Source organism: Pteropus medius, unplaced genomic scaffold (assembly GCF_902729225.1).
Source record: "Pteropus medius unplaced genomic scaffold, Ma_sr-lr_union100, whole genome shotgun sequence".
In the NCBI taxonomy this organism is placed as follows: Eukaryota; Metazoa; Chordata; class Mammalia; order Chiroptera; family Pteropodidae; genus Pteropus; species Pteropus medius.
Genome location: NW_024342473.1, coordinates 2,338,228 through 2,460,123, shown reverse-complemented (window position 1 = coordinate 2,460,123; position 121,896 = coordinate 2,338,228). Strand labels below are relative to the sequence as shown.

Below are 121,896 nucleotides of genomic sequence, written 5' to 3'. Positions count from 1 at the left end.
CTGCCCCTTCTCTCCAGTCCACGGTTGTACTGCCACTATGGGCCACCAGTATCTCTCATCTAAATTACTACAGAAGCCTCCTGACTGTTCTCTACAGAGTAGCTGGAGGGCTTCTTTTCAAATACAGATCAAATCCTGTTACTACCCGGCTGTAAGGCCTCCCATTGCTTCCTGTGGCGCCAGGATGTTCAAACTCCTTTTCATGGCCTGCAGTCCTAAATGATCTTCCCTCTCACGTGGGTGTTAATCTCTGATTATGCGGTGCCACCACTCCTCGCACACTGCTCCTGCCTCACTAGCACTCTTTCTGTTCCTCAACTTTTTAGCACTTTAGGGCCTCCACACTTGTCCCTTTGGCTTCTGGATTCCTGCATGGCTGTCCCCTTAGTTATTCAGGTCTTAGTTCCAGTGGCATTTCCTTAAAGATGTTCCCTTCATCACTCAATTTAAAGCAGCAACCAGACACAGAGTGTTACACCTCCCTGTTCTACTTTCTTCATTGTTCTAATCACTATGCAGCAGAGTAAAATTTGAATTATTTTACAGATTACATGAAAACAAGTTATCTAAAGCAGTAAACCAGTAGTTAGCTTGGTTTATATCTCTGGAATTATCTCTAATCACCCATAAAGAGTAGCTTCCAACTTTATGAACCTGCTTATACCCACAAACTTATGCATTTCTATTTGTTTAGAGTCATATGTTAAAGTAGTAACTACCAAAAAGAGAGAGAGAGAGAGATAAAACAATGATCTCAAACCTGAATGCTTGAAACACCATTGAAGTGTGCCCTTCATATAAATGTTTTTCTCTAACTTTGAACAGAAAACCAACTTTCTCCTAATAATCTCATTGTCAGTCCCCAGTTTATGATTACTTCACTTCTTTGGATCAGAATAAATTTAGATTATTATATGAAGGCGCAAAATAATATGTACCCGGTGTTTTAAGGCCTTGATCAATAAGTTTGGAGTTGTTCTCTTACCACCTCCTTGTAACAGTTCTTCCAAATGTTTTCTTTTTAGACCTCAGGCTGCAGTTCGGCTAGTGAAGTTCTCTTTCCCCTTTTGTTTTCACCCCCTCCCCTCTAGTCTTTAACAGAAGATCTGGATTCAAGTGCTTTTTCTGCTACCATTTGACCCATTGAATGAATTTTTTCAGGTGGCATTTTTAATTTCTTTATTCATTTGTAGTAATATAGTCTCATGGGTTTTTATTTCATTCAATGGTTTTAATCCATTGTTATTCATTTTGATGCTAAAATTATCTCAGCTTTAGCGTTGGGAGCTCCTCCGAGTTGCCACCTGTGTGCTTTGACCAGACTCCATCATTTTGAGCACTTCCCTATTTACTAGCACAAAAATACATCCTGTACTTCACCTGCCGCAGCTCTGGAATCACCCTTTTTCCCCAAGGAGCTGTGACAGAGTCATGCTTCCTTTTATTGGAGACTGGGGTTTGGAAACCAAGACTTCGGTGCTGGATGTACTGCTGGCTTGTCATTGCTTGAACTATAAGAATTTATAATTATCCTCCTTCACCACATATCAGCTTGAATTTCTTTCTATTGCAAGTCTGGTTCTAGAAGACAGTGGATTTTTATTAACTTCCTCAGTATCTCCATTTTGAATCAGAATGGCCTGCATGCTTTAGACACAGGCTCATCACACCGAAACTATTTCAGGTTTCTATTTGAGAACCTTCAGGAGGGAGCCCTTGGTCACAGGCGTGCAGCACACACCTGTGTCCTCCAGAGTCCGCTGTGCTGCGCCTTGCGCAGCCTCAGAGCTTTCCCAACCCTGGTGTGTCCGCGACACTTTGCAAGGACACCGGAGAGAGTGCATGTCTGCGCTCCCACATTCTCCCCACGCCGCCTCTGATTGGCTCCTGGGCGTATAAGAAACCAGTGAATGAGCAGCTGGCCCTTGCAGAAACTTGCTGGAGGTCTTTGGGTGGTATCGCTCGTTCATCCTCGTCAACCTGAGGGCGAGCCGACCCCGGCGGATGATGAGGTCGTCCTGTGTGGTGCTCACCGCCCTGGTGGCGCTGGCCGCCTATTATATCTACATCCCCCTGCCCAGCTCCGTGTCCGATCCCTGGAAGCTGATGCTGCTGGACGCGACTTTCCGGAGCGCACAGCAATTGGTGAGGCACAGCCGAGCGCTGATTCTACCTCCTCTTAAGCAGTATTCGAAGTGGGAACCAAAATTTGCGGACCGTGTCCCACGAGAATGCCTATTTTTTTCTAACACAACGAGGTGATTGCTTTTTAAGGTGGTTCAGTCTGGCATTTTCAAGGTGTCGCATTCGCCTTCTTGCTAGTAGCGAGCTAGATCTGTGTGCCTCGTGGTCTGCGCTAGTGACGGAGAAAGTGAAGTAGTTGAATAGAATTTAACAACTGTCTAACCCTTCGTCTGTCATAAACCCTTCTTTTTTGGTTTTCAACGTCAAAAAACAATCATAAAGCATTTTATAAGCCATCCCTCCCCCGCCATTTTAGTTCTCAGATAGGGACCGGCAGAGAGCGTTAACATTTTTAGGATGGCTTTGGGAAAAACAGGCTCTCATTTTGGGCAATGCAACCCCCTTAAAGGCAGAAGTGGGCACAGGCCATGTCTCAACATCCCTTGACTGTGGAGTTCTCCATTCCCGAAGAGCAGTAGTCAGGGCTCCTTTAAGTATTTGATTTCACAGTTCATGCGTGGCAGTTTCAGCTTAGCCCAAGAAACAAGGCCGGGAGACTTAGCTGGCTGGAGGAGAGACGGTGCAGGTGGCAGCCCATGTTAGTATGATGCATTTGCTTTCTGCCAGCTCTACAGCATTTATTTTATGTTCTTAGCTTACCATGAGATAACCTTTGCCTGAGCCAGGATACCCTGACTTATCATGGCCAGGGTAACATTTTTTCTTCTGTATCATGGGTGCGTATTTCTTTTTTCCCCACAGACAGGTTTATTCTATGGCAAGGGGCATTATTTTTAGTGCCAAGAAATCAAAAATCTAAACTACAACCTGCAGCCAAGGCTGAGCCCTATAATTGATCAGTATTTCTGAGTAGCTTGCTCTGTCTTAACTCCTAACCCTCGTGGAAAACCAAGTTTCCTCTCTTCCCCCAACCTTAGTTAATCTCAGCTTATTTTTGTAAACTCCTTTTTTTTCCAGGAATGACAAGAGAAAGAAAGGGGAAAAAAATCATGATTTTCCTGGATCGTCGATGTTCCTCCTCCCTCACCATTCTAATTGTGTTGAGTTACATAGTCTCTGAAGCTTTGTCCTATTAAAAAGCCCTTTAATAAGGTATTGTAGCCCACTCCTAGCACGGATTTGCTTCTCTTGAATCCAACCACCTTCTCCACTCCCAAGTTCCCCGTTGTCTACTAGGAAGCGCCTATGAAGCTATACACCCTCTTCCTTCTCACCTGCTTTCTATAATGTCGACGTAGTGGAAAAATTACCATCCCTTTCTCTAGCATTGATTCCACGAAGGGCAGTCTTCATATAGGAAGCCCTGCAATCCCTCTTTTCCTCTAGAAATTAAGTAACTTGGGAGTAACATCTTTCAAGGATTCTAGGGTGGGTTAAATGGCCTTTAGTAAATAAATTGATAAGAAAAATAGTGACTGAAAAGAATAAGAAATACAAGGGAAAAAGAATAAAACTGCTGTGTTAGCCTCAGAGGTTATTTTTAGTTTTCAGGTCACCAAGGAAGTCTTCCACCTCATAAGTAATCTGGGAAAAGCCAGGTTTGAAGAAAAGCCTTTTTTCCCCAACCAGGCTGCCAACCCATGAAAGGGAAGGCCTTTAGACCCTGTGGTCCTTTACAGAATGTGTCCCCAGCTGGCGTTTGGGAATGATGATGTGTGTAACTCCAGGTCACAGAGAAAGATGAGGTAACCAAGTATTTTCACCTACCACGGTAGCTGGGGAATGGGTTTGCAGAGAAGTGGCTCCCATCACTTGTCTTCGGAACTGTGAAATATCAGAAAGATCATTCAGACCACATGGAAGCATATTCTACCCAGTAAAGGAATCTACCAGGGCCACTTCAAATTGTCCTGGGGGAAAGGCAATGTGGCCTGACACACCGTAAGTAGATTGGATTGTGATTGTTAGAGTCATGCCTTCCTGAATCCCATCCCAGCCAAGCCACTTACTGGTGGTGAGGCCAGGCAATTTACTAACCTACCCTGTAAAACAGAGCTAACTTCATAAGGTTGCTGTGAGGCTTAGTAATGTATTTAAATGCCTGGAACTTGTAGTTAATCTACTAAGAGTTGTCCCCAAGGTCCTCTATGGATTGTGGGGATTCCAAAATTTGTGGGAGTGTCCAACATTGTTGAAAGAATAAAATTAAAAAAAAAAATGTAAATGGGAAGCAATTTATCTTATTGAAACCTGGAGAGCTACCACTAAATTGCATGGCATAAAGTTTATTACCCAAGTAATTTTCATCAGAGTTCATTGGCCAAATGAGAAAAGCAACTTAAGATACCACAGAGGTGAGGTTTTGCCTACTTCCTAACACAGCAGGCTCCTACCCAGCATCAGGAAATATGAACACTACTTTTATTCTGTTGTCATTGGCAAACATTCACCCCTCTCATCCTTCTTTTCTCCTTTATTTTGTGCAGATAAGTTATGTTTATTGTACTTTACTTTCCTGGGGTCCTACAATATTACCTAAGAAGAAGCCACTTGAGCTCTTTCTCTAAATCATCTCAAACACAGATGCTACATTAAAATCATCTATGGAGCTATAAAACATCCTGATGCCCAAGTCACAGCCTATACCAAATTTATTTAGAATCTCTGGAAGGGGAGTTCCAGGCATCAGTGTTTTTAAAAGGTGATTTCCATGTGCAGCAAAATTTGAGAACCACTGCTCTTTAAGATAAATAAAAAGCATTGCAGATGTAGAAGACATATTTTCCTTAAACTGTTCAAGTTATATTGTTCACAGGCTGCTGGGAATGAGCCCTTTCATATTAGCATGGATTAGTTTATCAGATTAGTTGGTTGATACTTTGGCTCTAAGAGTCTAAAGGGATAAAATACTAGCTAGGCAAATTTCAGTGTTATAGAAGAGCTATCATAAGCCTTGAGCAGTGGTAAAGCACAAACAAAAGAAGGTCTGGGAAAGTCAGTGGAGAAAGATATTTAGATGATTGGACAGCCAGAAACTAGAGGAAAAGGATGGAGTATGGGGAGATTCTGATACTTATTTTAAACTGCTGTGCAAGCAAAGATTTTAAAAAATGGCAATCCCAGTACAAGTGAAGATACTGAGAAGTATACACTGCTGAGTTTGGCAATATCTATTGGAAGCCATAGAAGCATATTTATTCTTTGACCCAGCAATCTCTCTGGAGGAATTTATTTTAAGTAATGATGGTTATAGGCAAGGATGTAGCTATAAAGATGGAAACATTTTACAGAATCAAAAACCTTGTTCAACTATTCCAAAAACACTGCTGTTTATGAGGAATATGGGGGATCATTCAGCAACCTTTTAAATCTTTTTTTTTTTTTTGGTACCATTATTTAAAAAAATGAAAACTTAAGAATAATATGATATTAGTAAATTATGGTGAACCCATTTTTTAGAATACTAAGCAGTCAAAAAAATTAGCTTTTAAATTAATGTTTAATGGCCTCTGAAACATTTGTACTATACATTAAGTGGGAAAATGCTACAAAACAGCATATATTCCCATTATCCCATCTAAAATATCTTCCAAATATATAGTTATGTATATTTACATATACAGGTACAAAAAAAGCGGAAGGAGATAATTTAAAATATAAGGATTTGGAGGTGGCATAAAGTTATATCTTCAATTTTCAGATCTGTCTATTCTTGTTTTTCTACAATGAACATGTAGTAATAAGAAATTATTTAAAAACTTTTTTGTAGTAAGTTTTTGTACTAGGTTTTCTACTTCCAAAATGGAAATGATGTGTATATGCATAACAGTGTGATTAATCCTTTAGTAATTGTTTTGTGAAGAAAATCAGACTTTTTTTTAAAGGCCTTTTGGATCCCCAATACAGCTATCAATATGGACGCCTCGTGCTCAGTCACTTAGATTTAACACAGATTGAAAGCTTACTTAGTGTGAAGTTTTAGGGAGATGATAAAATGACCTAAAAGAAACTACGGCCCAGTCGAATGGAGAAACCATGTTAGGAAGATAGGAGCTGACAGGTATTACAGAGGTAAAGTTACAGAAGCTCATAGGAGAGAGAGGTTACGTACAGCTTAGAAAAGTTATAAAGATGGTGACTAAAGGTACTAATGGTATCTGAAAAGAGTTCAGAGCAAGGGCATAACTTGACTGGACTTCGTCATCTCCTAACTTACTAGTTCTTATACTATGTGTCTTTTCAATGACAGTGTAAAAGAGAGGTTGTTGAAATTGGTATTTCTGCTGAATGTCCCCTCTAGTTTTTATGGATGACAGTACTTTTGGACTAATTGAGAAAGTTTTTTCATCCTGTAAAATGTCCCCAAACTTGTTGAAATCTAAATTGATCTTACCTGAATTTTCTGTGCGTGATGTGCCTTTGGGCTGTGTGGGTATGGTTTAAATAACAGCTCGCTGGATGCCGTGAGAAACTTCATCTCGTTAACCTTTTTCATAAACATTCTTGAACTGGGATGTTTACTAAGATCAGGTAAATTTAACCTGAAAGCATTAGTAAATAATAAGTTTTGTCTACCACCTTCCAGACTTGCCATGATATATATTTCTTAGAGATTTCACCAACCACAATAATTTGTAGCTGATTTGATGGGATTTTTCTTTAAATACCTGGTAGCAGAAAGGCTTTTAGTATAGCTTCAGTGGCAGTATTTAATCAGTATTAGTTCTGACAGATAAGCAATCTGATTTGCTCTTTATAGGCAGTACCTCTTGGTAGATCCAATCAAATATTAAGGTCAGATGGATTCAGCTCCCAGATGTGTTAGACAATGCCAATTTATAGTTTTTCTTTTTACTTTTCCTAGAATTCTACAAATATAGCCTTGAGAACAGAAATGCCATCATTATTACTTTGTGTTAATGGGACATTCTACTTCTAACATGTGGCTTGAGTTTGATCTAAGACATTTTTGTGAATTGTGAAAGTGCAATAATCATTCTTAAATGTTCTGTTAATTACTTCTTTTAAAATAGTATATATTTACTTTTACTGACAAGTGAACTCTGTGGGAACCGTCAACCACTTCTTTTCTTTTTTTTATGTTTATAAAGAATTAAGAAATGAATTTGAATTTCCAAGTGGCAAACCTAAATATATTCCCTACTTACTCTGTGTCGTATTAAAAGATTTTTAACAATCTATCTTTCAATGTTTTCAAAATAAAATTGAAATCCCACCATTTAGAAATAATCATTCAATAAATATTAACTGAACACCAACGCTAGGAACTGGCAAAACAAAAATTAAAAAAAAAAAAATCCTAATTTTGAGAAGTTTACAGTCGAGTAAAGGGGAGATAAACCTATTGACAGTTACAGAGTGTGTACTTGAATGACAGAAGAAGAGTTATGACAGAGGCATTAGTGGGTTTCTGCAAGAGCCTTAAAAAAGGACATCTAATCTAGACCTGGGCATCAGGAATTGTTTTCCTTTCACATGACATCTAATCTATGAAGGTTAGTGCTTACAGTAAAAGTAACTGACATCTATTAAGCATATAGTGAGCATTTACTCTGTGCCAGATACTATGCTATGTGTTTTGCATGCAACTCATTTAGTTCATGCTATAATTCTATGAAGTGGGTGTTTTTATTTTCCTTATCTTACAAAAGAGGAAACTAAAATGCAAAGAAAAGTAACTGGCTCAAGATGACAGAGTTTATAAGAAGTGATCAAAATTTGCCTCCAGCCTCACTCTGAGTTCAAGAGCTTAACCACTGAACCAGAATGCTTTTCCATAGGAGCTAGCTAAGTGGAGGAGGTGGAGAAAGAGAAGAGAGAGAAGAAAGGAGGGTGAAAAGGGCATCCTAACCACAAGGGACTTTCCAATGGGAGAAGATGCTACAGCTAAGAAACTAAAAGTGGTTTAGACGCTGGAGCATGAAGCCCAAGAGTCAGAAATATGAGACAGGAAAGAAGCACTGGTCAAATAATACAGGGCTCTGTGGGCCAACAAAGGAGCCACCGAAAGATTTTTAGCAGGGAAATCACATGGTCAAATCTGTGTCTTAAAATAGACTTTCTCAGTGACAGTGTAGAGACTAGAATTTAAGAAAGCAAGTAAAGGTGAGAGACCACCTAGGAAGCAATCCACCAATCTACGTGAGAGGTAAGAATGTGAACTAATAAAGTGGGACTTGTTTGGAGTGAAGCCGACCAGAGTTGCTGATGGAGGTGGTAGTATGAGTGAAGGAGAGAAAAGAGTCAAAGGTGCCTCGGGAAAGTCTCTGGAGTAACTGGGTGAATGGTGATGATAAGCCTGATTTAGGAAAAGGAGTAGATCTGAGGGTGAAGATAATAGAGTTTTGGACCTTGTTCTGAATTGTCCATGGGACTGATACAAGGATTGCTGTTCACAAATAGCTCACATATACAAGACCAGAGCTCAGGAGAGAGAAGTGGGCTGGAGATATGGATTTGGGAATGGTCATTGAATGGGTGGTGTGGAAGTAGTAGGAATGAATGTGTATGGAGTGAAAATAGGATTAGGAGATCCTACCAAGGATATCGCAGGGGTGTGGCAGTGGTGAGAGGAAGAGGAGGCTAGCCCTAAGAGAAATGAGACACTAAAGAACCTAATTTTTAATTATATAGAACTCTAGGTTTTACAAAGGGTTTCACATATATCCTCTCATTTTATTTTTCAATAAATAACTGGCTGGCATTTGTTATTTCCATTTGTCGAGTGAGGAAACTGAGGTTCAGAAAGGGTCAGTGACATCCCCAAGATTACATGATTAGTTATACTGGCAAAATGGGGACTGGAATCAAAGTTCCTAGATGCTTAATTTCGTGCTGTCACTCTTGGGCCAGGCTGAACGGAAAACGTAGTCCTCTATGATGTATTTGCCCCTTTTTGTCCTGGTGCTCTTTGTGACAGGCCCCTCACAGCCATGGCCATGCATATGAGAGTGCTCATGATAACTTTGGCACTAATATACTACATCTTGACCTTCTGTTTGCACTCCCACAGTGAAATTAATGTGCACTAGTGTTTCCCAATCTTTTTTGCATGCCATACACTTGATTATATTTTTAAAGTATGCCATGGGAAACTGGAAGAGATTTGGTGGGAATTTGTATGGGCTTGAATGACAGAATTCAGAAGATTTATAAAGAGAATTACACAATGGTTCTCAAATAGAATACCAACTTTTATATGGCTATAAAAATGGTTTTAAATTTTTACTTTTATTAAACACCTAAGCCAATATCTTGTGGCCTACCTATAAACCATTTGTGGCATACCTGTTAGGAAGCTCTCCTCTCTATAGTTTATTATTATTGCTATTAAACACAGATAGATAGTCTCCAAGGTACATATATCTAGGTAGCCATATAATGCATTGTCTAAACAAGGATATTTTTGAGAGCCATAGGGGCTGCTATTAATAATCATGCCAATACAACTGTTTTAAAACAGAATTATACCTAATCGAATCTGGACGGGTGTTTGGCCTACATTTATTTGACCTGCAAACACTCAGCATAATCAAGTTTATGTTGTAGGATGATCCTTGTTCTGCTCAAATCTTATTGTTAACCCTCCAGTGAATCACTCCTCACCTTAACCCCTGACTTCCTGTCCCTTAGGATAGTGGCAGAATAAAAGTACTAAGTTCTTTAGTCTCACAGTGTTCCCGCGACAGCCTACGCACTTGTATCTGACACCGTTCCTTTTGTCTTCACCGCCGCCTCACATGCTTTCCCGCTCACTTACATTGGCCAGCCTCCCCCACATCTTTCAACACGTACGCAGAAATCTCTTTTGGAAACTCCCCCTTTTTCTCCCAGTCAGCCTTCTTTCCTTTACATTTTGTTTTTCTTTGATGGCCTTCATGTATTCCTTTTCTTATGTTGATATGTACAAGCTCCCCACCAAATCATAAGCTTTCTTACCTATTATATAGGCGTCCTTTCCTTCTTACCGTTTTAGGTGTTTGTTGTTCTTGCTGTTGTTGTTGTCATTGTTGTTGTTAAATCAGTCACAGTAGAGCAAATAGGAGTTCATGGTTCTGCTTTCTTTCAGTTATCTCTGCTACTCCATTTGCCCCAAAGGGCAGACCTCATGTTTCCTGTGCTTCTGACTCAGAACTTACCTAAAAATGGCTTTTCGTTGTATTTTTACAACTTTTGTTTCACAAATCTCACTTTTTCTGGATTTTCAACTTCCTCATAATATTTTTGCAGATTTTTTCAAATTCGTAATGAATTATGTGCCCGCTTCTAGCTAAACGTTAATTATAATTACTCCGTAAAAGATTGCTGGAGAATTTCCACATTCATTTGATATCATTCTACCTTTCCCTTTTCCTCTTGAATAAATAATTGATAAATACCCCATAAGAAATTTATTTGACTGATACTCTTCTGTGCTGTCTTTCTCTAATATTGTCCCTGCTCTGGGACTCAAATTACCTTTTCTTTGACTGTTCTAAAGTCTGCTTTTCTAAAGTGCAAGATGCTTATCTCACTATTCCTCGTTTATGCATCAAATAAACATAGAGTCACTCTGTCCCCAAGCTTTCAATCACTTTGATTTCATGGCACAGTTCTTCCCTATTAGTGAGAAGCAAGTCCAGAGTAGCAATAATCTCGATTCTTTGACTTTCTTAGCAAGGCAATTCTTTTGCTTTTCGATTTTTTGCTTTTAGCTGAATAAAATTTCTGGCATATATCTGCATAATAATGGACCCATTTACTGAATAATAAACAACCACCTTGTAAAATAGTAGTTAATGCCCTCATTCAAGGAGAAGGAAATAGATGCTCACCAAGATTAGGTAACTGATTCACAGACCGGTGACCGCCTAGTGAGGCTGGCTGTGAACCAGGTCTGCTGGATTCCTTTGCCCTTTGAATTCTATTCCATGGCTGCCTATTATGATCAATCTACTCCCCTACCCATGCTACACTCTCCATTCTGAAATCTTTTCTACTAGTTGTGTGATTCACATTAAGTGTCAGGTAGGAAAGGAGTGTGTTGTGTATTTACAAATTTTAGTTCTGGAGGGTTTTGATATAACATATATAGAAGGGTTCCATGGTTAAATACAACCGGGAAATGCTCAGTTAAACAGGGTTAATCAGGATTTCTTATTTTATTTTATTTTATTATTGTTTTCATGTAATTCCTAGCATGCTAATGTGTATTTTGAGCCTCAAAGAGAGAATATATAGTGAGTCCCAAATTTAATTGACTATAGATCTTTATTTTACAAAAAAACTCATGATACTGATGGTATATGTACCAAATTTTCAAGACCATTTTCATTGTGTTTAATAGCAGAGATTTTGGTATCAAGGAGAATTGTTTTCAAATCCAGGCTCTGTGCTAATGCTAGCTGTGTGGCCTCTGAAGAGTGTTTCACCTGCGAGTTTGTTTCCTGACCTTATAAGTGATCATGATACTTAGCCTATAAAGTTATTTGAAGATTGTATGAGTAATGTGTATAAAGCTTTATTGTTTCATCTTCATCACACATTAGTTAATAAGTAAAGCACTTGGAACAGTACCTGGCATACAAGAAATACATTTAGGTCAGATCTGCTTTTTGGCAATCGTCTACAGTATACTCGAATAGTAATATGCTGTTTTTTTATTATTTTATGTTCACTATTATTCTTGTCAATCTGCTACTGCTCTCAGGTTTGCGACTTTCCATACAGGTATAGATGTTCTTAACCTGGACTGCTGCTGGCTAGGATTCAAACCCTGGTTTTGGCACTTATTAGTTGTGAGACTAGGCGGGCAAGTTACTTAAACTTGCTAAACTTTAGTTTCCTTGTTTATAAGAGTGAGATAATAACAATGTGTCCCTCAAGACTTGCTACATAGATTAAATGTGATTGTGTATATAAAATACGTAGCACTGTCCTTGGTATATAGGGAGAACTAAAAACTCAATGATAGGCCATCCTGCCACAATGTAAAGATAATGAAGAAGTACTTGCAAAGAAGGGTTATTTCCCTAAATAGAGGGCTTTGGATTTGCTCAAATGATTGCCATCTGTTGGGCCCAGAGTTCTGGCCTATAACAATAGAAACGATGACCTTGACTGTTAAGTTATTAAAGGCAGGTGTCTTCTATCAGCCACCATAATAGAAGAAATTCACCATGACCTCGCCATTGCTCATTAATCAAGCAATCACTGTGTTTCAGAAACTGAGATTACAGCAATTAATGCATACAGCATACTTGGCCAGCCAACAGCATCATACACACACCACCACACACACACACACACACACACACACACACACACACACACACACAGAGCACCTGACCTTAAAGGAAATAGGAAATAAGGAGAAATTTGTTGGCAGGTCAGTGGTAATTGAAATCTCATAAAGTTATGGAATCCCGTAAAAACATGAAATCCCCTAAGGAAACGGTGTTGAGTGAGAAAAAAGTAGTTTTAGAGTTGTGGAGAAGTGGAGCCAACAAAAGAGGCAGAGAAGTTAGGGAACGAAGAGGAAAACTGGGAAAATACTGTGTCTGAGAAACCAATGAAGATCACTGCCAAGATGGGGTGGTCGACTGTGAGATTGAGGGGCATGAGGATGCAAATGTGTCCATCAACTCTGCATCATGGTGGACCCCTCAATATATCAGCCACAAAATGTATTCCCTGGCACCTGTGACTTTTACATGTCAGCATATCAAACTGTAGCCCGTTTGCTGGAACAATTTTAAGGATGCCTGCCAAAACTTACGTTTTGACTTAAGCTCTCATTTATCACAGGAAATAGCCAAAATATACTTTATAGCTTGTAATTAAAACCTGAGATAGAGGTTATGGGTAGATATTACCAATATACTAAATAGTTTGATATATACTCTTTATAATAGTTATGTATACATATACAATTATTTAGTACATCAAAAATATTTTTTAAAAAATAAAAAACAAGGAGAATGAAAAAATAAAGAAACTCTCCTTCCCCCAAATAACTAACTTTAAATTTATGTTAGTTGTTTCATCCTTATGGGAACATTTTAAAATCTGGACTCTTAACAGGCTAAGTAGCTTTTCCTGTATGCTTCAAAATGAGGTTCATATCAGATGAATATTAAACTTGCTCCATTATAGATTAATGCCTTTGAATTCTATAGCTAGAGGTATACCATTTAACTGCACTGCTATATTTTTGTCAAGGACTGTGGGCCAGTATTTTAGAAGACACACCATGTGCCAGACTTGGGTCTTAGCAGCCACAGATGCACCTACTGACCAGAACCAATAATTTGTCGGTCTTATTTCCTCCTATAGCCAATTAAAATTGCATATTTCTGCAACTTAAATGAAGAAACATCTTTGATGAAAAGAAAAGAAACCTTATTATTGGTTATGTCTACAGAAGGAACCCATTTAGAAGTGATTTTCAGTTACTCTAAAAACATTAACATGATTTCCTGACTCCATAAAAGCATATTTTGGGGCAAATCATAGAATTTTAATTGCTTAAAAAGTTGGACTTCCATTTGGGTGTTGTCAGTGGTTAAATGTCTTTATGCCATTTTCTCCCTTACCCACCCCACCCAGTATTTTTTTCCATTTTCAGGTTTCAGAGAGTGGCAGGCAATCATGGGTAGTATTTTTAAGTTCTGTACATTCGTGATACTTTAAGTTGTTGCAATAAAGATCGACTCCTGTGGTTTTATGGGAATGTGGGAGAGACAGGTTTATTGTTCAATGTAAACATTGAAGTTATACTTAAATGTATAGCATTATAGTCTGTTACGGCTTTTCCTCTTTCTGTCCTGTCCATGGAGGAAAACCAAGCTTCTTTTTTTCTCTAAAATGCAGATATATTCTCAGCAAACGTTTATCGGTCACCTGGAATGTGCAGGACACTGCAGAGACCATGAGGTGCTCATATTCCAGTTTGGAAAATCCAAGAAGTAGACAATTCCAACAAAACTTGCTGAGCGCTACAGTCTGTGGTCCGTAGCGGGCACTGTGGGAGCCTAGCAGAGGAAGCCTCAGACAAAGGATCCCAGAGGAAGTGCTGACTGAGCTGACTTTGATAGTATAAGAAGGAGCCCATCAGATAGACGGGAAAGGAAAGGCATTCCAGGAAAAGAAAACAGCAAGTGCAAAATTCTGAGGTGGGAGAACATGGCACATACAGGGAACTACTTCTACTAAATTTCTGAAAGGTAGAACACAAAAGGAAATCTTTGAAGGAAATCTTTACGTAACTGATCCATGAGCGGAACTGGTCCGTCTTTTGCTGTTAAAATACATTTCACCATCTTCATCATGGTAACTTTAAGTAAGCTCTTAGGATGATGAAAGCACACAACCAATGTATAATTTTTCAAGAATAAGTACTACTTGGCAAATTAAGCTTTAAACTTCTTACTAAAAATATTCTGTTACAAAGCCATAGAGTAGTATTTATATCTTGGTGACCAAATATATAATTTCATGGAAAACACTTTTTCTGTTGTTGTTTGTTTTAGTAGCTTTTTGTCTTAAATAAAAACTGCTTTAAGTCAGACTTCTTGCTGCGTCCCTAGTGCTCTGCTTCATAAAGTCATTCCTTGTTTCAAGGAATGACCAGAACCAATAATTTGGATTTTGAAACAAACCCCACAGTTGTTAGATTTTGAAACAAAATCCCACAGTTGTTGGCAGCTAGTAGTTGTTGGCAGCTATGGTGCCTTACTTGAGACAAATGCTTCTTGCATATTTGTCAAAGGGGTGGAGTCTATGATTGAAGAACCTGACTTCCTGTTTTAACCACCCAGCCTAGTTTCCCTCTCACCCTTACTTTCCTCTCCCATGCCACCCTTTTCTTTTCCTCCATAGAACACACTGCCATTCATAATTGTTTGTTTAATTACTCCTTAGTAATTTGTCTCCCTAAGTAATTCTGTCTCCCCTGCCAGGCTAGAAGTTCTATGAGGGGAGAGAGCATGTCTGTGGGCTTTACCACTGTGCATCGAGCTCCTAAAAGTAACTGGCACAAAGTAAACACTCACATATTTGCTGAGTGAATAAATATTGAACAACCCAACATCTCTGTAAAGCTTCTACGGTAAAGAGGGATGGTGATAAGATCCTGACAGGAAGTTTTTCTTGGACATCCCACTTCTCAAATAAGGCCTTATCAGTAGGATCAATCAGCAAAATATGCTTGTTTTTGCCCTGGATTCCTTTTCTCTTTTTATGAAGAGTGCAAGTAAGAAAATGATAAGGGGTAAGCTGTCTGCTTTTTCAGAAAGAAAATTTGGAAGCAACAACAAAAGGAAATATCATCAGCAATATATTCATTCATTGAACAATTATATTGAGTGGTAATTATGTACTAGGAGGATGCTAGACCTAGGAAAATAAAAGTTAGGGAGATAGATCTAAAAACTGATAATGACAACATAATAAGAATCAAAATTAGAAGTTTGAACTAAGTTCCAGAGAGCAGCGAGACAGGAGTGACTGCACAACTGTACAGAAAACCACGGGGGAGGGGGCGTGTTTGAAATGGAGGAACTGAAATTTGGCCATGAGAGGAAGCAGGAGAAATTCCCATAGCAGATGACATCCTACAGTTCAGCTTTGTGTATCTTTGAGGAAAGTATATAAGGCATGGACAAGACAGACAAGTTGTGCAGACTAAGGTCTGTACCAGGATGTGGGACTACAAGTTGGTAAAGGGGTGTGTTCGAACAGTAGGTGGACATCAATGGGTGCAGGATGTTCTTTTAAATTCTATCATCCCTGGCTGTTACAGCCGCTTTAAATTTTTTTCCCCATACAAGCATAATTTCCTTAGTAAACTAAAGGACTGAATTATTTTTTGTATACCAGAAGAGGTATATAATTATGTTATAGAAAATTTAGAAAATAGGAAATCTTAACTACAATTTCAGCTTAACACAACCACCATTTGTTTTTTGTTATATTTCCTTTCAGACTCTCTTTTTGTGTATATGTTGTCTTACTGTCCTGCCATACATGCAGTTTTATGCACAGCTTATTTTACTTCTCTTTATACCAGAAGGATGTACCACATTATTACTGCATAGTATTTTCTTCTCTTTTTAATGGAGCATGTGCCATTTTTAAGGTAACTATTCCCCTATTACTAGAACCCTAGATAGACTAGTTACTTGCTAGTATAAATAGTGTTACAGTGAACATATTTGTACATATAATCTTCTTGTTTTTAGGATTTTTTCTCAAGATGCCCTAAAATTAGAACTACTAGATCAACGAGTATATATATTTTTTCAGGTCATATTTCTTATTTCCAAGTTATATTCCTAATTTATATGGTTAGTAGCAATGTGAGAGAATGCCAGTTATCCTCTACTCTTTACAGCATGAACTGATTTTTAAAAACTTGTTAATTTAATGTTTTAAATGGATACTTTGTTTATAATTTTTTTGGAAACAGTTGACATTAGAATTTTTGTTCATTTCTTTAATGATTATTGCACATCTACTTTATATCAGCTCTATTCAGAGGAAAAGGTAGTCAACAAGTGTAATTTCTTCTCTCACATTCTATATTCTTACACATAAAGAAACTTTCATTAAATTTTTGCAAAACTTATACAACTAGTAAACAGTTAAGAAGGGATTCCATCCTGGTCTTTTGTTTCAATCTCATGGTCTTTCCGATCTGCTATACGACCCTGCGAAGGGAAACATAGGGGTTTGTTAGCAGAGTGCCTGCTCCTCCAAGTATCTTTCTCTAAACTTAATCTAATGATGATGCCATTCCTAGTACTCAGAACATGTCTAAAGCCTTTTTTAGAGATTTCATTCCAAGCCATTTCATGAGGTGCACATGAACATCAGCCTCATTGCTTCACAATCTCTCTTTGTCATACACCTCTAATCTAGAGGAACTTTGCCTTTTTCAGAAATCGAATTCAGCCTCAGGAAATGAGGATTCGTTCCCATTAAGAATATACAAAGGAGCGAACCAAAGTCTCTGAAAACAGTTGTAAAAAAATGCTTTAGTCAGTGGTAGCCATGTTGGATGACATATATGAATTACCTACTTCTTTGCAAGGGTCTATGTTCTCTGAATGTTGCTTTGGTTTTTTAGTTAGTGTGAAAATTGTCGGTTTCCACTACTGCGTGAGTTGTAGGGCCCTGCGTGTCCAGGGCCCCTGTGAGTTACCACCAAGTGTTTAATATATGTGGCAACCTCGAAAAGAAGGGCCAGTGACCCAACAGTATTGGGCACTTATTATTACAACATCCAGTTGTAAACAGCCCACTTCCTGGCATCCTTGGCGGGGAGTGAAGGAGACAGCATTTAAGCAGGTTGGACTTACTTTCATACTTATATTATAGCGTATCATATATCAAAATTTCTTAAACAAATTTTTATTTAAAGTTCTCATCTATTTCTAACCCAATTATCTTAAAAAAATTAATCTTTATCCCCCATTTCTTTTGTGATCTCCCCCACAAAGTGGTCATAAATATCTCTGACAAGAAGACTAAAGTCCAATCAATGAAAAGGAAATTTGTGTGTTTTGAAGAGAGAAAGAATTTTAAAAATAAACAAGTGTATTAGCCTCTGCAGTCCTTGCAAGGACCATAAATCCCATCCAGAGTCTCCATAATAACCATGTCCCTTGTCACTGCTCTCAATTAAGCTGCTTCTGTAAATCATCATAATTAATAATGTAAAACAAAACCAAAAATAATCAAATACTTCTAATTTCATGTCTTGGTTTTGTTTATTATTGCCCAGGTTTGAGGATGGAACACTGTCAATTATGCCTATTGTTTGTATTAAAAAAATGTGATTTAACTTTCAAACAGCCAGCTTGAGAGTCAGAGACTGGCCTGCAGTTATCTATCTATTTATTTATTTATTTATTTATTTATTTATTTATTTATTTATTTATTCATTTATCTATCTATCTATCTATCTATCTATCTATTTATTTATTTATTGCCCACACCATATATTAAACATTTTAAAATTCATTTCCAACACTTAAAATTTGGGATATTTTACATAATAATCTGGGCTTCCTATTTCTCTTAAAAAATCAGATTATCTGGTGACATTGGGCCAATATTTCTACATATTAGTTTTAGGTATACAATGTGATGATTCGACATTTTTATATCTTACTATGTGATCACCCCACTAATTCTAGTAAAATCATCTGTTAGTGTGTAAACTTATCGTAATATAATTGACTGTATTCCCCTTCACCTTTTTCACCTATCTCTCTGTCACCCCTCTCCTCTGGCAACTATCCTTTTGGTCTCTGTTTCTGTGAGTCTGTTTTGGGGGTTTTTTTGTTCATTTTGTTTTGCTTTTTAGATTCCACATATAAGTGAAACCATATGATATTTGTCTTTCTCTGTCTGACTTATTTCACTTAGCATAATACCCTCTAGGTCCATCCATGTTGTTGCAAATGGCAAGATCTCATTCTTTTTATTGCTGCATAATAGTATTCCATTATTTGTATCTCTCCATACACATATACATATACATATATATGTATACATATATATGTATATATACATATATATGTATACATATATATGTATATATACATATATATGTATATGTATATGTATCTCACATCTGCTTTATCCATTCATCTATCTATGGACACTTAGGTTGCTTCCATATATTAGCTATTGTATATAATGCTGCAGTGAACACAGCATATATATTTTCAAATTAGCGTTTTCATTTTCTTTGGATAAATACCCAGAAATGAAACTGTTGAGTCATATGGTAGATCTATTTTTAGTTTTTTGAGGAAACGCCATACTATTTTCCATAGTGGCTGCACCAGTTTGCAGTCCCAACAATACTCAAGGATTTCCTTTTCTTCACATCTTTGCCAACACTTGCTTCTTGTCGATTTTTTGATAATGGGCATTCTGACTGGTGTGAGATGGTTTTTCATCATGGTTTTGATTTGCAGTTCCTTGATTAGTGATGTTGACCATCTTTTCCTATGTCTATTGGCTGTCTGTATGTCTTCTTTGGAGAAATGTCTTTTCATATCCTCTGCCCATTTTTTGATTGGATTATTTTTAATGCTAGTTTATATTTTTTCATAATATATATGTAGTGTGTGTGTATATATATATATGTATGTATGTATATATATATATATATATATATATATAATTTTTTTAACATTTTATTTTTTTATTTTCCCCCTCCCTTCTGGTAACCACCAGTCCATTGTCCATGTCCATGAGTCTCTGTTTGTTTGTCCTGTTCATTTGTTGCTTTTAGTTTTATATCCCACATGTAAGTGATATCACGTGATTTTCAACATTTTCTGTCTGGCTTATTTCACTTAGTATGATTATTTCAAGGTCCATCCATGTTTTTCCAAATGGCAGTATTTCATCTCTTCTGGTGGCTGAGTAATATTCCATTGTATATATGTACTACAGCTTCTTTAGCCAATCATCTGTCATAGGACACTTCCATGTCCTGGCCATTGTGAATAATGCTGCTATGAACATCAATATGCAAATATCTTTTCGAATATGAGTTTTCAAGTCTTTGAGGTAAATACCCAGTAGAGGGATTGCTAGATCATGTGATAGGTCAATTCTTAGTTTTTTGAGGAACCTCCATACCGCTTTCCATAGTGGCCATACCAATTTACAATTCCACCAGCAGTGTATGAAGGTTCCTATTTCTCCACATCCTCTCCAACATCTGTTATTCCTTGTCTTGTTGATTATAGCCATTCTAACAAGTGTGAGATGGTATCTCATTGTGGTTTTGATTTGCATTTCCCTAATATCTGGTGATGTTGTGCATCTTTTCATATATTTTTTGGCCATTTGTATGTTCTCTAGGGGGAAGTATCTGTTCAGGTCCTCTGCCCATTTTTTGATTGGACTGTTTGGTTTTTTGTTGTTATTGAGTCGTATGAGTTCTTTGTATATTTTGGATATTAGGCCCTTATCAGAGGTGTTGCTTGCAAATATATTTTCCCATTCGGATGGTTGTCTCTTTACCTTGTTGACAGTTTCTTTTGCCGAGCAAAAGCTTTTTAGTTTGATGTAGTCCCATTCATTTATTTTTGCTTTTACTTCCCTTGCCTTTGAGGTCAAATTCATAAAATTCTCTTTAAGCCCAAGGTCTTTGAGTTTAGTTCCTATGTTTTCTTCTATGCATTTTATTGTTTCAGGTCTTATATTCACGTCCTTAATCCATTTTGAGTTAATCTTGGTGTGTGGTGATAGACAATAGTCTAGTTTCATTCTTTTGCAGGTGGCTTTCCAGTTTTCTCAGCACCACTTATTGAAGAGGCTTTCCTTTCTCCACTGTATATTTTTGGCGTTTTCGTCAAACATTATTTGCTCATATAAATATGGATTTATTTCTGGACTTTCGATTCTGTTCCACTTGTCCGTGTGTCTATTTTTCTGCAGTACCATGCCATTTTGATTACTGTCGCTTTGTAGTATAATTTGAAGTCAGGCAGAGTGATGCCTCCAGCTTCGTTCTTTTTTCTCAGGAGGGCTTTGGCAATTCAGGGTCTTTTGTGCTTCCATATGAACCTTATGATTTTTTTGTTCTATTTCTTTAAAAAATGCCGATGAGATTTTGATAGAGATTGCATTAAATCTGTATAATACTTTAGGTAATATGGTCATATTAACTATGTTGATTCTTCCAATCCAAGAACACGGAATATCTTTCCATTTCTTTGTATCTTCTTTGATTTCTTTTATAGGGTCTTATAGTTTTCATTATATAGGTCCTTCACATATTTTGTTAGATTTATTCCTAGGTATTTTGTTGTTGTTGTTGCAATTGCAAAAGGAATTATTTTTTCTACTTCTTTTTCTGACACTTCATTATTAGAGTACAGGAACGCTATGGATTTTTGAATGTTGATTTTGTACCCAGAGACTTTACTGTATTTACTTATTGTTTCTAGTAGTGTTCTTGTGGAGTCTCACAAATATAGTGGACAATTTGGTGATGGACAGAGGGGAGGGAGAGTTGGGAGGCTGGGAGAATGGGGTGAAGGGTTAAAGAAGTACAAAGTAGTAGTTGATAGATGGTCATGGAGATGGGGACCACGGCTTAGTATTAAAACGTTGGCTAGGTGGAAGGCCAAGGGAGGGAGGGAGCAATTGGGGGGATCATTTTATGAACTATGTAGATGCCTAACCAATGTACTGTATACTTGAAACTAATTAAAACAAACAAATTTTAAAAAAGAATTAAATGCACAAGAAAAATTAAACAATAAACAAAAAAATTTAGGATTATTTGTTCTAGTTCTCTGGAAAATGTCATTGGTTTTTTGATAAGAGTTGCATTGAATCTGTAGGTTGTTTTGGGTAGTATGGTCATTTTAATCATATTAATCTTTCTATCCTTTAGCATGGTATATTCTTCCATTTATTTGTGTCCTCTTCAATTTCTGTCTTCAGTGGCTTATGGTTTTTTGAGTACAGATCTTTTACCTGCCTATTTGAATCTATTTCTAGGTATTTTATTCTTTTTAATGCATTTGTAAGTGAGATTTTTTTCTTAATTTCTTCTTTGGATTGTTCGATATTATTGTACAGGAACGTGACAGATTTCTGTATTTTTATATCCTGCTATTTTACTGAATTCTTTTAGTAATCCTATCAATTTTTCGATTCTTTAGGGTCTTCTATATACAGTATCATGTCATCTGCAAATAGTGACAGTTTTACCTCTTCCTTTCCAATTTGGATGCCTTTTGCTTCTGCAGCTTTTTGAGGGCCAAGGACTCAGCATTTCACAGAGTTAGGCCCTTTGAGTAACCTTGGACTGGCCAACTTATTTAATTGTGTAATTGTAATAATAGAGGTAAGAGATCAAAGAACTAGTTCTCAATAAGATTCTCTTAAAAACAGATGAATTTTAAAAAGCAATAATTTACTAACCTATTTATTGTGCCAAACTCCATTTGTCTCTTCAGTTAGGATCTATCTCTTTTAGTGAGACCAGACCTTTATTTCCCTGAGTTTTGTCCTGTGGGTAGAGGTTGTGGCTGGGGGTGGGAGTAGGGGTGTTGGTGGAGACAAGGAATAGATGTTCTTATACAATATCATAGAGACCAGGTTCTGAGTCATCAGATTAAGAATATTTTAACCTTTAAAATACAGCACCAACCTTATTTCTCTCAGGGCAGTGGTCTATCCCAACTTCCCAGCAAGCAAACCTGTAGAGAATTTTTATAAGTTTATTTGAGCCAAATAAACTTATGAACTTCTGCTGTGTAGAATAGAAACTATTCTATTCTACAAGATCTCATGCTCTGAGGAGTAACAATTTTGCAGTTTCTTTTTACGCATTTGAAATGTAAGGAGGGAACATAAGGAAGATTACATGAATGTGGAGAAAAAGCAAGGTGAGATTGGTTACCAGATAGTTAACAAGATTATTAACCTGATGTTTTTTTCAAAGGTGTGTTAACCTAGATGCACAGAAATAATGGACAGGGCCTGCTTAAGGCAAAGATAAGCCTTTTACTAAAGAAATTATATGTCTGGGGCATGACTACTCACCATGACCTTCCTAGTTAGGAATTTATGATCAGATCACCCTGTGAGATTACTTTCCATGGAAGCCTTTTTTCATCCACAGTGTAGATACCTGCCTTATACACTGTCAACTTCTTAAGGATGAAGCGCATCTTTGTATTTCCCTTTGCTCCGTACCAGTTTTGATGTCTGGTACTCTGTAAACACTGAAATATTTGGTGAACTAGTGGATGAAAAGTAGACATGGCCCTTTTTCCTTGTGATGGCATGGATACCTAACCCTATGAATTCACCTCAGGAGGGCAACAGAGGTATCTCTTCCGTTGTTTAGATATTTTGATTTAAACTTAACACGGTAGACATTAAACATATTAGATTGTTGTAGCTGTAGATCTTGACTAAACGTTTGCAAGGAATAAATTGTTTCAATGTCCTGAGGTAGATTTAAAACCTCTCTTGTTGGGGACTCCAGATTCTACAACGGCTGGGACTGCACTCCTAAGCCTCTGGGACTTGCCAGCCATCATCTCTTCTAGTGCCTCAGGCCAAGGAGTGACTGAAACTTCTGGCTGTAGAAATTCTAGTTGCTGTAAATCCTCTCTAGCTTTTGTACTTGCCAGTTTTTTTGCCAGTTTGTATTTGCTAGTTTTCTTCGTAACCAGTTTACATAGGCAACCTGTCCTGCTAACCAGCCTAGCAGATCTGCTGGCAAATATGCTGCTGGCAGGGTAGAGTTTGGGATACATTTCATGACCTCTTTCCCTTCCCCACCCTGATTTTAAATCTTTTATTCGTAAGTGCTCAAAAGCTGTGTAATGGGAGAGGCTAAACTTTAAATAATGGTTTGGTTAGTGATTTTCTTCTGAACTCTGAGTAATAACATTCGGAACAATGGGGCAGTCAGCTGGGTGCTGGCTTTCTCCTTGTCACTTGGAGCTTGATGATCCTGGACAAGGTAGTTAACTTCTTTAAACTTCAAATGAGCCTAAAAGTGCAATATCTGCTCTTCCTATTTCAATTCAAACAAGTAAAAGTTCAAACGGTCATAAACTATAAACTATAAAGCATTGTAGAAAAGAGTAATCATTACAATTATTAAAATTTATTATGTATTTTATATAGTATGCCTTAATTTATTATAATCACATTCTGAACATACACAAAGAGGTCTTAATTTGTTATAATCATCATCTGAATCTGGCTCTTCAGACATCTGTAGATACCGATAAAAATCATTTGCCTGCGTCTTTTGGGTTTTCATGCCATTGAAGAAACCATTTCTCAAAAGTCACATCTAATTTGCTGCTTCCTGCACTTTACATAAAGCAGAAGATTAACCTAAATTCTGTAGTATCCTGTATAGCACAACCGTGAAGTCAGGCAGAGGGCATGAGTGGGCAAGCTCCAAATTGCCATATAACAGAAGGAAGCTTGGAAGATTTTGTTTAGAAGTTTAATTCTTTTGTGCTGCCTTTAGTCAGCTGCTATTTGGAACACTCAAATGAAAACAAATGCTACTTGTCCTGGCAATCAAGGGAGGCTTTTAGCAGCTTCAGGAGCCTCATGAAAGACATTTGTTCATGAGCAGCTAGCTGTACATGGGACACTAGAAAAAAAATTGGTCCTCAAGACTCAGACTTTGTCCCAAGAAGCTCACAATCTAGTTATTGCTATTATTAGTAATAGAAATGTGAGTAAAATAAGGACTCAAATATTTCTTAAAGTCTCATTTCAGCTGTCATGTACACGTGTATGGACGAAAGGAGAATGAGACAGGAACAAGACCAAGAAAGAAGTGTTATCCGAGAAGGTTTGAGAGAGACATGTGCCAGTAAGGAAGAGTTGGAGGACAGTGGTCAAGGCTATATGGAACTGCTGTGCTGCAGCTGCTGTCCTTGGGCGAGTCATGTATTTTTTCCAGGCCTCAGTTTCTTTTTGTGTAAACATGTTAAATCTTCCACTTTAATGACATAGGTTTTAGAATAAATCGTTTCATGAGTGACAGTAGAGGGTGATGGTTAAGCATTCTAGAACCAGAATGCTTCGGTTCAGATCCAGCCTACCACTTCCTACCTCTGTGGCCTTGGGCAATTCACTGGTCTACCCTTGGTCTGAGACACCTCTACACTGAGAAAGGTGACCAACACAGAGCATATGTCAGTACGTTTGAGCTGTTATTCTTTACATATCTTGACAGAATATATAGGAGGCTTTTGGAAGTAAGCAGCACCTTGGCCATACAGAAACTATTTGTCTTCTAGGCGATGGTAAAAAAACAATCACAAAGGTTTAGAAACTGGAAGGAGACAAGGTTATCCTTTTGGTGCTCCCCCACATTGCATTGCAGCCCTGGGGGTGAGAGAACAAACTGAAGGCTTTAGAGGCGGGGTGTTGGACCCCTCTGCGAGCTCTTTCCTCTCTCTGTTCTAGGTTACCTTGTTACTGGGTGTAGCGAGGTTCTCCTCAAGGTTGCTTTGAGGCTTGTATTGAAATGCTTAAATATAGGACTAAACAATTTGAAATTCTGTAATAAAGCGATCTCATCAGAATACCCTACTGTTACATAATTATATTTGTGCTTTATAGGTTGGCTTAATAATTCCCTCCAGTGCCTTGCTATATGGAGAGAGTATACTTGTGCCCCACACAGAACTCTTTTGGTCCATGCCTACTCTCAGAGTGTGGGACAAAGTTTTATTTTACAAAAATAATGTTGAGTAAAATAAATAAGGGAGGAAGGACAAGAATAGGAAAGGTACCTAACCAGATAGGGACCCACCAATGGCCTGAGAAAGGTCCCTGCACATTCAAGGCTTTTGGAGAGAGGGGACAACAAGAAGCGATTTGGATTTACTCCTCACGCGCACTCTTTTCCCTTCTTTATCTGGGAAAGTGGGGCCCAGAGACCTTAGGAAGCGTGCCCAGGTCATGTAACTAACACATGACAGAGCCAGGACTCGACTCTGGTCTCTATCAAAGGTATGTGTTCTTTCCTCTCTATCATATTTCCTTTACCCTTTCTGACCTTGGTCAAAGATATTCATGACAGGATAATGAAAAATGATTATTTACAACCTTTTCTTCTGAGGAAGCTTGATGATGGGGTTTATATCACTTAAAGGGCTCTGCTGCCCTGAAGCCCCTATTATATCTCACTTCAGGACCATGCAGCTGGCTCCGAGCTAATGGGAGATTCACTTTGTGTTACTACAGCTAAGCTAAGGTAGGGAGACTTCATTATATGACAGACTGAAAAGCTATGAAGGCCTGACATTAACAAATAATAAGAGCCTTATGGGCTCTTTTATACTAAGTTCTATGCCAATATCCTTTTTAAAAAAGCACGATTAAGTATGTATTATGACCACTCCAATTTTACAAGTGAAGAAACTCAAGCAGAGAGAGGTTTGGTGATTTTCCTAGAATCACCCAACTAGTAAGTGTCAGAGCCAGAATTGAACCTTGGCCAATTGCCTTCATCATCCACACCCTAAAATAGTATGCTATGTTCGGGATGGTAGGGAAAGAGGAGGGTGAGATGGAGGCGGAGGATATCTCAGAGACAGTGGATGGAGAAACCCTGATTTGTAGCTATTGCTGATTTCCCATGATGTAAATACTCCCGTCAGGGACAGTTTTAAGCTACTGACCTGATATCAACTGACTTGTAAATTTAGTTAGTTTTTGTGACCCGGCAAGAGCTAATTCCAGCACACCACTGAAGCCTATTGCCAAACAGAACAGCAGGGACAGAAAAAAAAGATCAAGTTATGCTTGGGTACACTTGACTCTAGAGAACTGGAAAGTACAAGGGGTGAGATGGTGAGAAATGAGGTTGGAATGTAGAATGGGATCAGACCAGAATGTCGAGTTCAGATTTTTTTTTTTTTTTCCTTTAGGAAACTGGAAGTCAGTGGAAGCTTTTAAGCAGCCAGGTAATGTGATCAGCCTTTTAGGGTAAGAACCCTGATAAGCAGTGTGCATCAGGTTATAGAGAAAGAAAGTGTTGTGTGAAATTCAAGTTAGTAAGCAAATACAGGAAATAATGAGCATATAATCAAGACAGCAGTGTGAGTTGGGGTGGAGACTGGGGGTAGAACCAGATTCAGAAAATGCTAGCAGATGGAATTGACAAGAATTGATGATTGATTGGATATCATGTGAGGGAATGAAGGAGCTGAAGCAAATAGAGATGTCAATTGTTTTTCAAAAGTTTGCTTTATGCCACTTTGCTTTCACAAAAGACTCATGTCAGTACCTGTTTTCACTAACCAAAAGAAATTCAAAGAGAATGTTGCTTTAACAACAACAACAAAAAAAGGCAAAAAGCAAAAATAGCATTCAGCATTTGTTTTGCAGCAGGTCTTTCCAGAGGTAGCACTCACCTGGAGCAGCAAGAATGGCACCTCCAGCTCCTTCCCCGAGAGCTACACTCAGCATCAAGCCACCATAGCTTTGAACTGTGTCTGTCAGCTTCTGTGCTTTATCTCAATTTATTTTGTGCATCCGTGGGCAAGATGTGTTCTAAAGGATCGGAAAAGCCTAAGAGAGCTCATAAGGGTGTTCCGCCTTGCCTAAAACTGGATGTACTTAAGTGCATTCGGTATGATTTGATAGGTTGTTTTGGGGGTCTGGGAACACTCAAAAATGTTTCCATATAAGTTAATAGTAATTGCTTCTCCACTTTATGCCATTTCAGCTTATGAAAGCTTTCATAGGAATGTTCTGCCTTCAGAAACCTGTATCAAATTCTGCCTTCAGAAACCTGTATCAAGGTTTCCAGCTTGAAAGCTAGAATTATGGTCAGATCATTAATAAAGAATTTACAAGAGTAAGTTGCTGAGTTTGGAGTGGGGAAGGGAGGGGAGAACACGTTAATTTTAAAGAGCTTTTAAACTAGACCCTGGAGATGGTTGGAAATATGCACATTGATGCTTAAGAAAGACAGATCGGGGACTGGAGATAGAGATTAGGAAGTCATCAGCATATGGACAGAGTTCATAGCCATTCAATTTAATAGGCTGACAGTAAGATTTTCTTGTTTATTGGCATTGTGCCATAGCAGTATATTGGCTTACTCGGGGAAAGCAGGGCTTGTACAATTGAATAAAATAGAAAATGGAACCTTGGGAAATGCCATCATTTAAAGGGCCAGTGGGGAGAAGAGGAAGAAACAATCAATAAAATACCCCTCCCTCCCCCCAAAACCGGGGGGGCATTAGTAGAATGGCAAGAGAAACAAGAGATTGGAGAAGTTAAGGGGGAAGAGAGTTTCAATAAAGAGCAAATTGTTGTTAAATGCCTACAACAAGGCCAGATTGGTCCTCGGTGCTGGCAGTGGGGTGGTGGGGCACTGGTGAACCTCCTAAGGACAGTTTAGTCGGAGAAATCTGGTCAGAAGCCAAATTGTAATGGGTTGCCTTCGAAGAGGACAGTGTTTGAAAATCACTGTCTTCTTCAGGGTAAAGAAATCAAGTTTTATTGAAGGGCATTTCCTCTCAGCTTTCCTCCCTACCTCCTATAAACTAACCCAGTCACCCAAGAGCAGCCCTTTCGTCTGTTTTCCAGAACCTACTTCCTTCTTCCTCCAGAGTCTCAATTCACTTGTCATTTCTCTTCTCTGTAACCTTTGTCTCTCCTGTTTGCAGGCTCTTTTCCTACAAGCATGCTCTAGTCTCAAAAAAAAAAAAAAGAAAGAAAGTTTTTCTTTACTTTTTCCCCTAGCCTATTTGTCCTGCTGCCTTCTTTATCTCCGCAAAGTGAAAGTAATCCTCTCATTCACTATCTCTATTTCTTCACTCCCACTCATTTTTCAACCTATTACAGTCCGGCTTCCAGCCAGATATCTCCTGACTAAACTGTATTTACGAGATTCACCAATAATGCTATGATCCCATGACCCACTTGGCCTTGGCAGACCTTTAAGCAACAACTTCCTCTTTCTTGAAACTCTCTTCCCGCTTAACTTCTCCAGTTTCTCGTTCCTCTTGCCATGGTGATAATTTATTATTCCTCTTTCTGTGGGGGGTGGTGTGGAGGGTCTGTTAATGACTGGTTCTTCCTCTCCTGCCCACTGTCTCTTTGAACAATGGCGTTCCCAAAGTTTTATTTTTTATTTTATTCAGCTTTACAATTCCTGCTTTTCTCTGGGCAAACTGACTTACCTACCCTCTCTGGTGAAATTTACCATATTGCTGAAAACCTTCTGAAACGGCGCTCAGACGGCCCCGTCTTTTCTTTGAATTGGGTTAGATTAGAGATCCAGCCCCTAGCAAGTGAAGGGATGTTTTCATCTTTGTAATCTGTGTGGGACAAGGAAAGACGACTTTTATGCTCTCCCATTCTTACTGGGGAGTGACGCTGAACACTTGCAAAGCAAAATGTGGGTGGTGGGCAGAAGACCAAAGTGTGAAACACCTGCCACACAACACAAACGTCTGTGTGCCTTTCCCTGCTCTTTCCTCCTTCTCCAGCCTACTGGCCATTCATTAAAACACAGTTCAACTCAGCTGATACCGTCTCCAGGAGGCCTCTTCAGATAGCTTCTGCCTCTTCTCTCCTAGGCTGGATCACACATCTTTGTACTTTAAGATACATATCTCTGTTTTTGAAGTTTCTACATCATTTCATAATTATCTATTATATCTAGGGTAGTCCCACTTTTAGGGCCTGTGAAACGTTCCCCTTACTTCTTTAGTTCTTCTGGCTGGTCGGATAATTCAAATGACATACGGCAGATTAACAGGAGAAAATAAAATTTTAATCCGTTTGCATGGGGAATTCCCAGAAGCATAAAAATTCCAAACACAGGCAAAATGGGGTATAAATGTCATTTTGGACTAAGAAGGAAGAGGTAGGCAATCCACAGATAGATGAGAAAGAGCAAACATTTGGTAAACAATTTCTTACAGAGCCACCCCAAAATGGACGCAAAGGGGACTCTTAAGAGAACAGATTTTGCTTAGATCCTCCATGTCTGCCACACTTAATTCATATGTGCTAAGGTGAATATGTTAAGTTTCCTTTCCTGAAGTGGGTTTTTCTATCTGAATCTCTTAGGCAGGTAATACGAAGGTAAACAAACTCTTCTTGGATTTCTTATGCTTTAATTGTTTTAAGCTTGAGATAATCTGCATGCCAGGTGGCACATTCTGGGGAGACATTCTCCCATCCCCCACACCATATTTGTATGCTTCTCAAAAATAAGTCATTCTGCTTTAAACGTTCACCTTTGTATCCCCAATGCTTAGACAAGTCATGACCAAATGGGTACTTAATAAATGGTGGTTGAATGCATTAGTTGACTTGATTTACTTAGGAATTCTCAACTTTGCTGTGTATTGAAATCACAGCTGAGCTGAAAATAAAATACCCAGACCTTAGTTCACACTCTCAGAGATGATTATTTAATAGGTGTGGAATAGTACTCAGGCATTGGCATTTTTTAAAAGCTTCCAAGTGACACTAATATGCTGTCAGCTTTAAGAACTATAGGATTAAATAAAGTAAATATACCTTTATTCTACAGTGCTTGCTAGTGTTGTGTCCAGAATAACCAGACCCAACTTGAGTGCTCTTAACCAGGAGACAGTTTATTAGCCGGCGGCTGTCCTTGCAAAGGAGCAGCCTCGAAATGCCAAGATACAAGGTTTTTAAGCCCCAAATCCTATTCCTCATTCTGTCTTAAACACAAAGGTCCATCTTTCTGCTATTCACTACCTGTCAACCCACTGGTCAGGTGTGCAAGCGGGAAGTACAGAAGCAGAAAGCTTGTGTTAGAATGTTATGTTCCTATGGGTGATTGCCTATGTTCCCATGGACAATAGCCAGTGTTCCCATGGGCGATGGCCAAACAGTAATTTTCAGCTTATATACAATTGATTATTTTTCATGCCACGCAAGCAAGCAGGGTTACACAGGCTAAAATTGGCAGTTAGCGTATGAGCTCATTGTTACAAGTTTCATGATTAACAGAATGTGGTTAGGGGTTCCAGAAACTAGGCCTAAGTTATAGACTTCCTTTGTCCAGTTTCAGGTTTTAATTATTCTTTAACCCTTTCATATTTCAGCGGGCTATTACAGCTAGATGTCAGATGTTTTAATAAAAATTTCACAAGAACTCAAGAGAAGGAGATAAGATTAGTTTTTGTTAAGACGGAGATAAACAGAGGCTCCGAATTATGTAATAACTTTGTATAAAGCACAGAGTTGGTAGGAGGCAGGACTAGGCTCTGATGCTGTGACCTCACATTGCCTTTGCAGCTTCCCAGGTGGCTTTCCTCCAGTAGCAGGGAGTCCAGTCTCTTGTCTGTCCTCTCAGAGGTGGTGCATTGGCCAACTGGCTGAATTGGGTAACATTTGGAGAGATGTCACATTAGCTCTATTTTATGTCCAAGAATGAGGTTGAATGGGAATTAGCCCACGAAAGATTACATCTGTGTCACAACTACCCTGTCTTTCACATTTGTAGGACAATTAGGGCTTCTTTTTTTTTTTTTTTTTTTTTTTCTGGAAGAGTAACTCGGCCTTGCCTCCAGATCTTTTTTATCTTAAGGATGGCCATTCTAGTAGCTTCTTGGCCAACTCTTTACACCCTTCCTCCCCTCCAATCTCTGAAATGAGCCTACAAATATAATTTGCCTTTCCAAGTCACCTGTAATTTCTTTAAGATTCTGATGCTAATCTTTTGATGTTTGTAACATTCTTCTTCTGCAAGTTCTAAATGATGTATATTTATTACTAAGAGAACTAAAAAAAAAATCACCTAGCGTTTTTGAAGAACTTTATAGTATCTCAGACTCACTAGAGGATGTACTGCAGTTAAACATAAATTACAAGTTAGCTCAAAAGTTGCTGCTGGCCAAAACCAAGTCAAGTTGTTCTGAACATTTAATTTGTAAATTTTAATAAATTAAGTAAATGTTACTTAAATACTGTAGTTAGTCTTAATTAACTTACTAGACATAAATATTGTCAAGTTTCTTCTGTGGGATAAAAACTTAAGTAACACTTTTTATAATATGAATTATTAGTTAGGGATCATATGATAAACAGTTATATGGTGTTTAATATGTGCCAGGCACTGTTCTAAGTGCTTTTCATATGTTAACTCATTTAATCTTCAGAAACAACATTATAGGTTAGGTACTATTATTTTCATTTCACAGCGGAGGAAATTAATACTTGAGAACATTAACTAAGACATACAACCAGTAAGTAGCAGAAATGAGATTCATACCTAGGCTTTTTCGCATTGATAGAAAAAGATTGAAGTGATGCTATAACTCCTAAGTATCACTTAGCCTGAACTAACACTTTTACCACTTGCCCTGAGCAAACATAAACATGGAAATGAATTCTCAGCAGGTTGGAATGGGAGGCATGGGAAAATCTTGACATAGTCAAAAAGTTGACATAGCCACTATATCTCCTAAGGGAGCAGTGGTCAAAATGCAGAGCTGGGCTATCTTGCACATTGCAAAGACAATGATGAGGCTAGTGAAACAATTGGATTACGCCTCCACAGTGCACCTAAAACTTCTTTTGGCTACTGGTGTTGACAACCTAGTTATGCTAATGGTCATTTTTCAGTTCTAAACTTCCTTAAATTTTCCAAATTGTCAGCTTTTAAAAAAATTCTTTAAAATTTGACTTTTGCACCATGATTCACTCTTAGCTTTCCTTTGGCCACTCTGTATATTTCTTCCTCTAGATTCTTCTTTCTAGCCTGTTAAAGAATGTTTCCTCCATGGTCTGTTTCCTTGACACTCTGCGTTTGTCTCTTCACTACCTCTCCTGAGTTTTACTGTTGTTTGAGTTATCAGTTACCTTTGAGCTCCAGGCCTGACCTTGAATCTCTGACCCTGTATTTGTGATCTGCCTTTAGGACCCACCTACCTAGATGTTCCATTGGCTTCATATGGAATAATTCTAAAATGGAACTTATCTTCTGTTCCCTGACTGTTCTGCCTATGTTCTCTGTCTCTCATGTCTCAAGTAAAGACCCTCCAGTATCTTTGAATTTTTTCTCTGTGTCCCACCAGCCTGCCTAACTGATCCAAGTCCCTCCACTCTGTGAGCAGTCGCCAAGACTCATTGACTCTGTCTTAGTGACCTTTCTGATATGTTCCCTCATCCATGTTCTCCTGGGCCAGACCTCCATTTTCTCTCCTGCAGGCAATTGCAAAATTCTTAGAGCTGTTGTCCTTGCCAATCAATTATATACACTGTGGCTGCATAATTCTTCCTAAAGTATAGTCTCATACAAAAAAAGTGTCCCAAAATCTTTATGGTGTTTACCATTGACAGCTAAGGTCTACACTTAAGAGCATTTAATCTGCCAGCAGCTTTCCAGCTGCACCTTCAGTCAGAATGCATCATCCTCTACACGGAAGTTGACAGCTGGTGGCCCTTAGTCTAGATTTGGCCGCAGACATGTTTGGTCTGATCTGCAACTTAAAAAACTAATAATAATCTGAATCAATGCTCTAAAATCAGAGGATTTCACTTAAAAGTTAAAGTCTCAGAGAAAGTATAGAGAACTGCGAAAGCTTAAGGAGGGATGGAGATTTGGGGAAATGCAGGGAATCGGACAAGACTTAAATTCTTACCTTGTTAAGTTCTTGGTCCATCTTTTACCCACTTTTGAATTCTTATTCTTCTAACATGTAGCAGAGTCTTTGTATATAGTAGGCGACTAATTAATATCTGCTGAATTGCAGTTATATGACCTTTGGTAGTTTACTGCCACAAATATTGAGGTTTTTCTGTAGAACAAGAGTTCTTTCTGCATTGGTGAATCTCAGGTGATTTGTACAACGATCTCAGTGCAAGTCATATAATTTACATGGCAATAAAGAAATTAAATCTGCATTTAAAAATACATGCAAACTTTATGATATTTTAAAAGTATGACCATTAATTTCCATGCAGGTAAATATTCCATGAAAAAATTTTGTTTCCTATAATACGCAGAATTAGAGCAGGATCAGAACAGGTTTGGAGAGAATTAAAAAAATCTTTGACAGGATGAAGTGACCATCACTGGGAAAAACAGAGAACTACTGACCACGAAAACAAACTTTCGAATAGGGGAAATGAAGCATGTAGTGAGTTACAATGGACACTCTTAAGTATTTATTGTAGTTGGTTCACGTTGAAAGTTGACCATGTGCTAAGTTGTTTATATGTTTGGGGTATAAGTGTACTCTGGCTTTTCTCCAGCCTCCTCTGCCCCCTTTGCCATAAGCATACAAATGAACTTTTTAGAGATAATTATTTGATATCTGTTTAACATGTAATAATTTTAGAACTTGGTAATGAGTGCAGTCCTAATAACAGATGCACATAATGGGAAAAAAATGGTTCTCTCAGCTTTGCTAGAAACATTGGACTATCTGTCCCTGGACTCACATTTCCTCGTGCAATGATCTTTTGGATCAGAGGTGTAATAATAACAATAACCAACTCATATAAGGTTTAGTGTGTGCCAGGTACTGTTCTAGGTATTTTTGCCTTTTGTTTGTTTGTTTTTCACGAACACTGGCTAATGGCTTAATTCGGTGCTTTCCAACTCTTTTCATGGCAGGGTATATGTATACAATAGTACTATTTATATGAGACACTGGGGTAAGTGGCTGAGGAACCTGGCTGCCCAGGGACTAAGGGGATCTGTATAACAGGACATCTGTATCCTCTTCAAAGCATTCCAGCGTGGCACATGCACCCTGTGCTGTCAAGCTGTAGTATAGTGTACTGCAGACTAAAGTAGTCCTGCTTTCTGCTAGTAACATTGTTTCCCTGATCTTATGATGGCATTAAATAGCTCACTGATAATCAGTGTTCTGTTTCACATTCTGCAGAAGGGCACTGTTACTCTCCAACTGTTCGCCTTCCTGAGGTTTGAGAGCCACTGGGAGATACAATATCTAAATTCACGCATCTGTGCCAAAAAGTTTCCACTCATGACACTTCTAGGCCTCTCTAGTTGGACTAGTCACTGATTTCCAGATGGCTTCCAAATCTCCAGCTTTGGAACATGGCTGTTAACTTTTGCAGGGAGGTCATTTTTACGAGCATATTTAACAGGAAGAGTTTGTATAAGCGGTGAAAAGAAGAGAATACACTCCTTAGGGTCTTCGCTGAGTGGATGACTTGGGTTTCTTCTTTCTATGCTCCTCCTCCAACCAAATAACTTTCTACGAAGACTTAATGCAGAGCTCAATGCTCTCAGGGTTCAGAGGGGGAAGGGATAGCAGGCTGTGTATTCTTTGCACATTTTTAAAAAGCTCCTAGCTATGTCTGAGTTAGTCTGCTTCTAAATGCTGGGGCCACAGTTAACTCTGCTCTTTCTCACTCACATTTATTCCTTTTTCCTACTCTCAAAACAACCAGATACACTTAAATACTTGAGCTTAAAAATACTTTAAAAATACAGTAAATATGAAACTTTCCTCTCTTTTTATTTGCATTTAAATAAAGTATTCTTTCTACACTCCTCATATGTTATTAGAACTATGATGTGCTGATCTAAGAAAACAAACAAAAATGACTGAACCCTGGAATTTGCACGTTCTAAGTTTCAGTCCCAGATCTGCCACTTATTCAGAAAATGGCAAGTTAGTTTAATTTCCAGGCCTTCTTGATAAGATGAGACTGATGATACCTGTCTCATTTCCCAATCAGAGCTGATCTGAAGATCAAAGGAGATCCAATGCATGCAAATATCTTGTAAGCTCAAAAAGCAAAAGGTGAATACAATTGTTATTGTATTAAAAGTGGCCAGTGAGTCCTCAGGTGTCATAGCAATTGCTCGTAAGAATTAAAATAGCAAGAGCTGGTGAGTGTGGCTCTGGTGATGACGGAGTTCACACATGCTCTCTTTATTCCCTCTCTCACCCTGCAGAGTAACCTGATACACTACCTGGGCCTGAGCCATCATCTACTCACACTGAATTTTATCATCATCTCTGTTGGCAAGAAAAGCGCATGGTCCTCTGCTCAGGTGAAGGTGACTGACACTGACTTTGACGGTGTGGAAGTCAGAGTGTTTGAAGGCCCTCCAAAGCCAGAAGAGCCACTGAAACGCAGTGTTGTTTATATCCATGGAGGAGGCTGGGCCTTGGGAAGCGCAAGTATGTCCTGGTCACCTTCAGGTTGTTTGGGGTTGCGGTTGGTCCCGGGAGGGATGTGTCTGTGATTGAGTTTGACTTTCTTGGGTAAAGAAAGGGGCGACATTTGAGTTGCTTCCTCTAGACAGTCCCAGTTTCCCTTATTGTTTCAGGGAAATTATTAGTAGTGTCCCATTTTCATACTCAAAAGTGTCCTGGTTTGAATGATTAATTATATGTTCATACCCTACATAAAGGTTTTTGCCAAGTTGTTTATTAATTAAGGCAGACTGTTTAGAAAATATTTCCTGTTACCTGAATCGTAGACTAACTTATTGTGAAGTGCGAACAATAGCTTTCTGCACCAAAACAAGGTGGAGTTTCATTAGGCCAGAAGACAAGATAATTATCAGTAGCTCTTTTGCCAACTTGTGTTTTAAAGATATCTTTCTATGAGATAGAACAAATATTTCTGAATATACATGTTAACTCATTAACATTTCATCTGCCTATAAATCCAAAGATGAAAATATAAAAGAAACAATCTTACAAAGTTCTAGAATATTATCTTTAGTGCTGGATTAGTTTCATGAGCAAAACAAGTTCAGAATGGCAAGCAGCCGAGTACAGCATCCCGGCAGAAAGCATACCGAGGAAGTAAGGGACTTATTTCTTCCTGCAGTTATCATGGAGCTACATCCTAATCTTCATCCCAGTGCTTTGTTATCCCCTAAGTGAAAAGGCAGTAACAACTTTTTCTATTTTTTTTTAATAACATATTATTTTGTTAATGAGGCTAAGGCCAAAAAGAATTGCTTTTTCTGGTAATCTCATTTCATTTAACTCCATATTCATCATTTATTCTTTTATTCACTGACTTGTTCATGTGTTCAACAGATGTTTACTGACGATGCAGGTTTGCTTAGAACTGAGAGGTTTCCTGGGGTACCCAGCACAAACACTTAAACGGTTGTGTGCAAACCTGGACCTTTGGCTACCCTACTCTGTGCTAGGTGATGGGGATGTAAAAATGAATAAGATAGAGTATCTGCCCTAGACAAGAATAAGTTGGTACCATTGGACACTTGCCAGGTGAGACATTACACTGGAGACCAAGAGGTATAAGTTTGGGGAATGGTATAAATATGAGTCAACCTGGCCTTTTCCACATAATTTTGACTCATCACTCTTGCCAGAGGAAGATCTCAGGCTGAGAGAAGTATGTAGATGGTTATGTACTTATTAAACTTCTGGTTCTAAGACTGCTTTGGAAAGCTTATGAATAAGGTAATATTTGGCTTTCTGTTGACACAGTCTGCTCTTAATTTACTGAAAGAACAGCTAAGGGATTAATTTTTTACATATTAAAATTGCTTCTGCCACTGCAAACCTTTGGATCCTCTTTTCTTTTTTTTCTTTTTTTTTTTTATTTGTGGTGACATTGGTTAATGAAATCCAGTAAGTTTCAGCTGTATACTTTAACAGTAAGACATGTATATTTACACTGTGTGTTCACCTCCCATAGTTAGATTTCTTTCTGTCAGCACATATTTGACCCCCTTTACTGTCTACCTTCGCTCTCCCCCTCTCCCACTTCTTACCTTCTGGTAACCACTAGTCTATTGTCCATGTCCATGAGTCTGTTTGTTTGTCCTGTTCATGCATCCACTTTCTAAGAAATGCTGAGACTTCTTTAAAGTTTGTTATGTGTTGGTTTAAACAAAATACCATATTCTTCAAATTGGTGCCTTTCCTGAACTACAGCAAATAAGGGTATTAAAAGAGAAAAATTTTATGGTTCTAAGGAGGAAACTGCTTATTTGCTGTGGTCTTTGAAAACGCATACATTTGAAGAGCTACAAAATCAGAATTAATTTGGTACATTTCGTGTAGTCCATTATGAAATAACTGTTAGGTTAAACGGTAACCTAATATGGATTTTCTGTTTTGTAGTAATTGCATTTTATCAGAAGCTTGATTTAAATTCTGCATTTGCACATGTAACTCTATTGAGACATTTGCTTCTTATTATTTTTATTATTAATAACTTATGTCCAAGTATAAAAGCAATCCAAAATTAGCAGAATTTAAGAATGGACAGTATTGAATAACTTGTTTAATAGTGATTGCTCCTTTGTTTCTTTTAGAAATCAAATATTATGATGAATTGTGTATGGAAATGGCTGAGGAATTGAATGCTGTCATTGTCTCTGTTGAGTAAGTAATTAATAATAGTCATAGAAAAAAATTTTAACAATAAATCTTAGATAACCATATAGTTACCTTATTTTACAAGTCATAAAATTAAATATAAAACAAAGGTCCAGAGAAGTGAGGTGATTTTCCCAAGGTTACACAAAATGATTTCTGCTACAACTTAGAATTTCTTCAACTAGCTTTTCTTTTTATTTTAGTTTTGGAAAGTTCTGGAAAAGGAATTAACTGAAATCGAGAGAAATATACAGTCAGTTATCTATAGCATGTAAGTCTGATTACTGCTTTTATTAAAAAAAAAAAAAAATCTTAGACCCAATCAGCATTTTAAGAGAATCTCTCCTATTACCAAGAGTCGGGAAACTTATTCTCCTGGAGTCAGATTCTGTAACTCATACCTTGTAAATAGAAATATGTTTAAAAAAATCTTAGTCAATGTAGTTATTTATTATTCTTATTATTAATAGTGTTAATACTGATGTTTTGAGTCATTTCTACCAGTTCTATATTTAAGCCATCTTTCTGGGAAACTAAGAAGAATGTCATTAATACTTATAACAATTGTGGTGATAGTAATAATACAAAAAATATGGTACTTATTTTGTGACAGGCATTGGGCAAGTGCTATTGCATACATTGTCTCTCCTTCATATCTTTGTTCAAATATCATCCTTTCGGCAAGGCTTTCCTTGACACGGCTATTTAAAATTGCAACCACTTTTCATCTGCTTTATTTTTCTCCAAAACTGTCATCAATGTCTGACAGACCATATAGTTAAATTATTATGTATTTATTGTACTGAGTTGAAATAGACAATGTAAGTTTCATGAAGACAGAGATTTTAGGGATTTTTGTCTCTTTCATTGATTGCTGATTATGGCGCCTGGAAACATTTCTGGCAGATAGTGGGCAGATAGTATTTCTGGTAGATAGTATTCGATAAATATTTGTGAAATGAATGAATAAAAAGTCTTGCTTAATTCTCATATAAATCATTCAAGATACATATTTTAATATTTTCCTCATAGATGAGAAAATTGAGGCCCAAGAAGTTAAGTAACCTACATGAAGTCACATAGCTAGCTGGTCACATAGATGAAGTGGGAACTGAGGCAGGCCAAATCATTCCCGAGGCCCTCATACTTTTTTGACCCAGTATCAAGCCAGTGTTGAAGGAAGCTGATAATGCTGGATGACAAGGTTATAGCAATATTAACCACTTTCCATGCCCTGAGCTTTCCAGCTCTCCCTTTCCTTCTGCCTCTCTCTGCTAGCTGCTCTCTCATTCATGGCTCATTTCTTCCTTGCCCTCAACCCAGATCTGAGACCTATGAGAATCCTTTCTTCCATAGTCCCTTGGAAGGGCTGGTCTCCTGAGTCATTTGGGCAGCTGTGACCCTGTTAACAGAAGCCTTTGAGTCATACAGAGTGTTTTGTGGCTGCTGCCTCAGTGGACTTGGCTGCAGACAGCTTTGGGCAGCTCCCAGCCCTCTCAGCAAGGCCTTCCAGATCACTCAAGGGCCCTTAGAGAAGTTCCATAATGTAATAATATTCAAGAAATGATTCTGCCATTTGGCCTGGGCAGCTGGTCAGAGGAAAACAGGGGCTGTGTAAGCAGCTGAGCCCCATTATGGAGCAAGGCCCCACGGCTTGGGGATCCAGCCGCAGGGCCCTTTTAGTGGTTTCCTGTGTATCTGCAGCTCCTTAAAGGCCCAAAGAAAGAACAGAAGTTGGGCTTGCTTTACTTGGCACGATGGGTATTCTCCGCACAGGCCTCCAGGGCTTCAATGTAAGCAACTGGAAACATGCCCAAGCTCTTCCTACGTGACCTTCTTCATCCTTCAGCATCTGTCTCGCGTAAAACAGATATTCTTTGATTTATCATAAAACACTCAAGCACGGATGAGGTGTTTTTAAGATTTTTAAAAAGAATTAAAACAGAAGGAACTGCTTTAATCTTAACTTTCCATTTTGCCTAATCTATACAACATAGCATTTAGCAGTTTATCAACTGGGAGTCATCACAGCAGCAAGCAAGTACCCTTGCTCATGACTGTGTGACCTCAGGCAAGTCACTGAACTGCATGTGCAAAATGAGGTTAGGAATCCTTCCTGTGTATCTAGAATGTGAGCTAGTGGCAACACAAATCATGTTTTCTTTCCCTGGTTCCCTATCACCCAGTACAAGGCTTAGGACATGTATGCTAGGTAAATATACTTTGAGTTTGGTTAATGATTTTAGAGAAGTGTCACAAGAATCAGTTTGAACAATTGAGATAAAAGGGCTTCAGATACCCAGAAGTATCTGAGGTGGTTTCCTATGTAGTTGCAGCCCCTCAGGGGCCCGAGGAAGGGAGGGAAGTTGGGCTTGCTTTACTCAGCACCATGAGTATTCTCCACACAGGCCTCACCCTCCTGTGTGAGTCTGGAGTATTAGTGCTCTAAGTCCATAGGCTGAAAGGTCCAACTTACAAATTTATTTGTCAACATGTGTTTGGAACTCACAGCACTTTTCTTTGGAGGAATAATGAGCTAAGATACTTAGGATACAGGCCAGCCAGGCCACCAAGAGCCACATAACCTGTGCTCTAGTTGAGACATAGCCAACATCATATGATCATATTTCTCTTGAAAAGTATGTTCAGAGGTCTAACTTGGGAACCTGTTTCTTCTCACTGCACATCTCTTTCCTCTTCCTTTTATTCTGTAAATATCTGTTGAATTGCTATTATGTGCCAGTTACTATGTTAAATTCTGGTGACATAACAAGGTAAAATAGACATAATTTCTACTCTCATGGAGTTTACAATCTAGGTGAGAAAATAAGCCTCAAACAAGTCACGTTAAGTGTGATAAGTTATGTGAAGTAGAAAGGTAAGTAGTAATAGAGGCATCTAATAGGTAACATCTTCCCTAGTTTGGAGGGTCAGAAAAGGTGTCTTAAAGAAAGTGATATTTGAGTCGAGCTCCTAAGGATAAGAAGAACCTGGTTAGACTAAGTGAGTTGGTCATGGAGATCTGAGGTGGTGTAATGAGATGGCTTTGGAGGAAGGGGAGAGGGCAGAGACCATTAAGGGAATAAAACATGAGAGAAGATAGATGGAAGGATTTACACTTCTGATGATAACTAAGGAAAGAAGGGTGGATGATCCAGAGAGTCCTCGGGGAAATGCTGGACCCATGGTCTGGAATTTCGCCTTCTCCTAGCAGGGAGGCTACCTGGAGACAGTGGCTCCTTATCCTCGAGTCCCACAGCAGTTGGGTAGCAGTGCCATAGCTCTGCTTATGGGGCATGGTCTTGGGAAAGGTTATAATCTGAGGAAGCAGGTAGGCAAGGGTTGGGGACAGCCTTGATGATGGAATCACCTCACATGGAGCAAGCAACAGGAGTTGGAACTCCTCGGTTCATGTTACTGGTACTGGCTCAAGGTTCTGGGGACAGAACAACAACTGAGGTATAGGTAAAGGCCTTAAGGCAAAAAAAAAAAAAAAATAGGCCATGCTTTCTACTCAGGAGCTTCTACATTATGCTATTTTACATATTCATTGTACAATAAGTATTTGTTAACTAAATGGAAAAGTTTATCCTGTAATACCTAAGATACATGGATGTATACGCACTTATATAATCTAGGAAGGTCCTATTTTATATTCATGAACTTATTTTCATAAAGTTCAGTGCAGAATAGCTATAACAGCAGACCTTTTTACCTTTAGTTTACATAATAAGACACAATACTAGAACCATAAAACATAGGGAAAAGACTTAATTTCTTTTTTTAAAAGATGAAAAGCAAGATAACAACAAAGTAGGCATGTTGAGTTATCAAATTCTATTTAACAAATTCTATTTAATTCAATAAATTCTATTAAGTTCTAGAAAGCATTTATGTTGCTTTCTTGGGTGTGAAAAACTGTTGCAAGTTGTATTTTACGTTTAATTAAATCTTTACTATACTCCTAAACTCTCCATTTTATGTGGATGGACATTCATTCCCATTCCATCAAATGTCAGGTGGCAGTATGCAAAGAGAACTTAAAATATAGAGCTGTAAAGGAGAATGTTGCTAATGTAGACAGAAAAGCTGTAGCACTCACTTTGGTTCACTGCTAAGAAAGTTATTAGCAGTGTGCTGCCTATGCCTCTGTTGTTCTCATTCATGAAATTAGATGAGTACAAGTGAAGAGGAAAATGAAGAAAAATATAATTCAAAATGCTAACCAGCTCTCTGTTCTGCTTCTGTAAATATACTTGCTCCATTCAAGAGCTCACTTGCAGAGCTCGCTTGCACTTTGCTTGACCTAAGAAACGAATGTAACTGTTTGTACCCCTAGAAGCTCCTGCCTCTTGTAGCACTTTGTACCTTAGCAGCTCCTGCTTCCTGTAACAATTTGTAACCAACGGTAACCCATAACAACTCCCGCCCTTCCATCAATGTTACTACTTACAACCATAGCAACTCTTGCCGTTTGTAACAGTCGGAATTCAAACTGACCAATCAGCTTGTGTAAAAATCTTGTATATAAAGAATATTGCAACTGAGCTCGGGGCCTAGATCTTCAAAGCACTAACTCCTCTGGGACCATGCATAATAAACCTGAGTTCTCCTTCTCTCCAAGTTACTGCCTGGTTTTTCGCTGGTCTGATTTTGGAGCTTTTTCCTCAACATTTTTGGAGGCCCCAGCGAGATTCCAACCATGCCAGCCCCTTGAGCCGCTGGACTGGTGGCTTGTCCTGACTGAGGTGGAGGGGAACCCAGACGACTGAGGAGGTGCGCCTCCCGAGTATTTTGCGATCTCTTTCAAATCGGCGCCCAGACTCATGAGAAGGCTGAGCCACCCAACTGGACTCATAGGAGGGAAGGACCAGCTCACCAGAAACGGCTGCTAGAAGAGGAATAGGAGGAAAAGGTATCAAGGTAGGATCCCAGGATGAGCCCTCATGTAGGTCCCGCCTGTTGGGTGGAAGAGGAGTAAGAACATCTGTCAAGTCTTCAGTAAGAAGACAGTAGTTCGGGTCTTCCTAGTGGGGGAAGACCCAAGGGTTTCTTAAGCGGGGGCAGGAGACCAAAATCTCCTCAGTGGGGGAGGCGTCAGGTTAAGGCAGGCCCCTACTAGCCAAGGGTAAAACTTGTTGCATATACTGGTGGAGAAGGGAAATGTTTTAACCTGATGCGTAAATTAGTGAGTGAATGAGCATCTTGACCAGTTTGATGGGTCAGGTACGAGTTTGTAGCTCCACGACTGAGCACCCTTAAAGTCCCCTAAAGGCTATGGAGTTCATGTGGGCTCATTCTGCAGTTTCTGTGGCGAATGGCATACAGTCCAAGGCGGCATCAGATTAGTGTCTGATCGTAAGTCACAAAGCTGAGTCTGCTACAGCTAAGCATCACCTAGCTCCTCAGGACACAGCCAGATGAGCATCTGAATGGTCTCTTCTGTGGAGGGGGAACCCACCCTTGTTTGTCTTTGTGTCACCGTTGCAGGGTGGGACTATGTGGTCAACACTAAGAAAAGGAGAGAGCTCCATCACCCTCCAGAGGGCAACCAAGCCCCCGCCACAAGTTAGGGGGAGCGGCTGCTTGCTCTCCAGAGCACATTGTTAAGGAATGGTGGGAGGTTATACGAAAGAGAATGAGTGCTGAATGATTGAGATGTGGCCTTGCTACGAAGTGAGAGTTAAGCCCCAATCCGCGGTTCCGTGGCAATCCTCATACGGCTTACGGTGGTCTCACTGGATCTCTGTGAGGATTCTACTCCAGTGATCCAGGTCAGGGGTTTATACTAACCCACCAATGCTAAGAGGTGCCTGAAATCCCCGCGAGGGGAGTGGCTGGAGCCCCGTGAAGCGAGTGGTGTTCCCTCCAAACTTTCCCTGACCCTACCCCTACTCCTTCGTGTGACGTGATTGTTGTCTGTCATGGGAGGCACAGGAGGTATCTCTGATCTATGTAGAAGGAAAGGAAGGGTTGGAAGCAAAAGGAAAGAAGAGAAAGTGTTTTTGGTGTAATAGAGAGAATAAGGTCTGGAGACGTATTTTGAAGGAAATTGAAGGAAAGGTATTTGCCTCAGGGTTGGTTATTTCTGAACGAGTGAAAAGAGGCAAACTGGAGGAGTAAAGAAAGTGTGAAAGAAGGTTTGTGGAAGTAGTAGAAGGTTTGCGAAGGAAATTTTGTGAGAGGAAAGTGTGGGAGAAAGTTTGTGAAGAGATTCTGAGGAGAAAATTTTACGTAACTAAGCTAAACAAGATTGAAAATTTAAATGTCAAAAGTAAACTGATGTAAAGTGGGAATTGTGTTCTAATATTTTATAGATTATTAGTCTGCCACTACTGTTATGAAAAGGTTTTCTGAGTAGAAAATAAGGATTCTGTACGTCATCAAAATAATTTCAGTGTTTTATGCTGCCTTAACCAGGTTTCTGGAACTTCAGAGAATATACTAACAATGGCCTCTGTGTCCAATTTTCAAAGGAAGCTCCCTGCAAATATGAAGGGAAGTTCCGCTAAGCCACCTGTCTTAGATTGTGTGTTGGAGAATTTTAAGGAAGTTTTTCAGAGAATTATGGAGTCAAGCTGATTCCAGGAAAGCTTCCTACTCTTTGTGAGCTTGAATGGCCCACTTTCGGGGTAGGTTGGCCTTCGGAAGGGACTCTAGATCTCCACACAGTGAGGGCAGTAGACCAGGTAGTGACAGGGACCCCTGGATATCCAGACCAGTGGCCATATGTAGACACATGGCTGCAGATCACTACTATAGTGCTCCCTTGGGTCCAGTTCAGCGCAAATAGGTGTGGACAGAATGAGGTGTCTGTGGCCCAACTGACTCAAGAAAAGAACAAGAAAGTGTCAGTGAAATTAATCCACCAAGGGAACCCCAAGGAAGAACCTGTCTTCCTACTGCCGTATATCTCAGTGGCTCTGTCAGTCCCTGCGCAGCTACTTTACTCACAATTGCCAGACAGGCCCTTACCATCAGTACCTTCGCCGCCCCAATGCACCCCAGAGCTCTGGCCCGGTACCATGTCCTCCGCCAGGTTCAAGTTCAACTCCTCAGATCACTCCACCTGGTATATGGGGCCGATGTCTTGCCAGGAGGCACAGGCCAAGCTCCAAGGCCAGCTCCACAGCGTGTTTCTAGTCTACGACTCCTCCACCTATCCCAGGGACTATGTACTGTCTGTGTACGAGAATTCATGGGTCTCTCACTACATCATCAACTCACTGCCCAACCATTGTTTTAAGATCCGAGACCAGGAATTTGGCCACTTGCCAGCCTTGCTGGAGTTTTATAAGACTCACTACCTGAACACTACCACCCTGATAGAACCCGTGCCCAGGTATCCAAGCTCATCGGAATATGTACAGACTCTCTATGATTTTCCTAGAAAAGATGCCGAAAAGTCTAAATTAGCCATTATACTGAAAGCAGTTGAAGAACAAAGAAGCCATAACAGTCCTTAGGGCACAGATAGAGGTTTACTGTTCGGATTTTATTGCTGAAAGAGCAGCAAGAGAAAAGATTCATGAGCAACTAACATTGCAGCCGGCAAGTTTGCTGAAAGTCAAAAATACCTTTGAAGATGGAGATGGGCAGTCTTCGATAAAAATGCAAAGCCACCATAGGGCGAGAACCAGTGACCTCGACCAGCAGGCAACACCGCTAGAGAAAAGGCTGGGACTAGGAAAACTACAAGCTTGATAAGAACAGCAGAGACAGGCCAGAGGCCAGAGGAGTCGCCCACAGAGTTCTATGAGAGACTATGTGAGGCATTCCGGGTATATATCCCTTTTGACCCCAAAGCATAAGAGAACCAGCTCATGGTCAACACGACATTTGTGGCTCAATCCTTCACTGACATCTGTCGCAAGCTTCAAAACTTAGAAGGCTTTGCTGAGATGAACAAACCTAACTATTAGGGGTCGCAAACAAGGTGTTTGAGAACCGCAAACAGGAGGCACAAAAGAATGAAGCACAAGGTGTCCCTGTTAACAGCTGCATTGGGGAACCCAGGTCCAGAACAACAGACTGCGGCTCCTTCATGGAAGAAAGAGAAACCAGAAGGAGACCCCCACTTTGCTGCGACCAGTGCACCTACTGCAAAGAAACCGGCCATTGGAAAAATGAATGCCCTCATCATAGAAGAATACCTGAAAAGCCAAAAGAATTTCAATCCACCTCGTAAAGGAAGATACCAGCCTGAGCCAGTCATCCAAGAGCTCAACGGCCAGGCTGAGGAACAATCAGATTAGGAACAGTCGGGCTCCTGATCCTCGACCCCCAGCAGCCTATGGCCACAATAAAAGTAGGGGGGGTGCCAATCAATGACTTTTACAGTGGACACTCAATACCATAGCCAAGCATCAAGAAAGGAGTCCGTGAGTTCCTAGGGGCAGCTGAATTCTGTTGAATTTAAATATCAGATTTCTCTGAGATTTCCAAGCCACTATATAAGGCCTCAGCTTTAAATGTAAAAGTCTCCCATGCTGTAACTGCATTAATGAATAAACAAGAACATAAATGGCTGACCAATGCCAGAATAACTCATTATCAGGGGCTGCTTTGCATCTGAGTATTGTTCACAGATGGGAGCAACTTCATCCATGAAGGACAACGCAAAACCAGCTGCACAGTAACAACTGCCGACGAGGTAATCTGAGCTGAGGCCCTGCCACAGGGCTGGTCATCACAGCGGGCTGAGCTATGGACCCTCATCCAGACACTACGACAGGTTGAAGGGAAATGGGTCAATATCTACACTAACTCAAGGTATGTCTCTACTACCTTGCACATACATGAGGCCATTTCTAAAGCGGTGGGGGAGGGGGGGCGGGGGGAGGCGGTTGCTGGCAGCAAGAGGAAAAGAAATCGAGAACAAAGGAGAAATCCTCCAACTGCTAGAGGCAGTCTGGAAGCCTTCAAAGATGGCAGTCATTCACTGCAGGGGCCATGATATTTGCTTGTGTTGTTCTGCACCTTTTCCAGACAGGTTGAAGGCTTTCCTACGTGCACTGAATGAGCAAGAGAAGTAGCCAGGGCCTTATTGAGGGAAATTGTTCCAAGATATGGACTACCCCTCTCTATAGGATCAAACAGTGGACCTCCCTTAGTGTCTGAGATAGTCCAGACCTTGCCTAAAGCTCTAGGAAACAGATGGAAACTCCACACGGCTTACAGGCCACAGAGTTTAGGGAAAGCTGAATGCACGAACTGGACCCTTGGAACCACACTGGTTAAGCTTTGTCGGGAAACCTAAATTACCTTAGATTAATTTGCTGCCTTTTCAAAATCCAATACAGGAAATCTTCCCAGTGATAAGGAAGTTAAAAGGAGACCCTAAATTAGTAGCTGACCTAGAAATGTCCCAACACCTTCAGGCCTTAGGGAAGATCCTCCGCCACATCGCTCAGGAAACTTTAGAAAGAGCCCCTGTCCTTTTAGGTAATTAGGTCCACCCCCTCCTCAGCTAAGAGATGACGTATAGGTTAAAGATTGGAAGAAGGAGCTATTCCAGCCAAGCTAGACGGGCCCTCATGTTGTTATATTAGCAACTCCCACTACTATTAAATTGCTGGTATTACCCCATGGATCTACCATACCCAAGTAAAGAAAGCGGCATCTCCAGAAAAACAGGAGACCTGGGATGCAGAGCCTCTTCTTGATCGGCCGCTCCAAATCATGTTTCGGAGGCAGCAAAAATCCACCTGAGATCGTCGGCCCTGCTCTGGCCACTGCCAGAAGCTGGTCAGTCTATGCATGGCAGAAGCTTGAGGATCTACCGCTGCCTCCTGCAGAAACTCCTTCATGGATGGCACAGCTGGATCCCACTAACCCTCGTAAGCTGAACCTGAGAAAGACAACGTGCCCTGCTGCAGCCGTAAACCGGAAGCTGACTAGTCCATGCATGGCCAAAGCCTGAGGAATTTCATTGTGAGACTCCTAATAATTGGACACTGGGAGGGAGGGAAATTAAGGCAAAGGACTGTGAGCTGTGTATCCATGTCACCAGAGGAGGTAAAAGGATTTCCACTACTTAACTTTTCTATAGCTACTATGAATGCCATGGAACTGAGAAAGGGACTTGTACCTATAAGCAAACTCAATATTCAGCATGTGATCCAGGAAATAATCAACTTTATGTATGTTACAACCCAAATGACCCCACCCCTACTCCTAAACAAGAGTAGCCTTGAGGGTCTACAGGGGAGGATGGACAGATGGACCCATGCTGGCCCAGACTAGAGTAAAAATCCCAATCAGATATAAATTTTCGTCTAGGAAAAATGTAAGAGCAATTCTTAATTCGTCTACTCAATAAAATTGATAACTTCTAGAGTTTTAACTAAATTGTAATGCAGCTTAATGACTAACTTCATAATGGTCTGATTTATTGAGTAGTCTGTAAATTGAAATGAAAATTTTCAGATGATCTTTTAAAATGTAATTGAAAGCTTCTTAATTCAGGTACATACTTGTCAGAATTTAGTTTCGCATATAAATTGTTTGGCCTAACTATGTAATGTGAGGCATATTAAAGTTCATGGATTTCTTCTTTAGAGGAAGTCTAAAGTCATGAAGTTTTGAGAGTGCAGGAGGGAGATGTAGAAAAAAAAAAATGGTATCTTGAGGCAGACCTAAAATTCTAATAAGAGCAAATATGAGGATAGGCAGCAGTCACTGCGATTTATCTTCTGCAAACTTCATGTCTTATGATAAGAAGAAGAACATTATCGAAAAATTTACTAGCACGGATTTGGTACCTGGCACCTCATTTTTGTAAACAGATTCAGGTAGACCAAAATCAATGGACCATTTTGTAATTCTCAACTTTCAGAGGTCTTAAGACCTTAGTTGGAACAGTGTTCCTCCTCCTCGGATCCTATTTCTGCCTTGCCTGCTGCCTCTAGTTGATCAATCGATTACCTCCCTTATAGAGACTAAAATGGAGAGAAAAATGCAGCTAAAATCCTTATGCAGTAGAATGATTGGTCTCTGATCCAGGGAGATCAAGAGGGAGATCAAAAAAGTGATGCCCTATAAAGAATTTAGACAGGCATCAGAAGGGGGAAATGAAGAGGAAAATGAAATGAAGAAAAATATAATTCAAAATGCTAACTAGCTCTCTGTTCTGCTTCTGTAAATATGCTTGCTCCAAGCAAGAGTTCACTTGCAGAGCTCACTTGCACTTTGCTTGACCTGTCTAAGTAATGAATATAACTGTTTGTACCCCTAGAAGCTCCTGCCTCTTGTAGCACTTTGTACCTTAGCAGCTCCCTGCTTCCTGTAACAATTTGTAACCATTAGTAACCCATAACAACTCCCGCCCTTCCATCAATGTTACTACTTGCAACCATAGCAACTCCCGCTGTTTGAAAGGGTCGGAATTCAAACTGACCAATCAGCTTGTGTAAAAATCTTGTATATAAGGAATGTAGCAACTGAGCTGGGGCCCAGATCTTCAGAGTGCTAGCTCCTCTGGGACTGTGGTAATAAACCTGAGTTGTCCCTCTCTCCAAGTTACTGCTTGGTTTTTCACTGGTCTGATTTTGGAGCTTTTTCTGCAACACAAGCTGACAAAAATCACAGTGCTTTGAGAGGGCACAATAGGACACACATCTTGATAAATAGCTGTCAAAATAAGACTCTGAAAAAGAATGGAATGACAGTGCCAAGCTGTGACTTTCCCTCTGCTCCTTTTCCTGCCTGAGTCCTGAGCGGAGAAATCTTCACTCATCACTCCCATCTGGGCAGCCCTGGAAGGCGGGCAGACCAAATTTCCAAGGGTTCCCCACCAAGAAAGGGAAGATTTGCTCAAAACTTTCCTTTTACTCAGTCCAGGCCAACTTTAGCAAACCCAAACGCCAGCATCACAAATAATTCGATACTACAGAAGGATAATGTAGCTTATTTTGAAAAGTAGGCCGTTTTATTTTCTTCACTTTCATTAACTTAATGATTATCTTCTTTTTTGACATATTTAACTAATGTCTTCTTAGCTCCAGTTTCTACTAATAAAAATCCACTGGTTTCTCTCTTGTGGTTTAGGTCTTTTAGAACTTCTGGGGAGGGGGCGGGGTTGGGGGAAGGTGACTGGTGCTTTACAAAAACTCTTCCTGGAGCTACAAAAAACCTTTAACCGCAAACCACACGAAGGTTGCGAAGCCCAATTCCACCCTCGCTGGAACCTTACAAAGCTATATTTAGCTTCTGAAAGGACACTGAGAAAAGAGGCCAGAAGGATGTGGCAACAAGCCTACTTGGGTTTCTCTGTAGCTACCTAGGGGAATGCTCTGGCTCTCTATTTACCCTTGAGGTTAAAGGCGAGGTTTGCATCTGAATGGGAGGAGGCGGTTAGATAAACAGAGAGAGTCTGGGGAGCTTCCTGTAACAAAGCTGTGTAAGGAGATATGCCTCGGGAAGTCTTGCCTGGTGAACAGAGCATCAGAGAATCACATCCTTGGAATGGATCACAATTCTAGGCTCAATCATTTCTGGATTTTGGTGAAGCATCCTGACACCTGTTATTTCTTTTAAGTGTTATTCTCACCCAATTAGCCAAGCCTTTGCTAATCTCAGCTCTCCCTTGCTGAAGGGCTGGTAGTCAAAATTATCTCAAGGGACCAATTTTGAGAGTAGAATCAGAAAGGAAGACCCTTCCTCAATTTATGCACAAATCACATTGTAAGAACATAAAGAGAAACAATTGTCTCTTCACAATCCTTCCACTTATATGTTCTTTTAATGGAACGGAATCATCTACCTGTTAGAGTAATAAATAGATTCTTCCTCTGGAGATGTCTCCCACAGAGACCACAATATGGATGTAATTATTGATTTGTTTCAGATAACCTCTACTGAAAATATTATTTTCTATGACTGAGCACAATATTAACCTTTTTTGTATTCTTAAGATGAATCTATTGAACTCCTTGGAAGATGGTGAAAAGAAAAAAAAAAAGACAATGAGATTTTATCTTACTCCTGCTGAATCTAATAGGAGTATAATTTCATTCCAGAAAATCACATGTACTTTTCACCTAGCTGGCACTATGTGAAGAGAACTCAGTGTCCTTGCTCACAGCAGAAGCTTGTACACAGTTTTCAGGTTAGGTTATTCTGAGGGAGAAAATCCATTACAATATCTCTGGGGCACTAGTGACATTCAGGGCTTCAACTTCCTCAGGCTTGGAACAACTCAACATTTCTCCTTAATTCCAGGCTGCGTACAGCATCTGCCTTTGTCTTAAGGAACAATTTGTCAGTCTCTCTGAAGTGCTCCATCTCCCTGGTCACTGTCAATAAAGTGGGTAATAAAGTAATAGGTCATAGAAGTGGTACTGCTTATTTCAGGTAGGTATTCATCAAAATCTTTAGTGCAGAATTATGACTTTCTTTTACTTCTAGAGGAAGTTGAGGTGTCAGAAAGACTTTGAGTTTCCCAAGCAAGGAGAGTTACTTTTGGCTGGACTCTCAGCTTTCATGAAAGAAGTGGCATTTGAAATGAGACATAAAGGATGGGAATGTTGAGGAGTTGCTGGGGAAAGGACATAGGGGATGGAGAGAGGGACCAATGCGCTGAGCATGGGAACAAGACGTGTTCAGAGAAGTGACAATGTGGCTAGATTCAGTGATATTTCTGAACCTTGGCAGCACATTGGATTTACCTGGAGGAATTTTTGTTTCAAATATAGATATTCTGGGCCACTCTCCAGATCAGATGAACCGGAATGTTTTGTAGAGGGGCTCAAACATCAGTGTTTTGTTTCGTTTTGTTTTGTTTTGTTTTTTAAAGCTCTGAGGATTATTCTTCAGTGTGTCCAGAGCTGAAAAACTCTGGGCAGTGTATAGAATACAGGAAGTGGAGTCCTTGGAGGTGTGCCTGTCTTCAGGTGGCTTACGAACAATTTCTTTTTTTATGTTTTTAAAGCATATGGTTTATTACTTTTCTGACTACATATGGTGTTATATGGCATATTTTATATATGAAAGGTATGAAATAAATCTTTTAAAATTTTGTTTGGAAGAAAGAAAAGTATGTTATTAAAAATTACTGATATAAGAAATATCCAAATCCATAGAGAATTTTTATAAAAGTTTATTTGAGCCATAACTGATGACAATTGCCAGGAAGCAAGATCGCAAGTGCTCCAGAGAGGGATAGTTTGCAGTTTCTTTTATGCATTTGGAATTAAGGAGGGAATTTAAGATTACAAGTAGGCGGGAGAAAGCAAGGGCAGGGTAAGGGGTGAGATTGTAGGGTAGTTAACAAGATTATGTGCTCTCTTGAGAGATGTTACACACCTTTGAGGGCTCTTACTTCTGGCGTTTCAAAGGTGTGTTAACCTAGATGCACAAGAACAATGGACAGGACTTGTTTAAAAACCTTTTCCTAAAGAAGTTATAGGCCTGGTGCGTGACTACCCACCATGACCTACTCAGTTAGGAATTTGTGATTTATTACAGCTTTCCTTTTTCATCCACCAGATGTACTGTGTACCCAGGCACAGTGCTAGGTGGTTTGTTTTGAGAATATTGCAAAACCATCGAAATCATGAGAGATATTCTGGGATGCCAGAAATCTACAGTTTTGAGAATTCACTGCTTTGGTAAGCTGATGAGAACACACATGCACACATTTAAAAGGCTGTGAGTTTTGAAGAATGAACATATTTTGAAAAGGCAAGGCACACTTGGGTGTAATAGTCAGTTGTGGATTCAGATCGAATCTTTGCCGCTTACTAGCTGTTGTAGACAAGGTACACATCCTCCTTGAGCCTCGTGTTTTTATTCTTAAACCCACAGGTTTGCTCTGAGATTTGAGGGAAACACCTCTGTAGAGCACTTGGTGAGGTGCCTCACCTAGCAGGAGTAAGATAATTTTTATAGAGTGTATGTATTTATTAAACTGACTACATCTCATTCCTGAGTTTACGCTAAATTATATTCTTCTAGTAGGAGGCATGCACAGTAATACATAAGCAAAAGCTGGCATCGCAGAATCATTATCCTTGCAGTGAGTTGGGGAAATGGAGACTATATTTGCCATGAATTCATCGGGTGCTTTTACAATTTTAAAATTAAAAGAAAAAAAAAAGGCAGGATTCTCTTTCAGTGCTTTGCAGGGACATAGCTTTGAACAAAAGCAGCAAATGAAAATATTTATGCATGCTGTTTGGCTCTACTACTCACAAATTTCCTCTTGATTCTCAATTTTCTGTGACTATGAAGATATTACGTGGCTTTTGTTATAGTCCTCAGGTCAATTTCAAGGTCCTTTGAAGGCTTGGCTCATCTTACACTAGGTGACCTCAGAAATATCTAGTTTCGCTTTACTCTCCAGTCTGTGAAAATAGTGTCCCTTTTCATTGAACACAATTAGAGAATGTTTCCAGCTTGATAAAAAGTAAGGGGAGAGGTGGGGAGCTAGATCTTTAAGGGCACCAGGAAGACTCACAGCATAACTTGTTGGTTTTTAAGTATGTTTACTCTGTTATCTGAGCCAGTTATTAATTGACTGACAAAATTTGAGGTAGTAGCATTTTTTTTAGATTACCAATTCCTTTTTATTCAAAGTCAGCAAGACCTTTTGTGAAACAACATCTGAAAATTTAATTCATGTGTGTGTAGTAGTAGACTATGTTCTGACCTCCTGCACCACCAGGAAAACAGTTTATCATGATATATGGAATCTTGCTGAGACAAAATAACTTATATTTTCACTACTTGAGTCATAAATTGCATTCGTTTTTATTTGATTGGAAGAATTAAGGGTTCAGTTTAGTAATATAGAAGGTAAAAGATTGAGACCTCGCCCCAGAAGTGGGGGTAAATGAAATCATGTAAGATGTCTCCACCTAGTGGACAAAAGGTTGTACTCCTACTCCTTTCACCCATTATTAAGAGTGGAATCCTTTAGCCGCAGCTTTAAGACATAGTGAAAATCAACAGGAGAAAAAACATTTTGGATGATTAACTGATCAGCACAGATGGAAAAAATAAGAAAGAAATTATAAAACTTATTTTATCTTTTATAAGGCAACTATTAAATTTTTTACTACATTTGGAGTTTTTTAATGTAGCAATTTCTGAATGACCAAATCTACATTTACTACTTATCAAAGCATTTCACAGATATTTGTCCATTTGATTGTACTTGCACTGAATGCCAAGATAGTTAATTAACTAGCTGGATTTTAGATGAGGGGAATAAATGGCCTTATATAGAGTAGCTTAGAAAAAATTAGTGTCTGAGACTAAGTGTGCTAATTATAAAATGGAAACCAATAGACCTGAGTTCTTAATGATTACTAGATTTTAATTAAGTAATTAGTTTCTCTCCTACGTTAGTTTGATCTGTGTTAGACCTATTTTACAAATCAGTAAACTTTCTGTGCCTCAGTTTCTTCATTTGCAAAATGAAGGTATATTAATACCGACAAAAGTTTTACAGGATGAATGATTATGTGCCTAGCACTTTGATAGATACTGGAAACACAATGACGAATAAAGCATAGGCCCTGATAACAGAGAATATGCTTTTTAGAGGAAATACATAAATCATTTTAAGACAAGATAATAAATAAAAATAGTAACATAACCCAGCACACAGAAGTATCAAGGAATGGTGGCTAGCTCAGCCTAGAAGGAAGTGGAGTTATAGTCAAGAAGGCCATCTGGAGGAGGCCAAACCCTCAAGTAAGGCTTAAAGGATAGATGAGGATTAATAAACAAGGAAGGAGGGTGGAGACTGAGAGGGTTCTCTGAGCTGAGACTGACAACCCAATACGGATTTGTAAGATGCTATTAGGAATGGAACATTTGACAAAACCAGGGTTCTTTGGGACTCTTAAGGGAATATGTATCCTACTCATTAATGTACAGAGTAGGATTCCAAAGGGGACTCGATCTTGCAAAATGGGGCAGTAGGAGAAGCTCCAGAAGTGTCCCCGAGGGCCTTCCCTGGGCCATCTGGGATACCTGGCTTCTTTTTTTTTTTTTTTACTGGTTGACAACTAGCAGTTTAGTCCTAGACTTCCAGGAAGTGAATGGATTTAGTGTCAGTCTGGCCTGACCTCTTCAGAGTACAGTTTTACTATATTTATCAAATAAATCATGCAAAATACCATATCAACTGATTAAACACGAGACCAATGAAGTGGTTAATGCTGCTGAGTCACCTTCTAACCCAGAGATGTTGCAAATAGAACACTGACTTCCAGAAATAATATTCCAAATCTATTGTGGTTCAATCCATTTCTTCATAATTGACATCTGCCTTCTACTTTGAAGTTTTGCTAAGCATTTGATTTGCAAGAAAATGAATGATCTATTTTTATTTTTATTTTAATTCCTTACCTGTTTATTTCTGGCATCAAAAGAACCAGTTTCCCCCTCAACTTTAAATGGCCAGTAAAGACTTGGCAAAGTCCTTAAAAGAATACAACTTTTGTCTTCACAGATACAGGCTAGTTCCAAAGGTTTGTTTTCCTGAGCAAATTCACGACGTTGTACGTGCCACAAAGTATTTCCTGCAGCCAGAAGTCTTACAGAAGTATTCAGTTGACCCAGGCAGAATTGGCATTTCTGGCGACAGTGCTGGTGGGAATTTGGCTGCTGTCCTGTGCCAACAGGTAACAGACTGCTCTGGGGTGCTGGCGGTAGGGGGGTGCATGATAAGATCCAAAAGACCAACACCCTCTCCACTACAGGTGGCAAAGGCTTAGCCAGGGGAGCTGGTCATTAGGTGGCCAGATTATTTAGATGACTGAACTTGGAGAGCTCTCAGCAATATTTCTGAAGTAGGAAGAGGGGCTACTGAGAGAAGTATCATCTCCGAGTCCTTGTAAAGGCCTTGAGTACAATCAGTGTGAGAAGAGAACTAACATTTTGGAGCATACCCTTGCTCCTCTGGGAATGCATGGAAATTAAGTGTCCCCTTCTCCTTTTCCATGTTGGACTTCCAAAATGAGGTAGTTTTGCTTAAATTCCAATTCCAAGGGTCTCCTAATTTTTTTTTTTTAATTTCAAAGAAAATATTAAATGGTTCAGCCACCGTAAATTTAATAATGCAAGTTAATCTGAGCTTTACCTGCTTAAATTCTTTGAAAACAAGATTAGGGGCAGCTGTATAAACTCAAAGATAAGTACATTTTTTTCCTCCTATGGATTTGACAAGAGAAAAATTCTGAGATGTCATAAATTCAATTACGGCAGGCTGGAGGGGTAGAAGGAGGAGGTAAGAGTTTAATCAGTTAACAGAGTCTTTGGCCAAAAATAACAAACAAACTATTCACATTCCTGAAAATATGTCAGGGCTTTGAAACAACTTCTAGGAGGCTATCTAAAAAAAAAATAGGCAGCCATCAGACACTACTGCATCCTGCTTATGCATGAACTTTCCAAACCATTTCCCACAAATAATCCAGAAGTAGGAAATATTTCTTCCTCATGGACTATGCACTTCCCCCACTTCACTTTTTCCTGCCCTCCTAGTCCATAGCCAGTGTAAATTCTTTTAAAACAACTTACATCTTTCTTCCTCCAACCCATTGTGTGAAAGAAGCCTGTCAGCTCCAGGAGAGCACACCTGTTTGTCCTGTCCACCTACCGCTGCTGCTGGTAGTTCATATTGCAAACCCCAGGACCTGGTATTTTTCTGGCCAGCATATGGCTCAACAAACCCTTCCTTTCAGAAAAGCTTATGGCTGCAAAGGTTTTTGTTTAACATATCAAATAACTTAAGAATAGCATCTCTTTCTTTTCACCTCTGAATTTCTTTGGGTATTCTCAAGTAGCATTTGCCTTTTTATCTGTGATGTACCCTGGTTTCTTCCCCTTTGCTATAATTACAGAACTTGATTCTCCACTTGGCATTGGCAGGTTTGCTATTCATGTCTGGATGAGATACAAAGAAAATCCTGGTGCAGCAGGGAGAGCAGAACTGAGATAGAATCCAGGCTCCCCCTTTGGAAGCTACAGGGCTTTGGGCAAACTCCTTATTCTCTCTGATAAGAAAATGAGAATGATGTCATCTGATGCAGGGTTGTTGCCAAGATTTAGTGAGATGATATGTGTACAATTCTTGGCACATATTAGTAGTGCTCTTTATTGATCATTTCCTCTTGCTTTTACAGAGCAGTTACATCTTCCCTGGGGATGGGTTATAAAGGCTAATGTGAAACAAAATTATACGGCTAAAGTTACCTTGAAGATTGTTTAGTTGCCTCCACTGAGCTACTTAGCTGTCTTTTAGATGTTAAAGGAAAAAGATATCATTTTAGATACTAGAATTACAAAATGAGACAGCATATTCACATTTGGGGGAGGCACGGGGGAATTGAGATCTGTTGAGGTAGAAAATCCATTCCCACTCCCTTTTTGACTTCTCTCTGGGGCACATGCTCATTAAATAGAATGCAGGGCACATTGCCAGCAGTATTTAAATTCTGACTCTCTCATTGAGCATAAAAACTAAGTGCTTATCAGAAGAGATACCCTGAGGTCCTACTAAAACACTTGGAGTCCCATCAGCTATTCATTTAGCTTTCCTACCCCTCTGCTGTGGAGGAGTCAGACTGGTTTTTCTCCTTAGGAAGCCATTGCCTTTTTGGGCCTTGCAGGGAATAAAAACTAAAAAAGGTTCACACATTATCCATCCATAATATTCATCAAGGTGTGCTAAGTGCCGAAAGATAGATGCAAGTGAAATGTTGATGAGGGTTTAAAGACCTAACAGATCATGTACCTTTGATGCGTTCACTCAAAACTATGAGTTGCAGACATCATATCTTTCTTAGCAAATATCCAGCAGCTTGTTTGGGTGCTGGTAGCCAGTGGTGATGGGGAATTATTTACTTTTTGAACTATATTACTTAATACCATGCCTAGTAGAAATTTTACAACCGTATCCCTTTGATTGATTCAAAGTATGCATTAAACTGCTTTTTAAGATGTGGTTTCTATAAAAGGAGCCATGCAATATGAAAAAATGTGTTTGTTTCTTCTTCTCCAGTTTAGTCAAGATGTCAACCTGAAAAAGAAGCTCAAAGTGCAAGCTTTAATTTATCCAGTTCTTCAAGCTTTAGATTTTAACACACCCTCCTATCAGCAAAATGTGAACATCCCAATCTTGCCCCGTCACACCATGGTAAAGTACTGGGTAGAATACTTCAAAGGCAGCTATGACTTTGTCCAGGCAATGGTAGTTAACAATCACACTTCACTTGATGAAGAAGAGGCCACTGCTCTCAGGGCCCATCTAAACTGGACGTCCCTCCTGCCTGCCTCCATCACAAAGAACTACAAGCCTGTCGTGCAGGCCACCGGCAATGCCAGGATCCTCCAGGAGATCCCTCAGCTGCTAGATGCTCGTTCTGCCCCGCTCATTGCAGACCAGGAAGTCCTGAAGCATCTCCCAAAGACCTATATTCTGACATGTGAGCACGATGTCCTAAGAGACGACGGGATCATGTATGCAAAGCGTTTGGAGAGTGCAGATGTAGAAGTGACCCTTGATTATTTTGAAGATGGCTTCCATGGGTGCATGATTTTCACCAGGTGGCCCACCAACTTTGCAGTGGGAATCCGGACTAAGAATAGTTATATCGAGTGGCTGGATCGAAACCTGTAAAGGAGTAAAATGCTTGTGCTCTTCTCAACCTCCTGTATCTGCTTTGGAAAGATATGCACTTTTAGTCAACCAATTTCCCCCTGTTATTTGTGAGTTATGGAATCTCTATTCCCTGCTTTATGTTAAGTTAATTTTTTTTTAAATGCATTTGACTAATGTAAGTGCAAAAATCTCTAAATCTGGTTCTCTAAGTGGGCCAGTCTCTCTGTTTTTGTTTTAACCAAACTACTACAAATACCCAACCGCCACTACAGAAAGCAGGACAAGGAGCTGGAAATAGCTGTGGGTCTTGCCTTCATCAAGAAGTTCTTTTTGGAAGAAATTCTTCCAGCTGTGGATATGATAGTGACCATTAATGAGTTAAGAAAAATGTGGGCTCTTCTTTAACTTGCTGGACTTTACTTTGAGTTCAGAGCACTGTTCAGTTAAATGTGTATGCTTCTAGGTCAGTACTGAGTACCAAGCACCCTCTGTCCTTTGTGGATGGATGGTTTTGTTTCCTATGGGAATTTTAGCAAAGGTATTCTAGCAAGGACAATTTTCTCAAATGACTTTCTTCCTTTAGAGTGTTAATTTTATGAGATAGCTATCTATAAGTCCAGTTGGACTGTGATGATAATTGAAAGTTACTTTCTACCATTATTATTAGAAAATATAAGGTTGCATGCACTGGATATCTGTACATTGTTAAGTTTTTTTGGTTGTGCCGTCTCCTTGGGAGAGAACTTTTGGGTCAGATTTATTTAAATTTAGAATAAATTTCCCATTATAGGACAAATGAAGACAAATGAACCAACCTATGCTTTTCATAATGAATATTTCTGACATAAATTACCAAGAGCAGTGTGTATATATTTGGCACAGTCAGAAAGAAGGTGCATTTAATATTAGTTTAAAATTATGAAAACTACCTGTAGAGGGTCCAGTTTGTTCTTGAAAACTCAAGTTTTTCACTTACATGGCTTTAAAATGGGGCTATTTTCATATATATAATGTATTGTTTATTTTTTAAAGTTATTTAACGTTAATACATGTAGCTAGACTTAAGATTTTTCAGAATAATGTCTATAATGAATATTTAAAATAACATTTTTAAAAAACTACCTTAGGGCTTAAAAAATTACCTTAGAATAATATGTATATGTACTTTTATGGAAAAAAGTAAAATAGCTATTAATACTGCTATACATTAGACCTAAATATTTTGATGTTCATATGCATCTACAAATTAAGATCATTAGAAACTATGACTTTGCCTAGTAAAGTCATCTGAGTTTATAGTTTATAGCTGAAGCGGGACACACGCTGCTCATTTCTACTCTCTGTAGTTAGAGGGACACTAGTTCAGTCTTCAGAAGAAAGGCATACGCTGGCTCCTGGCGCCCACACCCTCATTATCTCCTTCCACCAAGTCTAGAAGTTCCAATAGCCCAAGTTTAATTTGACGTAAAGCCTTCACTGCCAGTGCAAACATCTTTGGCATAATAAGACACTCCGGCTCTGATGTGAGCTGAGTCCCTCTGCTCTCCTTTCTGCCACTCTCACTCCTCCCCCAATGCATGCTATTTCCAGGGACTGCAGAGAGCAGCAGTCCAGCCAAGTAATGATACAATAAATTTATCAGTGGGAAGAAAGTAGAACCTTTCGTTCATTTGAAAGATGGGTATTTCTCACTTCTGTCATGAAGTAACAAATGAAAATTTGCAGTTATTTTTCATTTATTGCATAAACTAGTAGCATTTTATGTACAAAACAGAAGTAAATGCAACAGTGTATGTATGTGTGTGTGCCTGTGTGAATATAAAAATAATCATACAAATTAGTATGCTAATGTTCTCAGGCAAGTCATTTAGCATCTCTGAGCCTTTTCCCTTTCCTCTAAAATTAGAGGATTGAACCACTTGATCTATAAAGTCTCTTTCAACTATAAATTCCAACCATTTTTGTCAGACTGGCAAATTGTATTGACTCTTCTTCAGTAAATTTTTTGCAGTTCATTTATTCCATTTACACAGGCAAATGCATTATCAAAGATTTTTTTTTTTTCCTAAAAAACTGGGATTCTTACTCTATGGTAGTTTTTTAGTTCTAAAAAACTGGGATTTTAGTTCTTACCCTCCTCATTTAATATTATTCTTTTTGACATCTTTGGAAGAACCAATGCTTGGACCTTATTTTGAGGTTATCTACCTCTAATTAAAGCAAAGAAAATATAATAACTGCAGAGACTTCCTTAAAATGACATCCCCCTACCCCCAGAATTGCAAGCCAAATCCTATAGTAATTTATAGACAATAAATGATTACAGACCCCTAAAGGGTTTTCTTGGATGAAAAGTGAGTGAAAGAAAACAGGGGTCAAGCACAGTTTTTTATTAAATACTTGAGTTTTATTAAAACTTTTACATATGTGGATAATTTGTGTAATGACTTGCACTGTATCCTACGTTTGACCTTGCTTGAAGATCTTCCTTGAAATTCTCCTTAGAATAATAACAATTGTGAATCATGATACACAAAAAACAGATACCAGATACAAGAGAAGCTAAAACGACCAAAAATCTGAGTGCTAAGAACTCCTACGGGAAGCCTACAGAGTTTATGTTGAAGGTATTTTAGTTTTGGGTGAATTTATTTTCTTCTAGTTTTTGCTCTTATAAAAAATAGTTTATGCTCTACATATATATATATAGATAATATATATAGATAATATATACATATATTATCTATATATGTATAGTATTATGGCTTTGTTTTGTTTTCCTACTTTATGAAAAGTTGATAGCCTTTTTGTAATATCATTGTGAAATGTGAACATAAATAGGTGAAAAAAATCTTAAAGTGCTATAAAATATAGTGAACTGTTAATTAGTCTTACTGTTTTATCATTGACTGTGAAGAGTTTAAGATATTATATAATTATCTTGATAGATATAATATTTTATGCATGACCTTTTAACTTTGACTTTTTGCTTATTTCCCACTGCAAAGGGAAAGGCAGATTTTATGAAAGATTTTAGCAGTAAATCTATTTTATAAGATGAAAATCCAGTGTGGGGGTAGGAAAATATATATATCTGTTTGACACATGTTGGAAATAAAATAATTTCATCTGAGAATGCACCCCTCGTCCCATTTCCTGGTTCCTATCTCTCTTTCTCTCTATATCCCAGATCCCTAGCCACAATTTTGCTCAAATCTTCTGCCCGCTGGAGTCCTCCAGCTGCCTTTCAATCATTGAGACGTGGCTCAGTGCCCTCCTTGATGACATTCATTTCTTGTCTGCATATAATATGTGCTGTTCATGTTGGAGAAACCTGCCTTGAACTGGCTAGAATCGTTATAAAAGCCAAGCAGGCCAGTACCTCAGTTTCTGTCCTTAATCTAATTAATTAATTTCTCATTCAAGAACTTGCTGAAGTACCTCCCCTCTCTCCTGTATCTTTAATTCTCACTCTACTCATTCCCTCTTAGTTCCATAATTATAATCAATCCTGTCTTGTCCAGAAGAAACTCTCTTTGGGCTCCTTTTTCTCCATTTTATTTTCATTTTTATCCATTTACTGCAATTATTTTGGTTATCTATTGCTGAGTAACATTATCCTGGCCTCTCTCCTGTATCTTTAATTCTCACTCTACTCATTCCCTCTTAGTTCCATAATTATAATCAATCCTGTCTTGTCCAGAAGAAACTCTCTTTTGGCTCCTTTTTCTCCATTTTATTTTCATTTTTATCCATTTACTGCAATTATTTTGGTTATCTATTGCTGAGTAACATTATCCTGGCACTTACATGTTAAAATAATAACCATTTGTTGCTGCATGATTCTGGGTTGACAGAACTTAGCTTGGTGGATCATCTGCTAGATTTAGTGCTGTCTGGGGCCACAGTCATCAGAGCGCTCCACTGGGCTGCAACGTCCACGATGGCTTACTACGTGGCTGGCTGCTACTGCTGGCTGTTAGCTAAATGACTTGGTTCTCCTCCATATACCATTTTCTCCTGAAATAGAATCCTAAAAGCATAACATTTGAAATCTAGGATGGAACATTCTAAGCATACAAAAGCAAGAAGCTTTGTATCTTCTAAGATTCAAGTTGGGAAATTACGCAGCATCGTTTCACCACATTCTGTTGGTCAAAGCAAATCACAGGATCACCCCAAATTCAGGGAAAGGGGAATAGATGCCACAGCCTACTGGAAAGAGTGACAATGAAGTTATAACTCTCTTTAATTCACCACAATTCCTGACAGGAGGGAACTTCCATTTTGACTAGACATCGATGAGAACAAAATCCTCCACTTACATTTTTTAATATATCTGATGATTTGGAGAATCTCCTACAGATTACTACTGGCCCCATAAATTTTTAACCTTGTTTTTCTTCCACCTCCCCTCAAACTTCTAGTTCTGGATGTAATAGAATTGGTTCCTGTTTCAATACATCTGGCAGAGTGTGGGGTAGGGGTATTCCTGGAATTCATTCCTCTTCTGGGTAAGTCAGCAATAACTTAACAGAAGCAGCTAAAAATCACATGACTATATCCCACTAAAGCTAAATGTATTCTCATTTCAATTTTCCTTTCACTGAATCCTAAAAATGCCTGCAGCCCCTCCAAGCCATCTAACACACAGGGAATCATGATGGAGAAAGTGGAGAGGAAAGAGTCAGTGACAGTAACCAACTGCAGTTAAAAGGTATTTTAACCTCTATGTATTAAAAAAAAAAAATGCAGCTATGAATAGGGTCCTTCTAGTTCCTTGAAAGGGGCCCATGCAAATGATGGGTCCTAAGTTTAAGTTTTATGATAAAGATGCCCCTGCACAAGATTCAGATTGATGCAATTCATCCTACTTTTAGATGCCTCTCCTGGGCCATCCTATAGCCAGCCCCACCACTGCAGCATGTCCCAAACTAAATGCATTTCCTTCTCCCAATGCACTGGTATGGTCTTATATAGTCCCTATTTCACTTATTTTACCATCTTCTCTCCAATTACTCAAGCTGAAATTATGATAGCTTTCTTTATCTCCCCTAGTCCTCCAACTTTCAATCAATCACCAAGTCCAATCAATACTACTTCCCAAATATTTGTCAAAATCCATTCCTTTCTTTCCATGTCTAGACATACTATTCTAGTTGAGTCCCTTATCATTTTTTGCCCAAACAATTGCAATAACTTTCTAACTAGTTTTCTTCTCTCTAGTCTTATGTCCCTCAAATACGTGCACTCCACAGCTACAAAAAAAAAAAAAAAAAAAAAAAAAAGATGATTTAAAACTCAAATCTGACTATATATTTCTAAGCTTAAAGTCCTTTAGTCCCTTGGTAAGGTCCAGTGCACTTAACACAAGGCCCTCCCTCATGGCCTTGTCCCTCCCTGTGCCAGCGCTAGTTCTCCAAGTGTGAGCTGGGCACTCCGGGGGCGGGGAGGAGAGGAGAGAGGGGAGGTTTGAGGGGGGAGGGGAGGAACACAAAATCAAAATGATTTTCATAATAATGCTGTGATGTTATTTGCCTTTGTTTCTCTTTTTTTTTTTTTCATGAGTGTGCAGTGGAGTTTTCCAGCTGCTTCTTGACAGGTAGCATTGTAACAGACGGGCTGCAGAGGCAGATATGAGAATCCAGCTGGCTCCTGTTAAGCCAGACATTAAAAACTTTTGCAAACATGTAAAAAACAATCCCACCCTTCCCACTTGTTTGTGTTGAGAAATTTTAAGGTGTTTTTTTTTTTTCCATAAAATATAGCTTGAGGTAACACGTAATTAGTCCCTATTTCACTTATTTTCTCATCAACTGTGTTCAAAATTTCTCAGTTTTAATTTCTAATATGGCAAACGTCAATAAATGTTGGGAGCTGAGCTAACTTGGCGAGCTCTGAGATAAGTGGCACTAAACTATTTTAAACACTCGGTGTTTTCCAAGAAGGGAGCTTGATAGCAAAGCAGAGAACTTCATTGTTTTGCAGGATGAGTAATTTGGCTGACCTTGGGTCTTGACTGCTGTTTTCTCATTGCAATGCTATAAGTAGTGTGTTTTAAATAAACTCGGGGACACAGACACAACTTGAATATGTGATCCCTCCTGCAATTCTGTCTGTCTTCTTTCTTTTCCTGAGTCCATGCTCCTCCTTTCAGGTACCCTCAATTACTTCGTTGGCTGGTTCCGACAAATAAATAAAGTCCACATGAACAAAAGCCCTTTAGGGGTCCTCAAGAATTTTTAAGAAGGTAAAGTCTTGAGACCAAAACACCTGAGAATCTGTATTGTACAGCAAGTATCATCTCTTGGTAAGCCCCGCATATTGTGTTAGGCAAGCCAGTGCTGAAATTATCCTGGTTCTGCACTCATTCTGCACATGCACCATATTTTCTCTTTCCTAACACTCCTCCGTCTGCCTGGAGTGTCTGTCTTTGCCCTGCCTTGTCTTCCTTTCACAGTCTTCTCCAGGAAGCCTTCCTAATTCCTCCCTTCCCTGGGTTGACTTCCGTGTCCCTCCAGTCTCCCGTTGCACTCAGCACGGGTATAGTGACTATTCGGGGACTGCAAGACTCTGGGGTCCTGATGTGGGACCTTTGTGACCCCAATGCCTGACACAGTGCTGCTGACAGAATAAGCACTCAATTAATACTTGCCGAACAACTGTTCTTAAGTTGTCACAATGAAAACATACCGTTTTTTCATGACATGTAACATTATGCCTGATGCTATTATATTTGCTTATTTATATTCTTAGATAAAATCCCTGGGGTCCCCTGCCCCCTTCAGATTTTTTTTGTTTTAACCAATGCATTAAAAACCTCATTTGGTCAACAAATGAAAGCCTGAAGCCTAAATAGAGTATTTTTTTAAATCCAAGGCAATTGCCAGCAGAGGGCACTCTTGATAGTAAATGGCATTAGGCATTCAACACTTGTTTCTGTTTCATCTGGAATAAAAAGAAAAGATTTCCCACTAGCCACGCTATATTCCATAGAATAAATTCAATTAGGTACTTTTTTAATAGAGAAACTTTAAAATCTTCATATAAGCACCTGAGAGAAAATGAAAGCAAAACAAAGCAAAAGGAAACAAAAAAACTCACGTTGTTAAAGCATGACGCACCAAAGTGCTTTGTCTTTTTTTTTCTTTTATACGTTTTTATTCACAGTAGATATTTGCCATCAATGTGGGAAAAGGCTGACAGGAAAATGATGTTCTATATTTTTGAAAGACTATTTAGTGCAGCAAGAAATACAGGGCCTTCATCTTTTGTTGTGCCTGCTGGCAGTTTCCAGTCACCCAGCCGTGGGTGGATCCTTAGATGTGAAGAGACTTCCTTTGAAAACAATAAGTAAGGCAGAGCCTGATTTTGAATACAAACAACATTTCAGCAGTGATATTTGCAGGACTGCCGTACTTTTAAAAACAAATACAATGCGTTCCACGGTTAAGGGGGAAAAGCTTGACACTCAGCTCCTGTGGAATAGAAGAAATTGCATAAACTAGAATTTAGGAAACCACAATTCCAATTCTAGCTCTGCCAGCAAATATCTCAGTAAATTTACATAAATTTTCACTGGTGCCTTGGTTTTCTCATTGTAAAAGTTATCTTTATATGAACTCCATCTTTACAAAAATACTCGAAGCAGCTTATAATCAAACAAAAATACGATGAAATAGTAACATAGAAATAGGACCTCATAGCCAAGGAAAGAACAAAAATATGCCAACTAGAAAGCTTAGTTGTGGTTGACTTCTGGTTTGGCTCTAGGAACTGTCCACAAAAGGACATGCAGCCTATAAAAAAGTTTCATGAGTTTACCTGAGCCAAAATTCTGAGGACATGCCCAGATGCAAAAATCTCAACAGACTGAGGAAAAGCTTCATAGAATGACAGTTTTGCAGCCTACTTTATACATTAGAATCAAAGAAGACATAAAGAGGATTACATGCAATCCATCGGTGGTGGGTTAAGGAGGTGGGAGAAAGCAAAGCAGGGAAATTTCTAGGATTGGATAAAAAGCAAAGGGAGAGATACATACTTCTTGTGCACTGATGGGTCCAGGATAGCAAATAATTAACATTTACAGTGCAATGAGATGGTATGCGGGAAATAAGATAACGATGAGTTCTGTGTTCTTGTGATCTGGTGGTTTTGTGCTCTGGTGCCTGTGGTTATGCCTTCCAGGGGTCTAGAAAAGTAAATTATTCTGACATGCAAGGTATGTTATCTTAAATGCATAAGAATAAGGGACAGGTCTCATTTACGTCAGGGTCGACCTTTCTTAAGAAAGCTGCAGGCCTAGATGTAACTACCTGCCATGGCCTGCCCAGTTAAAAATTTATGATCGGATCATCCTGTGGGGTTACTTTTGGTCACCATGTGGCATCCCGATAGCCTGTCAGGTTATACATAGCCCCTTTTTGGTTCACAGCACCCTGGAAGTTGAGGGAAAAGCCTAAAATGTGATCAGTGATTCAGCCTTTATGAGGCATTCCAGTTTCTCAAGTGTGATGGTCTGTCTCCAGCACTGAATTCTAAAAGAAAATCCCTACATAGACTTAAAGGATATTATCCTCAATTATTTTAAAGAAAATGCAATAGAAACTCTCACATAACTATTTATTTAGTTAACCACAATGAAAACTGAAGACATGATTGTAAAACCTCAGTGTAGTCATATGTTCAGTCAATGAAAGCAATAGTCCTTGCCCTACTGCTTGCCTCCAAGGATAATTTTAGAAATAAAGCTACAGAAGAACATTTTTAAAAATTATGAATTAAATAAACATTAGATATTATTAAATATATCCCTCTAGGCGTATTGATAATAATATAATCAGCTTTCTGTTCTTTTGCGTGTGCCAAGGGGAAAAAAACGGGGCATTATAGGTACATAGAAAAATTATTAAGGGTTTTACAAGACATTGTTAACTGGTTATCTCTGGGGAATGGGAATAAGGGCCCTAGGGGAAGAAAGATCTTTCTGCTTTGCTTCCCTCTGAAAAAAAATTGATTTTTTAAATAAAGACTATGTATTATTTAATATTTAAAAACAGAAAAGGCAATTTACTAATAAATAATAACTATGTAAGGTCTACAAAATAACTCCAAATATCCATTTTAATTTTTTCTTTGTGATTATTTAGTTCATCTCTTTGTAAGTCATCACTCACTCAAGCTAGCTTATGTAAAGAGCGAAGTTTGTCATAAGTATACTACCAGAAATCTGGACATCTAAGATCAAAAAACAAAGAGAAAGCTTGCTCTTAGGGAGCTTGGCACAGAAAAATCAAGTACCCGGGCTATTTTCTCTGTCTGTGTATCTAATTTCTGTTTCTTTCTTTCTTGTCTGCCAAAATACCCAACTTTTTTCAGCAGATAGGCTTTGCTGGCTTGTCTTATGACTTTATCATAATTTTATATGATCAGAAATGAACTCCAGTTCTGCATAGGGTTCAAGCTCCCTCTACTGTCTTTCTAAACTGTCTCTGTTTCTTAAGCCAGTGCTTCTCAAATGTTAATCTGCATGTGAATCAGCGGGGAATTTTGTTAGAATATAGATTCTAATTCAGTAGGTTTAGGTGGGTCGGCAGAGTCCCAACTGATCTCTTAATGATGCTAGTCGGCAGATCACACTTTCAATAGCAAGGCTTTAATGCGCTTTTTATTTATTTATTTATTTTGACAACGCCTTTTCCATTTACTTGGCCTTAACAGTGAGACTGTGGCTCTTTTGTTATTGCTGGTGGTGGTTTCCTTTTTTTTTTTTTTTAATTAAAGTATGGTTGACATACAATATTATATTTCAGGTGTACAACGTAGTGATTCCACATTTATATATCTTACGATGTGATCATCACGATGCATCTAGTAACCATCTGTCACCATACAAAGTTATTATGATTTTATTGACTGTATTCCCTGTGCTACATTAATTGGTGACATTTTTGAGAGAAAGAATCTGATTAGTGGCTAGCCAGCCAATGATTTGGGTTGGATGCTATCATCTGTTGCCTGGGATAACTGAATGACATGCCCAGTTAGCAGGAGCTATAGATGGGAGTAGAGTCTTTGAGAAAGAAAAGAAGGGGTAGGCAGGCACCTCAAAACATAGATCAGACACACTTTACTCTTTTCTGCATCCAAAGTTGCCACAAACATGATCCAGCTACGTAAAACAGACAATTCTCACTCACTTCCCAGCATGCAATGACCTAAAGGCAGGTTTTCTCAGAGCTCACATCTTCCAGATGATATACATTCTTCTTTCAGGTTTCTTTCTATCTATTCCAGGTGTGATTTCTCACTATTTGGAGCTGATGGAATAATCAGTGGTTCTCAAACTTGAGATTCTGATTCAGTGAATCCAGTGTGGGGTCTGGGCGTTGGGATTTTGAACGAGTTCCGTGGGTCATTCTGATATATCGGTGCACTCAAGTCTAAGAATCAGTAGACTGAAAAAAAATTCCTTTACAGCGGAGTGGGGGTTGTGGGAGTGGAGAGTGGGGTTCCTTATATTAGAATGCATATGTAGCCATAGTATGTTACATCAGTGGTTTTCAAACTTTAGTATGTATTACAGTCCTCTGCAGGGCTTGATAAAACAGATTGCTATGCAGATTGCTGGCCACACTCCCCAAATTTCTGATTCAGTCGGTCTGGGACTGGGCCAAATAATTTATATTTTTACAAAGTCACAGGTGACACTATTGCTGCTGATGCTGAACGTATCGTGAGACTCCTTGCATTACGTGATACTACTGCAAATGATCACCTACCTCACAAACACGACTTGTGTAAGAATACAAGTAAATATTTATGAAATAACTTAGAGCTTTAGAAATGTCTCTTATTAGTCAATGAATTACTCAGAGAAATAGATAGAAGGTAGCTTCCATTCAGGCCTTAAACAGGAGATGTATCTGTCAGGGTCCCAGAGGAAAAAGATGGCACACTTAAACTGGTTCATTTGAGAAGCATTTAAGAAAGTGATTTTATGCAACAATATGAGCAGAGTTTAAGGAAACCAACAAGAGACAGGCAGTTGTTACCTCATCTAAACCTGGTAACACAAAGGAAGGAAGCGATCCCCATTCTAATAGAGGGTAGCTACATGGAGAAAGCCTGGCATCCACTGTCCTTTGGTGGGTCATCAGAGAAGGAACCAAGGAAATAAATTCCCCAAACTTCATCCATCTTCTACCAGACATTCTCCTGCCTTTGCCTTCCATGTTCTGAACTGGAAGTGAGGGAGCCTGTTCTTGCGGTCTTTTTTTGGTCAGACTCTGTGGGCCCATCGCAGGCTAGAGAAGAGTAGAGAATGAATCTGGAAACAGGGTCTGTAAGCTGAACCCTACATCTAGTACTTTTGTAGCTTGGGGTTTAGCAGAACAGATAATAAAGGAAGGTAGATGTTTTTCATGTCCACTTCACACAGGCAAATTTTAGCTCTTTATGCTCTCTAAAGTAATTATACTTAAAAAAATAATGGAAGTGATGTTTAATTTAGGTTGGCACTTAGCATAATAATAAATGTAGCTCCATTACAACATCTAGCTCTAGTGGTTATCCTTGCTCCAAATTTATAAGCATAACAACAAACTAAAAATATACCACTAGCCTTTCCTTTGAAGTATGAGTTTTAGGATCAAATACTTTTTCCTGTATACTTCAGAGTACTAACTTTGGCTTTTGGTAGGCAAAAAAGGACATCAAAAACAATAATTCCAGCATTATAGGGATGAAGAGTTCACATAAAGTGTCAGTTTACTGGTCAATCGAGAAAGAGAGCTGTGGTTCTCTTCTATGGCCAATGAAAACTGTACAGGCAGAGAAGGGGCACAAGAATGATACATTCAGCAAAATATTGGATCTCAAAATACCCACTTCTTCCATGGTCTGCTCTCTATCATTCTTTCATTTATCTAATAAATATCTTTGCATTCCTCCTAAATGCCTGGCACAGTGCCAGTCCCTGAAGGTCAGTCATGAACAAGACACCTTCAGGCCCCTAGGAAGTTTATAATCCTATGAGGAAAATGGAAAAGTTAATGATATTATATAATTATGAAAATAACTAAAAGTGTTTACAATAACCTACAGTTCATCAAAACATTTTTTGCAGATGGTATTTTATTTAATCTTCAATGAACTTGAAAAGTAATTTTTAATGTCCTGATTTTACAAAGACAACACTGAAAAGAAAGGAAGTATGTCACGGAAGTTGGCCTGGAAAAGAGGAAAATAGTGTAAAAATAGAAGACAGAGGTCACCAACAAGTAACATTCACTGCTTCATAATTTCACTTAGGCCTAGCCCTATTGCCTACACAGGTTCTGTAACTGTGACCCTCAAGATACAATTCTAGGGAATGAGTTTATAGCCAGGTCCATTATAATTAAGCCTGGGTCATTTGTTCCAGCTTTACTGAGAGGGAGTGGGCTACCAGGATAATGTGATAAGCAATGTTCTATCTGCCGTCGTGGTCAGCATTTGTTTTTTTCACTGGGGTCATAATGAATTTGTGCCCCAACAGCACACGAAGTTCTATGTAGCCAAATTAAAATGTCCTGTAAGTAGTTCCGACACCATGTTTTTTTGGTCTCTAAATTGGCATGACCTAATAGGGAAAGAGTTCTATAAACAAGAGGGAACACTCTGCTGTCCATCAATGAAGATGTTTCCTATTTCCTCCTTGTCTTGCTTTGACAAGTTTGGTATACCAGAGACCCAGTGAAGACTCAGGATGTCTCAAAATCAAAGCACGTAATAGAGGAATATGAAGCCTGTAAAGTATTTATCATGGCCTGGTTTGATTTTCAAGACTTTATTTAAAATTGTTGATACACTTTGGTGATTTTAAAAGAACACTGAACATACTTTAAAAAAAAAAAAAAACTAAAGTCAAGCAACTCTCATTCATCTTCCATTTACAAACAATTTTCTATGTTACCTAAAGTACTAAATGCAAAATAATTGTTCTTTGGAACAATGCTATGTAAATCCTGAGGGAATCACTAATGATGACAGATATGACATAATGAATGCTTATCACATGACAAGCACTTCATAAACATTTTTCCCTGACAATGCAACAGATTGTGCTTTGAAGGTGAAGAAAGTGAGAGGTCAATTAACATATCCAGAATCACCTAGCTAGAAAGTGGCTGAGATGGGGAATTTGAATCCAGATCAATTTAACTCCAAATTTTGTGCTCTTTTATCACATCACTCTATCCCAAAGGAGGTGAGTTTTCAGATCGAAACTCCAACTTTGAGAGCTACATCAATTGTTTGGGACAGTGGAGGAGATCTTGTTAAAACAACTTGTAATGGTTAATTTTATGTGTTAGCTTAACTGGGCCACAGGGGTGCCCAGATAGTTAGTCAAACATTATTCTGGATATGTCTGGGAGGGTGTTTCTGCATGAGATTAACATTTGAATCCATAGACTGAGTAAAGCAGATGGCTGTCTCTAATGTGGGATGGCCTCATCCAATCCATTCAAGACGACTAGAACAAAAAGGTTGACCCTCCTACGAATAAGAAGGAAGCCCCCTCTGCCTGTCTTCTAGCCGGAGCATTGGTCTTCTCTGCCTTTGAAGTTGGACTTGGATTAAAACTTATTCCAACAGCTCTTCTGGTTTTCGGGCCTTTGAACTTGGACTGGAACTGTACCAACAGCTTTCCCAGGTCTCCAGCTTGCTAACTGCAGATCTTAGGGATCCTCAGTCTCCAAAATCACACGAGCCAAATCCTTATAATAAAAAGTATACACATATGTACTATTGGTTTCGTTTCTCTAGAAAACTCAGACTAATACACAACTCTTCTCATCAAGTATTCTGAGGTCAGGCAATCTGCTAGCAATTAGTTTGGTTTGATTTGGTCCATGTCCAACCTTCTAATGCATCCATCTCTGGTAATATTCTGGAAATTCCCATTACACTTCTTTGTTGGCAAAATTCACACACACTTACCTTTGGTGTTATTGAGGATTTCAAGAGATAGAAAGTGGTTCATCACCCCCCAAAAAACTAAAGCCTTTTATTTTTTTTAATTAAAAAGTTTTAAATATACAATTTATTTTTAAAAGCAGAAATTCTTTGCTTCAAAATACAAATTTATTTTTATATTTTTAGTTTGCATATTCAAGTCAATATTTCTTTTTTTAAATTATGTCTTTTTGGTTTTATTTATTTACTTATATTTTGTTTGTCTTTTAACTGTTTTAAAATTTTATTTATTTTTATTTTTCAATTAAAGTTGACTTTCAATATTATTTTATATTAGTTGCAGGTGTACAACATGGTGGTTAGACATTTATATAATTTACAAGTGATCCCCCGATTAGTCTACTACATAGTTATTACAATATTATTGACTATACTCACTATGCTGTATTTTACATCCCAGTGACTATTTTGTAACTATAATTTGTACTTTTTAATCCCTTCATCTTTTTCACCAGCTCTCCAACCCCACCTCCCATTTGGCAATCATCTATGAGTCTCTTTTCATGTTCTCTATATCTATGAGTCTCTTTTCATGTTGTTTGTTTGTTTATTGTGTTCCTTAGATTCCACATACTAGTGAAATAATATAGTCTTTGTCTTTCTCTGTTTGACTTATTTCACTTAGCATAATACCTTCTAGGTCTATCCATGTTGTTGCAAATGGTAAGATATAATTTTTTAAGGCTGAATAAAATTCTGTTGTACATAGGTTCCACTTCTTCTTTATCTAGTCATCTATTGATGGGCATTTAGGTTGCTTCCATATCTTGGCTATTGTAAATAGCACTGCAGCGAACATAGGGATGTATATATCTTTTTGAATTCGTGTTTGGTTTCCTTTGGATGAATACCCAGAAGTAGAATTGCTGGGTATTTTTAACTGTTTGAGGAACCTCCAAACTGTTTTAATTTTTTGAGGATCCTCCATAGTTGCTGTGTCAATTTGCAATCTCACCAAAAATGCACGAGTGTTCCCTTTTCTCCACGTCCTCATCAGCATTTGTTGTTTTTTTATTTACTAATGATTGCCATTCTGACAGGTGTAAGGTGATATCTCATTATGGTATTAATTTGCATTTCTCTGATGATTAGTGATATTGAGCATCTTTTCACGTATCTATTGGCCATCTGAATGTCCTCTTTGGAGAAAAACCTATTCAGGTCCTCTGCTCATTTTTTAATTGGATTGTTTAGGGTTTTTTTTGATGTTGACTTGTCTGAGTTCTCTATACATTTTGACTATTAACCCCTTATCAGATGTATCATCGGCAGATATCTTCTCTCATCCAGTAACTTGTCTTTTCGTTTCGCTGATGGTTTTCTTCACTGTGCAAAAAATTTTTAGTTTGATATAGTCCCATTTGTTTATTTTTTATTTTGTTTCCCTTGCCCAAGGAGATATCACACAAAAAAAATAATTCTAAGAGCAACGTCACAGAGTTTACCACCTTTGTTTTCTTCTAGAAATTGTATAATTTGGGGCCTTACATTTCAGTCTTTAATTCATTTTGAGTTTATTCTCATATATGGTGTAAGAAGGTGGTCCAGTTTCATTTTTTTTTTTTTTGCACATGTCTGTCCAATTTTCTCAACAACAGTTCTTGAATAGACTGTCTTTACCCCATTGTATATTCTTCCCTCCTTTGTCATAGATTATATGACCATATCATCATGTATTTATTTCTGGGCTCTCTATTCTGTTCCATTGATCTCTGTGTGTGTTTTTATGCTGGTACCATGATGTTTTGATTACTATAACCTTGTAGTATAGTTTGATATCAGGTAACATGATATCTTCAACTTTGTTCTTCCTTTTTAAGAATGCTTTTACTGTGTCCAATAGATTTGGGATCATTGTGTTTTCATTTTCATTTATCTCAAGGTATCTTTTGATTTCTTCCTTGATTTCATTGCTAACCCATTCATTATTTAGCCTCTACGTGTTCATGTGTTTTTCAGTTTTGTTTTGCTTGTTTTTTTTCTTGTAATGGATATCTAGTTTTATACCGTTGTGGTCAGAGAAGACACTTGATATGCTATCAGCCTTCTTAGATTTATTAAGACTTGTTTTGTGGCCTGATGTATGGTCTATTTTGAAAAATATTCCACGTGCTCTTGAGAAGAATGTATATTCTGCTGCTTTGGGGTGAAATGCTCTAAAATTATCAATTAAACCCATCTGATCTAGTGTATCATTTAAAGCCACTATTTCCTTGTTGATTTTCTGTCTGTAAGATCTGTGCATTGGTGTCGGTGAGGTATTAAAGTCCCATACTATGACTGTATTACTGTTGATCTCTTCCTTTATGTCTGTCTATATTTGCTTTACATATTTAGGCACTCTTATGTTGGGTGCATGAATGTTTACTAGGGTTACATCTTCTTGAAGGATTAATCCCTTTATCATTATATAATGTCCTTCTTTGACTCTTATTATCACCTTTGTTTTAAAGTCTATGTTGTCTAATAAGAATTGCTACCCCACCTTTTTTTTTTCTCATTTCCATTTGCATGAAATGTCTTTGTCCATCCCTTTACTTTCAGTCTGTATGTGTCTTTCAATCTGAAGTGGGTGTCTTGTAGACAGCATATGTATGGGTCTTGTTTTCTTATCTATTCAGCTACCCTATATCTTTTGATTGGTGCATTTAATCCATTTACATTTACAGTGATTATTGATATGTACATAGTTATCGCCATTTTATTATTCATATTTATGTTACTTTTTCTCTTCCATTTCTTCTTCGTAAAGAAGTCCCTTCAACATTTCTTGTAATACTGGCTTGGTGGTGGTGAATTCCATTAGGTTTTTCTTGTCTGGGAATCTCTTTCTATCTTTCTTTCTTTCTTTCTTTCTTTCTTTCTTTCTTTCTTTCTTTCTTTCTTTCTTTCTTTCTTTCTTTCTTTAATTTTTTAGGCGAGACACCCCTTAGTTGACCTCACAGATTGCAAGGACCTTGTCAGCTTACAATCTCTTATTTTTTATTTTTTATCCCTATAGCAGCTGGTCTTCCTAGGTGGTCTCCCATCCAAGTACTAACCAGACCCAACCCTGCTTAGCTTCCAAGATCAGATGAGATCAGGCTTGTTCAGGGTGGCATGGCCATAGTGGGAAGCTCTTTATCTCATCTTCAATTTTAATTGACAGCCTTGCTGGGTAGAGTAGTCTTGGTTGTAGGTCTTTGCTTCATCACTTTGAATATTTGTACCATTTGCTTCTGGCCTGTAAAGTTTCTGTTGAGAAATTAGCTAACAGTCTTATTGGAGTACTCTGATAAGTGACTAGCTGCCTTTCTCTTGCTGCTTTTAGAATTCTCTCTTTGTCTTTAACCTTTGTCATTTTAATTATGATGTGTCTTGGTGTGGGTCTAAACTTGTGTGTCTACTTTCATTATCAAGTTAGGGAAGTTTTCATACATTATTTTCTCAAATAGATTCTCGATCTCTTGCTTTCTCTCTTCTCCTTCTGGTATTTCTATGATGCAAATATTTTTACACTTGATGTTGTCTCAGAAGTTCTTTAAACTATTCTTTTTTTTTTTTTTTAGTTCTTTTTTCTTTCTGCTGTTCCAATTATGTGTTTTCTGCTACCTTGTCTTTCAAATTGCTGTTTTGATTCCCTACTTCATCCAATCTACTGTTGATTCCTTCTAATGGATTCTTCATTTCAGTTGTTATATTCTTCATTTCTGACTGGTACTTTTTTTTGGTTTCCATGTCCTTTTTTATGTTTGCTATCTCTTTGTCGAAGTTCTCACTGAGATCACATTTTCTTCCGCTAAGTTCATTGAGGATCTTTATAACAAGTGTTTTGAACTTTGTATCTGGTAGGTAGCTTGCTTCCACTTAATTTAGTTTTTTTCTGGAGTTTTCTCTTGTTCTTTCATTTGGGACATATTTCTTTGTTTTCTCATTTTGGCTGCCTCTCTGTGTTTCTTTCAGATATATTAGATATCTGCTACATCTCCAAGTCTTAGCTGGGTGGCCTTGTGTAGTAGGTGTCCTGTGTGGCCTAGTGGTGCAGCCTCCCTGATCTCCTGTGCTGGGTGCTCCAAGAGTGACCTTTGTGTGGTTGTGAGTGCCCTCCTGTTGTAGTTGAGCCAGTGAGTGGGACTGACTTTCAGGCTGACTGGCTATGGGGATTGGCCATGCCCACAATGTATGAGCTGCTGTGTAGGGGCTGACATCACAGACTGGTGTTCACCCCAGCAGGTTGGTTTGCCTATTGAGACCACTTTTGGGGTATACTGCTTGTGGGGCTAATCAGGTGGTACTCTGCTGAGGCCTAACATCATTCTCTGGGTGTATTGGTTCTGGAGCCCTTTGGCAAGGGCTACATGCAGGCTAAGGTCAGCTGCTGCTTGTGACTGGCCTGGGGGTACCTGGTAGTAGTTACAAAGCTATCCATGTTTAGTCACTACCTAAGCTGGACCTGGAGGTATGTGGGAAAGGCTATGCAGCTAACCAAGGCCAACAGCCACAACTACTTGGCTGGGGCAGCTCAGCAAAAGGCCCAGAGCACCCCCAGGCCTGAGGCTGCCTGCAGGTTGCCCGTAAGGCTCAGCAGCTGAATGAGCCTCGAGGGTACCAAAGTTGAATGAGGCAGGTTCTTGAGGAGTCACCAGGGTGAGGCAAGTGGTGTTACTAGATTGGTGCAGATCCAGATTTGTTGTCACAGATCAATATTTCTTAATAGATCAAATGTAGCGCATTAACTACTTCAAGTGTATCTCGAGCCATATGAAACTTATAGGTCAGAAAAGGACACATTAAAAATTGAAATGCATAATTCATCCCATTTCTAGGACCACATTTTGCATTAGATAATACAATCAACTATACCATATCTAAGAGTGTTTTCCACTAGTCTCCTTAACCACTTTGAGGAGTATGTGAAACAAACCAGTTGAATATGAGGAGTATGTGAAACAAATCAGTTGATATTACCCCAGGCAGGAACATCCTGACTCACATGTGGAAAGGTGGCTGCATATCTGCCAACAATGAGCTCTGGCCTTGGCTCTCTAATCTATTTGACATTCAGCGAATTTTCTGAGTGCCCTATTTCCATGGCCTGTAGGAATTAATATGCCTGCCAAAGAGAGACAATTCTTTTCCAGTATGTTAATGAGGTCAGACCCAAGAACAACTGAGCAAGAATCTTATTTTTAAAACCTCAAAAATTTTATAAATGCAGTGCAAGTAGAATCTGCAAGCCACTTGCTACATTCAAATATCCTGACAAAGGAAGGTGTTTCTGTATATTATGACATGAGCCCCCAAACTTATTTTGTAAATATATATTAAAAATGTGTACCTATTTGCCTGCTAATCATTAACTCGTTTATCCATTCAATGCGTACCCATTAGACATTTTCCATTTTGAGCCATTATGCTGGGTACTGTAAGAGGTTTAAAGATAAATAATATAAATGTAAGAGGAAGAAAAATACTCAAATAAATGAAATGTAAAACAGAGCGTTACAAGTGCTGAGTAAGAAGAAAAACAAAGAGTTATCAGAATTCAAAAGAGGCTAAAATTCAACAGTACTGCATGAAGTAATTAGGAAATACTTTATGAAAGCTAAAGAATATGATCTTAGCTTTGAAGGATAGTGGGCAAAGGGCCGATATGAGCACACATATGCAAGTGGGAAAGTTCACTGATCACAGTGTGGTTGATGGGAAGAGCATGGGAAACTGGAGTGGGATGATGGACCCAGCTCAGATCAAAGGAGAAACCAGAGAAGCATATAGGAGTTAAAGGTTAAACTCATCCAGAAAAAAACTTGCTCTGTGCCTACGGTGGCAGGTGTGATGCTGTGAAGCAGGCACTGCCGGGCCTGCGAGTCAGAAGATCTCTGCTCTGCTGTGGGCTCCTCCTTGTCTTCTAGGGGCATATTTTGCCTCTTTGCACCTCGGTGTCCAGATGTGTGAAATGGAGCACTGCTCTGCCTGCTTCACAGAGTCATGAGAATTAAACAACACAGATATCTGATTTCCCCATAGATTGGTACGTCAGTTGGTTAGAGTTCTCAACTTTTGAGAGTTGAGAACACTAAATAATTTTTAATGTGAAATAACATTTATATATTTATTTATCTATTTAGGAAAATTTATCCTCCTTTGATGGTGTTGCACAAGGTAACATGAACTACAGAATACTGCATTGTGCCATCCCACTGTTTTGTCTAATAATACATGTGCTTTCTCCATGCCAAATCAGTTCCCCAGCATTCTTTGGACCCAAAATCAGTGCATCATCGCAATTAATTATATAAATTTTGTTAACTTTAAAGAGTTAGTCGTTCTCATTATTTAACTTGAAATGTGTTCCTTATGAGGATTAATTCATTTTGACTCTTTGCTGGTACCGCTTATCCTTGGATAACAAGTGCTTCTTATAAATCTGGTCTCTGTGAAGACCTTTAGAGATGTAATTTATTTATTGCATCTACGCTGTCTTCACTTTTCCAATAACATAATAGAAGCATAGAGCAGATAAGTGATCTGCAAAGGCCACAGTGACGTTGTTCGCATCCATGTTTATCTGACTCCAGAGTCTACTCTTTTTAGGTCGGATTATCTCCAAAAACCTCAAAAGTGGAAGCCAGAAACCCAGAGAGATTCCTTTTACTTTCCAATCCTCAGTCCTTTGAATGAGAAAAATGATGTCTGTATTCTTATTCTTAGTAGGAAAGTAGTAATACTAATATTTCATATCTGCAAAGGCAAAGTGCCTCCATTTACATCTCATTTGGTCCTTACCACCCTCTGCGGAGGTGGTAGAGAAACAGGCAAGCAGAAATCTCAGGCTCAGAAAATTGAATGAGTCGTCCAAGGACCCACAGCTCAAAAGCAGCAGTGCTGTCTGTGAGTGGAACTAACTCCTTTAGATGACAATGCTCTTTGTCTCATTACCACTGACTAAGGGCATGAAATGAGGGCAGGGGAGGTTAGAAGAGAAATTCACTGACAAATGTAATATCTATGTAACATCTCCGCTGAATACGGGGCCCTCATATTTGTAATGGCCTGCTGAAATGTGAAAGGGTTAAAGAATAATTAAAACCTGAAACTGGACAAAGGAAGTCTATAACTTAGGCCTAGTTTCTGGAACCCCTAACCGCATTCTGTTAATCATGAAACTTGTAACAATGAGCTCATACGCTAACTGCCAATTTTAGCCTGTGTAACCCTGCTTGCTTGCGTGGCATGAAAAATAATCAATTGTATATAAGCTGAAAATTACTGTTTGGCCATCGCCCATGGGAACACTGGCTATTGTCCATGGGAACATAGGCAATCACCCATAGGAACATAACATTCTAACACAAGCTTTCTGCTTCTGTACTTCCCGCTTGCACACCTGACCAGTGGGTTGACAGGTAGTGAATAGGAGAAAGATGGACCTTTGTGTTTAAGACAGAATGAGGAATGGGATTTGGGGCTTAAAAACCTTGTATCTTGGCATTTCGGGGCTGCTCCTTTGCAAGGACAGCCGCCGGCTAATAAACTGTCTCCTGGTTAAGAGCACTCAAGTTGGGTCTGGTTATTCTGGACACAACATTTGGAGGCCCCAGCGAGATCTTCTCGTTGTGGGAAAATTGATCAGTGCACCGGGGCGTTGGACCATTTGCGGTTGGGGAGGCCTCTAGGGCACTTGCCCTAGCCCGCTGCCTGTGGTTTCTCACTTTGCGGAGCACAATCCTGGGAGTGCTGAGGCAGTTTCTGGTAGGGGGCCCAGGGACCGTGCGGACGTCAGATGCGACAAGTAAGGTCGGCGGTCGACTGAGACTGTGACGACAGTTTTCTCAGTCCTGTTCTGGTTTGTTAGTCTGTGTCTGTCTTGTTTTGTTTTGCTTCGTGTGCTTTATTGTGGAACTATGGGACAATCACAGGGCAAACTAACTCCGTTACAGTGCATGCTTAACAACTTTAAAGATTTTCGTCGTAGGGCAAGGGCCTATGGTGCTTCAGTAACCCCTTTTGATTTGCAGCGCTTTTGTCAATTAGATTGGCCGACCTTCGGAGTAGGATGGCCCTCCGAGGGATCATTTAACATGCAGACTGCATTCCGGATTCGAGGTGTGATTTATGGAAACCCTGGGCATCCTGACCAAATTCCTTATATTGATGTTTGGATTGATGTTGTTTCTGATGCCCCTAAATACTTACAGAGTTGCAGTCGTGCACCCGTTACTGTAATGGCAGCCATACCCCAGGGTTTTAAGAAGCCCCCACCAGTGTTGCAGGGACCTCCCTCGGAGGATGACTGGTATCCGCCACCCTACAATGGAAATGGGGGTAGACGTCCTCCTCCGGAGGGACCGGAACCTCCTGTAACCCGGTCTAGGGGTCGTAGGCCACCTTCCCCTGATTCAACCTCCCTGAAAGAGCCAGTATCTGTTCAAGCCCCATTGAAGGTGATTCCAGGAGGTGGAGGTGAGCCTACTGTCATCTACTCGCCATTCAGTACTAGTGATTTATATAATTGGAAATTGCAAACGCCATCCTTTTCAGAGAAACCACAAGGACTAACCTCCCTTTTAGAGTCTATTTTCTTTACTCATCAGCCCACTTGGGATGATTGCCAGCAGCTTTTACAGGTTTTATTCACTACTGAAGAAAAGGAAAGAATTTTACGGGAGGTGGCTAGAGGAGTAACAGACCCAAATGGGCAGCCCACAGCAGACTTAACCAGGTTACGGGCTGTGTTTCCGACTCAACGTCCCCAGTGGGATCCAAATACAGATCAAGTCTCTACAGGCCTTGCAACAAACCCAAAATCAAGTCAAGGGCTTGATTAATGTTGCTAGACCAACTCCGGGGACATCACAGCCTCACCCACATCATCCAGGTGATTGGGTGTGGATAAAGAAGATCTAGCCTGCTAGCCTAGAGCCCCGGTGGGATGGTCCGTTTCCAGTAATCCTGACCATACCAACGGCTGTCAAAGTTGCAGGAAAAAGACATTGGATTCACCATGCCCGCCTTAAGACAGCTCAACCTCCCCCGGAGACAGAGAAATGGAAGGCAACACCCACAGAGGATCCACTCAAGATAAGACTCTCGCGGGAATAATTGTGTTGGGGTTAGTTGTTATTACCAATGTACACGGGAACCCTCATCAAGCTCAATAGGCTAAATGGGAATTGATTAAATCAGAAACAGGCATCCCCATATTAGTAAACCAGACTATGTACCAGCCTACATTTCATGTGGATTTGTGTGATATATTAGGAAAGAAATTTAATTTTATAAGTGATGACTTGCCTAGAGGTCCAGGAGCTAGTTTTTTATCTGGCCCCTGGTATGGTTGTGGCAGGGAGGACAAAGAAAGGGGTATTCAACAAGTACAGTTATATATGTGTCCCAGAGAAGGCCAAAGCACTTGCCATAAGCTAAACCAATATTATTGTGGCCATTGGGGTTGTGAGACCATAGCCCCTTGGGAAAACACAGACCTCTTTCTGACTCTTACACGACCTAGTCAGTCTTCCTGTGCCACAGCAGGGAAATGCAATCCTGTCATTTTTACTGTCAAAAATTGGGAAGATCCATCTTGAGTGATTGGAAAAACCTGGGGATTAAGGTTGTATGTTTTTGGAACTGATCCTGGAGTGTTAATAACAATACAGAAAAAGCCTGTCAGGATGCCACCGTTAGTTCTAGGTCCCGTTAGGCCTAATGACGGAGGGTTAGACGCCTTAACTCCTATCCGGTTAACAACTATTAGGAATACTAATAACATCAACAAAGGACATAGACCTAGACAGCCTTATAGACCCCCCCAGGGATACTCCTGAATCTGTCTTGACCATGCTGAATAATGTTTATAAGTTTGCTAATGACAGTAACTCAAATGCTACAAAGGATTGTTGGTTTTGTCTGAACCCTGCCCCACCTTATTATGTAGGACTTGGTGTCATTGCTAACCTTGGCACAGATCAAACTGCTATTAGGAATGTAACATCTCCGAATGTTACTATTTGCCCTTGGGGAACCAAAAACCCATCTGTAACGTTGGGAGATTTACAAGGAAAGGGAACTTGTGTGTATACTAACACATATAGAGTTGATAAATCTAGGTATAAGGAAAATTGTAAATCATCTATTTTAGTAAATAACACCTCTTCTACTTATTTAGCGGCCCCTAGTGGCACTTGGTTTGCTTGTAATACTGGTTTAACTCCCTGTATTAATCTTAACTATTGGAAAAATAATACTGGATTTTGTGTACTGGTTCATGTTATACCTCAGGTGTATATGATGAGCGGACAAGAAGGAAGACAAGCAATGGATTTGTGGGGAGGATATAACTATCCTCGGCGTAAGCGAGCAGTTCTACTGCTTGTGCTGCTCCTAGTTGGCCTAGGAGTGGCAGGATCAGCTGCAATTGGGACTGCTGCTTTGGTTACAGGGAATCAAGGTATAGCCTGGCTCATAAAGCAGATTAATGACGATTTAAGCACTCTAGAGAAATCAGTTAATCATCTTGAAACATCTCTTAATTCTTTAGCTGAAGTAGTACTGCAGAATAGAAGAGGTTTAGTTAGACCTCATTTCTTAAGCAAGGAGGTTTGTGTGTAGCACTAGGAGAAACTTGCTGTTTTTATGTTAATCATTCTGGAATTATTAGGGATAGTTTAGCATTAATTAGACAAAGAGTAAAAGACAGAAATGAGAAGTTAAAACAAGGAAGCAACTGGTATGAATCTTGGTTTAATGGAAACTCTTGGTTAACCACGTTATTGTCGGCTATAGCAGGACCATTGATTATTCTGCTGTTATTACTGACCTTTGGGCCATGCTTGATCAAATGGGTTAAGAGTTTAATCCAATCCAATATAACTGGGGCAAAGATTTTAATTTTAGGAGCGTCAGCCCCGACCCATTGGCCAGAAATCCCGACTTCTGACTCGAAGATTGAGTCATTCTAAAGAAAACCAGTGGGGAATGTAATGGCCTGCTGAAATGTGAAAGGGTTAAAGAATAATTAAAACCTGAAACTGGACAAAGGAAGTCTATAACTTAGGCCTAGTTTCTGGAACCCCTAACCACATTCTGTTAATCATGAAACTTGTAACAATGAGCTCATACGCTAACTGCCAATTTTAGCCTGTGTAACCCTGCTTGCTTGCGTGGCATGAAAAATAATCAATTGTATATAAGCTGAAAATTACTGTTTGGCCATCGCCCATGGGAACACTGGCTATTGTCCATGGGAACATAGGCAATCACCCATAGGAACATAACATTCTAACACAGGCTTTCTGCTTCTGTACTTCCCGCTTGCACACCTGACCAGTGGGTTGACAGGTAGTGAATAGGAGAAAGATGGACCTTTGTGTTTAAGACAGAATGAGGAATGGGATTTGGGGCTTAAAAACCTTGTATCTTGGCATTTCGAGGCTGCTCCTTTGCAAGGACAGCCGCCGGCTAATAAACTGTCTCCTGGTTAAGAGTTGGGTCTGGTTATTCTGGACACAACAATATTGTGACATTTTCCAGGTGAACAGCTTGGGCGTCTCCCTCCTGAGAGGGGTGCCCACAGTACCAGCAAGAGGGGGTCTTGAGGTCACAATTCTCCTCGCCTTGGAGGCTGAAGAAGTTTCTGGCTTCTGAATTTTATATTAGTGAGAAAACCAGCAAAAAGATTCCTCAGGTGTCTCTGTCTCATCTAGGACACTGACAGAGGCCAGTTCTCGAACATAGATCCTGCGAAAATTAGCCCCTCAGCTGGTTTCTTTGGAATGGCTTTGTCAGTTTCTATTTCCTTTCTATTTCTTGAACTAACTTCTCATTGTCCATTTATGTTGGGTGAAGGTTGAGAACACAGGAGCAACACAGCCATGATCTATAAACTCTATTTAACTTGTACTTCTCAGAGAACTCTTTACACCTATAAGATTTGTTCTAATATGCCCTGAAGTTGATTGGATTTATCAATGCACACTCCCTGTCCTTCCTGATATAACTGGAAATAACACAAAAAGCAACAGGGTCAAATTCTAGACCCAGTAATTGCAGGACAGGGGATAAAATCACACAACTACGCAGAGCCTACGAGAGGGAGCAGCAGCATGAAATCACAAACTACCTCGAACCCCTTAATAAAAATTCTGAGTTCACCTACATCCGAAGCTAGTTTTTAAAAAATTATTATTATTATTCCTTTCCCTGCTCTATCCTGTTTACTAGAATTTTCCTTCCATTAAGGGAAATGTTTTTCTTTTCTTTCTTTTCTAGACTAAGCATTTGCCCAGTCTTTTAGACAAATGTAAATATACACCCTCATGTTATCTTAGACTCAATTCAAAACATCTCAAACGTTACACCCAGTCCTTGGGGAATTCCAGATAAATATCTTATTAGATCGAGTTAATTAGTTAAGCACTCAGCCAGACACTCAGGAAGCAGTTTCTAGGTGACTGAACTTGCTCAGCTGAATTCAAATGCCTCAGGTCCCTGTATTGTCACATACAATCTCTTTACCAGAGGAATAAAGTGTGAAGGGAGGATACCGTTCTCACCTAAGAGAACAAGATAAAAAAAAATATATATGTCTACATATTTAAGGATACAGATATTCAAACTAGTACATATTCATTTTATAAATGCAAATATGCATAATATGTATAACATATATATGTTTATGTTGGTAACTAGTTGCTAAATAATAATTTCTTACTTTTAGGGAACTGAGCTATTCCAGTTATTACTTTCCTGTCCTCATTGTCTTTGAGACGGAAGGAAGGGAGAGAGAAACAGAAACTGATTTTCTTTCAGAGGTCACTTAGTGAATTTGACCACGCCTGAACAGGAATACCAGGCTTTGTTAGATTTTGACACTTGCAGGAAAACACACAAAGTCCATTCCCATGGACCTTTACTTCCTTAAGTCACTTAGAGCAGATTTGCCTGGGTTGAGTCTTGGAGTCATCTGAATTTTAATGAGAGATAATAAATTCTTCCTGGATCTTTGCTGTGTTTGAAATGATAGTCCCAGAAATATGTGGAGAAAGACTCAGAACTTGAAATCCTGCTCCTACCACAGCACACATCACCATACACACATTACGACTCAGAACCATGACCCTGAGAAGCCTAATATTGCTGTGCAAACTATCTGGCCTCTGGACCTCTGCCCATCTTTCTACTTGGCACTCATACTTGAAAAGGCATAAAGACCTTAAGGAAAGTTCACCAGTGGAGGCCCCAGCGTTAAGGAAAATCCACTGGGTATTTAGGGGACAGACCTGACATGGCCTTACTTTTCATATTTTAGTCTTAGGTCTCAGAACTTTTGTTCCGGAGAGAAAACCTCAGGTGACTGCTGCTGCTCAGCTTAAAACAAATCTGATTTCTTGTAGCAAAAAGTCATTGGGTAAAATAAACACGTATATATTTAATTTATAAAGAAGATTTCTTTCCTGTTCTCTTCTTTAGAAAATGACTACTATATCTTTGTAATTTTTTTTTATAATAAACACATTAAAGTGATATTTTTCTTATTATGCACAGACCTACTACAATTTTTTCCTGCGTTTTTTCTTTTCTTCTTTCTTTCTCTACTCTTATTTTCTCATTTATACTCTCTTTGATTTTCTTTCATTTCTGAAGATAGTCTCAGAAAAAGAAAAGAAAAAACTGGTTACATACTAACCATATTTGTAAGATTTCTGGAACACGTTTATACCGCAGTAAACAAATACAGGAAGATATAAGCCTGAGCATGCCTAAATTAGCTGGCAAAATTTGCCTTGATATTCTCAGTTTAGTCTGAGAAGGATCAATGAACTAAAGATCCAGATCCAAGAAGGAAAAAATCCTGTGACACCATCTCAGGCCTTCCTTGAGTTAAAATAAAACAAGGAGCATTCATTAGAAGCTTTTTTATCACCTGTGTCTCGGGTGTTTGTGCAGAGTGATTGTGCAAGACCCCCTCTTGCTGGTGCTGTGGGCACCCCTCTCAGGAGGGAGACGCCCAAGCTGTTCACCTGGAAAATGGCAACAACCTTGCCAAATTCTGATTTCCTAGAACAGGCAGTGATTATAGTAGTAAGTTTTGTTTTAGTTAACACTTTCACTTTTGCTTCGCCTTATTCCAAATGGGAATTCAGAACTTTAGAAGAGGAAATATTTTAACTCTCATTTTACATAAATAGAAAAATAGGACCAAGTAGCTAGCTCCAGCTTTATTAACGACCTCAGTCCATTGTTTCCAAAATATGTATTCATATCACTGGTGCTCCATGTGATAATTTTAAGTAGTAAGCAAGCATTCTGGAAAAATCCATTTCATGTGATTACTCATAAGGCAGTTTTCCAAATTAAGTCAATATGCCACAGATGGTATTCTGGGTTTCACATTCAATACTACAATTGATTAATGAAAGACTTAACACTTGCAGAATGTGAAACCTGCTCATAGTATCAATCTTGTAGCACCTGGGTGGGGGTGGGAGAGTGTGAATTAATGAGATAAATAAACCCTTGAGTATAACTTTGAAAGTCTTTACCCCACTTGAGAAGAAATGGTATCATTTTAATATAAAGTAAAATTAATTCACGACTAGCTCATCCACAGCTAAGTTTTTTTGTCAATCAAAATTATGTAACTGTACCCTGCTGATTTGTTTGCCTGCAGTTTGATTTCTAAGAGAAAACAAGCTTCTTTCTTAAGTTTAATTCAAATTCTATTCCAGGAAGAAACAAAAGCTGTTTCTTTTTACATTTTCTTTTAAGATATCACTTTTGTTTTTTCTGTGATTTCACTATGAGAAGTAATCTAAAAAGGAAGGAGACTGTTACAGTATGCTTGTATTTCTATACTGGAGTTCTTTTAAAGTCTTTCAGATAAATTGAATAAGTAGCTATAATGTAATATTCATTTCTTCACAATAAAATAAATTTATAAGGACTCATCAAAGTAAATTTTCATTGCTCTATACAAATGATTATTCTATATGATGACCAATATATCAAACCCCAATTGTCTATATCCCTCTGTGGTCATTGCTTCTTTTCATTCATTTTGTAACAACTTAATGTTCATTGGTTATTCTTATATCCGTTGAGACATAAAGCATGAAAGACCTTGTTGAATCTGTACCCACAATCAAGGCAAAGCTAAACAGCCTACATCTAAATAATGTTCAAAATGGAAACAGGAAAGAAGTGAAAATTTAAAATGAGCACATGTAAACTAAGGGGGGATATTTACTGAGCACTTTATTACACATGTAATTACATAGAAATTACACATTATTCACATTTGGGATAATATGTATACACATATATATGTAATTTTATTAAAGTTAAATAATTTTCTCAAGTTCATGCAGCTTGTAAGTGGTATTTTGTTTGACTCCAAAGGAATAGCTTCACCATTCAGACTCAGGAGGATTGATCTTGCAGGCAAAATTAGTCTACCTTATTTAAAACTCTTTCAAATATTGTGCGTATCCTAGTATATTCTGCCACATTAGAAAGTGATTTCTCTAGTAAAATAGGTTAAGGGCCACAAAAAATCATTATGTGTATGTGTAGTTGGGGGAAATGAGGCTTACTACCAAATACTCAAGACTTCGTTGAAAACCTTGAGAAAATTTTTCAGTGGGCACCTACTCAACAACCTGTAAAATGGGCTTCAAGACTGTACTCTGGTCTCTACCCCAGACCCCCTTGACAGGAGTATAAATCTATCCAGTTAGGCTTCTCTCTTCCTCTGCCCCCAAATCTTCTAGACCCTCCCTGTACTGAATCCTCAAGAGCCTTGCAGTTAACCCTTTCCAGAGATCCAAGGATCTCATCCATCAGATTGCCTCGTTATCAGATGGAGCCTTAAAGGCATTGTCTCTAAAATCCAAAAAAAACTTAGGAAGACCCACTCTAGAAATAATGGACTCAATAACTGAGACATTTGATCTCCATAGTTGGAAATGAAATAAAATAGCTCTATCCTCACAGTAAGCCTAAATTGCAAAAGGCAGGGAATAGAGCAATTGTTTGTATCAAAGAAGCTGATACTGACTCTAGCAAGAAGCATTGATACTGAATTTGAATAAATATAACTAGAAGCAACTTTGCCTTTGGATGTGAAATAATCTTTGATTTACAGATTTAAAATATGTTTTCACAAGAGCTTAGATATCAACATGCTTTATGATTATCGAAATAGTAAAAGGCAGAATTGGTTTGCCCAGCTGTGACTCGTGCATTTGAATCTTACACACACCATTCAATTAATTACTGGTGATGGACCAAAGGGTGGCTTAAATGAAACTCATACACAGCATTTTGGAGAGTCAATAATTGACTTTCCCTCTCGCATCTCTTAAGGAACTTTTGTTCTCCTCTGAAGAAAAACTAACATCTTCTAAAACCTGAGAATGATGACGTGTAAGAATATTAACAACTTCAAACTGAAAAGAAATAGAAACAATCATACATCTGGTAAATGCTTCTGTAACAGTAGAAATGAGGAATTATGAGTGACTTTAGACCAAATAAATGGACTGTACATACATAGTGAGATGTATTACAAGGACTGCCCCCTCAGAAAAAAAAAAGAAAAACCTTAAAGAAAATCTTAAACTTCATCCTATTATCTTATCGTTTCTACTAATGGTGTTGTTTTGAAATTATTTTCTTTTTATTGTTATGGAAAACAAATAAACAATAATGTTTATTTTGTTAAAAATCAAGATTTTTAGCATAAGAGAAATGCAGTACAATTATAAAAAAATAATTTAAGTAAGGGCACAATAGTGTCAGAACAGAATTAGAAATAATAGAAACTCACTCCTTTAAGAGGAAAAGATGTATCTTTTCTAGGATTATCCACTAAAAATTGTTTACTAACATCGGCATCTCAGGTGCAACACACTTACTATGTATGCTTAGTACACATATTATGGTTTATAATATCATCTTTCTATGAAAACAAACCAGGACTCCTTGGGAAAATAGCCAATTCCATGTCTGGGTCTAGACATGTACAACAGGTAAAAGCCAAGAAAACTTTCAAAAATTAATCTGCATAAGCTCTTTAAAATTTTTTTCATTTTGATAGAATTTTAGTCTTACAAAGAATTTTCAAATGCTCTTTGTCTAGATTTCCCAAATGTTAACATTTTCGTTGCATTTGCTTTATTCTTTTCTCTCTCAATACACATTCTGATATATTTGAAAATAAGTTGCAGGCATGATATCCTTTACACTAAATACTTTAGTACATTATTTTATACAATCACACAACAATAATTAAAATCAAGAAATTAACATTGACATAATTATATTATTTAATATACAGATCTTATTCAGATATGGCCAGTTATTCCAATGATGTCCCTTGAAAATCTTGGATCCTGCATTGCATTCAGTGATCATGTATTTGCATTTCATTCAGTATCATGTCCATTAATCTGTAATGGTTCCTCAGATTTTCTGTGTTTATGACATCAACATTTTTTAATCATAAAGACCAGTTATTTTGTAGAATGCCGCTCAGCCTGGCTTTGTCTGATGTTGTCTCACCGTTAAATTCAGAATATTCATCTTTGGAAGGGAAACCACTCAAGTGTTGCTGTGTTCTTCTCAGTGCATCATCCCAGGAGCACAAGATGTTGACTTATCCATTTACCAGTGATGTTAAATTTGGCCAGTTGATTAGAGTGGTGTGATAGAGGATTATTTCTCTGTATTTCTTCTTTACATTTCAACTTACTTTGCTGGGGCTTACAAAGGAGGCAACTAATTTATATTTGTTAGAAACTAAAAGTAAAAAATTAGAAAGTATTCCAGCAGAGATTACATATAACTATCATATAAACTGGAAAATTGCCTAAATAAATATAAAGGGTTGCTATAATTTTTAGCAATGGTTTTACCTGTAACATTTTTCAGGAAAAATTATTTAATATGTTAAAAGATGAGTGTCTTAGCTTTTTCATCTGGATTTTGTCAGGTAAAACAATCACATGAAAGTAGCATCAAACCAAAGTCAAATGCCCCAGAACTTCTGAAAAATAACTTCTATTTTTCTGTCTTTTGATTTCAACTCATTCACCTACACCTTTGATAAATTACTTCGAGTATGAGTTTTAATTTCTCCTTCTACGAGAAAGAGGGAGAGAGGGACTGAGAGAGAGTGAGAGAGAGAGAGAGAGAGAGAGAGAGAGAGATTCATTTTGCTTAGTATGATCATCTCATGATCCATCCACGTTGTCGTGGCAGTATTTCTTATGGCTGAGTAATATTCCATTGTATATATGTGCCACATCTTCTATATCCACTCATTTATTAAAAGGTACTTCGATTATTTCCATGTCTTGGCCATCACGAATAATGCTACAATGAACATCAAGGTGCATATATCTTTATGAATAAATATTTTCTAATTTTTTGACACTACCCCATTCTTAATCTCCTGCATTGACTGCTTAGCTCAGACTCCAATATGACCCATCTTCCTGCCCCAGCTCTCACTAGGAAGCACCTGGAAGGCCCAAAGCTCACATCTGTAAGGCTCAGATTTAAGCTTCATTGGAGTGCCACAAGCTGCCTTTGGATATTACATTATTCTTGTCCTTATAATGCTAGGAGACACTCCATAAATTAACTATTTTCAAGACTTCTTTCTCCATCTTGATTAGACTTTAAGATCCTTACTGTAAAACAGAAATTCTAAGGTAAAAGATGAGATATGAGGAAGCTCTAGCTTTGACGGATTTTCTAATGACAGAAAAAGCAAATTCTGGTCCATCTGTTCAGCCAGAATTTCCTTCCTTCTTCTTGCTCAGTGTGTTTCAGGTGCATCCTTCCCAGAGCATTGAGGTCAGGTCCTCTGGTGGGGAATGCATTCTGATGTAGATGAAAGAGAAACTGCTGCTGGAGTGGGATGCAGTGGGAATAAGTCAGAACTGCCTTGTGCTCAGGGGACCCACAGAAGGATCCTTCCATGTCTTTCTGAGGACAATGACATAGAGATTCCTGCAGAAGCAAACCTAAGAGTTCTCAGAATGAAAGAATCCTAGAACCCGGGAGTAGAGAAAGAGCAGAAGAGCCCACAGAGCAAAAGCCCTAAGACTCTACAGGTTGAAGAAATTCTGAACACCTCTCTTCCTCCTTCGTATGTCTTCCTTTTAAGTCTCACCCCATCACTCCAACTGAAATTATGTTGTACTTCTACAACAGGGCCTCTGTACTAAAACTCTTCTTTTACTCGAAGTTTAATTATAGGTATTTAGGTTTATGTCTCAATGCCTTTATATGTCTCTGCGGCCATCAGTGCCTGGTCCCATGGTATATACATAGCATGCATGTAACCAATGACTATTGAAATTGCAGCTCTGACCCTAAATGTGCCCTGGGTTGCTGCTGCACTCTACTCTGTGCCTTTGCCATATCCCCACCCACATTTTCCAAGATAATGCTCTTTCCAACATAAAAGGAATTGAAGTTTCCAAATAAGATTGATCAGCGGTCTGTCTCCTTCTGGACATTTTCTATGATACGTAATCCAATGAATGTCCTACAAATGCAGAAATGTGATCACTCACTCAAGAGACCATTTAGTTCCCTTCTCTCTGGCACTCAGTTGGATGAGATGCCGTGCTGTGCTTGGGTTACCCCTCCTTGAGCCATAGTCTGAAAAGTACCTACAGGCAAAAAGCCAGGTAAGCACCAGGCTCACCTTGTTTGTTTACTTTCCCTACAACTACCTATTGTTCAACATCTGAAAACAATAACTGCATATGCACATGTAGTTGTTCATGGTGAGAAGACCAGTTCAATACTAGTTACCCAACTAGTAGTTGGAATAGGAAGTTATGTTAGTTCATTTAAATCTACTCCTTAATTGAAAATACTTTCTTGGGATGTCTAGTAACTTTTTTAAAACCTACTTCAAGTGCTTCTGCTATTTTTTTTTTTTTTTTTAGATCAACAAAAGAGGCCTGGTTAATTAGCCTACTTAGCTTCTAGAAATGAATTTTTCTTTGGTGGAACAAGTGGTGGTCAAGACATTCAGGCTCTCTGAAGTTTTGTACCAACACTTCTGTGCCAGCCTGAACCAGGTCTGTGTATATAGTGAGCCTAGTAGCCCACACCCTCTGTAATAATGATCCATTAGCTTCAAGGTTCCAGCATATTCCTTCATTCAGGAATTCACCAAGGATTGTTGTCAACTGACTCTGACTAGGAAGTTAGCTGAATTCTATTGCTAGAATTTATTGTTTTTACCTGAAGTGAGCCTTCCATCAAAGATATGCATTGGGCATGTGACAAAACAAAATTTGGACTTTATCAAGCTAGCAAGGACAGGTGATAAAATCGTTGCTGATAAGCCTTTGTTTGTGTAGCAAAATGCTGTCTGACCTTTGACTTCATTGCTACCTGGAAGCCAGGCTGTAAGAGGAGGAGAGTTCTAGCCTTTAGCTCCTTGTTAATATTGGAGATTACCAAAAAGAATTTGGTTTCTATAAACAACCAAATGCACTTTAAGTCAGTTCACAACATCTATTAGTGTGTCAAACAGTTGGAAGTTTTCACCTTTCCTTAGATTCCCTAGGGTCTGTGAATTATAGATGCATTAATGTGCCAATGGCACTATTTTCTCCTTTATAATTTTGTTCTAGGTAGAGCTGAGAGGATATGTAAGGGTTATAAAGATCTATGACTAATTTCCAGGCACGTGTACTGGACACGTTCTCAATAGGTTCATTTCCTCTGGGCATACAGAACGGTGTGAGGACTCCCAAGCCGATGAGGACGAGACTGGCAAACTCCGACGCACCAGCCGGACCCCTGGGACAGGTCGCTCCAGGTGGAGGCACGGGCTAAATAATCACTGTTTTAAGGCTCTGGTGTCTCGCTCCTAATGGCATTATGAGGGCCCAGGATGGCGCTGGGAAGATTACCTCCTTTGCCTGAGGTAATATAATCAAAGCAGCAAATACATAATCATTTGTATAGTCAGAGGGAGTCAAGCTTTTATTTTAACTTTATTTGGAATTCTTGCCTCAAATATTATCCTTCACTTACATATTTTGTACCTTCCAATCTACAGTGCCTATTTTTAAAAAAAACAATATTTTGTTATAAATTTTGAGAATGCCTGAAATGTTTTGTTTAGTAGATAATGATAGTCATTGAAAATGTTTGCTACCAGGTTATAATGAAAGCAAATATCATATTTTAGCCAATTCACATATCCAAAATATCTTAAATTTCAGCAATGAGAACTCATTTCTATCATTCGTCAGGCTAGCTAAATAGCCATTAATTTATTCAATAAAAAACAACTTATAATATTTACTATGACAATTAGCAAACTATAGGGTATTTTTTGAGGAATGCATAACAGAAGCATTTGAAATAACTGCTTCTGGAATTCAGAAAGCTGGCTGACCACCTGAACTATGCATTTTCTTGTAAGGCCACAGACTGAGTCATGTTGAAGTTATTTTAAAGTAAATTGCAGATATCTTACCATATTTTCAGACCCAGTCACAAGTATTTCCATTGTAAAAGGCTGTGTTAAATAAAATTCAACAGGTTTTGGGCTCCTTAAAACCTTTAATGCTCTGTGTGCACTGTTAATTTCCAAAGGGTGGCGGGAATTGTGGTGGATAACAATAAATAGCATTTCCTGAACTTAACTGACCATGGAAATGTTTTGGGTAGTGTAGCTCAGGGAACTAGTGTTCCTTAGCAACCATTTTTGGAAAATGCCAGTTTAGCTGAATCATGTAAACAGATTTCAAAGGGAAAAAACCTGAAGACTGGATGACCGGGTAAGGTGCTATACTAGATATGCGATAATAAGAACCAAACTAAGGGTGAGAAAGTGAGAAATCTGGGAAAATCTAACTAGTCATTTAAAAAAGAGAAATGAAGTAACTTGGAACATTATCATAACTTTAGTACCTTACTGCAGCAACAGGCAAAGCTTCCATATATATGCATAATCTAATGTGATGTTATCTAAATATCTCTTGTCTCTCTCTCTCTCTCTCTCTCTCTGCACCAGTACATCAGGGCATTCTCTCTCTCTCTCATAAGATCAGATGTGCAGCAGATTTAGATCTGGCCCCCTCATTACAACAAAACTCCTCAACAGAATTATCTATTCTTACTGTCTCTATTCTCCTACCACATAGTGTTTTATTGAAACCAGTCTTGTCAAAGTCACCGACTGCCTTTAATTGCCAACTCAAGTGGGGCTTTTCAGTCCTTTTGAATCAGTTTGGTATATCTTATGTTTTCAAAAGTTCATCTATTTCATCTAAATTTTCACATTTATTGGCATAAAATATTTCACAGTGGTCTCTTATTATCTTATAAACATCTACAGCAATCCCAAATTAGCTGTTGATCACTACCTATATATCACTTTCAACATCTCTTTTAGGAGATTCGAGGACCCTTGAAATTTGCATTTTAATATTCACCATGGTATTTTTCTTTGATTCTTTGCAGCATTTTCAACATTATTATTTTTAAAACTTTAGTTAACCATCAAATGTTTACAGTACTTTACAAAATGCCCGATAAATTGCAGAAAAAGAAGTTACAGTGGAGTAAACTACAGAGTTCAGGATAGCATGCCAAAGTACTCATTGACTAATAGCCCTTGTGTTTTGAGCTAAAGAATGTAAACAACTCACTGGCCAAGAGTGTAAACAACATCTGTAACCCTTGCTTTTATCTCCTGTAAATGTATCATCACACTCAAAACATGGGAACACACAAATGTCACTATTATTGGTCACTAAGTACAGGAATCAGTAATTAAAATGACACACATGTGTACATATGTTACAATACCTGTCCACGGTTAGTAAATCTGTATATTTTACCAATAACATCAGTTGTGTTTTTTTATCACTTCCTTGTTTTATAAGACCCTAGGAAAGATCTCCCATCATTATTATTAAAATAGGAATTCTGAAACTCTGGGTGGATCCAGACATCCATCTGGAAGACTCTAGCAAAGAACTATCTTTTTCTGAACTTGCCACATTATGAAGTAACTAGATTCATATTTTGAGATGTCACATGTATTGAAATGTCTTGACTTATTCCCATTTGTAATCATTTTCCCTAATGTGTCAACATGTTTTAACTCTCTCCAGTGGATTATGGAATCTAGTTCAAATCAACAACTGGATAAAAACATAAGCAATCAAGGCAATACCAAGAAGTATCTCTGATTCATCACTCATGTCCCAACATGAAAAGGCATTTTAGAAACAGAAACCCTTTGCTTTTCTTTTTATCTTCTTGTTTTTTATTACTCTGCTGTGAGTTTGATTAGTTCTGCAGGGGCACGAGCCTCTTCTTTCTTCAGCCTTCACTGCGCTGCCCCCAATAACTGCTCTCACACTAGCCTTGGCTGCTCAACATTCATGCACTAGATCCATGTTCTTCCCCACCCTCATGAGGATGTTACCTCTCAGGGAAGAAGGCTATCTTTTTGAAAGCTTTTCCTGTGTTAAGGGTATTTCAGCCACTTGGGAAGCTCAAGGAATGCTTTTTTCTGAAAGCACATCTCCTCTCTCCAAATTTACTGTCTGAACCTAAAGCCAGCCTTGATTTAAGGGTGAACAATAAATTGTTTTAAGTACATGATGATCTGCCCAGTTGCAAACAGAGATGGACCCATGACAAGAGTTGTGAAAAGCTGAGAGGGAAAGCAAAGTGCTTTCTCTGCAGAGCTCACCAACAAGTAACATTCACTGCTTCATAATTTCACTTAGGCCTAGCCCTATTGCCTACACAGGTTCTGTAACTGTGACCCTCAAGATACAATTCTAGGGAATGAGTTTATAGCCAGGTCCATTATAATTAAGCCGGGGTCATTTGTTTCAGCTTTGCCATCTCTTTTTTACTGAGGTGTGTGTTCATGTAGTATTTACTGCATTTCTATGATTGGAAAAATAATTCACAATTACCATAGCTACTTGGAAAATAAACAAAGGCACAAAGATGGAGAGAAAATTATCCATAGTTCCACAGCCAGAGATAATACATGTTAATCATGTTAATTCATAGGTGTATTTCTATCTGGTCACTTAAAGAAGGACATATTCTATTCACTGTTTTAGTATATGATTGTTTTTTTCTCTAATCAATATTCTGTTATGTTTTCACATCATTAAGTATTCTACATGATTCTTTATTGATGTATCTGATGTATAAATTGGACCTAACATAATCTGTTTTATATATATTTAGGTTAGATTATATAAAATTGCCATTTTTGCAAGTCAAAATAGTTTAATAGCATCAATTTTATGTTTCAACCTAATATTTTCCTATTATTGTATTCTTAGGTTATTTCCAAACTTTTATTTTATAAATAATGATGCAATGAATATTTTGCACATAAATCTCTTTGCAAACTGTGATTATTTTCTTAGGATAAATTCCTAGTAGTAAAATTGCTGATCTAAAAGGATAAACATTTTTATGGCCTTTGATACATGTTGCCAACTTCCCTGTAAATAATGCTGATTTATAATCTCTTTGGCATCTTCATTGCCTTTTTAAAACTCCATTATTTTGTTCAGCTAATCCTCATGTTAATGCCATAAAATCATGTGACTGTTAGTTACCTTCCAGCATAGTCTTCTAGTTCAAATTTCATCAAACAATATTTGTGTGCCCAGAAACTTTATAAATCTTTAGTTAATGTAGGTGTGATGATAAAGCTTGCTTAAATCCAGTCACCCAGTTTTTTAGTTTATGAGAGCCCAGTTAAAGAACTGGAACGACTGCCCTACCTTCCACTCAAGTTACTTCCTCTAGACTGCATGACAAGATCTGATTCTAAGCAGTGTCCGATGCCTAATTTATGGTTATCAAATTAACAGCACCAGAGGTGCAGAAGCCACTACTCTAATTTGTTTCTTGATTGTTTTAGACAGAGAGAGGTAATATAGTGAAGGAAAGCTGAGGGTTGAGATGGTGTGGGTACCTGTGTGCACATATATATGTGCGTGTGAGTATATATTTAAAAAAATCTTGAAATTCAGTCCTCTACGAGTAATAATTGATGGTGTCTGAAGAATGTTGCTATTCCCTTTAAAGTAATAAATTCTAAAAAAGAATACACATACACACACACACAATGGAATAGGTCTTGAGAAGAAGCACGTAGATGGACCTATGGGAAGATGAGGATTTTTGTTTCATGTGTTAATGCCCACCACAGAACATCCATCACAGAAGAAATGCTAAGCAAACAAGTGGACAGGATGACTCAGGCACTAAATGTCAGCTAGCAACTGTCTCAGCCACTCCAGCACTTGTGCAATGAGCTCATGAATGGAGTGGCCATTATGTCAGAGAGGGAGGTATTCATGCACCCAGCTGCATGGGCTCTCTTTCATCAAACTGACCACTGCTGGATGTCTACCCTGTCAACATGGAGATGCATGCTAAGCACCTGATATGGCATCATTCTTCAAAGGGGCCCACTAGCCACCTAGTGGCGTGTTGATTACCTCAGATCCCTTCCACTCCGGAATATTTCTTCCTGAGTGGGTAAGAATCTGCTTTTCCTGCTTGTAGTATCTCAGTTAGCATCATTGCCTAAGAGTTAATACACCAATGCGGGGTCCCACTTAACATCACTTCGGACCAAAGGACCCCATTTACAGCACAAGAGGTGAGTTGGTAAGGAAATGGCAACAGGATCCACTGACCCTACCAGTGACTCGCCATCCAGAAGATACTGATCACTAACAGAGAGGTAGAATGGCTTCTTGAAGATGGAGCTGAGCCACCAGCTTGGAGTACTAAGCTTCAAGGTGCAATATAGACCTTAGACCAATGGCCAACGTGTGATACTGAACTCCATAGATAGAATACACAAGTCTGGGAAACAAAAGGTAGAAATAGGAGGGGCCCCACTTAACATCACTTCCAGACTCACTTGGGGAATTTATACTTCCCATTCCAGCAACTTTAGTCTCTGTGGGTCTGAATGTCTTGGTTTCCAAAAGGTCAGTTATACCATGCACACATTAAGGGTATCACTACATTTAAAGCTACAACTGCCCCTTGGTCTTGTTAGGCTGCTTGTACTAATAGACCAGCAGGCATGAAAATGGTTAGCATGCAGGCATGAGTAACTGACTTTGACAGTCGTGAAAAAGTAGATCGAATACTACATAATGAGCCAGGAAAGACTGAGGTAACAGTGCCCAGTGGTTAAATGCCCCTGGCAGATCTGTGTTCAAATCCTAGCTCAGCTACTAATCATTAGTTAGGATCACTACTTAGCTTTTCTGATCCTGAGTTTGTTATACATACATAAAATTGATCAGCACGCATCTTGTATGATGCAAGAATTAAATGATAGAATACATTAAAAGCACTTAATACAGTGCCAAGTATGTTATAAATCATAACAAGTAAATAAATAAAAATAAGGGCCTTGTGTTGCAGGGGTGAGGGAGAGGACGGCTTAATTTTCTTAACTACAGAACACTTTTTCCTTTTTACATAAGAGCCAGAGAAAAACTATGCGTTGCATTTTTAAAATGCTGATTCAGTGAAATTGAACCATGCTTACTCATCACAAATTGGAGAGTATTATCTAAAAAATTTGAACTGTGTAAACAGTTAAGCAAGATAACTTCAGGAAAATACCCTTAATGACTATCCAGAAATCGCCACATAAAAAATATGCAGTTATTATTTTAATTCTAAGAAAATTAGCATCTGCTGTGCTCACATTTTCCAAATCAACACCAATCTTCCACCATGGCACATGCTATTATGACCAAAATATTCTTGACATTTATTTACTTAATAACATGTTACATACCGACTTGAAAAACTGCAGTCCTCTTACACACCAGGTCTGGGTGACCTGAATTTTATAGCATCCCCTGAACTCTTGAGAGGAGTGCCAGAGGGCACAAGGGGACTGGAGAGTGAGAGGTTCTGCTCACAGAAGGAAAAATTTGCCCTAGGATTCAGCCTCAGGGATAGTTGTAGACTGGAACTAAAAGCAGCCAGGCCAAGGTACTTTGGCTGGTATGGGCAGCAGACTTCAGACAGAATATTTTTACAGAATTAAAACAATAATACATCCAAAAGAATAATGGGACATGTTCAGAAAAGGAGATTCAATAGATATAACATTAGCTTGCTAGGGCTGCCATAACAAAACACCACACACTGGGTGCCTTAAACAACAGAAATTTATTTTGTCATAGTTCTGAAAATTAGAAGTCCAAAAACAAGATATTAGCAGGCTTGGTTTCTCCTGAGGGCTTTCTCCTTGGCTTGCAGATGGCTATCTTCTCACTATGGCCTCCCATGACCTTTCCTCTGTGGGTTCCTATCCCTGGTGTCTCTTCCTTTTTTTACAACCTCATTTAACATTAATTACCTCCTTGAAGGTTCTGTCTCCCAAAATAGTCACATTCTAAGGTACTGGGGGTTGGGTTTCAACCCATGATTTTGGGGGGAACACAATTCAGTCCATAACAGGTATTAGTATAGATCAAACATTTCTTGACATACTGCCATAAATTCTACCTCCTGAAAAATATTTATTGACCTTGAACTCAGACAGTGAAGAATTTCGTCTATGAATATTTACCCTTGTAGTGTACTGCAAGGCATGATTTCCATCTCTGTACTCCTAGGGAAAATGCAATCTGTATTTGGAATAATCATTTTAAAGTCATTTAATCATATAGAGAGAGTGGATCTCCTCTCTTACAGAGCCTTCCCCAAAATGCTGTATGGGTCAGTTTCATACGTTTCCATGTGGCAGAAGAGTCCATTTGGAGTCAGGAAATCAGAATTCTCATTATGATTTTACCTCTGTTTCATTGGATAATCTTAGGAAAGTGACCTTATCTCCTTAGGGCAAGGCAATTCACCCTGCAATATTCACTTTGAGAAATGGTTACCTTTCAACCTTTTTCACTGAGGTTCAAAATGCTTCAAAGATCATTGGTATTTCACTGTCTTCATGCAGTTTTTTGTCACCATATCTAACATTCAACAGCATAGAAAGTAAGAAATAGATTACTAGACAAGAGTCTAGGCTTACTATCATAAAAAGATAAACAAATTAATAGAAACATGAAAATTTACAACTGAAACTCTGATTTCCACAGAGGAAGAAGAAACACAAAAGTTGTTTTTGTTTTGTTTATTGGCACAGATGTTGTGGGTATCCCCTACCCCATTCCAAAAAAAAAAAAAAAGTTTCTTTAAAAAAGAGTGTCTCTTCCGAGTTATTTTTCTTGGATGAATCATCTTGCAGGTTATCTGTGTTTTGATAGCTTTTACATATAATTTGTAATTTGGAAATTCATCAAACGTTAGCTAAAATAAAGGGGAATACAATAATACAATATAAGCCCTTCTTTTTTTTATGTGGAGAAAAAAAAAACTCAGGTCCTGGAAATTTACTGACTAAATTCAGATGTGTAGTCAGAGATAGCACTGGGTATTTCCATGTCTCCCCAGCTAAAATATTGTGTTGTTGCACATCAGAGACAGTAATTCATGCCTCTACATTTACTCTATAAATACTTGTACATCAACAATGTACCCTAAACTGATGGTAGAAGATAAAAGCATTAAAATCTTAAAAAAAAAGAATAGATATTTATTTGATAACACTAGAGCCATGTAAGATAATATTAAAAGATGATATAGTTTTGTAAAATAAGCGCTAAATCTGATAGTATCATCAAGAAAAGCAACCATGTGTTTATACAATGTATTGTGATATATAATAAAAAAGTCTTTCAGAGATAGAGAGAACCATAGAGATTACCTAGCACCAACTCCTAAGTTTAAAGATGAGAAAACCAAAGACAAGAATATCCAATATACTCTTAAAAAAGGTGAGAGGGCTTTTATAAAAGACAGTGTGGTACTGAGAAATCATAAGGTAAATAGGTCAATGGACAAAACTAGGAACTCAGAGAAAAGGTCTATGCATATACTGATGTTCAATATGTGACAGAGTTAATAGAGGAGATGGACAGGAAAAGGGTGGATATATTAATAAAAGGTTCTGGGACAGTTTGCTATCCATGTGGAAGAAAAATAACATGGGACATCTTACCTCAATACCAAAAAAAAAAAAAAAAAAAAATCAATTGCAGGTAGATGGAAATCACAAATGTTAAGACCTAAATAGAGTTTTATACCATTTGTATAACTTAGAGTAGAAAAGAATTTCCTAAATAAGACATAAAAAGCGCAGACCATAAATGAGTAGATTAATAAAATTGACTGCTTTAAAATTAAGAATGTCTGCTTATCAATATATACCATTAAGAGAGTGCAAAGAAAATTCACAAACATATAAGATATATACAACATATATAAACAACAAAGGACAGTTAACCAGAATATATGAAGATTTTCTATGAATCAATAAGGATAAAACAACCTAATAGAAAAATAATGGTAAAAAATGTGAACAGTGACTGCACAGAAGATGGAACTCTAAATGAACAATAACATATCAAGAGATATTCGGTCTCATTATAAGGAAATGTAAACTAAAGATACAACAGCTTTCCATTGTACACTGCAGCCTGGCAAAAATCCCTGCAATAACATATGTTGGTGAGTATGCAGGAACATTTTTACTGTGGACGGGATTAGCAGTTGGTGTTAGCATTTGGAAACTCTCCCTATAAAGTGACATAAATGTAACCCACAACCCAGGTAAATGGGCATGTGCCTCAGGGAACATGTATAATAAGAATGCTCACGGCAGCATAACTATCCAAAAAAAAAAAAAGAGAGAGAGAGAGAAACTGTCCAAACGCCTTGTAACAGTTGTCTAGATAAATTATGGAACAGTTTTACAATGGAATATTACAAAGCAACAAAAATTTTAAAAGCTACAGCTTCATATATCAACATGAATAAATCCTAAAAATAATAAGGTTGAACAAAAGAATATTTACTGATTCCATGTACGTAGTGGCAAACTATTCTTTAAAAAGCAAAATAAATAAACAAATAAATAAACCCTAAAGATCATGAAAATCAAGGTAGCTATTTCCTCTGGAAGCAATAAAAGCAGACAGGGAATGTCCAAGTTACCGGACAATGTAGTAGACCATATTCTAGATCAAGGTCTTGTAATAAACAAGGTGCTTTTTATAACTTGGGTTATAATTTAATGGACTATAGTTTCATGGTTTTATGATTATTATACTATACATATGTATAGTACCTTTTATATGTATGATAGATTTTTCACCACAAAAGTGATTTTAAAAGGAAAAAAGGCAAGAAACTCAATATAGTGGAAAAAACTTGGAGCCAGAAGTTACTACTATAAATTCAAATGCTAAAAAGAAAAAGGTTTTCTGTAAACTTCTGGTCACTCAACTGTCCAGCAGTAGAAACAATATATGGAGCAAGGGGAAGTAGGGGAGTGAATAGCTTTCTGAGTTCTCTGGATAATATCACTGAATATTTTTGAAGTCTGAGAATGATTAAGCTCCATTTCATTGTCTAGGCATCAAGCACCTTCTAAACACCAGACACTTCAGAACATTGTTTCTTGTTATCACAACAAATTTGTGAGGCCTGTATTATTACACCTGTTTCACAGAAAAGAAATCTGAGGTTCGGAGAGGTCAAATGCCTAGCCCAAATTAATACAGTCCAAAAGGAGACAGTATACCAGAGTTTCTTAAACTTTATTGTGCAAATGAATCTCCTGAGATCTTATTAAAATGCAGATTCTGATACAGGGGGTCCAGGAATCTGAGAATCTGCATTTATAATAATCTCCCAGGTGCTTCCAGGGCTGCTGGTCCACAGAAACTCTGAATATCGTGGGTCCTTGGAGCCACACTGCCTGGAACCCTGATGACATCATTGTGTAGTTTCGTGCAACAGAACAATTACATTACTTTTTCACCTGTAAAGTGAGTGTGATAAAACTTAGCTCATAAGGTTCTTGTGATGTTTAAATCTACAATATTCATTCAGGGTTTAGAACAGTGCCTGAATTAGTAAGAAATTCAAAAATGTAGTCATTTTCAGTAAGTAGCATGGAGCCATTCTAATGAGAATTCTGCTGTTACAAAAAGGAAGTAGTAAATTATACCAGAGAGCGTTCAGCACAAACATTAGGGAAAACTGCCAAGAGCAAATCACAGCAAGGAACTCTGCCATTCTGATTCCTTAGATGCTACTCATTTGTCTTGCCAGGTCTTATTATTTCATGTAACTTTATAAAAGAGTTCTTAATGCCCAGAAGACTTCGTTTTTGGAGAGTAATCTCCCTTTCAACAACTAGCTGCGTTATGTGGGTGGAGACAAACTTTTCTGGGAAAACAGCTAAGGTTTGGAATCTACCCAACTGATTAAAACTGCTGATCAAATCCAAACCGACAAACACTTTTTAAATAGGAGCCATTTTGAAGTTAAAATGTTACATTAAATGGAATCATTGGCTAAAGATATTTTGGGGAGAAAGGCAAATGGTAAACATTATGAATACCAAGTTCCTCTCTTCCTAACACCTATTGCTGTCTCCCTTTAATCACCAAAGTTAAAGCTATGGCATGGTCTTTGTTCATTCCTTTTTTTTTTCATTTAGTCAACCTAGATGACTTATTTTTAGTAACAAAGGGCTTTGCTTCCATTGAGAATTCTACCATTACTAAAGGGAGCTAATAAATTATACCAGAGAACCTTCAACACAAACACTAGGAAAAATTGCCAAGAGAATCACAGCAAGGAATCTATCTCTGACAGGAGTGACAGCACTGGGTCTAGGGCTGGGGCCTGCACGCTGCTGGGGTGGGAAGGGTCAAGCTCATTTTTCACACTGCTTCTGCTTTTATCTTTTAAAATATATATTAATTTTTAATGAGTTTCTTTTAAATTAGTATAAAGGAACCACTTCAGGAGTTCTGCATTGAAGATCAGTCATTGCGCCTCCTGCTCCCTGATGCCCTCTCCATTCTGAGCTCATCTCAACTTGCACTCTTCTCAGAGAAGATGGAAGTCCTCACACCACCCAGCATAGCTAACAAGGGCTCGCTGGAGGACTGGGGTATAACATAACCCTATATTTGTAGTAGCCCTAAGAGGTGGTGTGAGGGTTATGTCAGGACCTGCCTCCATCTCTATCACACTCCACCCCAACCGTCACAAGGAAAAAAAAAAAAATCTCACTGAAAACACAGTGTCTGATATGCAAATACTGCTGCCAAATGAGTGCTCCAGCCATGGTTCACTGTGCTTTTCTCATCAAAGACCATACAAGCTACTTGGTAAATTGTTAAAAAGCAGATTCTTAGACTCGATTCTAAATCTACTGAATCTGAATGACTAGGAGTGGGCCCAGGAATTTTCATTTTAGACAAGGTCCGTGGTGCTGTGGTCTGAATGTGTGTGTCCACCACGAAATTCATATGTCGAAGCCTAATACTCAGTCTGATAATATTAGGAGGTGGGGCCTTTAGGAGGTGATTAGGTCATGACTTCAGAGTCATGAATGGGATTAGTGCCCTTACAGAAGAGGTTAAAGAGCGCTCTTGCCCTTAGTGGGGGGCCACCACAGAGAGCCCACTGTTTGGGTAATAACAGCACAGTCATGCGGGTGGAGTCACACCCACAACTCCAAACATCTAGAGCCACCAGTACTGCAATAGGACCTTCAAGGCACATGATACAGACACAGAGCCCCTGCAAGGACAGGACCACCCAAAACCATAGGGGCAGTATCACCAAGAGCCTTGGTGGCCCCACCTTTGCCCTAGTGGATCCAGAAGATAGTGGATCTTAACTGGTATTTTAAAAGGATAATTTTAATTGTAGGTTGGGTTGAGAATCACTGGTTTGGCTCTCTCGTCTTCTATTCTCTTTCCTCTCTATGAAATATCTCCTTTTTTTCCTTCTAACAAAATTTTGACTTTGTTCATGCATTTATCCTTATCGTCCATGCTCCATTCAGCAGTCTTACTGGATTGAAGAGCCAGAGGAGAGCTTTCAGAGTTATTACAATGGCAGCAGAACACTGAAGAGGAAATTCTTAAAAAGAGGGAGCCACAGAGAAGTGTGTCTCAAAGTCTGAATACAAACTTCCCTCAAACACTTAGCTGACTCCTGAGCTATGCACGCACATGGCAAGATTCCAGGGAGCCAAGCAGAAAGAAACTCTGGAAACCCTAAAAAGATAAGCAAGAATTTTAGCAACTATTCAGTGCTACAAAAAAAAAAAAACAACTAAGTTTAGAGTTCAAATCATGTCAAACTGGAAGATTTAGCAAATACTTTGATTTTTTCACTGAAATCCCAAGGGCCAGTTTTTGAAAGTAAGAACCAAAATCCAGGACTAAGAGCTATGCCCTAGAGCTAAGGAAAAACAAAGTTTTTCCCTATTTCCTCTTTGTTTTTACTATAACAAAGGCTAAAACCAAGCCTCCATAGGATCAAGGTGATCCATCTGTAATTTAACTGCTGATAGAAGGAAAAAAAAAAAACTCAACATACCTCAGAGGAAGATAATGGAATCCACTGTTTATATAATGTATCACTGATAATGTCTGGTATATGACTAAAAGTTCTAGAAGTGTGAAGAAATAGAAAATTGTGATCCGTATTAAATTTTTAAAAAGAGATGAGAGAGGATTGAGAGTGTATCAGAGGAAGCACATCTTTCTTACTTTCAGATATGAGCAGGAGAGCATATATTTATCAGTGCCTTCAAGAGTCTGCCCACAGTGATTTCTGGAATCCTCTGCCTGAAACATTCCCCACTGACCCCCCAGTTCGCCTTCTGGCTGCTCCATCTCATTCTTCAAATCTCATCTTAAACATATTTCCTCAAAGAGGCCTTCTCTAACCCAGAATAAAATCAGAACGCTTTGGTATTCACTGCAAAAATACCTTGTTCTTTTTCTTCATAGAACTTACCACAGTGTGCGATTACATGTTTATTACTGTAGTATTTTCTGTTTTAAAACCTGTTTGCACCATTATTCATGAAACCATGGACCACCTCTGTTTTGCTCATCACCGTATACCTAATATCTAACAGAGCATAGCATGAGTGGTCACTGAGAGAATAAGTAATGAATAAATGAACATGTAGCCTACTGGAAAAAAAAAAAAGAAAGCACATAGCCTCAATTTCTGCTGGTGCCTATTATGTAACTTTATTACATAACTTTCTTAATCCATTTGGGCTGCTATAACAAAATACCACATCCTGGTTAGTTTATCAACAATGGAAATTTATTGCTCGTGGTTCTATATCCTGAGAAATCTGAGATCAAGTTACCAGCATGGTCGCATTTGGGTGGGGGCCCTCTTCCTGATTCATAGCTGGCATCTTCTCACTTTGTCCCCACATGGTAGAAGGGGCTAGAAAATTCTGCGAGATCTCTTTTATTACAGCACTAATTTCATTCATGAGAGCTCCACCCTTATGACCTAATCACCTCCCAAGGGATTAGGGTTTTAATATATGAAATTGGGTTGGAGGGGCGTGAGCAGACAAAAACATTCAGACTTTAGAAATAACTTTGAGGAGAGCAGCCTTTGGGTAAAGCCAAACTGTGGAAAAGAGTTGAGGAGAAAAAGCCTAAGTGGATGACACTGTGAATACCCAGGGTCAAGCACTAAGGACACCTGCCCTTCAGCTAGTCTAGATATACTGATATGTGAGCCAATAACTCCCTTGTTTGAAATAGGAATTTATTTTTCGCTTTGGCTGGCCAGCATGCAAGCTCTTTCCTATGTTAGGAGTTCCCCACTTCGTGAACAGCCCATTTCTCACCAGAGAAGCTGAAAATATCAGATACTCATCTTCCCATTCTCCATTGAAGTTAGGAGGCAACATGATCTAGGCTCCATCAGACAAATGCTTAAACACACACATAAATCAGATCCATGATAAATCATGAAGTTTCATGAAGCGGAACAGAGGCTGAGCATTTCTGTTCTGTGGATTTTGGCCAGTGACCACTGTGTTCTATTTTCAGAAATAGCAGTGTCACTGGTTCTAGTAGTAGCAGCTGATGACCAGTGTAGGTGGCACCTGTGCTGACATCAGTTACATGGCTACAAAAATTATCGTGTGGATAGATTTTAGTGGTGTTCCTGGTGTTTGATAGCTCCAAACACCATGAAGATTCTAATTACCCAAAATTCTTTTAATAAGTTGCATTTTCTGTTTCCATTTGTCTGAATTTGCTTCAGTTGCTTGACACTTAAGACCCAATTGAAATTTTGTTCTCTTAAGTAGCGTTCTTTTTTAATTGCAGCTAAAAGTATCCTAAATGGTCCCTAGTTTTAGGCTCTATCACTTATCTATTGCCATAACGATGCCCTGAAGCCAATAATTCAGGGCAATAAGTAATTAAAACAATAATTATTTATTCTTTCTCATTCATCTGTGTGTTGCCTGAGAATCAGCTGATCTAGGCTGTGTTCAGCTGACCTAGACTTTAAATGTAGATTGGCTCTAGCTCAGCTCCATGCAGCTCTCATCCTCCTTGGACTATCCAGGCCTTGTCTTCTTATAGAATGACAGCAGTCAAGAGGGCAAGGCCAACTGTGCAATTATAATTCCAGCCTTCTCGTAGTAAGTCCACTAATATCCCAATGGCCAAGTCACATGACCACCAACGATGAAGAAGGGAAATATACTCTCTAGTAAGATGAACTGCAAAGCACATGGCAAAGGGCATGAGCACAGGGATGGATAGAAAATTGGGAAAAATAATGAAATCTATTGCATTGACTTCTACTCTACCATTAATCCCCCCCCAAAAACCAAAGTGTTAGCTAAAGTCTGATGATGGTATAATAATTTCTATTTTATAGCTATTGAAGTCTTGTTGAAAGACATGTTGGACACACTACCTTCAGGTAAAGAAATGAATCTTTATTATCTTTGCATGATCAGGCAATGATAGAACCATAAAATGATCGGCTGTTAGGGATTTTAAAGACTCAGTAAATCCTATTGCTTGGTTGATATGGAAACTAAAGCAACAAAATGTAAATGATTTGGTCAAGGTTGTACCCCTAGAAAATGGCAGAAGAACAAATACACATCAATATATTATAGATATACATCAATACAACAGTAGAATGAACATCTATTGGCTCCCAGAGCTACTTTACCAACATCGCAATCGAGCAGAAAGTTTTCTGTATGCTTCAAATCATTTACTTCTCTTCCTCCATAACACATCAGGTGTAAGATTGGTTATGTGTTTGGACACCTCTGCCCATCTATCTACATGCCACTACTCAAAGGGATGCTGACTCAGGCTAGAAATCAAATAGGTGGACCCAGAATGAAGGTGGCAAACTGCCACTAGGTGAGTCCTCTGAAGCAATTAATACAGGTATCCATCTCCAATTTACAAGTGCTTTGGAAATCAGCTCTTATAATAAAATCCTTATATAGGTAAAAAATCAGTCTTTACAGATCTTCATGGGACACTAGCAGTAGCAACAGCTTCTGCTTTTTCCCCTCTAATTAAAGGCAAATAAGCAAAATTAGTGTGGAGAAAAAAATAGACCTTTTAAAGAAATTCCTAGGTAGGCAGGTAAAGCCTTATAAACCATGGTAAAGAATTGAGATTTTGTATGAGGACAAAGGGAAGATTTTGGTAAATTTTTTATAGTGGAGGGTCGTGATAGTATTTACATTTACTTCAGGGCCTGGCAAATTCTACCCAGCACAGGAGAGCAGCGCTCCTCCTTCCCAGGCCTATGACAGGGCTGGGAGGGCCCAGAGAACTGTTTGTCTTAGACTTCCCATTCACAAAGGTGAGACCTCAAGTGGAACATTTATGTCATCTCCACGTAAAGTTAGACACACAATCCTTTGATTATATTTTTATGTTAAAAGCATTAATTTACTACAATTATCATTTAAAATACACTACAATTTTTTAAAACCCTATGTAGCCTTTCATTCATATTTTAATATATTTGGAGCCCAAAAGATAGAGGTGGCTCTTGCAACCCCTGTAAAGGCCCTCGTTCCTCACCTTCTCCACTGACCTGACCACAAGTTGGGCCTCTTCATTGATTATATTCGAGACTCCCATTTTTCTCTTTGTCCCCAAGGTCTAAATGTTGATTTCCTGCACATTTCACAGTGTTTTGTTGGTATATCCTACCTTTAACATGTATCATAACCATAGTTCTATTTTTAATTTTGTGACGTAGCTTCATACTGTTTCTCATAGTGACTGTACCAATTTGCAATCCCACCAACAGTGCACAAAGATGCCTTTTTCTTCACATCCTCATCAACTCTTGTTATTTTTTGACTTATCTGACAGGTGTGAGATTGTGGTATTAATTTGCATTTCTCTGATGATTAGTGATGCTGAACATCTTTTCACATGTCTATTGGCCATCTAAATGTCATTTTTGGAGAAATATCTATTCAGGTCCTCTTCCCATTTTTTAATTGGATTGTTTGGGTTTTTTGATGTTGAGTTGTATGAATTCTCTATAAATTTTGAATATTAACCCATTATCAGATGTATCATTGGCAAATATCTTCTCCCATCCAGTAGGTTGTCTTTTCGTTTTGTTGATGGTTTTCTTCACCGTGCAACAACTTTTTAGTTTGATGTAGTCTCATTTGTTTATTTTTTCTTTTGTTTCCCTTGCTCAGGGAGATATTTCAGAAAAAAAAAATATTACTCAGAGCAATGTCACAGAGTTTACTGCCTATGTTTTCTTCTAGGAGTTTTATCTTTTCGATCATTTTAAAATGTAAAAAAAAAATTTAAGTAAAAATTATTCTAAACTCGTGAGTCATACAAAAAGAGATGCCAGGTCAGATTTGGCCCACAGTCTAAAACAGTACTTTGCCAACCCCTGTTCTAGACTAAATTTTTAAGGACAACATCCTTGGCAAAATTCCTAACCCATTCTATGTCTAGCTGTGAATTAAAAGGATTTTGACTGCCTGGTGCCAACTAAAGAATAACAGAATCCAGCCAATAAAATATAGTCACCTTTGCCTTTAATGAATTTTTTATGAGAGGTGACATCTGAGCATCTAAAACCTCACAGAGGTCAATTGTTCTCAACTTTGGCTTTACATTGGAATCATCTGGGGGTGATTAAAAAACCTGCCATGTCCAGGTCAATTATATCAGAATCTCTAGGCTGAGACCAAAGAATCAGTATTTTTTAAATCTCTTCAGGTGATTTCAATGGGCAAACAAGGCTGAAAATCACTGATCTCAAGAGGACAAAGAACTAGGACTTCATCAATTTGCAGAAGAGGTGATAGGGTTGTTTCTGTTTACTAGTAAATGTTTGTTTAGTTATAGTTTCACGTGTGAGAAAAATTGCTCTGAGCCTTGGGTTCATTATAATATGATGATGAGGTTTCTGGAAGAGCAGCTAGCATGCATGCACACCTCATGTACAGCAAAGAAAACTATCAACAAAATGAAAAGGCAGCTTATGGAATGGGAGAAAATATTTACGAATTATAGATCTGATGAAGGTTTAATATCCAAAATATATAAATAACTCATACAACTCAAAAGAAAGCAATTCAATTTAAAAATGGGCAGAGGAACTGAATAGACATTTTTCCAAAGAAGACATGTTTATGAAAAGGTGATCAACATCACTGATCATTAGGGAGAGGCACATCAAAACTTCAATGAGATATCACTTCATACTTGTTAGGATAGCTCTTATTAAAAAGACATGAGATAACAAGTGTGGGCGAGGATATGGACAAAAAGGAACCCTTGTGCACTGTTGGTGGGAAAGTAAATTGGTGCAACAACTGTGGAAAACTGTGTGGAGTTTCCTTAAAAATTAAAAATAGAACTAACATGGGTCCAGCAATCCCACTTCTGGGTATTTATCCAAAAAATATAAAATTACTATCTCGAAAGGATATCTGCACCCCCCTGTTCATTGCAGCATCATTTACAATAACCAGGACATGGAAACAACATTATTATTCATTGGCTACTGAGCTGCTGCATGGATAAATGACAAAAAATGATTTTCCAGAGGTAGCTGGCATCTCGAAACAAGAGTGGTCTCAGATCATTGTCAGATCAGGGCTGTTCCCAGTGACAGGTTGCTGGGGTGAGATGCTTTATGGGAGCCTAGGAATTGGCACAGTCGCTGAACAAAGGCAAATCCACAAGATCCAACAGACCCTGAACGATTGGGAGGAGCTGTTTGATTTAAGCCTCGCGAAGCCCTTTGGTTTCAAAATCGTTTTCAAAGACGTGTTTCTCTCCTTTGTTAATGACGCTATTATAGAATGGAGAGGTTTCAGGACTTCTGCTAGTGATCCCTCTGCTGGCTGCCCCAGCATATTTCAGTTTCAGATTTAGTTGGTAGTTTTTTAAGTAAATGAAACTTAAGAAGAGCTCCACCCACCTGTCATGTTCGTTCGTTTCCCAACTATAACCTATTGCCTGGCTGACTTTGCTCCAGTCTGACACTGACTGGCCGGACCATGGCTTCAGTGCAGGCTCTGGGGGGTCCCAGTGCCGGGCTGACCTGTGCTCTGATCCTGATATTCACAGTGCTCCTGCAGTCCCTCAGTGTGGCTGTGACTTACATATACTTCTCCAATGAGCTGAAGCAGGTCGGTACAATGCTCACGGGGCGGACAGAGGCTGTCAGCACCCTCGGGATAACTGCCTCTCTTTTGCGTCTCTATTTGCTTCTATTTAAGGACTTTGTAGTGGGAAAAAATGTTCTCTTTCTCTGCTTGTGGACTCCAATTGCTAATGCATAGTAGTACTGAGGACTTTGCAAAAGTAAGTGCAAGGGACTATGTGAACAAAGTGCAAAACTTCTGAGGTAGTTTTTTTGTCTTCAACAGTATATGTATTTTACAATGTTAGCAATTCCTACCATTCACTGAGTGCTTTCTGTTAAATACTTTCTAGGTCTTTACTCTAATTCTCAGGGATGAGAGTAGCTGCATCAGAACAGAGCTGTGTCTGCTTTTGCTCACCAGTACACTTCTGGTGCTGGCACATGGCTCCCACATAGTAGGTGTTTACTAAATACTGCTTAATGGATAACCAACCTTTATTTTTATTTTATTTTATTTATTTATTTATTTATTTATTTATTATGGTGACATTGGTTAACGAAATCCAATAAGTTTCATCTGTACACTTTAACAATAAGGCATATATATATTTATACTATGTGTTCACCTCCCATAGTTAGATTTCTTTCTGTCAGCACATATTTGACCTTATTTACCCTGTCTACCTCCCCGCTCCCCCTTCCCTCTGGTAACCACCAGTCTATAGTCCATGTCCATGAGTCTCTGTTTGTTTGTCCTGCTCATTTGGATAATCGATCTTTATAAATGTGGTGGCATAACTAATACACAGAGAGCAGGATATAGTTGGAGCTCAACCCAAAGCCAGGCTTTAAAACACTAACAACAGTGCTGTTGTTTCAGATGTGGCTAATCCCAGTGAGTTTTCAGACAGACACTGCAGGGAACTAGACTTGGACTCTGCACAGACAGAAATGCTTTTTACATGCTGTTTGCTTATCCTCAGGCTTTAGGGCTGTTAAGCAATGCCAGACTCTTCATCCCATCTTTCTTATAAATATCTTAAATTATTAGGTGAAAAGCCTTTACATAGGCAAGTTAGACTTTCAAAATTTAGCAAGTAGAATAATACACATGTAAACTAAAATCAGAACTGAGCCTTGCAATGTCATTAGGTTTCTCTTTTTCCTCCAAGATATGGAGTGGAGACACATCAGATCTTTGAAATATATGTTGGTTTTAAGTCCGTGGCATTTCTGTGTTGACAATAGCAAAAATATAAAAGGCTAGCATTCTGTCCTGTTCCTTAGACTAAGGCATATAATGTGGAAAGTCTGTAATATAGTGGTTATCAGGTGGACTCAGCATTTTACTGTTCATAAAATAATTGAAAATAAAACTACCATTCTATGCCTATAGATGCCCCAGCTATGAATCCAGGTACATTTGACAGAGAAAAAAAATTTAGTGCCATTTTAGTTTGTGTCTGTCTCACCTGCATAAAACTTTTGGAACTATGAAAGCAAAATTGCTGAAAATAAACCAACTCAGCTTTTGGCTTTTTATATATATTTTGATTAATTGTGTATTCCAGAGAACTGTGAACTGGAAGGAACTTTGTACACTCCCATTTTATAGATGAGGAGACTAGGGAAATGACTTATCCAAGCTCAGCCCTCTCTGAGCTTGGATAAGTCATTTCCCTAGTCTCCTCATCTATAAAATGGAAGCAGAGCTGAACCCAGGTCTTTGGGTACCTCATCCCTCCACAGCAGGGTCTCCATTTTTGCATCTTGTAATGCACACCACATTCTGCTACATTATGAAGAGGCAACATCAAATCTGCCAGCTGGCTAGGAAATGCAAGGCTACAGTTCTCAGAAAAATATAAATTGCACAAAAGCTATAGCGTGTTTGCTAGACAAGTTTTCATATTTCTTAACCATATGTGATTGAGTTTCTTCTTTGGAAGGTCTTTTCAGCTCCCATGTAAATTGCAGATGCAAATAGATGTCTCTAATAGAAGAGTGTGGGGTAGACAGGGACAAAGAAATGCTGTTTAATTCCATTGCCAATCATATCTCAATTCAGGTGGCCCCAGCTGTTACCCCCACTGTATCTACTAAGAGAATGTTTTAGTCTAGTAGTTAAAGGAAGAAAAGAAATAAACACTTAAAAGTAAATGAATGTTCTATGCCAGAGTGTGTGGAAGGAAATAATTAACTCAGGTTTATATTTTTGCACTTGAAGGACCTTGATCAAACGTCCACGGTTGAGTACGGAACTGCATAACTCTGTCTGGAACCCCTCATAAAGAGTTATTTTGATCTGGAATGAGATTGTCTTTCTATAAGAAGGAGCAGATCATACCTAAGTGTGATCCTTCTTCCATGCTTTAGAGTCCTCTAAGTTCAAATAGCAGATAAAAAGAGCCATTTTCCCATTTATTTCCCCATAGATTTGTACAAGGAAATAACATCTCTTTAATCCTATTGTTGAAATGAAAACGGAAAGAAAAAAAAAAACTTCTGACCTTGCATTGACTTCCTGCTTTTCTTTGTACTATTAACTAGTTATCAGCCTGGGACATATGTGAGTCTGTGTATATTTGTGTGTGTGTGTGTGTGTGTGTGTGTGTGTGTGTGTGTGCGCGCGCGCGCACACACTTAACATCAAGCAAGGACTTTGTCACAGTACAATGATCTGGCCATCATAAATGTTTACTTTCAATCAGGAGGAAGTAGCAAACATTCAAATAGTGTTTCAAATCTATGCAGGTAAATCAATAGCTAGTGTGGACATTTAATGAGGCAGTGTTCAGATTTCTAGTGGCAATGTGGTCCAGACTCTGTCATCCAAGAGAAGTAGAAAGTAGAAGTAGAAATCAGAACTAGAGTCTACTCAGACAGCCAAAGCTCAGACAGCCAAAGCTCAGATCAAGAAAGAGAACATTACCTGAACCCCAAAGTGTTTGGCTAACTTTTTATTTAGGATCCTTAAATTTAAACAGACTCCACTGCCTACTTTGCATCTGGGTGGGTTTCCAGCTTTAGAGCGGGATCCACACTATGTCAGAACTAGAAGGGACCTCAAAGATCACCACAGTGAACCAGCTCAAAACTTGAGTGGAGAACAGACACAGGAGAGAAGCAGCAATTTGCTGAGGGACATATAGCTAGTTAATGGCAGGGCGGTTAAGGACATTGTGGCTCTGGCTGCCTGGCCCTCACTTGTATCATTTCCACCATCTAACTTCTTGCTTTTATTCAAAGGTCATAGGACAGCATGCTTACTTCTCTTTCAAGCCATGAGTTTATCCAAGGTGCCAAAACCTCTCTGAATCTGTCATCATTTTCTATAGTTTTAACTTTTAAATGAACAAATATAAAAAGCATTTGTGCATAATATTGTGTTATATTTCACTTCATCCTAGATTCAGGACAAGTACTCCAAAAGTGGCATTGCTTGTTTCTTAAAGGAAGATGACAGCTCTTGGGACCCCAATGATGAAGAGAGTATGAACAACCCCTGCTGGCAAGTAAAGTGGCAACTACATCAGTTTGTTAGAAAGGTAGGTGGACGACCAGGTGACTTCACCAGCCAGTATAGAAGGTCAGAGGAGAAGGAATATTTAAGATCATCACGTCTAGACTCCTCATTTTGCAAAAGAGGAAACTGAGGCCCAGAGCATTTAAGTGATTTCCCCCAAATTCATAGAACTAGAAAAAGGTATAACAGCACCAAATAGTGGGTCCCAGTCAACTCCTGGTCTAGAGTTCAGGCCTCTACTCTAGACAGCCTCCTCATTTAATCTAATCTTTTTATCTCACATGTGAAAACTAAGGCATAAATAGAGTAATATGTTCAAGGTCACACAACAATAAAAGATGTGTGTAATTTTTTTTTCAAAAGTCAAAAGAGGCCAAGTAATAGTATTTTATATTCTTCCTACATGTTGATCTCTGAAAACATATATTTATTTTTGTATGCACATAGAGACAAAGAAAGAGGAAAGGAAGAGGGAAGAAAGATACATTGAGAAATTGAAAGTGAAGACACCTCAATTTACAGTTAGTAAATGAGAAATTATAATATTTTCTGTTTATAGAAGTTGCTTGAAAAGGATCTCTAGCAGAAATACTATGTTAGCTAACAGTTTATTTCACTAAATACAATGACATAATTTTACTTTCAGCAGTGTGACATGTCAAATTAAGTTTCTTCTCTCAGGCTCTTTCCTTCTTTGTAAGACATTATTTAATAATAATTACTTTCTGCCTACCCAGAAAGGTCAGATGAAAACAAGTTTATGAAAATTCTCTGTAAACTAGGAAGCACCACCATTGTTCAAAAAAACACTGGTGACATTTCCCGGGTAAGAGGAAGTTGTGTTTTAAAAACAGGATACTAAAAATAAATAAATAAATAAAAAGGATTCTAATTCCATTGTTTGATGCTCAGTTTCATTTTCCATAAAATATAGTGTTATTCTGGTGGTTAGGAATTTGATTTATAAACTCGAACAGTCCTCACAGGAGAGCTCAGACATCACTTATGGTGCTATTTCTACAAGAAATGAAATCACACTTTCATCTGGGAGTCAGAGAAACACATCTGCTCTGTGGCCACCCTGGAAGAGTGCTGTACTGAAGCAGCTATGACGCCATCACCTCAAGTGACAAGGACCGGGAAAGGTCCAGGGTTGGGGGAGGATCCTGAGGAACTTAAGGAATGGGATCCACAGTCCCTGAGGTTACAGGGGTGGCAAACCCACAGGTGGCAGGGGAAAGAAACTTAGAACTAGTGTAAAAATCTGGAGACTGAGGAAGTAGTTTAGAGTCAGGGTCTGGGAGTGGGAAGATAAGAGAAGTAGTGGGGTTAGAATTTATGTATCTCTTCCCTGCTATTTTTCCTCTCCTTCCCATTCTCATATCCTGCCACAAACTAAAATAGAGAGGAGCTTGGAGAGGACACAGAGGGGAGGATGAGAATGTAGGGAAAAATAATTCCGCATTTTTCCCAGGCACCATTAATTGAACAGACTATTTCCAGTAAATATCCTACATTCACTATATATATTATCTCATTTAATTCTCATAACCGCTCTATGAGGAAGAAATCATTTTTCTCTTATTCTTCTTCCTCTTCCTCCTCCTTCTTCTTCACAGATAAGAAGTTAAATTTCACATCAGTTAAGTAACTTGAGAAAAGTTTCCCAGAGCCATTCATTGACAGATTTGAACCTAGGCCATCTGACCATACTGTAATTATTCTTGTATTCTGCCTTTCACACTGTAGGAATTACCCTTCTCTCTTTCCTGCTAACTCTTCCTTCTTCCTTCCTTTCTGTCCCAGAATGAGAGAGAGAAGAGAGAGAGAGAGAGCGAGAGAGACAGAGAGAGAGAGAGAGAGAGAGAGAGAGAGAGAGAGAGAGAGACAGAGAGAGAGAGAATACTAAGTCTATCTCTCGTTTTCCCTTCCCATACCTCAGTCCCCACTGGATGAGAGGTAGTCTCCCCATTATTTGGAGTCACGGCTTGAGGCAAGTGAAGAAGCAGAGAGTTTCTGATTTGGGATGGGAGTACAGAGGAGGGGAGTTTCTGGCAGTTGCAAAATTAACAACAGTGACAGGAAAGGAGGGCAGTGATGGGCAAAGCCCCTGGGGGTGACAGAACTGAGTGGAGCAGAGTTTAGAATCCATGGGTGACCCAGGTCGTGACTTGATGGGCATCATGAGAGAGAGGAAATATGCCTTACATCTTGAAGTTTGGGCCTACCCAATCATTTAAAGCCCCTGAACTCTATTACACACATGTGTGCATACACACACAGAGACAGTGAGGTGACATATCTGCCACATCCATCAGCCACAAGGAGGCTTGGGAAACATTAAGCTGACCTAACTTGGCAGATGGCTCCTTCCTCCTGTGTTGCTCCAAGTGTGATCTTTCAGACTTTATCCAGAAACAAAATTTTCTCAGACAGAGGACCATTCTCTGATCACCATGTAGGGATGTCTGCCTCAATATTCACTCCAGCTGCCATGCTACCTCATGCCAATTATATGCTTGAACAAATTAAAGCTTTCTAAGTTGATATCTTACACAGGAATTTCCTGTTACACATCAGAAAAGAGAGCCATAGACCTTCTGTAATAAGTTTAAGATTTTTAGGGAAATTAACAAGCTTTATTCAATACTATTTGCAGATGATTTTGAGAACCTATGAGGAAGACATTTCTACAGTTCCAGGTAGTATTTTTGTTGTTGTTATTTTAACTTTCTACTATCAACTTCATAACAGTGTGAATAACTCTCCATCCTCTTCCTCTCTGATCCCATCCACAGATCCCACCTCTGAACCGACTGCTGCTCAGTGTCTCAAACTACTTGATTCTATTCCCTTCTTTGCATTGATAGCTAGAAAGCACAGTACCAAATCTGTGGCCCACCTACAGCCAGACTTTAGTTCAGCTGAACCTTGTTTTTCCAACATGGATTTTCCTTTCATCTCAATTTCTTCAAATAGTTTTTTTTTTCTTTTTATCTTCTAATGTGTTGCAAATAAGTCCTCTAAATCCTCTCTAGAACATGGCTGGAAGGTAAATAAGGGCCACAAAGTTACCAATCTTCTCTGCTTCTGACTGCCATCAGGCTCTATGCCTTTCTTCATGCAGAAGCCCCTGGCTCCATCATCCCTTTCCCAACAATCCTGCTGCCAACCCACAGTTCTCATGCTGTGGTCCACATGCCACAGCCATCTTCCTATTCACAGTCAGCAGCCTACTCTTGACCCCATACCCTCCTTCAATGCTGTTACCCAGGCTGGCCTTGTTGATCCTCCACCTGGCTTCTTTTGTTACTGGCTTTTCACACAATTGGCTCCTTCTTATTCTTCTTCCTCCACATCTAATTGTCAGAAACTCCCTGGACACCTTTATAATTAAGTTCCCCTACACTCTGTTATTTCTATCATACTTACTGTGTTCATTTCCTTTTATTCTTATATATATTTTACTTACTTACTTACTGTGATTTTTTACTTACTTACTGTGTTCATTTCCTTTTATTCTTACATATATTTTTTATCTGAGCGTTGTCTGATTTTTTACCAGTTTGGCAATCCACGAAGACAGAAAACATGTGTTTCACTCATCTCTCTATATCTAGCACCTAACCCTATACCACAAGCCTAGTAGATTCCCCACTCTTATCTGCACCACCTTCAGGGAGTGTGTGTGTGTGTGTGTGTGTGTACTTTGATCGAGACGAAATTCCTATAACACACAATTAACTATTTAAAGTGTACAATTCAATGGCAGTGCCAACACCATCTCTCTCTACATAGAAGATTTTTTAATATATATGTTTGGTTGCATAAATATGTAAATAAAATAGCCCCATTTTCCCATACTCATGGCCATATAGGCCTGAATACATATACTAAAGACTTACAGTCCTGGGGCATATCAACCTGGCAGAGTGGAAACAGCTTTATATATGTATGTATGTCTGTGTGTATGCATATATGTATATATGTGTGTGTGTGTGTGTGTGTGTGTGTGTATTTATATGTTGTTAATGAAATCTTCCTAATTCTCAGCTATTCTTTTCCAGTCCAATAAGCTTCTTTGTTACAGTCTCATTTTCCTTTTTAAAATAGTTTTTATTAAATAAGAAGTATAGGACCTCATCCTAGGGTCTAAGCATTCTTTCTGATCATTTCCCCAAAGGCAAAAGCAGTAGTGAGAGTAGTGAACACCCTATCTCTTTTGATAAGGCACACCAGATCCATAGTCTACAGTAGATGCATATACTATTTTCAATGTTGTAAGAAAAAAATATTATTTTTTTATTCATCCCAATTATGTACTTCTCAGTGTACAAAGTCGTATCCATGATACCCAAATATACATTTTTGCAGGTTTCTTTTCTGGGAGGTGTTTGCTATTGCTATTTCCTCTCTTTAGAATTTTCTTCAAATCTAGGCTTTCCCCTATCCTTGCAATGACTTCAAATGTAAGATATTTATAATCATATTTTGTTATTGAATACTTAAAAATAAAGTATTAAGGCATAAGGCAGGCAAGGCATTATGAATTATTTATCAATGGAGCTTAAATGTAAGTGGACACATCAACCTTGAAAGCTGAGCATCCTGAGAAAAATATGTAATTGACTATGCATCCCCATGCCGTGTTTGATCTTTTTTTTTTTAACATTTTATTTTTTTATTTTCCCCCTTCCTCCTCCCCTCTGGTAAATGCTTGATCTTCAATACTATTTAAATGCCCACCCATCTTGAATAAGCAATATTAATACCAGATTAAAAGAAATGAAAAGAGATTCTCATTTTCCATTCATTTTTCTCCTATGGAATTTTATTACCTCTTTTTAGTTCCCTCTACTAATAGCTTACTTTTCTCAGTCCTGATCAATTATAATAATCTGGTAACTTGCCAGCCTCCAGCCCTCTCACCTTCTATCTGTCAAACCTTACTATGAGAGATAAAGTTAGCCTGAAGAACAAAACATGTCTCTTCACTTCCCTGACCAAATCTTTCAGAGTCTTTTCATGTCCTGTAAAATCTAAATCTCTTAGCCTCACATTCAAATCCTCTATAGTGTGGCTCATTATTCAAACCTGAAACTGGACTCCTCTCATGCCTGTGTCCCAAGAATGCTTTGTGCATCCTGCCTTGGGCCTTCTCCCATCCCTATGGGCCCCAAGCCAGACCATCCTCACCCTGTTCAGATAATTATTCTTGCACCTCAAACACTTTCTTTCATTTGTTTGTTTATAATTCTTTTACCTTGTTTCTAGAAGAGTGCCTGGCATAAATGTGGTGGGCACTTTGGTTTATTGGAGTAAGTGAATGAAAGGGCCTTAGCACAAACCCTCCCCTGACTTCAGCTCTCCAATAAATAGGAATCTCCCTCCTCTAAATAGCCATCACTAGTTCTATTTCCCTTAGGTACATTTTCACTTTCTAATTCATAGCTTCTCTAAAAGACTGTTTAAGTCCCTTGAGGCCTCAGTCAGTGTAATCAGCGATTAATCTTTGCTGCCTCTGTAGAATATAGTGCCGTGCATTGTCCCTTGGGAAGTTTGATCTGATGTTTTTAAAGAGTAGTTTGTTGAATTTGTATATTTTAAGGCTGTTCCAGGATATTTCAATAAATGTGATTTGTTTATTATGATCTAGTGAATCAGCAATTTATATGCTCATATACTAATTATCATGATCAATATGTCAATTTGTGTTCCTTTTGGGAGGTGGGGGGAAATGACTTTTTGCTACCAGCTTGTAGCATCTACGGACAATTGTGATCACTGCTGCTCCTTTAAAATCAGTAGTAGCTAGCAAAGAGGAAAAAATAATTGAGATAATGAAATTGGCATCATACTTATTTCTATATATAGAACTCAAAGTGGAAATTTGCCAATACCTGGTTACTTGTGTACTTTAAAAGACTCAGCAAAGATTATTATAAGTCCACAGTTTTGTTTGTTTGGTATTTTTGGAAAAGGGCCAGAATCCACTGTTATCTTCGTTGTAATTACCTCTGATAAATTATAACCCAAGTTACTACTTATTCTTCCCTGCTACATTACTTTTCAAATTAAACATAAATTGAAGTAGACTGTTAATCATACTA

At 38.6% G+C, this 121,896-nt stretch overlaps 2 protein-coding genes and 1 pseudogene across 5 annotated transcripts in view; 2 read left to right on the top strand and 1 right to left on the bottom strand.

The window, feature by feature from the left end:
* Window positions 1–1,829: 1,829 nt before the first annotated feature.
* On the top strand, window positions 1,830–61,174 carry NCEH1 (neutral cholesterol ester hydrolase 1). 4 transcript variants are annotated; one of them, XM_039865048.1, is made up of 6 exons: window positions 1,830–2,145; window positions 26,607–26,642; window positions 35,612–35,840; window positions 37,964–38,033; window positions 55,489–55,660; window positions 58,042–58,659. In XM_039865048.1, exons 1-6 carry the CDS (start codon window positions 2,005–2,007, stop codon window positions 58,657–58,659), a joined length of 1,266 nt encoding a protein of 421 aa, XP_039720982.1. In that variant the 5' UTR covers window positions 1,830–2,004. The 4 variants fall into 4 exon arrangements, with proteins under 4 accessions (XP_039720982.1, XP_039720981.1, XP_039720984.1 ...); XM_039865050.1 differs by lacking the exon at window positions 1,830–2,145 and adding an exon at window positions 25,672–25,686; XM_039865047.1 differs by lacking the exon at window positions 26,607–26,642 and having other exon boundaries at window positions 1,981–2,145; window positions 58,042–61,174.
* A 14,481-nt stretch (window positions 61,175–75,655) lies between these two features.
* Window positions 75,656–75,774, bottom strand: LOC120604783 (uncharacterized; annotated as a pseudogene).
* A 36,284-nt stretch (window positions 75,775–112,058) lies between these two features.
* TNFSF10 (TNF superfamily member 10) overlaps window positions 112,059–121,896 on the top strand; it is a 14,891-nt gene continuing 5,053 nt past the window's right edge. Inside the window, exons 1-3 of the mRNA XM_039865046.1 lie at window positions 112,059–112,303; window positions 115,671–115,808; window positions 118,446–118,488. Of these exons, the coding sequence (XP_039720980.1) occupies window positions 112,172–112,303; window positions 115,671–115,808; window positions 118,446–118,488 (313 nt within the window). The 5' untranslated portion in view covers window positions 112,059–112,171. The remainder of the gene's footprint in view (window positions 112,304–115,670; window positions 115,809–118,445; window positions 118,489–121,896) is intronic.

Bases quoted from the DNA above. Each gene is read 5' to 3' on its own strand.
- NCEH1 (XM_039865048.1), top strand. From the start codon at position 2,005: ATGATGAGGTCGTCCTGTGTGGTGCTCACCGCCCTGGTGGCGCTGGCC. The intron at 2,146-26,606 runs GTGAGGCACAGC...TTTTTCCTTTAG, and splicing joins TCCGGAGCGCACAGCAATTG to GAAACTGGAAGTCAGTGGAA. The intron at 55,661-58,041 runs GTAACAGACTGC...CTTCTTCTCCAG, and splicing joins CTGCTGTCCTGTGCCAACAG to TTTAGTCAAGATGTCAACCT.